The sequence below is a fragment of the Zingiber officinale genome, chromosome 4B (genome assembly GCF_018446385.1).
Source record: "Zingiber officinale cultivar Zhangliang chromosome 4B, Zo_v1.1, whole genome shotgun sequence".
Classification (NCBI taxonomy): domain Eukaryota; kingdom Viridiplantae; phylum Streptophyta; class Magnoliopsida; order Zingiberales; family Zingiberaceae; genus Zingiber; species Zingiber officinale.
In genome coordinates, this window is record NC_055993.1 from 107,130,738 (window position 1) to 107,272,494 (window position 141,757).

Sequence of the window (141,757 nt, forward strand, 5' to 3'; positions counted from 1 at the left end):
ATTTTTTTTTTCTTTTCGAGTGTTTTACTATGCACCACACTTGTGGAAACTTATGGCATGTTCTTCCCCTTGACTTCCGGCAGTCCCACTGTTCCACATGTCTCTCCCCTCACATGATTTGTCCTCTCCACCATTCTCGTCACCATCACAACATTAGAAATTGCCAAAGATTTGGGCACTTTTTCCTTGTCTTCCGCCAAGATTCCACACACTCACCATAAACAACCCCATTCAACTCTGCCTCGCATTAAAAGGTTAAAACACAATGCAATAATTTTGTTATTTTTATGGAGGGACTGTCTTCTTCCACTGTCCGAGCCTTTTATATTTTCTCCAGGACCAAGTTTGAGTTGGTGCACTGCCATCCCTGCAACTCTTTACTTCTTCTCTTTCATTTTTCCTTTGTACTCAGTCCTTTTTGCTCGAGATTGTCGATGAAGAGATTACTCTTCGCAGCGTGGTTTAAGTGATCTCTTCGTGCCGCCATTTAATGCTGGTCCTGTCGATGAGCTGCGTGAGGAAGATGATGAAGAACACTCCAATTTCCTATAAAAGCAGGAATGTGAGCTACGATCTCGGCCAGTTGGATTTTTAAAAGGCACTGTATTTCAATTTACTTTTTACTCAATTGTTCCTTGTTCAGTTCTTGCAGGAGGCCATGCAAATGATGCATCACTGAGACAGCTTGAGACTGCAAAAATGAGAGGCGCAAAGAACAAGAAGAAGACATGGATAAGAGCTCTCTCCCAGCTGCTCTTCAATTGCAGACATACGAAGAAGAAGAAGAAGAAGAGTGAGGAAGAGGAAGAAGAAGCGCCATTGAAGGCCAAGGCATTGAAGCTTTCAGGAGTAGAGAAGAGGCCATGGCTATCAGGTTCATTTGGTGAGCTTCGCCACAAAATGGGGCTGTCTTCTTCTTCTTCTTCTTCAGTGTCTCTCTCTTTCTGCTTCACCCCTGCAGAGGCAGGAGAGACCGAGGTGTCCTACAGGAGCTTGGGGCGCCAGAGCCATGCCATTGGAGCTCAAGCTTTTGGACCAATCTATCTGGTGACATAAGGCAGAAGATAAATGTCAGATCAAGTGCAAGAGAATTCAATTTTAGGTTCTTTTCCTCGTGGTTTTTCTGAACACTAAAGTTTCCGCCTGTGTTAGTTTGATCTTAGGTTCAAAATCTTGAATCGTGCTAAAGTTTCGATTTTTGATTGGAAGACTGGAAATTATATTATTTTGGTATTGTGACGATGTTGTTTTGATACATGGTACCGATAATGAATTAGAGTTGAAGAAGTAAGAAGATGAAACATAAGAAGAAGATATTGTCTTTGCCAAACCTAGTTTTAAATCCTGTATCATGCTTGGGAAACGAATGAAACATATTATAACACTAAATTGTCAAAACTTATCCGACATGATATTGAAATAATATCTTTTCAACCAAAAATTTAAAATTTTGAACTTTAGTGACGAGTGACATTGAGTTTCAATGATTTATTAGAATGTTACATTTCAACTATTTTGCCTAGCACAACATAAAATTTTAAATCATGATTTCAGCCCTTGAAACCTTATTTCCTTTCTAAAGCTAGATCAGACCGGAAAAATAATGACTTTATTTTTTAACCAAACTTGAATGGTTCAAGCAGTAAAATCATGATTGTAATCCTTCGGCAAGGTTGTTAGAACACTAGCAAAAAGGATAGTTTGGTGTAAGTTTTGTTCAATGTGGGATCCTGAAAAAGTGTCTTGGATGATCTATTATAGATTGTTTTGATTTTAACACGTGATCTCATGGTTGTTTTAGAACACTAGTGTTTTTCCAAAATTAAAAAAAAACTAGAAATTTGAAAATTCAGTCCTTTATTGCAGTGAACTAAAATTGAATGCCACATTGATACTTTTTTCAATATTAATTCTAGATTTAATGCTTGGTTCCGAGTTGGGAAGGGCACATTTAGTACAATAAACTTCATTGAAGTTTAATGAGTTTGGTATGGATATTCAAGTTACCCTAGAACCCTAAACCCTAATGAAACCTAAATTGATGTCAAAACCACCAATCCACCAACCTAAAACTTAGTTAAAGCATATGTATCTCCATTCACTGGTGCAGTGTTGATTATTTGTTTACGACTCAAAAATGGCGCACAACTCTTTGAAAACTAATGGCATCGACTCAATTACATCACAAATCCACATAAATGTTCACTGCTCTACCAAATTCAGAATCTGAAACATCGACTCAAACCAATTGTTTGTTGTCATCGGAATCACACTGTGTGGCCACCTTGAATAAGGTCAATATCTAATTTCTTCAATCTCACTAAGGATTCGACATGCGCCCTTTAGTGTGTGTATTTCTCCCAATCTGCAAGTGATATTAAACATCTGTTGACCATAAGAAACAAACTGAAGGAATTGTTATGAAAGTCAAGGACTAGGCTACAACATTAAGTCATTAACCTTCCTAGTATCAGTCTTGATTGCAGATTTTGGCTTGAACTTGGATTTAAAAGTTTCGGTATAATTCAGAAATTAACATGTTGAGAGTAAATCTATTACCTTACTATTTCGGCACGCCTCTTTGCCTGTTCAGCGATCAAAGAGGATCGTCGTCCATTGTTCACGATATCAGAAGATACAGGACCTTGCAAGGATTGCTGGGAGATCAACCATTGAGCCTCTCTATCTTGCTTTCCAAAGCTCTTTCTACTAGTAAAAGCAGTCTGTAATAGGCAATGACATAATTCATTTATCGACTCTTGCTATCAGTCCCTAGAGTTTACAATGTAGCTAGCAGTAAACATCTTGGCAACAAGAATTTGGCTACACAATTTAGCTGAGTTTGTTACCTTTCTATCAAATAGCAGATTCCATGCTTCTCCACTGAGAGTGTATCGCACGGTGAACTTGATTATATCGAGAGGAAGTTTAAACTGTAAATCCATATCACACCAGCCCCAGCCCCAGCCCCAGTCTATGCCACTTATGGATGCAAAACTTATATGTGCATAGACTGCAATCAAGGTGGCAACCTGCACACAGTGTAAAGTTTATGGATATGTTGATCAAACCTTTCAGTCAAGCTGAATACTAAAAGATCAAATAGAGGCGAGTATTCTAAACTAGTCATATACAAGAGAAGTAAAAAGTATGGTGAATTAGTGACTGAATTCTAGGGAACTCACCAATTGAGCTACAACAAATGCACACATCAGAAGAGTGCCTGGTCTCTCCAAAAACGACCAACCATGACTGCGTGTGATGAATATAAGAGCTTGACTAATGATGCTAACTTGCAGATATATAGCAGAAGACACTTCTTCAGTGTTCCCACATAGAGATCGAACTTTGAAATGCGTCTGTTGTCGAATAAGAAATTCATGGGAAAGGGTTGAAATTAAACTGAAGCTAAGCTTGCAATCTAATGATGGTAGGAAACAATCATAATACCTCAAAGAAGCTAGTCTTGATGATAGCCCAATAGAAAAGAACAGTAACTAATGTTGGATCGTGAAATGTCGATAGAGGGGGGAATATCGATTCGAAAAATCAGCGTTAATAAGAGTTAAGTGCAGCGGAATAATAAAGACTGAGACAAACTGAACACAGTGTTTTTTACTTCGTTCGGAGCCTGTGACAACTCCTACTCGAAGGCCCGTACTCCGTGAGTACTTTCGTTGGGCAATTCACTAGCAATTCGAAATAATGATTACAAAAACAGTACAATGAATGCTAATGAAAATTAAAAACAAATACCGACAAGAAAGAAAAAGGAAGGAGCATAGTGTCGGAGCTTTGTTAGTGTCGCAGAAGCGCATAGCAGTAGAAGACTTTTCTTTTTCCGTTGTTGTTCTGAAGCTCCCCTCTGACCCTTCTTTTATATGATGCTCGGGGTGCCCTGGATTCCTTCCGGGCGCCCTGGTGAGACGTGGCAAGTCCAACCAGCGAGCTCCAAGTGGCGATGCGCGATCAGGATGATTTTTGCCTCCAGGGCGCCCGGATCCCTTCCGGGCGCTTGGACTTCCGGGCGCCAGGATCCCCTCCGGGCACCCGGACCACCTTTTTCCAGCGAACAACTTTCCTGCAAAACAAGGTTAGTCCGAGACAAGTAATTCCTGCAAAATAAAGTGTTAGTTCAGTTTTATGAATTTAGTATAAGAAGTATGACTTAGATTCCGTCTTTCCGAGACCGGAATCTAGTCACGATCTCGACTTAGATATCCGAAATGGATCTAAGCCGGATCGACGCCTAATGTTCCCTTCCCGGGAACGCGTCCTCGCAGTCACTCCCCTCTAGTGACTTACCTCACTTACCTGCCAGACGTCCGGTCAACCCTTCGACCTGTCTGGACTTCTCGCCAGCTATCTGGTCAGCCCGTCGACCTAGCTGGACTTCTCGCCAAGCGTCCGGTCAGCCCGTCGACCTGCTTGGACTTCTCGCCAGCTATCCGGTCAGCCCGTCGACCTAGCTGGGCTTCGTGCCAGACATCCGGTCAGCCCGTCGACCTGTCTGGACTTCTCCTGCATACTCGATCAGAGTGTTAGACAACAACAGACTAACTTAACCTGATTTGTCATTCATCAAAACCTGGGTTAAATCGTTAGTGCTAACCGCACCAACAATCTCCCCCTTTTTGATGGAATGACAACCTGGTTAAGTTAGTGAAAACATATGCACGAAAAGATGAGCATTTAAAGGGTTTTTAAGTTAGTTTGTATTTTCAACTCTGGTTTAGCTAACTTAACCACCTAACCCTCCCCCTTTGGCATTCATCAAAAATAAGCATTGATTATATAAGCATAGATTTTTGAAGTGTCAAGATAAGCAGATAAAGAAAAATAATGTCAAGATAATTTGGGGGAGTTTAAACTTTTGAAAAACTTGTTTAAAGCATTAGCTTTTAGATTTTAGAAAATAGCTAAGTCTAAATAGACAAAATCTCAAACACAAGTGTATAAGTTTTAAATTTCAAGATTAAATTTTCAAAGCTAGTTTCAATTTTGAAATGCTTTTCAAATAATTTTTTGAAACTCAATTTTGAAACTTAATTTAAAATGCTAAGAAATTTATTTTTCAACACTAAGTAAAAGATTAAAAAAAATGATTTTGAGAAACTTAGGTTTTGAAAAACTTTAATTTCCACAATTTTCAAAGCAATTTTGAAACTAACTTTCAAATTGTCACAATTAAGTAAAATCAAATTTTGAGAACTAGATTTTTGAATTTAATTTTCAAAACTAAGTTAAATCTGATATTCAAAATCAATTTTAAAAAAATGAAACCTCAAAACAACTTGATTTAGTTTGCAAACATAGTTTTAAAATATTCAAAGTAGACAAAGGAGTTTTAAAAATTCTTTTTCAGAATCAACTTTTCAAAAAAATTTGCATATTTTTAATCAAGTTGAAAAAATAATTTTAAAGTTTAATTTGAAAAACTGAAGTCGTTTTATTTCTCCCCCTGAACTTGACATTAAATCAAATGTTTAACCAGTTTGTTACTGACTGACTTATCAAAAGATAGCAGCTTTCACTTGGTTAGTCAAGTTAAGGTCAACCTTAACTTGATTAATATATATTTTGTATTTAACGCCCAGACTTATATCGATGCACTGAAATAAGCATCTTAAGTCTTAGGCAAGTGGCCTATGCATCTCACCCCTTTCTATGTTCGTCAAACACAAGCAAGGTAAGCCTAGGGTTTTGGTGAGATGCTCAAAACTAGTCCTGTGGGTACATGTTCTCTAAGGATTTTGAACTAGTCTAAGGCTAAAACTTTATTTAAAAATCTAAAAATAGGAAAGTTTTGAAAACCAAATATGTTTTATCCTATAATTTGAAAACAATCATTTTTGAAAATGTTTTTGAAATTTGAAACTCCTAGTCTATTAGACACATCCCTAGTTTTCTACGTAAATGGCTAAATTCATTTTCAGGGAGTGGTTTAGTGAATATGTCAGCTAAGTTTGACTTGGACTCAATGTATTTGAGCTCAATGTCACCCTTAGTAACATGATCCCTGATAAGGTGGTGTCTGATTTCAATGTGTTTGGTTCTTGAATGATGCACTGGATTTTTTGTTAAATTTATTGAGCTAATATTGTCAATTAAAACTTTTACATTTGTGATTTTTAAGTTGAAATCTTTTAAGGTGTGCATCATCCATAATAATTGGGCTACACATTCTCCTATGGCTATGTATTCTGACTCAGTTGTAGATAGTGCAACACAATGTTGCTTTCTACTGAACCAGCTAACAAGTGATGGGCCTAGTAGTTGACATCCACCACTTGTGCTTTTGCGGTCTAATTTGCATCCAGCATAATCTGAATCAGAATATCCTATTAATTCAAAGTCACTGGTTCTAGGATACCAAATCCCTACGTTTGTTGTTCCCTTAAGATATCTAAAAATCCTTTTGACTTGAGTCAAATGGGATTCTTTAGCACAGGTTTGATATCTTGCACACATACTAACTGCAAATAAGATATCAGGTCGACTTGCAGTTAAGTAGAGTAGACTGCCTATTGCACTTCTATAATACTTTAGATCTACTGGCTTTCCATTTGGGTCATTGTCTAAGATTGTGTTTACTGCCATGGGTGTTTTTATTTCTTTTGTATTTTCCATTCCGAACTTTTTAAGTAATTCTTTAGTGTATTTTTGTTGATAAATGTAATTTCCTTCATTTGTTTGTTTAATTTGTAATCCTAGAAAATATGACAATTTTCCTACTAAACTCATTTCAAATTCTTGTTCCATCAGGTTGATAAATTCTTCTAAAAAGTCTGAGTTAGTTGAACCAAATATTATATCATCTACATATATTTGTGCTATAAATATGTCACTTTTTAGTAATTTAACAAACAAGGTTGGGTCAATTTGACCTTGGTTGAATCCTTTGGATGTTAAGTAAGATGTCAGCCTTTCATACCATGCCCTAGGTGCTTGTTTAAGTCCATATAATGCTTTCTTTAATTTAAAAACATAATCAGGATGTTCTAGATTTTCAAATCCAAGAGGCTGACCTACATAAACTTCTTCTTTTATTAGTCCATTGAGAAAGGCTGATTTAAGATCCATTTGATATAGTTTGAATCCCTTATGGGCTGCATAACTTAGTAACATTCTAATGGATTCTAATCTGGCTACTGGGGCATAGGTTTCATCGTAGTCAAGTCCTTCAACTTGACTGAACCCTTTGGCAACTGCCTAGCTTTATTCCTAGTAATTTCCCCAGATTCACTTAATTTGTTTCTAAATACCCATTTTGTTTCTATTATTTTCTTGTCTTTAGGTGGTGGTACTAGATCCCAAACTTCATTACGCTCAAATTGAGCTAGTTCCTCTTGCATAGCGATGATCCAATCTGGATCAAGTAGGGATTCAGCTACAGTTTTGGGTTCAATTTTTGAAATCAGGGAAATTTGACTTAGGTTCCTAAATGATGATCTGGTCTGAACCCTTAGGTCTGGGTCACCAATTATTTGATCAGTTGAATGGTTAGGGTTGATTCTTATAGTTCTAGGAGGTTGATTTGCTTGAGTGTGTTCGTCTTCTTCATGATCTAGGGATTGATTGGTTTCTTCAATATTATTATTTTCAACAGGTTGAAGTTGAGTTTGTTCTTGGGTTTCTTCAAATTTTACATTTGTGGTTTCCTCGATTTTTAGCGTAATTTTATTATATATTCTGTAACCCCTACTGTTTAGAGAATATCCTACAAAATTCCATTTTCTACTTTAGAGGTAAATTTTCCTAAGTGTTCTCTAGTATTTAAGATGTAGGCTGGGCATCCAAATACTTTGAAATATTTTATGTTGGGTTGTTTGTTATAGAATATTTCAAAGAAGGTTTTATTATGTCTTTTATTTAATGTTGTTCTATTTTGCACATAGCAGGCTGTACTTACAGCTTCTGCCCAAAAATATTTAGGTAGGTTATATTCATTTAACATAGTTCTAGAGGCTTCTAGTAAAGTTCTATTTTTTCTTTCTACAATTCCATTTTGTTAGGGGGTTTTAGGACACGAAAATTCGTGATGGTAGCCATTCTCAAGACAGAACTTGTTGAAATTATGATTTTTAAATTCTCCCCCGTTGTCACTTCTAATTCTTTTAATTTTAATATCTTTTTCGTTTTCAATTTGTTTGCAAAAGTTTGAAAAGATTTCAAAAGTTTCGTCTTTATGTTTTAAGAATTTAACCCAAGTAAACCTAGAATAGTCATCTATTATTACTAAGCAGTATAAGTTTCCATTTATGGATTTAACCCCATGGGAGTCAAAAAGGTCTAAATGTAGAAGTTCTAATATCGAGTGGGTTTGTGGTTGATTGGTTAGTTTGTGAGTGGATTTTGTTTGTTTACCTTGTTGACAAGCATTACATATGGTTGAATCTAGGTTAGGTAATTTCGGTAAGCCTCTCACTTGTCCATTTAATTTGCTTATATTTCTAAAATTGGTGTGAGACATTCTCCTATGTCATAACCAAGTCTCTTCTTTTTGTGTTAAATAACACTTAATTGAAGAGGTGGTTAAGTTGATAGCATAGATGTTGTCTTTTCTAAACCCTTTTAGGCTTATAGTAGGATTATCTAGATGTTGATTAAACACTCTGTGGATAGAAATTTAACCTTATACCTAGTATCACACAATTGACTTATACTCAGGAGATTGTATTTAAAATTCTCGACAAGTAGAACATTTGTAATTATGAAGTCTATTTTTAATTCAATATTACCTATTCCGATTACCTTGAGTTTGCCGTTGTTTCCAAAGGCAACTGTTCCTAAGCTTTTGTAAGTGAGTTGAGTGAACTTGGCGTGATCTCCAGTCATGTGTTTGGAGCATCCACTGTCCAAAAGCCACTTGGTTTCCTACAATGAGTAGGAATTAAAGTTAATTTACAATAATTTAAAGTAGTTTTTAAAGTTAATTAAAATAATTTTTAAAGTTAATTTAATTTTTAAAGTTAATTAAAATAATTTTTAAAGTTAATTTAAAATATTTTTTTTAAAGTTAATTTAAATTAATTTTTAAAGTTAATTTAATTTTTAAAATAATTTTTTTTTGAGGTTAATTTGGTTTTAGAATTAAAAGTAAATTAATCGTAATTCATTTTAGTTATTTAATTCGAAATTTGATTAGTTTAAAATTTAACTTAACTAATTCAGTTCGAAATTTAATTTGATTAATTTAATTTGAAATTTAATTTAATTAATTTAATTCGAAATTTAATTTAATTTGAAATTCGAATTTTAATTTTGATCCTTAGTCATCTCACCCGATTTAAGTTTTCAATCAGAGAATCCTATAATTTTGTGAGATGAGTTGGATTTTAATTATGAAGTTTTGGTTTAACTTGTGTTAGATTCAGTTTTAGCTTTGGTCTCTACAAACAGGCATTCTTCGGATAAACTTCTAAGCTTGGTGAGTCACATGGACGTCATTAGAAGTAACCAACCTTTCGAGGTTTTCCGAATAGTCCTATCCACGGAGCTTAGTACTAAACCTTGGTCTAACTGGTTAGGATTTATTTAAGGGTAGCTTCGGTCAGTTCCACTTGGCCAAATGCACCAGATCGAAATCATATCTTTCTAGACATGCGATGCCCAAGCTTCCCTAACGTACTATCATCCAAAAACTTCACCAGTACCATGATTCAAGTTAAACTTGGTCTCTTTTTAACTAATCCTGATTACCCTGCCGGGTTAGTTTGTTTTGGAGGTGCCAGCTATTCTGAAGCCTCCCCTGAATTATTGGCCATTAATTTAAATTTTGGTTTTAGGTTTGTGTCGATTCCTTTTATAGTTATAATTAACTTGGTGATAATTTATATTTTGTTGAGTTTTAATATTTTTAAATTTTGATTTCTTTGATTTGTGTTTTGGGTTTTGATTTAGTTTATTCGAGTTAATATAGTATATTTTTTCTTTAGGTATGTAATATTGATTAATTCCTACTTGCGTGGTCAAACACGCTTTCGGAACCCAAGCTTGATTAGTTGATTTGTATTGGGTTATTAATGATTTAAAAGTTTTATTTGAATTCGACTTGTACCCAAGTCCGGTTTTATTATAACATGCTTTTTGATTGTTCAGGATTAAGTCTAGATTTTTTGATCTTGTAGTGAATTTCTCTAGTATTTCTTTTAAGTTATTAATTTCTGATTTTAATGTTGAGTTCTCTTCAAGTATTATATCTTGAGTTGGATTAAAAAAATTTATTTGTTCCTTGAGGTCTTGATTTTCCTCAAGGAGTGATTTGTTTTCATTTTCTATTTTAATTAACTTACTATTTAAGCAAGAAATAATTTTAAAGAATTTTTTGTTTAAATTAAAATATACCTCATCCGGGCCTTCGGAAACGAGTACGGACTCGTGGCTTGATTCGGGTTCAGACCCGTCTTCATCTTCCGACTCGTCTTCTGTTTCAGCTTCGCGGGCCATCAGCGCGAGGTGGCTCTGGTGTTTCTGCTCTTCTCCCTCCGATTCGTCCGAGGAGTCGTCCCACGTTGCTTTGAGGGCCTTCTTTTTGGTTGGCTTCGGTTTGTCGAACTTCAGTCTTGGGCATTCGTTCTTGTAGTGCCCCTTTTTGTTGCATCCGAAGCACGTCACGTTCTTTTGTTCCGAGGGAGAACTGATCTTTTGAAGGTCCTTCTTGCTGAAGCTTCTTTTTTCTCCTGGTGAACATTTTTCTTACCAGGTTCACCAGGTGTTCTTCGTCTTCGGAATCTTGATCAGAATCTTCTTCAGATTCAGGCTTGCTCTTCTTTTCTTTGGATGAGCCTGCAAATAAAGCAATACCTTTCTCGGCTCCAGCATTAATTTGTTCATGTAATTCTAACTCACAGAAAAGCTCGTCTAATTTTAACTTAGATAAATTTTTCGAAATTTTGTAGGCATCTACGATTGATGCCCACAAGCTATTACGAGGAAAGGCATTTAGTGCATACCTTATTAAGTCTCTGTTTTCCATCTGGTGGCCTATCGCGTGGAGTCCGTTAAGGACGTCCTTGATTCTTGCATGCAGTTGACTTGCCGTTTTCCCTTCCTGCATTTTTATATTAAATATTTTATTTAAAAGTAGGTCTCTTTTTGTTACCTTCGCGTCGCTTGTTCCTTCGTGCAACTCGATCAATTTGTCCCACAATTCTTTAGCATTCTGATGTGGTCCGACCCGGTTCAGCTCTTCTCGTGTTAGGCTGCAGTGTAGCGTATTGATCGCTTTGTTTTCTGTCGACGCCTTTTTCCTCATGTCCGGAGTCCACTGTTCCGTGTCTAGTGGATTTCCGGAGTTGTCGGTTGGAGCTCGGTAGGCCTTTATAACGCTGAACCACTGATCGTAGTCTGTCTTTAGGTATACTTCCATTCTTTTCTTCCAGTACGAGAAGTCATCCCCGTTGAATAAGGGAGGTCGTACTGTGCTAAATCCTTCTAGTTGAGACATCCTGCACACAAGTAAACAAAGAGAAAAAAAATATTCCAAGACTTGGTCTTGGATTAGTAGTGCGGGAAAAAATAATAGCTGTATCTAAATTGGTGTTGCACCAATTTAGATTTAATTGCAACGAGAAGAAAAGTTTCTAAATTAATAATAATATCAACTTAGAATTAGGCGTAAAGCAAAAAGAAGAGAAAAAAAAATATTTTCACCCCCTGTCTGATTGGTGGTTGCACCAAATCAGAGCGGTACCTGCTCTGATACCACTTGTTGGATCGTGAAATGTCGATAGAGGGGGGGGGATGAATATCGATTCGAAAAACCAACGTTAATAAGAGTTAAGTGCAGCGGAATAATAAAGACTGAGACAAACTGAACACAGTGTTTTTTACTTCGTTCGGAGCCTGTGACGACTCCTACTCGAAGGCCCGTACTCCGTGAGTACTTTCGTTGGGCAATTCACTAGCAATTCGAAATAATGATTACAAAAACAGTACAATGAATGCTAATGAAAATTAAAAACAAATACGACAAGAAAGAAAAAGGAAGGAGCGTAGTGTCGGAGCTTTGTTAGTGTCGCAGAAGCGCAGAGCAGTAGAAGACTTTTCTTTTTCCGTTGTTGTTCTGAAGCTCCTCTGACCCTTCTTTTATATGATGCTCGAGGCGCCCTGGATTCCTTCCGGGCGCCCTGGTGAGACGTGGCAAGTCCAACCAGCGAGCTCCAAGTGGCGACGCGCGATCAGGATGATTTTTGACTTCCGGGCGCCCGGACCACCTTTTTCCAGCGAACAACTTTCCTGCAAAACAAGGTTAGTCCGAGACAAGTAATTCCTGCAAAATAAAGTGTTAGTTCAGTTTTATGAATTTAGTATAAGAAGTATGACTTAGATTCCGTCTTTCCGAGACCGGAATCTAGTCACGATCTCGACTTAGATATCCGAAATGGATCTAAGCCGGATCGACGCCTAATGTTCCCTTCCCGGGAACGCGTCCTCGCAGTCACTCCCCTCCAGTGACTTACCTCACTTACCTGCCAGACGTCCGGTCAGTCCTTCGACCTGTCTGGACTTCTCGCCAGCTATCTGGTCAACCCGTCGACCTAGCTGGACTTCTCGCCAAGCGTCCGGTCAGCCCGTCAACCCGCTTGGACTTCTCGCCAGCTATCCGGTCAGCCCGTCGACCTAGCTGGGCTTCGTGCCAGACATCCGGTCAGCCCGTCGACCTGTCTGGACTTCTCCTGCATACTCGATCAGAGTGTTAGACAACAACAGACTAACTTAACCTAATTTGTCATTCATCAAAACCTGGGTTAAATCGTTAGTGCTAATCGCACCAACAACTAATGCTAGATATGTCCCTATAACAATGCTTGTAGTAAATATCTCTTCTAGCTTCCAGCTATCAGGGTGTTTCGATGGCTTCACATGATCCTTTGATATCGTCATGATGGTCCCTGAAAAGGAAAAAAAAAGCATACACCGTCATTCAGAATGGCTATGATCAAACCCATGAAAGGAGGGAAATCATATTCCCATATCAAAGCAAGTAGAACAAATCCAAGCTGCAAAAGCCGCAAAATATGTAGGATTAGGATTTGATCACGCACATGAATTCCTTCATATTGACATGAGTTTGCTTACCACTATATGAATTGTTATGGAGACAGCATAAATCTGCAGTTTAGAAATAAAGACTATGATGGTATATGTGGAGTATAGTAAAGAAATTGATTGGAGGATCACTTATTCAAGCTTCTTAACTGTATAGTTCTTCATTCTCCGGAAGATGGCTCTACTGGTCAGGACAGCACTTATAATGACACTTAATCCAGGCTCTGTAAGGACGATATCGGCGGCGCTCCTTGCAGCATCTGTAGAATCTGATACTGCTATTCCTATGTCTGCTTTCTTCAATGCAGGTGCATCATTTACACCATCTCCTATCATTCCACACACATGCTTCTTTTCTTGGAGAATCTTCACAATCTCATATGTTCTGAAATAAGAGAATGAATGTGCATTAGAACTTTCTTACAGGACCTAAATTTTGTTTTTAGTCGTTTTAAAGAATTGCATTGCAGTTTCTGGTGCATTACATTGGTGGAAATGTGGTTCATGAGATTTCAATAGCATTACAAATCTTGTTTCAAATGGACAGCATCCAAAACTACCTGGAAAAACTCCAGCAAATCCATCTGCTTTTTCGATAAGTTCATCTACAGGAAGAGCAACATTTTCGTCCTTATTACGACCAAACAATGACAAAGAAGGGTACTTGTTAGTTCCCATTCCTAGGCGTCTGCCGGTTTCTTTAGCAATGGCTAGTTGATCACCTGCAGGAAGATACATCTATCTGCCTTTAAGCGCTTAAGAATAACAGCATCAATTCAGTGTACACTGAAAGCTGTTAGGCATCATTTGAGAAGTAACGAGTCAAAACTTCAAATAAAGCAGCTTTAACTCAATCAAATGGCAGATATACCAGTAATAATCTTCAAGCAAACACTAAGGTTTAGAGCTCTCCGAATGGTCTCAGCGCTGTCGTGCCTAGGAGGTTCAAACAATGGCAATAAGCCGCAAAAGACCCATGGATCTCCTGGGCCCTCTTGTCTTCTCAGGAAAAGCCTGGAATTTTGTATGCAACAAATCAAATTTAGCAAGCGAAAACTTTTTTTTGAGTTAGTAAAATTTGTGCCGGTTTTACCTGGAAAGCTACTCCAAGAGAGCAAAGACCCCTTTCAGCAAACTTGTCAATGATTGCATGAACTTTTCCGACTATTTTCTCTTTATTGTGGCATAGATTCAGAATCTAAAGGCCACAAGAAGTTCAGTTTTGGAAGAAATTGACAGTCAAGGAAATCAAAAGGCTTGAGCATGTATGATGAAGGCACCTGCTCTGGAGCTCCTTTGCTAGCTCGATACCAATTTCCATCAAGATCCATGTATGTGATAGCAGTCCTTTTGTCCACAGGGTTGAAGGGGAAAAAATGCATTTCAGTTATGTTTGAGCGTGCCTATTTTCAAAATGATTTTTGTTATTTCTCCTTGCAAAACTTTCATTGGAACCATAATGCTACTTGAAGGATTTCTGATTTCACATGAAGATTGTCTTTCTTACCTCTTTAGGATCAGCAAGCATATTAACGATGGCAGTATCGATAGCATCCTGGTTCTCAAGCCTTGCGGCTCTTGCTGCAAGCAGTATAACCGTGTCCTTGTTCATGTCCTCACTGAAAACCTATTGGATAAGAATTAGCAGTCCATAGCTACTATTTGTTCATAAACAAGAGAAGTTTTCTACCTCAATGAGATTCCGGTCGACAGTTAGTCGGTTTAGTGTAAGTGTGCCAGTTTTGTCGCTGCAAAGAACATCCATTCCAGCTAGTTCTTCAATTGCAGTCATCCTCTTAGTGATTGCACCCTGAAATCGACATTTTGGCGTGAGATAGTTTTTCAGATACTACAGCTTAAGCTCCAAGCATGTACCTGCTGAGAAAGTCGATGAGACCCAATTGCAAGTGTTACTGATAGCACCGTTGGCATGGCTATTGGAATCCCCCCAATCAAAAGAACAAGAAGGTTATTGATTCCGTTCCGGTACGAGCGGTGTTGGATCAGAAACATCACTACGATTTCAATAATTATTCCAACAGCTATCGAGCATATACAGAAATTCCCAATTGAAGTAAGAACCTGAAAAATTCAGTTAGCCAACACTGAACATGACTAGCTTAAAGAAGAGGCATGTGATCCTCTTTAATGGAGCTTTACCTTCTGAAAGTGCCCAACTACTTCTATGGAGTCTACCAAAAGGGCTGCTTTTCCAAAGAAAGAGTGAATGCCGGTCGCAATTACGACAGCCTCAATCTCTCCTTGCTTACAGATTGAGCCAGAGAATACTAGATCACCTCTCATCTTTGTGACAGAAAAAGATTCACCAGTAAGAGCTGACTGCATCACCACAACAAAGCAGTCCTCACATTTCCATGGATCTAAAGAGCATGATAATGAAAGCAAAGGTGAAGTTATAGAAGGATCTGCCTGATCAACTTTCAAAGGATCTCCCTCAAGCAAACGAGCATCCGCAGGGATGATGTCGCCAAGCTTAATGCTGATGATGTCTCCTGGCACAAGAACAGCAGCATCCTTATCTTGCCACTGTGCATCTCGGAGCACCTATTGGTAACAATCAGAATTGACTAATGCTTTGTAATAATCTGAGGACAGTTTTAGCTTGGTGTTGTTGTTGTTGGTGGTGGTGGTGTTTTCTGTGTTGCAAATCAAACTCAACAAGCATTCAGAACCTACCTTACACTTTGGAGCCAGACGAGCCATGAGGGCGGCGGCAGCATTTCCGGCATTGTTTTCCTCAAGGATCATTTCCGGCATTGTTTTCCTCGAGGAAACTGATCGTAGAATTTATTATCAGAAGGCAAATGATCCCCGCAAAGTCTTGCCAATCTGAACCCTGAACCTATAACCAAATGATCTTCTACTTGAGTCAAGAAGAGGCAATACGAAATTAAAGAAAAATGAAATGATCTGAGGCAGCTCACTCCGCCATCAGCCAGCACAATCGCCATCACTGCTGCGGCTTCCATGACCCAAGACAAGGGGTTCCACATGAAACTAAGGTACTTCAAGAACTTGTTTTCCTGTATTCAAATGAACCACTAATTATGATGATCTTGAAATGACAACAATGAACAAGCTTTATCGAACTTACAGATTTCTCCTTTAACTTGTTTAGTCCAAAAAGCTGCAGTCTTGCTTCTGCGTCTGCTGAAGAAAGTCCAGCTCCGGATATTCTTAGTTGTTCAAAAACATCCTCCAAGGGCATGTGTTGCTGTAATCGACACTTAAGCAAGCCTGAGGGATATCTTTGGCCGTGATGCAATATAGAAAATGATTACCAGATCGATCGAGTCATGTATAAAGTTTCCGGGATCGAGCAATAGCTTATCAAGCTCATCCATTTCTGAAGTACTGACGTTGGCTTCCCGCTAAATTATGCAAAAGAACACATCTTTGAAGCACAAGTATAAAAGAACACTGATTTCTCTCGGGGATTTTGAAACTTAATCCTCTGGAACTTGGGATTTCTGCCGAGGGAAGGTGAAAAGAGAGAGCCCCTAAGCCGGTGGCTGCTGGTGCAGTTGGCTTGGGTCGACGGTTGACCAGAGGACCACTCCCTCCAGCGGCTCTTCAAATGACTTCAATAGTCAAACCTACCCTTCGGCATGCAAACAGTATCAGTCGAGCCATGCAATTTCTTCATGCGTTCTTATGTGAATTATTGATTAGTGATTTGACCCTTTTTTTCTTTAATTCTATAATAAATTTTTTATTGAAGTCAATTGTAAATTCAGGAACGTTGGCGGGAAACAGATGCCACCGGCATCCTCAGCCGGTCGCCAGATTCACCAACAGCGACCTCCTTCACCAACGCCGGCTTCTCCTTGATCTTCCCCCTTGCCAAAATTTCTCCGCCCTCAACATAAAAAACAAAAGCCTTGAATCTTCATGGACCCAGCAACCATTGACCTCCTGATACTCCATCTGCTTGGTGCTGGATTCCCCTGACAATGAAGGGCGCCAAAGCTTTTGAATGATAACAATGTAAAATGTCCAATAATAATAATAATAAGCTGCTCTTGGGCAAAGCTTTCAAATGCAATTAAAGTGCAATGCAATGGTCATGACTCCACAGACAGACCACAGAGTCGAAGCTATCAGCAATAAATTTAACACACTTTTACTGATACTCGAAAAAACAAAACAAAAAAAGGGGGGAAAGGATCAATAGTCGCGCCTTGGCCTTGGTTCCGCTACCGTAACGCGTATAGATCTTCCATCCAGGTCCTGTGCCAAAAAGGAGCATAAGTCTTAATCTGATAGATTTGGTAGTACAAACAAGTAGAGGAAACAACATGAATCCTAGGCCTGAACTATTGCGGGTTAGATTCATGGGTGTACAATCAGCTGTTGTGTATGAATACTTTGATCATAGGATTAGATTTCCTATGATCTTAATCTTCACAGATGATCAATCTGTTAAGGATGCTAATTATTGAGATGTTGGAGAGTGCTCTATATGATGTGCAATTTTTTAAAGCAAAGAAAAGGAAAATATGTGTTTGCATTAGTTGTGTATAAAACAAAGAACAAATCCTAAAAGAAGGATAAACAGACAATTTATCGAGGCAATAAATATAAGGAGCAGTGGCTTACAGCGCCGTTAAGTGATGTTATAGCATTGCCAACCTCCTTAGCAGAGCTATAGGTGACAAAGCCGAAGCCTCTCGATCTGCCGCTTTCCCTATCATAAACGACCCTGGCCTCTAAAACCTTCCCTTGCTCACTGAAAAGAGTTTCAAGAGACAAATCGTCAACACCCCATGAAAGATTGCCTACATATACTCTGTTTGCAGCTTCAGGGTTTGTTCTAGCTCGGGATCCTCTAGATGGGAATTCATCTCTTGGAGGAGGAGGTCCTGAGTTGACCCTCAATGATCTCCCTTCAAATGTCTGTTGATCATAGAAATTGCAGCCATTACTCAACTTTATCAAGTCAACTCTTGCAAGAAGGCAAAAGCAAAGTCAACTTAAATGTGGGGTGAAAAGAACAAAAGAACCATTAACTGGACAACATAAAAAGATAAGTTAAAAAAAAGTGGCATATATGCACTACTTTTTGGGGAATCAAGCTTAACAAACACAAAGGCAATGAACCAATTGTTACACGAAGATAAGTTGGAATATCAATATCTAAGTAGGCAGGAGGAGAAAAGCAATTTTACACATTCACCATCCACAACAAGACCAAGGGCAAGTGTTCAACAAGCTAAACAGTGAAAGGCCAAGTTATCCATTATATCATTGAGACCAACAAGTGGATTTTACATCTCTAGCTTACCATAGGGAAGATTGGCAATTTAAATAACAAAAAGGAGAAAATAATAATGAATAGAAATATACTCTAGGCTACAAACTTAAACTGCCAGTGCAAAAACATCATTAACACCCTACTATCCCCTAATAAAACAATGACAATGAGAACAGATTATTATTTAGGTACTCCTCTGAATTCTAGAATCAGCTAAAGTTTATGCCAGTTGTTTCTTAGATTGTTTCAATACATGATAGGTACTCTTTATCACATCATGTTCATTCAATGTATGTACTCATAATTGCCACATTACTGTATCAAGTTGAAGTAAGAAATTCTCATATCTGCCAAATAACTCTGATTTAAGTAACTCAATTTTACTGTAGTTTAGCAGCTAAACGACTAACTACATGGATGGTATGGCGGTTGCATCAACTACTCTCAGTTATAAACTTGTGGAAGACAGCTGCTCAGTGGCACCCTCTCTAGAAATCGCATTAACAATATAAAGGTAGCACCAATTGTACTTCAAACATCACATCCGAGATCTTGATTTACATGATTAAAATATTTGGACCTTTCCATTGATGCCATAATGAAGTGAACCAAATTCACTTACATAACCATTAAACTGTTGAGCAGCTATTTCAACCTCCTCGATGGTAGACATGGTCACGAACCCAAACCCTCTGCTCTTTCCGGTTACCTTGTCATATATGACCTGTAAATGACCAGTAAGAACAATATCAGAAACTGTATTTAAAGTTTTGCGTGAGAAATTTCCATGAGTTTTAACTCAAAACCTAGAAAGTTGAGTCGGTCAAAGTAGAGTCTAGAGCATACCTCAACCATCTCAACATTTCCGACTCTCTGAAAGAGACCAGCGAGCTGGGAACTGTCGATGTTGAAGGGAAGGTTCCCGACAAAGAGCTTCAAGTCCGGCGAGAACTCCGCCTCTCCACCCGACAACTCGACATGCTCTTCCTGATCCAAGCCCGACGACACTGCCACCTTGGGGACGATCCCCGAGCCCAAGGTCGGCGCCTTTCGCAGGAAAGGGAGAGAGGTATAAGAGCGAAAAGAGGCGAAATTGATGCGGGCGACGGATTTGGGTGGGGCAAAGGAAAGGGAGGAGATAGCGAGAGACGAGGTCTGAGGTTTGGCGGAGGATACGGTGTGGAGTCGGGAGGAGAAGGAAGGGACGAGGTAGGAGGACGCCGCCATGGATTGGGGTTTAGGTGTTGATAAGGCGGAGAGAGTGAGAGCGAGAAAGGAGATGAGACGGTGGAAAAGGAGATCGTTCTATTTAGTGTCTTATTTAATAGATATTTTGGGGGCAAAATTGTCAAATCACACATATTAAAACTGGGCTTTTTCCTCACTAATATGGGCCGAGTCGGAAGCCCGCATCGAATTAAGAAACAAGCTGTAACCGGAAGCTAAGACGAGAAATTGGAAGCAAAAAAAAGATGAAAAACCATATCAGAGCCAGGTTTCGATCCTGGGACCTGTGGGTTATGGGCCCACCACGCTTCCGCTGCGCCACTCTGATATTTGAATTTTGCGGTGTTTTGATAGTATATAATTATATTAGTTTCATAACGATGATTTTTTTTTTTTTAATAATGATTGGTTCATTTTCATTTTTTTTTCCATGCAAATAAATTAATTAAAATCTGTCTAATGAAATTCAAGTTCTAGCATTTTAAAAAATATAACGTATTGAAATATTATTATTTTTTTATATATGATGTCATTTTGCTTAAGCTAAGGCGTCTTGACTTCTAACTAGTTTAGTAAAATCAGTAAGGATAGAATGGGTCCAATCCGAATTCAAAACAAGCCCATGAATTGATTTGATTAATCAGTTTGTCTGCTTAAAGGGATAATCTCGATGAATTATTCAGGTTGACCAAGGAAGTCTTATAATATAAACTTAATGGGTAGGTTTGCATGATTTGTCAATGAAGCATTATAAGTTTTCAGTATTGGAAATATAATTAAAGTCTCCATATAAAAGAATATCATATATTTAAAATTTAATTAATTCAAAATATTAATTGAAAGGGAGAAAATATAAAATTATAAAAGAAAATATTTTTCATTTATAATTTTTTACCCACCCAATTACGATTGTGTAGTAACTTAAAATTCAATAATTTTAAGTTGATAAATCTAATACTTTTATCATAAGGGTTCAATGTAATTCGGAGATGACATGAGAAACTATGGACCTATAATCTTAAGCTCTAATAATATTAATTAAATTAAACTCTTTAATTAATATGTCAATATCATTAATTTCAAAGTTACTCCACTATAAACTTAGAATTGTACTCTTAAAATGATAGGTATAAAATTATTCAAGAGTAATAAATAGTTTATTGATATATTAATCATTCATAACCAAAACTAGTTAATTTCTATTAACATCTTTAATTATATCTTTCTTATGTTGAATTAATTTTCTAATGAATAATATATTTATGATCTCATCATAAATTAAGGACTCTTATTATTCAAATCTCAAATCAATACTTAAGCAAACAGTTCATCTAGTTTCTTTATGAAGAAATGGATTTCATCTTGAATATTATATTTCTGACTATTTATTTTATTATATTTCCAATAAATCAAGAATATTTGACACTATTTGGTTTGTGTTATCACTTGATAAGTAAAAAAATACAAATATTATACATAGGAGTTTATTAATTATTTAGAATTGAGATCAGTTTATATGCGATAATCATTGACTAATAATAAATACTCTATTTATCACCGAATTTACTATAGATTTAAATTAATCATGTTCCAATCCTATAATCAAATTATATAAAGTGCTTTAACTTCAATAATCTCATTATTAACAATCAAGATAAAATTATTTCATTCGGAATGTAATCACAGCACTAGTAATTTTAAATTAAAGATCTAAACTTCAATTTATAATTTTAGATAAATTAGATCATTGTACTTTAAATATTACCTCCTCTATAGCGCTTTATATACAATATTTAATCATTTTTTCCCCTGAGATTATGGGGGTGAAGTAGGATATTTAGGCTATTTGTCTTTTCAATCATTGTAATTTATCTCTTCTGTATTAGTCTTGGGAAGGACTACTGGGCATTGAGGGCGAACGTTGTTGGAATACAAACAATATGTTACCGGATATTTTAGGGGACTTAGTTGAATTTAAAAATTACACAAAATTTAAATTCAACTTATAGTTGAGTTTACCTGAGCAGATGATCTCAGACTGTCAACAGGGACTGATTTTTATCCAAGTGTCAACCTCAGAGTGACTAAGTGAGCAGAGCGTCCGAGCAAAGAGGCTAGTCGAACGAGGCAGACAGGCCTAACAAGAGAGGCTGATTGGGTTGAGCAGAGACAGGTCGGGCTGTCAGAGAGGTCGGTCAGGTCAAGCAGACAGGCCGAGTGAAGTAGACAGGTTGGGTTGTCAAAGAGACTGGCCGATCGGGTGAGCCAACAGGCCGGGTGAAGATCCCGAGCGGGCAGAGAAGTTTGTCGGTCTGACAAAGAGACCGACCGGGCGAGCTGACAGAGACCCGCGAGTCGTCCGGTTGTGCTTTGAGGCTTACCAGGGTCGTCTATTTCCCAAGATACAATGGTCGACCGTGAATCCGACAAAGCACTGGTGGTTACGACGAGCTGAGTGATACCCTAATGCTACCACGGACACTCGCCTGAGCAGGAGATGCACGACAAAGGAGGAAGAAGAAAAATGGAGAGCCTTTACTTGTTGTATATACTCTGCCTATGATCAGAGGCTCCTTATATAGTCATTATTTGTTGGTTTCGTGTGCACAAGTAGTGCTCGCACACGAGTCAACTTGTTTCAGTGCAATCCAAGTTCTGGATTTGCAACCCCTACGCACCCACGCGTGAGAAAGAGCCTCTCCCCATGCATTTATTCATATCGACAATGTATGCGAATCAATATAAACCAACAAAAATGTCTTGAAACTTTCAATGTGGGACTAAAGTCTCATTCACAATGGAGTCTCTTTTCTCTCTCATTTCTTCTCTATTCACTTATTCAACAAACGTATTCATCTTTTGTCACATGAAGTAAGATATTCAGATTGTCATATATGCAGTCATAGTCCAATCCCCAGTAATAACGTATTTATATGATTCATTTTTCTCTAAATGGGGTGCGTAATTAAAAAATGATGGACTTCTAGATTGCTAATCACGTGCTTCTCGATTTATACTAGTGGCCGATGAGAAAATTTCATAAAAACAGATCGGTCACCTTGTATACAATATTTAAAGTCACAAAATAATAATCAATTTTTGATATTTATAAAGTATTATAACATTCAAGCCAAAATTATTATTGTAAATTTTCTCTAATAAAATTATAATATTTCAATTAGGACCAACGAGGAAGGGATCAAATGGTCATAAATATTTGGCTAAGGAGTTTGGATGGACTAGTTAAGCTAATTAGATGAAACATATTAGTTCACCCAATTGGAGCACATCTCTGTTATTAAGATATAAAAATAATTTATACCACATATGATGTGGGATCCGTGGCGCAATGGTAGCGCGTCTGACTCCAGATCAGAAGGTTGCGTGTTCGATTCACGTCGGGTTCAATCCTGAAAATTACGAATCATTTATTTTTCTTTTAATTTTTTACTGGTTATAGAATATTAATAAAAATTTTCGCAATTTGTAATATCGGATCCGTGGCGCAATGGTAGCTTGCCTGACTCCAGATCAGAAGGTTGCGTGTTCGATTCACGTCGGGTTAAATCCTTAAAATTACCGATCATTTTTTTGTTGCTTTTAAATTTTACTAGTATCAGGCTATTAATAATAATTTACGAAATATGTAATATCGGATCCGTGGCGCAATGGTAGCGCGTCTGACTCCAGATCAGAAGGTTGCGTGTTCGATTCACGTCGGGTTCAATTCTGAAAATTACGTATCGTTTTTTTTGCTTTTCAATTTTTATTGGTTCTCGGGCTATTACGCAGGCCTAACTGTTCTATTTGGGCCGTCAGAAGAGCCAAGCCCAAGTGTCGAAGATTTGGTAGAACTTTCTAGATGCAAATATTTGATATAATTTTAATTTCTTATCGGATTCGAAATGTTGTACATCTTTGGACCTTCGTATCCAGATTAATGTGTTATGTTGGACTTAACGTGGGTTTAACATCACTCTGTATGTTATGCTTAGCTAGATAGATCATGCCAAATTGGATGTGATTTCAAATAGTATGGATGCAATCTATATCTCAAGGTCAGCCTAGTACCTTATCTCTGGTCTCTTCCGGTTTTACTATACAATTTTGATATCTTTCATTTATTAGTAAATTTATCTAAAAAATTATCATCTAAATTATCTTAATTTCATACATAAATTATAATTTTTAACTTATTTAATTGGGATTTTTTATTCAGGGATCAAAGTTGGGAAAAAATATTGATAAAATAAAAAAATATATAAAAAAATATAATTTATGCATATAATTAAGACAATTTATATAATATTTTATTTTTGAATGAATTCACTAGATAAGAGAAATCAAAATCCTGTAATGGACTAGAAAAGGACCAAGGATAAAAGACTAGGGGATCTAAACTTCTAGATCTCGGACAAACACTAGTCAAGTATAGATCTTATTATATATTATTATTATTATTCTTAAATATAAGTTAACCAAAAATTTTGAAAACGTAATTACCAATGCATTAAAAAAATTTGTAGTTTATTTAATTGATATTTGTAACATTTTAATAGTAAGAGATTGACTTACTTTCTTAACTAAGAATGTTTTAGATGTGCTCAAGCTAGCTCATGTTGGACTTGGACTAACACGATCTCAAATTATGACTTAGTTAGAGTTATCGGGCCCATCACTAAATTCAGCCATTTGGACTTCGTCTTTACTCCTTAATTCGTTTACTGAAGAAATTTAGAATGTAATTTGTACATGTCAAAGGTATTTGATAGACTATCAAAATTCTTCCCATTTACTATATCGGTGGGGCCATTAGAACCTGATCCCGTTCGGAAGCTGAGTCGGATGAAGGCGGGCCTTGATGTACCGGAAGTTGATGGAAAGTCGCAGCGGCGTCTGATCTACCTGGCACCCCTTGGAAAGGTTCGCACGGGCGGATGACGAAGGAAGATGACCGGGATGATGACACTGCGGCTTTGCGCACACTCAAACGAGTCCATGAGTCGTTAGAGACCAGAAACCAGGGAAAAAGTCCCCGAATCAGACCCTCCGACGCTCAAGTCAGGTACTTTTTCCCCAGAAAACACAGAGAAAGGACGAAAAGTAAATACGAGTAAGAAATGACGAGTGAGTGTACCCGCATAAGGGACAAAACATCCCTTTTTATACTACAACGGAAGTTTCTGGGTCTGACGGATGTCAGGGAATGTCGGCTGTCAGGCTTTGTCTGGCGGTGAATGACACGTGACACCTTCTTATACACTATGTGAAAAACGACTTTTTACTTCGTTGATTACCTGAAGTAAAAGACCTGTTTTTACCGAAGTAGACACGCGTGAAGTAAAAAGATTTATTTTACTTCGGATAAACTCCGAAGTCGTAGGCCCAGAAAAAACGAAGTAGTATTGGGTGTCGGGTTCGGACATATTACGAAGTAAAAAGTCCATTTAACTTCGTCGGTTTTTAAAAACACCGAAGTAATTAATCATTTTCGACTTCATCGTTTAGTATTTGTTGTGAAGTAATATACCTACTTTAACTTCGGTTAAAAATGAAGTAATGAATTACTTTTACTTCGACATATATCGTTAATTCCTGAAGTAATTATCGATTAAATTACATTTAGCTTCGTTCTGGATCGAAGTAATAGATAGATACTACTTTGGAATTTTTGGTAATAACTGAAGTAGTTGATACTATTTTACAGCAACAAATTGTATTGCTTCGAAGTTATAAGTAGATTTTACTTCGGATTTTATGAATAAAGTGAAGTATTTTTTCTCTTTTTACTTCATTATTTTTAGACTTCAGTAATTTTGAGTATCACAAAAGGTAACTTCATAAGCCTTGATCAAAATAAGCCATGATTTCAACATATGTTTATACAAAACAAATCTCACAACCTGCAATTCACACAACCATAAAAAACGAGTACACAATCTCCCTAAATATGGTCAAAATAAGCCATAAAAAACCAAAAACATGTACTGGTTCATTCACACAACCTGCAATTCACTTCAAGAACGAGTACACAAATTCACTCCATTCAATTCTCACTTCATCATATTGTGTCTGCGTATAGTACTGGTTCTTCACACAACCTGCAAACTACAATTTAGAAAGAACCATCATGTTATGTTTTGTAACTGAAAACTTTAAATCAAAACACAGTAAGTTGACAAAAAAATCATGAATTAAATTAACAAAAGCATGATAAGACAAATAAATATGTATTTTTATATGCACTCTTATAGTAACAATTTTGTTCGAATTATAACATGTGGGTCACAGAAGCCTAAATAAATTTGGGCCTTACATGCTCATTATTTTACTGGACTAAAAGTTGAGGCATTGTCTATCACAAAAGAATATTTTTTAAAAAATCTGCCTGAAGTAAGCTCAGGTTGTGTGAAGTCCAGCAACACTTGAAGTAAGCTAACTGGAGACCAGCAATACTTGAAGTAAGCATTATCTATCACAAAAGATAATTTTTGGAATCATAAAAAATTCTGCCTAAAGTAAGCTCATGTTATGTGAAGCTCAGGTTGCTTAACATATCTGTAGCTAACTTTTACAAAAAACTGTTATGTTTTATAGGCAATTTCTGGAATCCTAAAAATCAAAGAGAAGTATAACCCAGCAACTTGGATGCTTGAAGTAAGCTCAGTGGCTACAGAAACCCGATTTGGAATGGATTTTGCAGAATACTCAACCCCACCCCCCCAACACACACACACACAATATTACTAAGCACACACACACACCCCATTACTAAGCACATACACACTTTGTATAGACAAATAACTCAAAAAAACGTACCCCCTATTCACCTTTCCCCTCTTCCCACAGGAAAGTACGCATGTTAGCCCCAAATCAGTTACTAATTTCCCCCAGCTACTAATAGAACTATGCATAACACAGTTTTGTATAAAACCATAAACAGGGTATCATCTACGGGCGAGGAAAAAAAAGAAGGAAAGAAGCCATATCAAAGCATGAGAAGAAAGCAATAGCAGGGCGTGAACGATTTGATTCAGTGTGCAACACTATATCGATTTGATTCAGTATGTGCATTCCTGTTCAAAATGGAAGAAATTCACACATCTTCCTCTCCAACTGTAGATCCTCACATTCAACAATATCTTTCATGTACCGCATGACACAATATCCACATTCAACACAACTTTGTTGTTTCAGATTATCCTAATGAATCAAAGTTAATGCAAAGTGAAAAACCAAATATATAAGAACCAGAAATGCATGTTTTCAATAAGACATACCGTCAACTGTTTGCAAATTGGTCGTTTTGGATTACCCCTCATACAAAGGTACGTCCTCACTCCACTACATTGTAAAAATAGAACTTATTTCATTTCATATTTGCTAATCAATCTATTCACAATCTACATAATCTAAAACATACTTACACACTGTAGTTTTCCAAGCGTTATCTCGGTTCCTATTACCCATTGAGTCCAACAAATAAATTGTATCTTTGTCCTCATTTATAACGGTCAAGATCCAGTGGTTCCTGCACGATTGTCAATATATAGCTAAGCTACTATGTATTAGGAATTGAGCAGGGATTAAAAATATACCCAGTGTTGTATGGGATAAGGCATATGCTGTCTCCGTTTGATGCTTTCAACTGATTAGCAATGTGTTGTAAAGAGGTACTGCCATCTTGAGCGGTTGGTATTTTGTTGGGATCCACAAACGACACATACTCAGCCCTGTTTGTTTCCTTCAAGTACTTGTACAAGTAACTGCATTCAAGTAATAAAAAACATGGTTACTTAAGACATGAACTAATGCAAAGAGAAGAATTATATATAAGACATAACTTACCCCATGTAAACCAAAATTTGCCTGGCCCCTATCTCTCATTTCCATATAGCGCATGACATCCTCTCTCAACAACGATGTACTCACATTACGTCCAAACATGACTTCATCAAATTCGATAGGAATGGTCTCCTCCTCAGTCATCAGTCTAACAACATAAGAATACAAAAACTTGCATGGCATTGGTAGAGCACTTTCAACTTCTTTGAATTTATTTTTCTCATCAGGAACCTCCAAAATAGAAAATGGTGGTGCATGTTTCTCCTTTTTCTGCAATTTTAAATAATTGTAGCAAAATATATAACCATAGCAACAGAAAAATGAACTGAAAATACCTTTGTCGTCGGAAATGTCACCAACTCTTTTGGCCAGCCAACCACAGTTCCAACAGCATCTACCATTACTGTTGGTCCCGACTTAAGTGGAATTGGAAGCTCCGCTTCCTCCTATAAAACAACATCAACAGACACCTTTAAGTTGCCTTCCCCAAGTGGAGCATCGTGCAGCATAACATTTGGGCCTCCGTCGGATACTATCGTGCCATATGCCACCACATTCCCCTTATTCTTCAGAGCCAAATGACATTTTTTTCCCCTGAACAATAAGATATTATGTTTTAATATGTAAAGCTAGGAAACAAATTTAATGTACCAAATATAATATAAAACCTCATTGAATGAACTGCCGCATTCAAAAACTTCCACATCATCTTCCAATCTTTGAACTGCCATGTGCGATGACTTGTTAGATGCTACACGTTCAGAAACTCGATCACTTGTTTCTGGCATAGATCGAGCAAGAAGAGCCTTGAGTTTTTCAACTTCAGCTTTCAAACTCTTTGTTTCCTCCGCTTGCTCTTTGTAGTTTTCAGCCAAAGCCTTTGACACCAACTCCTTCTTCTTCCTTGGAGTTTTGAAGTAGACTTGGGGCTTCACAAATCCCCCTACACCTCTAACCCTGCCGTAATATTCTTGGCTCCTTAATGCAGTAGTTAATACGTCATTGCTTCCAGAAGATATGAACTCTCCCCTCTTTTTCTTGTCCAACAAATCGTCCTAAAAATATGGAGGTAACATTAAATATCGAATGAAGACACTTTTTTCACTTATTATGAATGAACTTGAAATAAAACTAAAATAATACAATTTTTTCAACAACTTTAGCAGTCTCTGTATTTGTGATGTTTCCGGATTTGTCCTCGCGGGTCTTACGCCAAAGTAATGACCTATCAACTTCCTCATCCTCCCTGAATATTTTTCTCTGCCTCTATAATTCCAAAAAACGATCATTTAAAACATGACGTACTACATGAAAAGGATAATATAATGTTCCATGGATTACCAATTCAGTCTCCAAGCCAATGTAACCTTTGCGAGACATTTTGTGATGATACTTGCAATGGCTCGTCCGTTCCTTTTGTTTTTCATGAGTGACCTATATCACGTAAAAAAAAGTAAATTTATAGAAGAATTGCTAGAATTTAAAAACAATAGGATGGAGTATGATGAACTTATTATATATATTCCTGCTGTACATGAATTTATTATATATATTCCTGCTGTACAGAACTTCATTTTGTTAATTAAATGCCCTAAATGTTTTAAATCTTGGTGCATATAATAATTTAAATATAACATGATAATATCAAGTACCTCCCAAGATGGATGTAGCCTCTCATCGACAAAAGTTTTCCAAATTGCAGATGGGATCTGATACTGCTCTGGTGGTGACCTCAGTTTTTCAGGATTATCTCTATATGGCCAGACAAACCTACTGTTGAGTTTGTTTTTGAAGTCTCTCCATTTCTGGCCTGTTGAACTCATCACTGCCGCCTCGCTTTGAGGTGTTAAGTCGAAGACATTCTGTAACACACAGCAGTAATTGCTATCAGTTTGTATATTGAAAAAATCACAATGAAAAAAAAACATAAGCAATCTCATAAGGAAGTGTATTATTGGATTATACTCACCGATATTTCTTCCCACACTTTCTGTTTCATGTTCTCTGGAACAGTGGGTCATGACTTTATGTTAATTGGAACCATGGATATAACAACAGAGCCTATGAAAGATTGTAGTGCCTTCTCATTTTCATTGTACACAGGTCGTCCCATGTCATCATATTCAATCGTCGACTTTTTCCCCATCTTGCAGCAGCAATAAGTCTGCACATTGATGTAGGCCCCCGAGTCTTCTTCTGCCCAGTAATAGAAGGTTCTTCTATTTCAGTCTCTCCTCGTAGCTCTGCAACGGCTAACCCATCAGCATCTTGGTGTAGTTCGGTGTACTCAACTACACGTGGATCATCATATTTTACTATTTTTCGCTGTTTTTTAGGACGCATTTTTTTTCCTGCATATAGGAAAATAAATGATGAGATAACGGTATATAAAGTCTGCAGTGACAATATAATAAAAGAAGACGTGATACAAATAATAACATTAACACATACGAACAAGTAAAAATAATACTAGTAAAAACAATAAATATTAATGCAGATGACATAAAAGTGGAAAACATCATTTTTTCTTGTTTGTTACAAAGAAACCCTCTTTAGAAGCTCTAAAGTATCCTTCACGTGTAGGAATACAATGAATATCAACATTATCAATTGGTCGAGCTTCGGGAATTCTGGTCCAAAGATCCTCTTCTCCCTCGTAACATCTATTTGGAACTGGAACACTATTGACAACCCTTTGTTTAGTGGGTCAGCAACATAAATACTTGTCTAACTTGACTTGCAAGCACAAGTTCATCCTTCTGGTGGCCTCGTTTGTTCAGATTAACTAAGGTGAAGCCATATTCATCATTGTATTGTATTCCTTTGTCATTTGATACCCATGCGCACTTGAAAAGAGGAACTTGAAATTGATGATAGTCTAGTTCTCATATCTCTTCAATAACTCCATAAAAAGTCACATTCTCTAACACGGTATTCTTATCTTTGGAACTACAAACAAGCATCGTGTTGGCAAGTAGAGAAACACCACTATTTTGACAAACTTTCTCATCATCCCGCTCTTTTGTTTGGTATAAATTGCCATTTATGACATAGCTATCACACTTTAAGACTCGCGCACGTGGTCCATGGGCCAGCCATCTCAATGACGATGTCATTCCACCATTGCAACTATCGATTTCAGCAGCCACCTGACATGCATTCCTATTAATTAGTGTGATCAAAATAATGATTAACAAATATTGTATGTTAGCATCTTCTACATCACCTTTGCACGAAACCAGTCAATGAACCTCTTATTATGAGCATCTTGTATCCACCTTGCATCTTTCTGTTTCTTGGGAAACATTGTCTTCAAGAAGGATTTGTGTTCACTGAAGAAGTAAAGTTCTAAAGTTTTTATTTTCATGAATACATATGGGCTGCCAAGTACATATAATTATTAGTTATGCAGTACACTTACATAATGTATGGAGATATTTCTTCTGTATTTTCTAGAACAGTCAAGTGTGCTTGTTGGAGATCAATTTGTTGGACGATGATTGATGAATTGCTTGCTGAGAATCCAGGAATGCTTGCGTTTGAGTCACGTAGTGATTTATGGACCCCAACAGGATCAAGGTCATTGAGATATTCTGAACAAAATTCAACTGCTTCTTCTGCTACATATCTCCGAACAATGCAACCTTCCGGATATTTTTGACTGCCTACGTAACTTTTCAACACCTTCATGCATCTTTCAAATGGGTACATCCATCTGAAGTAGACTGGTCCACATAATTGGACTTCACGAACAAGATGAACTGTTAAGTGGAGCATGATATCGAAGAAAGAAGGGGGGAAATACTGCTCCAATAAGCAGAGTGTAACAATCAAGTCAGATTGCAGCTTATCTAACTTGGCTACATCGATAATCTTGCAATAAATATCTTTGAAGAAGAAGCATAATCTTATGACAGCATATCTAACATATTTTGGCAGAGAATTACGTATGACTATTGGCAGGAAGTGCTGCATTATAACATGAGAATCATGTGATTTCAAGCTACTCAGCTTCATCTCATCCATGCAGACAAGATTTTTCATGTTTGATGAGAAATCTTCCGGAACTTTTATATCCATTAATGACCTACATACTTGTAATCTCTCATTTTTTGTGAATGAGAATGCTGCAGGAGGTAGATATGTTCTTTTCTCACCAATTTTAGGAGCCAATTGAGGCCTAATTCCCATCTGAACCATGTCCAACCTAGCTGCCACATTGTCCTTGGTTTTTCCCTTGATGTTCATCAAAGTAATAATCAGAGACTCGAAAACGTTTTTCTCAATGTGCATAATATCGAGACAATGCCTAACATGTAGGTATTTCCAGTATGGAAGATTGAAAAAAATTGATTTCTTCTTCCAACATTTACTGAAATATGTAGCTCCAACATACTTTTCTTCTTCAATGTCTTCCACAATATTCTCCTTTGTTTTTTTCCTTATTTTCCCCTTCACACTTGTTTTCTTTCCAAACTCACATGTTATGTCTGAAAGCTTGTCAAACAACTTAATTCCAGATAATGGCCTACCTGCTTCACCAAGTTCCTCCATGCCATTAAACTCCTTTATTTGCCTCCGATATGGATGAAATCGTGGTAGGAATCGTCTATGCCCAGCAAATGACATTTTCTTCTCATTTGTAAGTGCTTTGCATAAGTATCCTCACCACATATTGGGCATGCGTAATAACCGTGTGTAGTACATCCACTAAGGTTACCATATGCAGGAAAGTCGTTGATGGTCCATAAAAGAACTGCTTTAAGAGTGAAAACCTCCCTTCGATAAGCATCATAAACTCCATCAACTCCTTCCCACAACAGCTGCAAATCATCAACCAGAACCTCAAGGTAGACGTCGATATCGTTTCCAAGCTGTTTCGGCCCTGAAATGAGCATCGTTAGCATGATGAATTTCCTTTTCATGAACATGTCTGGAGGCAAATTATATGTGGCCAACATGATTGGCCAGCAGCTGTAGCGACTACTAAAATTGCTGTGAGGATTAATTCCATCGGCTGCAAGTGCCAGGCGAATATTTCTTGCCTCACTTCCAAAGTCGGGCCACATATGATCCACCAATTTCCATAACGGTGAATCAACTGGATGGCGTAACTGACCAACAACTGCATGACGGTGCCAGGCTATCTGCATGCCATGTTAAATTTCTGGAAGTTTCTAAAGATTTAAACATGCGCTTAAATCTTGGTATGGGAGGGAAATACCAAACCACTTTGGCAGGAACACCTTTCTTCTCAACATTTTTCTTGTTTAGCTTCTATCTTGATAAGCCACATTTCGGGCAGCTTACACAGTCTTTATATTGTTTCCTATAAAGGATGCAATCATTGGAACAAGCATGAATCTTTTCATGACTCAAAGCCAAGCAACTCAACGTCTTCCTTGCTTCATAAATTGACGATGGCAGATTGTGGTTATCTGGCAGCATGTCCCCAAAATCTGCTAGTAGATCTGAAAATAGAGCATCACTCATCCCATGCCTTGCTTTGGTATTGTATAGTTTTACAAGTGCACTCAACTTTGTGTAACATTTGCATCCCTTATACAGTGACTTCTCTGCTTCCTCCAAAAACTTCATAAATGCTTCTGGATTTTCTGTATGATTATCATACGCTGCCTCACACAAATTAATAGTTTCAAAATCATCATGACAATTATAAGTTGGCTCTTGGTTGACACTCAAATTTAATCTATCCTTCTCCGCAGCCTCGCCATGCCAAATCCAATTCAAATAATTTTTACTGAAACCATTGAAGTAAAGATGCTCCCGAATCCACATAACCGCTCCCTTTTTAAGATTCATACATTTGCAACAAGGATAATGAATTAAATTGGGGTCGATATGTGGATTCTGCAAACAACTTCTAATGAATTGTTCCACACCCTCTTCATACTCTTTGGACCTCCTATCTAAGTAAATCCAGGATTTATCCATTATAGTACAACAGAATCCCAAGAAACATCTTCAGAATTATCGTGCTAAAATTATTTACCATTAGCTCAATGTGTTCTTTGATCAAAACCTGAAGATACTACATATATGTTAAGCAAAAGTTAGAGTAAGACTGTAAAAAGGTAGTCAAATTCATATCGAGCACAGTTCCGTATTTTATACTCATTCCAATAGCTGTCAATATTTTCTACTCATCATGAAGAAAAATAATGCGTATTTTGTACAATATGTGGATATATAAAGAACGAAAGCATGGGATGACTCATAAATCTCATGAAGTATAGTCAGTGCTCAATAAAAATCTATATTTGTGCAGCTGAAATACATTCTTCTACATCAAAAACCAACAATTTTAATTGGTATAAACTTTCACAACAGAAATCAATCCCACAATACACGATCCACAACAACAAACCAAATAAAGAACAACCGAAAACAGAAGTATCTACTCCAAGAAAGCATCATGAATCAGCTCTTTAGGTAATGACCTCGTAAACATAGAGACTGAAAAAAAAAACAAAAAAAATTTCCAAGCACTTGTCTTTGTTGGAAGAATAGCACCAAACCTACAACAAATTGGAGACCGTCTAAAACATGATTTTGCAAAATAAAGGAGGAGAAAAATAAGAAGAATAAGAAAAAGAAATCGAAGGAAAGAAACCTGGACCTCAGCCTTCCGCCAGCTCTGTCAAATTGAAAACATACGGTATATCTCAAACACTTGCAACCTAAACCCAGCATAAGAAAGTTCAAGTTGTCAAACCTTATTTTTTGCTGACTGCTGCAAACCTTCGTCTCTGTTGCCTAAAACTCCAAATCGAAAGCCCTAACGAGGGGGAACGGAGAGGACTGAAACGAAGGGGAAGGAAGAGGAGGTCCAACAACTCAATTTCGAAAGAGGAGCATCGGAAGCCCTAACGAGGGGGAACGGAGAGGACTGAAACGAAGGGGAAGGAAGAGGAGGTCTAACAACTCAATTTCGGATAGGGGTGTCAAAAATGAACCCGACCCGACGACCTAACCCGAGTCGACCCGAAAAAAATTAGGTTCGGGTTGGGCATTTTCGGGTTCGGGTCGGGTTCGGGTTGGAGGGTTGAAGAGTAAAAAAATTTCGGGTTGGGTCGGGTTGGGTTCGGGTTGACCCGGGTTGGCTTAAATATAGAGTTTTTTTGTAGGGGTGTCAATTCGGGTGGGTCGAGTCGGGTTGGGTCGGGTTGAGTTTTTTTTTTTTAACCCAACCCGAACCCGAGTTCAACCCAAAACACCTCAACCCGAACCCGAACCCGACCAACCCGATCAACCCGAACCCGACCCATATAACCCGAAAATCCGATTCAAAACGACTTTTTTGGGCTATTTTCCTTATAATTCTTCACTTTTATCTCAATACTCCATCATTATCATACAAATATGATATTAATATACATAAAAACATCTATATTTTTAAAATAAAATTTGATTTAACCCCAAAAAGACCCAAAAAACTCTATATTTAAGCCAACCCGGGTCAACCCGGGTCAACCCGAACCCAACCCGAAATTTTTTTACTCTTCAACCCTTCAACCCGAACCCGACCCGAACCCGAAAATGCCCAACCCGAACCTGATTTTTTTCGGGTCGACTCGGGTTGGGTCATCGGGTCGGGTTCATTTTTGACACCCCTAGTTTTTTGGGTCTTTTTGAGGTTAAATCAAATTTTATTTTAAAAATATAGATGTTTTTATGTATATTAATATCATATTTGTATGATAATGATGGAGTATTGAGATAAAAGTGAAGAATTATAGGGAAAATAGCCCAAAAAAGTCATTTTGAATCGGATTTTCGGGTTATATGGGTCGGGTTCGGGTTGATCGGGTTGGTCGGGGTCGGGTTCGGATTCGGGTTGAGGTGTTTTGGGTTGAACTCGGGTTCGGGTCGGGTTCGGGTTGGGTTAAAAAAAAAAAAAAAAAACTCAACCCGACCCACCCGAATTGACACCCCTAATTTCGGAAGAGGAGCATCGGAAGCCCTAACCCAAGAAAACGAAAGGAAGTGGGGGGAACGAAGGTCTATAGAAAAAGTCAGAGTCTCTTTGTAAAAATAAAAGTTAACTCTTGTACTATTACTTCGTAGTAAACACTAAAAAATGTATTCACGACGTTACTACTTCGGTATTTAACAAATTTCTGAAGTAATAGCTTATTTCAGTTTAAAGCGAAGCCCGTGTTTTTAAATCTGCGAAGTCTATATTTGTATATACTTCGTCGATTTTTACAGCGAAGTTGCTTATACACTTTTACTTCGTATATTTAAATTGCCGAAGTAAATTGTTGCGAAGTAAAAAGTCATTTTTCACATAGTGATAGTCTAGCGGTAAAATCAAAGGGGTAATGAGCCCCGACTGTTAGCATATTCCCTGACACTGATTATTCTCTAACATTCGTTGACAGGCAGTTACGATTCCCTGGCTTGTTTGTCCTGTAGTGCCTGGACGCTAGGTCTGCATTCCTAGGTCTGTACTCCGACCTGCTACTGTATGCTGTTATCCGTGGCTCGTATGTCCCGACCTGTGCGTTAGGCCTGTATCCCAACCTGCTTCTGTCAGTTGTTATCCGTGGGCTGTACGTTCTGACATGTACGCCAAATCTGTATCCCGATCTGCTTCTGTCAGCTGTTATCCGTGGGCTGTACGTTACGACCTGTACGTCAGATTTGTATCCCGACCTGCTTCTATCTACTATTATTCATGGCTTGCACATTCCGACCTGTACGCCAGGTCTGTATCCCGACCCGCTTTTGTTCGTTGTTATCCATGACCTATACGTTCCGACCTGTACGCCAGGTCTGTATCCCGACTTGCTTCTGTCCGCTGTCATCCAGGGCGTGTACGTTCTGACCTGTACGCCAGGTCTGTATCCCGACCTGCTTCTATCCGTTGTTATCCATGGCCTGCACATTCCGACCTGTGCGCCAGGTCTGTATCCCGACCTGTCTCTGCTGTTATCCATGGCTTGCACGTTCCGACATGTACGCCAGGTTTGTATCCCGACCTGCATCTATCTACTGTTATACATGACTTGCACGTTCCGACCTGTACGCCAGGTTTGTATCCCGACCTGCATCTATCTACTGTTATACATGACTTGCGCGTTCCGACCTGTACGCCAGGTCTGTATCCCAACCTGCTTCTGTTCGTTGTTATCCATGGCCTGCACATTCCAACCTGTACGCCAGGTCTGTATCCCGACCTGCTTCTATCCGCTGTTATCCATGGCCTGCACATTCCGACAAGTACGCCAGGTCTATATCCAGACCTGTCTTTGCTGTTATCCATGGCTTGTACGTTCCGACCTGTACGCCAGGTCTGTATCCCGACCTGCATCTATCTGCTGTTATCCATTACTTGCACGTTCCGACCTATACGCCAGGTCTGTATCCCGACCTGTTTCTGTTCGCTGTTATCCCTGGCCTATACGCTCCGACCTGTACATCAGGTCTGTATCCCGACCTGCTTCTGTTCTCTCGAGGCCTTTCCTTCTACGCCTTACCTGGCCTGTGGGTCTTCTCCTTAGCTGTATTTGGCCTATGGATCCAGTCCTCAACTATACCTGACTTGTGAGCTCTGTTCTTGACTGCTATCGAGGCTGGATCTGGTCCAACTTGGAATCCTATCCTTTGACTGCCCTGTCAGCTGGGACTCTGACCACAGCCACGTAAGCTTGACTTCTGACTTCCACGGAGGCTTGACTTCTGACCTCCACGTAAGCTCGACTCCTGACCTCCACGTAAGCTCAACTCATGACCATCCCATGGTCTTGACTCCTAACCACCTCATCTTACTGACCCCACGACCATGCACCGTATCAGAGCTCTTATTCTGTTTTTTGCATTTAGAGGTGGAAGTTTCATCATCATCCTCGTGTACATGAAACAAGGAGTATGCTCCCTCCTTACCTTTTTCTTAGCACTTTGTGGAGGATAAAGCTTCTTGTTCTTCTTCTTCCGATGTTGAGCATCTCTCAACCTCGGAGTCCTCTTCGTCTTGATCCAATGAGTTGATCTTTTTGGATTTCTCTTGATTTGGTACAATGGAGGGAATCTCATGGATCTTTGCTAATTTGCTCCAAAGCTCATTGACATCTTTAAATTTTCCCACTTGCTTCAAGATGTTGCTAGGCAATAGAATGACCAATAGTTTGATCACTTTATCATTGGCCTCACATCTTTGGATTTACTCTTGGCTCCACTTGCTCCTCTTGAGAACTTTGCTTTTGCCATTTGTTGGAGCTTCAAAGCCTTCTATTAGAGCAAATCATTACTCTATCTCTATCATGAAGAAATGTTCGATTCTTGATTTCCAAGAATCGAAGCTCATTGATATGAATGGTGGAGACACCCTTATGTCGTATCCAAGTCCATCTTGGAATTCCATCTTGAAGTTGAGCCTTTGATGAAGTCTTTGAATTGTTGGAATTTGCTTCAACTTCTTCTCCCTCTATCTTGTTGCCCCTTCCAGTTATGATTCCAGTGAAGAATGACTTTGCTTTGATACCACTTGTTAGAGTTGATTTGTAGCTAGAGGGGGGGGGGGGTGAATAGCTCGTCGTGCTTCGTTTGCTTGCTTCAGTGTTGTTGATGTGTAGCGAATAGAACTCGAAGCAATACTTACAATGTTAACACAAAAATTTACTTGGTATCCACCTCAAGAAGAGGTGACTAATCTAAGGATCCACACAAGACACACTCTTCACTATGAAAAACACTCCTTCTCGGTAACTACCGGAGGTGGAGAAACCTCCTACAACACTCACACAACAAATACAACACATGCAAGAAGAAAAATATAAGAATACAAATAAAAACCTTCTTCTTGCTCACTTATTGCTTGTTGATGTCTCTTGAACCTTGGAAGTGCACCTGCACTTGTCTCAAAGAGCTTCCAAGAACTGGCAATGAGTGTCCAGGAAGAAGATCTGTGAATTGGAAGAAGAGATGCGAAGACGAAGGCTCGCCATAACTTTATACCTTGCACTTCTAGGGCTCCTAATCGATTGCCATGTCAGATCAGTGCGATCCCAGCCGTCCAAAACCTGCATCTTGCACAACGGTCATATCCCAATCGATCGGCTGATCGATTGGGAAGGCTTGAATCGATCGCCTGATCGATTCAGAGTTCCTTTGTGCTTTGCTAGAGAAACCTAAATTGATCGATCGATCGATTCAAGCTTCCTCGCGATCGCGGGAGAAAATCAACTCCAATCGATCAGCTGATCGATTGGCGTTGCCCAATCGATCGGCTGATCGATTGGGGAAGCTTCTGTGCCCGCGACAATTGCTCCCAATTGATCGGCTGATCGATTGGGCTGCCATTTGTCGCAACACCGTGTCCAATCGATCGGCTGATTGATTGGGTTTCAGTTCAATCGATCGGTTGATCGATCGACCTAGCCGATCGATTGGGCTGCCATTTGTCGCAACACCGTGTCCAATCGATCGGCTGATTGATTGGGTTTCAGTTCAATCGATCGGTTGATCGATCGACCTCCCTTTGACTTGGTTAACTCAAGTTTAGGGTCCCTAAATCCAACATTCGGTCAACCGTGACTTGTTGGATCTTCTTCTACCTGGCATTTGATCAACGTTGACCTGCTGGGACTTCTTCACCAAGTGTCCGGTCAACCCTTTGATCTACTTGGACTTTTCTCCTCGTGCCAAGTGTCTGGTCAACTTTGGCTCACTTGGACTTACCGTCTTGTGCCAAGTGTCCGGTCCTCCATGACCCACTTGGACTTCCACCAAATCTCCGGTCAACCTTGACCCATCTGGATTTCCTCGTGCCAAGTATCCGGTCAATCATTTGACATACTTGGGCTTTCCAACACCAGGTGTCCGGTCAACCTTGCATAAATATCCACGTGCCTGACTTCACTCACTAGCTCTTTCCTTCTGCCTAGCTTCACTCACTAGGGCTTTCCATCTTTCTGGCTTCATTTACCAAGCCTTTCACTTGACTTCACTCACTAGGGTTTTCACCTGACTTCACTCACCAGGATTTTTTCACTGCCCGGCTTCACTCATCGGGACTTTCACCTGCCTAGCTTCACTCACTGGATCTTTCACCTGACTTCACTCACCAGGATTTCCCAACTGCCTAATTTCACTCATTAGATCTTTCACCTGCTTCACTCACCAGGATTTTCCCTTGCCTAACCTCCAGTTAGGACTTTCTCAATTAAGTATCCGGTCAACTCTTTGACTTACTTAACTCTTCTTCACATTTAGGGGTGTCAAAAATGAACCCGACCCGACGACCCAACCCGAGTCGACCCGAAAAAAATCAGGTTCGGGTTGGGCATTTTCGGGTTCGGGTCGGGTTCGGGTTGGAGGGTTGAAGAGTAAAAAAAATTCGGGTTGGGTCGGGTTGGGTTCGGGTTGACCCGGGTTGGCTTAAATATAGAGTTTTTTGGGTCTTTTTGGGGTTAAATCAAATTTTATTTTAAAAATATAGATGTTTTTATGTATATTAATATCATATTTGTATGATAATGATGGAGTATTGAGATAAAAGTGAAGAATTATAGGGAAAATAGCCCAAAAAAGTCGTTTTGAATCGGATTTTCGGGTTATATGGGTCGGGTTCGGGTTGATCGGGTTGGTCGGGTTCGGGTTGAGGTGTTTTGGGTTGAACTCGGGTTCGGGTTGGGTTTAAAAAAAAAAAAAATTCAACCAGACCCAACCCGACCCGACCCACCCGAATTGACACCCCTATTCACATCTAACTGATCAGTACTTGACTAGAGGGAAATTATATCAACAATCTCCCCAATCAGATGATTATATCTATAATCTCCATGTATTATTAAATATCGAAACTTAAACATCAAAATTCAATTTTAAGCCAACTCAAATTTAGTTAATTAAGTCAATCTTAATTTAGGGATATTGTACTTAATAAATTGGACCATTAGGTAGTTATGTAAATTCAAACTGAATGAAAAAGTTTAATTTTTAACTAATTTTATAAAAAAAAACTTTTTTAAATTTTTTTAAAAAAATGGAAACACACTGTGCGTCATTAATGTACACGTGAATATCAAACCTTGACTTTTTTTCCCATTCGAGAAAGCCTTTTTTTTTTTTAAAAAAAAAACTTGAATCGATTACAAAGATTCGAATCGATTAAAATCTATTTATTATTAATTACTTTAATCGATTAAAGCTTCTGTTTTTATTCAAGCGATGGATTTAATGGATTAAAAAATGATAAAATTATCGTGTCATCGAAAACAGTACTGTAGCATATCCTTCTCCACCACAACGAATACGTTGGCCGTCAATTGCCAGCCTTTCAATGCTGTAGGAGTGCTCACTGGTCATAGACACCGGTCGCTAGCCTCTCGTTGACGCTTGTGTCAGTTCTGATAACGGAGAGGAAATGGCTCAATAGTGTTTTCCCTATGCAATTATGTCGTAAATGTTGCGATGCGATTTCCAATCACTAAGGAATTTCTCCTCTCCTAAGCAATGACTATAATACCATTGTTGCTTATAATGAATTACTTTATACGAAACGAAATTATGAACTTACAGTGCTTTGGAGGAGAAAACTTGGAGAAGACGTTGAAGGCGACTCTGATCTATTGGAAATGACTTTGATCTGCGAAGCTTAACGTCACTGAGAAGATTATCGCTCTGGAACCTTTTCAGATGTGTTACAAATCAAATCCCTGTACTGGATGTTCTCTCTACTTTGATCACCTTCGATTTCATACTCTTCCTCTGATTACTCTTAGACGCATATTTATATAGAAAAAAAGTATCGGTTGCAAACTGATGCTTTGATAACTTCCATTGCAATAAACGTTGAGGGAGATGAACTATTCATGTCCTCAACATTTAACGTTACAAATCTTGTACAACGTTTTGAATCCGCAACATTTCGAATCTGCCAACACTTTGTTTTTATATAAGGTATACAGATTTTATAATCCAACTAATCCTAAAGTAAATGGTCCAACCCCACATTCATTTCACCCATGGGCGAAACTAGGAAATTATTTCCGAGAGGACTAAATTTAAAATAAGTCATCAATTTTTTTATATGAAAAAAAATTATTAAAAAAATTTAATGCATCATGTTATATAGGAAGTCTTTTATATAATGATAATATTTAAACAAAATATAAAAATAAATAATTTAAAAAATAAAAAAAAAGATTAAAAGCGTATAAACAGAACAATCATGACACTAAAAATATAATCAATTAAGTTCATTAATACTATACTCTACTTTATAAGATTTCTCATCAAACTTATCTATTATGGATTCGACATCTATTGAATTAGTAAACTCTCGCTCAATGTAAACGACCAAACAATCTACATGAATATAAAGAAGAGGATATATTGAGCTAGTTAGAAATTTATAATGAGTTTTAAGTATTTAGACTAGATAGTATTCCCCTATAAGAAGAGAGTTGGACTGGGCTTTAGCCCAATCTAATCCCCTCCTATGTGTTGTCTCTGTGTCCACCTAGTAAATTTTGGAAGCGAGTCAGCCTGCAGCTTGACGGCCTAGCACACTAGGTTTTCAAGTAGTGTAGGAATTTAAAAATGCATTGTTGGAGAATCGAATCCTCAATGCCAAGTGTATTCATCATACCTCTTGTCAATTCACTGTGTCTCAAGGGACACTAGAGTCCTTATTTTTTTATTGTAATACATACATCTAATTTTTTGAATCGACTAATCATAGAGTTGGTTGGTATAGTTTTATGAAAGTTTTCTACTAACCACTAAAATAAATTTAGAAGTGCAAATGACAGGTGACCCAATAATCAACATCCTAAAATTTTCATTTCATTAAAAAATATATCCTATGATGTATCATAACTGAGAATTAAATATTTAAGAGATTACACGAGCACCCTACCACCGTGCCTAGCTTAATTGGAATGAAGAAAAGAGATGAAAGTTAGAATTAAATAATGTGATAGATATTACATTTTAATTTTTTAGGGTATCCATAGTAATAAACTTTTTACAGAGTTCTTTGCTCCGCTATATGGCTGCTATATCAAAAGTTAAACATGACGTTTTTTAAAAAATCTTTCTCCACTATTATAACCCTCTTCAATAATTTTTTATGATCCCATTATTAATTATTTTTTTTATTTTTCATTTATCTGTATTTATAATTTCATTTACTATATATAATATTAATTAATATTTTAATTTAATATTTATAATTATATTAATATTTTAAATTTTATACATTTATTTATGTAGAAATAATAATTTGATAAAAATAAATAAATATTTTAAAACATATAAATAAATAAATAATATATATATATTTAAAAAAATTAAATAGAAGAGCAGGCTAGAATTTATATATATATATATATTTGGGACATATTTACAGTGGAGGTGAGTTTTATAATGAAATTTTTATAATATAAATCCCATACTATAAACGCAGGTGCCCCCTGGCCCCTAATCCCCTATACGCATTGATGAGAAGGACGATTCCGGTGAGCCGACTCACTCAACTCGTCATCCAAAACTTAAAAACCAAACCCGTCCGAGTTGACTCGACGTCCGAATTGCCTTCCTCCTCCCCCGTCTCGCGTAAACCCTAACCCTAATTTTGTTCCTCATCTCCGGTCGATCTCTCCGCCATGGGGAAGTCGCGAGCCAAGAAGAATCGTTCTAACAATCGCAGCAACAAGAGGCGTAAGCTTGGGCTAAAGCCAACGAATCAGCGGCAGCAGCGGGCTTTGCTGCCTGGTAACCGCGTTGAGCACCAGGAGGACCCCGTTCTGTTTGGCGGCGGCGAAGAAGACTCTTCTGTTCCAGTTTCTTCTCCTGTTCCAGCTTCTTCTTCTGTTCCAGTTTCTTCCCCTGATCAGATCCAGCCCCTTCTCGAGTCGTACAACAAGGACCAGCTCATCGGCTTCCTCCTCGACGCTGTCGCTGCCGATGCGTCCTTCCTCGCGCACATCAACGCCTTGGCGGATCGCGTCATCTCCCATCGCAAGGTCTTCGTGCATGGTCTCAGTTGGGATTCCACTCGCGAGACCCTGCTGCAGGTCTTCGAGCCCTACGGCGATATTGAGGACTGCAACGTGGTTGTGGATAAGGTCACTGGGCGCACCAAAGGCTACGGATTTGTTCTATTCCGCACTCGCGCCAGCGCGGTTAAGGCTCTCAAGGAGCCCGAGAAGAAGATCAAAAACCGCATGACCCATTGCCAGCTCGCATCCATCGGACCCCCTGTTGTTGCTTGTTCCGTCGGTGACAGCTCTGGACGGAAGGTGTACATCAGCAATGTTCACATCGAAGCCACGCGTGATAGTCTCAGGGCCTTCTTCTCCCAGTTCGGGGAGATTGAGGGGGGTCCTTTTGGTTTTGATATTAATACGGGTAAATCAAGGGGTTTCGCTATCTTCGTCTATAAGACCCAGGAAGGGGCGAGAAAAGCACTTGAGGAGCCGTACAAAATGTTCGAGGGCCACCAGCTGAACTGCCGACTAGCTTTCGAACAAGGGCAGAAGGAAAAGGTACCGTTGGCTGCCAATCCCGCAGTTTTGGCTTCGAATCCCACTGTTCTGGCTTCAACCCCGACAATTGCAGCTCCCTCTCTGGCTGCGACTCCGCCATCTGTATTGGCTGCTGTGGCAGCTGCACAGAACATAGCGCTGTACAACCAGAACCCAGCAGCTTACCATGCTTTGCTTGGACAAAACCCTCTATTAGCAGCAGCTGCACCTAATCCAGCAGTTGCTACAGCAGCTCTGAACCCCACAGCTGGATTACTCGCATCACAGGGTCAACATGGAGTAGTAGGCATTGGAAGTGGAACTCTTGCATTTCCAGGCGTTTATGGTTCTCAGGCATTGGCGGGATTACAGTCATATCAAGGTGCCTTTTACGGGCAGTCATCATCCATGAGGCCTAGCGGGTCTTTTGGAGGATTTCCTTGATGCTTATGGTATGCTATTTAGTTTGGTTATGTAGAGGATTTCTAAATTACTATAATCTGTTTGTTCTACTAATTTTTTTTTGCTTCTCTGGTAATCATTATGATTTTAGAAATGACCAGCATATTTTACATGCTGTTAGAGCTCAATTGTTTTCATGATTTGTTGGTCATTAGAGGCTAACCATATTTTCATTATTCTGCTGACTGATAAAAATATCAACCATGTTCGTCCCAGCTATTAGGTTGGCTAGTTCCCTGCATATTAGTGAAATAAAAAATGCTATTCCCACTTGAATTTAATCAGGCAGCGAATAGAATTATGAAACTGAACTGAATATTTCCTTTTGAACACATTTGTCTACATGACCACAACAGCTATCATGTAAACTTATGGAGCACATGTGAGTGCAAACCAAGTTTGATATATTTGAAATACATAAAAAATCAACCTTTTACATGAGATTTTAGGTTGACTTTGGCCATTGTTGTTAACCAATAATGTCTACTTACTTTACTTTCGAATATAGATAATTGAGAAAATAATAATTCTCAATATATACGTTACTTTCAAACTAATATGTTTCCTATGAAGGAAGGAAACAAAGGAAGAGAGAAAATTTTTCCCAGTGGCACTTTCCCTCTTTTCCTTTGGTAGAAAAAGGGGATGGATGTTAAAGACTAGGGAACTCTTTGCCTACATTTTTTTTATAATCTATATTGCTTCTGCCTGATTTGGGCACAAAACTCAATATAGCATGCAATTAATTCAAATTTGATCTCAACAAGTTAAAAAAGTAATTCTTTTTTCAAAATCAAATCTTCGTTTTTTTGAGTGCGTCTTTAGCAAATAAAGGTTTGAAAAATTTAAGCTTCCCTTCCTCTTTCTTTCCCTTCAAGGAGACAGTCGGACAAAAAATATTTTACAATGCCTAAGCTGATTGCTACTTTTGTAGGAAGCAAAGCCTAATGATTTTGGCAACCTTGATTAGTTCCTTAGCATAGAAGTTGCTGGTCACACAGGAGATTTGTCTCTCTACTAAATATATGCTTGACATTCTTGTATATGATTGACATGCTTGGGGAGGCTAGTATTGTCGGAGTAAGCCAACTATAGTTCCATTTTATCTCTATATTAAATGATGCCTAGATAGAGGAAGTTGTTATGTTATCCTCGATAGCATAAGAGCCTTGATGAAAAGTTTAATCACCTTAATTCCATGGATTTCATTTCGCTCGAAGTGTGATTACTCAATTTCTCCATGCTACAAGCATTGGTAGGTAGTTTGAAGATTTTGTGATATTCTAACTATGCACTAGGATATCTTTTTTTTTTTTAAAAAAAAAAAATTGTGATTATGTACATTTTTAGGTTACAAGGTATATTGATGTGGATCCGGCAAGCTGTCCGATGGATTAATGGCTGTTTAAATCTGGTTATTGTATTCTCTTAAGGCAATTCAATATCTTGGAAGAGCAAGGAATAAGTAATTGTAGCTAGGTCATGTGTAGAGTAAGAATTCAAAGATGGATTTGGCTATATGTGAGCTTATTTGATTTAAACACTTAGATAATTGAGTTGGGTAATGCTCCTATATAGTTGACTTACTAGGTTGCTGTTTGTATTGCTTCCAACGTAGTATTTGATTTTACCTAGGAGACTATGACTTCATTCATTTGTTTTAATGATTACTTAGTAGACTTACTAACTTAATACTTGCGAGACCCTAGAATACAGCTCATTTGAGGGGTTAGGATGCAAATAATTAGGATAATAAAAAACTGTGAATATACAACTCATAGAAATGCATGTGTAAAAAAGACAATGATAATGTATATATTAGATAGGGGGTGTATCTAATTAATTTAATATTAAAATGTAAATTATTTTTAATTTTTTTTATAATTAAATTCTAATTATTTGTTGTCTTATCTTTGTTTTACATAAAGCCAACTTTTAGGTTGTGTAATTGCTTTGCAATGTAATTTTGAGATATAAGTTGCCAAACATTGAATTATTTTCACACAATCTACTTCAACTAAAAAGTATTGCACCTTTGATAGTCAAGTGCAATGCCAAACCAAGCCTGAGTATGTCTTCCATTTTTTTTTTCTCTATTTGTCCCTAATTTAGCAGACCCCGCTTAGTGGGATAAGGTTTGGTTGTTATTGTATTTGGTCCCCAATTTATCTCTTAGTTTGTTCTCTTTTCAATTGAATAATAATGTTCTGTGATAATATCACTTGAATATTAGCTAGTAATCACCTATTTCATCCATTTACAAACTATATCATGCACTAATTATTATTTGCTATTCATTGGAATTAAGAAACATTTGTGAGATTCATGTACTCTGGCCCGAAAAATAGTTGTACAATGAGCTCTATAGTGATTTTGAGAATGTTTCATGTGCAAATTCCTGATATGATTATATTTTTGGTGGATTTGGTCCAAACTACTGCTTCAAACAATCATCTACAGGTTGTTAGGGTGATGAATCGTTTTTTCCCTTATATCTCATCTTTATCAAAACACTAATAATTATTGTGAGTATTGAATAATAACACACGTCTTTTAGTTAAAGTTCCTGAGATGATCATATTCTTCAGTGGATTTGGTTCAAACCACTTCTTCAAACAATCATCTGCAGGTTGTTTGGATCATGATTTTTTTTCCTTTATATCCCATCTTTATCAACACATTAATAACCTTTGTCAGTATCGAGAATTAAAATATCTTTTAGTTTGTCTTTGTTTTGAGTGATATAGAGCCTGTTAATCTTGTTTACTTGAAAGAATTAGTAATATAAGCAATAATAGGGTAAGTTACTTGTCCTTCAGAGAGGTTGATCTAAGTTTTTTCTCATATTTTTATTCAATTTCGATGATGACCAATTGATGAGATGAACCTTGGTGGATGAGCATATGCTGCAGTGATTATGTTTCTCTAACAATAAAAGACCTATAGTAGATACTAGTTTTTGGCTCTGAATGAAATAATTTACGTCCAAATGTTTGAACAATTTTAGGTAACTTGATATTCCATTCCGGTCACAATTTCTTCTCTTCAAGTTGTCACAGATATAATTTTGTACGATGTTGGGTGTTTGATATGCATTATGCGTAGTCTACACTGATATTTGATTTTTTTTTTTTTTTTATTTCTGCTTCTTGTTGGATGTTTTTGTTTTGACCTGTCATTATTTGAATTACCTTTTTACTTGGTTGTCAGGTATTTATTCTTTTAAGTTCTTTCGATGCTCTTCTTCCTTCATGTTTTGTAATTTAACCCGTCATCATTTGAATTACATTTTTACTTGATCATCAATTATTTATTCTCTTTAAGTTCTTTTGATGCTTTTCTTCCTTCATGTTTTGTAATTTGACGTGTCATCATTTGAATTGATTTTTTAATTGATCATCAGGTATTTATTCTTTTTAAGTTTTTTTGATGCTCTTCTTCCTTCATGTTTTGTAATTTGACCTGCCATTATTGGAATTTCTTTTCACTTGGTGGTCAGGTATTTTTTTTTCTTTTTAAAGTTATTTTGATGCTGGAGAGAGCATATACTAGCAACTAAGCTAAAATTTTCCTGCATATACAATATCCACAGTTCAACAAAATTCGCAGATACCTGACAACCAAATGTTGAATTTTGTTTTGTTAATCCTCCTGAGACCTTATATTTGCAGATGCAAGACGAAATGTTGACCCGAAGGAGGTTGTTTTGAAAAGACTAATGTCGGTGCCTAAATGGCCAGGTCTTCCATTGAAACTTTTATGCTTTGTGTCTCAAGTTCTATTTGTTCTAAATTTTGTAACTTCCATGAAACTTTTGATGATTTCCTCATTTTCAATGTCGTCTATTTTGTTAAATTTAAATATACTCTATCTTAAGCATTTGGTACATTTCTATATCTGTGAATATATTTATATGATTTTCTTTTTTTTTTTCCTTTTTCCTTTTATTTTGTGATCTAGAAAGTTTTATTTTTAATATTCTTAGATGACTGGCTTGATAATTATTGTGAATGATTTTGTTCTTCGTACTACCCCTGATTTTGCCTATAAATTTCTTTTTGGAATTTCTTTATTCTATTCTTCTAACTTTTGTAAATATTAAGATGCGGTTTCTACTCTCAACGGTTTATATTTTATTTATCATATTAGTAATTTTTGCTTTTTTAGTTTTTAATAATCTTGCCATTCACCACATGGTTCGGAACATTTGTTACGACTAAATTAATTTACCATGTAGCCATTGCTGAAAACCAACTAGTGTTGGTGAAATCACTCTCCTTGACATGTAGCAATGAATCATATAATGTGTCATTACATTTGAGTTATAAATGTGCTCGATTATATAAGCGTCTACTTATGGCAAACTTTTTCTTTAATGGTTTGTGGTATAGACAAATAGTTTCCCTATTTGAAAGGTTCTATCTTATGCAATCACTTACAGCTTTATGCTCTATCTTGTTCTTTATAACTTAAGCTAATGTAGCACATTGAATTCGCATAACACCTAGGCTAGATTATTAGTTTGAGAAAATGGTTTCTCCTTCGTGCTGTTGGTATTTAACTATAATGCTTTGATAATTGTCAAATGCTGTAAATTAGACGTTTGTATTTGACCATGTTTCAATTTTGCTCTGACTAAATTAAGAGAAGAAGAAGCTTGGTCGATAGATTCAATGGATGGACCATGTTTCAACCTTGCTGATCACCATTAAGCATGTTGTTAGACCGGAAGACACTAGGTTTTCGGTAGCACTTAACTAGATGCCTAGCCACCGAGATGAAAGTAAACCTATGGGTCAATATAAGAGAGATTCTAAGAGCCTGAATCTCTAAATAGGTTGGTTACTAGGATCTTTTATGTGGTTACGCAGGATTGACAGGTACTTGAAAGTTAAGTTTCTTTAGGTAGGGAAATCTACAAATTTTTTAGGTCAACCTAAAGGTTAGTTTACTAGAGGGAATTGGTAGGTCCTCCTAAGGATGGTAGTCTAAGCAGTCAACTTATAAATTGTAAGATCAATCTATTCTTTTTGATAGATTACTCGAGGTGACTGAACCAAGAGTTTTGTTTGGTCAGCTTAAGATATAAATGTTGGTTCCAATAGTCGGTCGAAAAATTTAGAAATATGTCAACCTAAGGCCTTGTTTATTTGAAGGAAATAAAAACCGTGGAGAGATTTTCGTGGTGGAAAACTTTTCCTTAATTATTTGAGAAAAAGGAAGGATTATTTTCTTTTGTTTTGTTTACCTAATTGATAGACGGATTTAGAAATCTATCTTTTTGTTTGAGATAGACGGATTTAGAAATCCGTCCATCAATTAATTTTTGATTAGTTTTTCTTTTGCTTAAATCAGGTGGAGAATGATTTCCTTCCTCCAACGTTGCCACGCTCCTCACCATAAACCCTTGCAACCATCGTTGTCTAGTTCTCTCTCTCTCTCTCTCTCTCTCTCTCTCGCCTCAATCTCACATTGTCAATGAGAGAAGGAAGTGAAGGCGCTCCTATGACATGTGGAATGATCCGTAGAAACAACACAGGGTATGGTGGGATCACAAGGAGCAAGAGGTGTTCGCGGGATCCCTGGTGGGTGAATGCGAGGTTGCTCATGATCTTCAGCAACTTTGTCGCGATCCTATCGAACTCCTTCCCAAGCCTCCTCACCCTCTTCCTCTTTTTCTCGGTAGGTCCAGTAGAGGATTGAACACCACTCTTGGCGTTGCTATCCTTCTGAGGCTTCTTGACCGTTTCTCTCTGATGGATTAGAGTTGAGGTGTGAAAGATCTTGCCTATAGCGGCTCTGAGCTTTGAGATCGTTGGCGTGGTGGAAGAAGAGGCAGTTCGCCATGGGATCTTCTCTTGCTTAGTGAGGAGCTTCTTGATGTAGCCCTCAATGCAACCCTTGTGGCGATGGCGACTGAAGCTCAGACCGCCCATGAATCAATGCACCTCGTTGGCCCACGAGAGGAGGGATCACTATGTACTGAGGTGACGGTTGTGGATGGTGTCCTCCAGATGGAGAGCCTAGCCTAATGGAAGTCTCTCAATAGGGAGCAAAGAGGAGGTGTTCATGGGGTCCCCCAGGGTGAACACGAGGTCGCTCATGATCTTCAACAACTTCGTCATGATCCTATCGAACTCCTCCCCAAGTCTCCTCGCCCTCTTCCTCTTCTTCTCGGTAGGTTTGGTAGAGAACTGAATATCGCTCCCGGTGTTGCTATCCTTCTGAGGCTTCTCGATCGCCACCTCTCCCTCGTTTCTCTCCGATGGGTTAGAGTCGAGGCATGAAAGATCTTTGCCCGCAATGGCTCTAGGCTTCGAGATCGTCTACTTTGTTGGCATGACGGGAGGAGAAGAGGCAGTCTGCCACGACATCTCCTCTGGTCCGCAAAAGCTGGATCAATTCATGGTCCATCAATCCCTTTGTCCCGGTCCAAGAGCGGGCCCGGACAAGAGAATCAAAGGATTCGGTCCCCTTGATGGAGCCCTCAATGCAGTCCTGGAGGCGATGGCCACTGAAGCTCTGCCCGGTCCATTCAGTCTGCCCGCCCATGGACCAGTGTGCCTTGTTGGCCCATGAGAGGAGGGATCCAAGATGGGTGTTGGCGGATTGACTCGTTCATCATCCGTGAAGAAGCAGGGATCGTCACGGTAGGAGGTAACACGATTCTCTTTTCATTTTTTTTTATTTTCTTTTCCATCTTTCCCTCCCTTCCTTCGGTAGATATTTTTCTTTTCTATCTCCGAATTCATTTCTTTTCTTTTTCCTTTCTCTTACCTTTCCCTATGGATTTTTTTTCCAACATCAATTCTTTTCCTTCTCCTTTCCATCTTTGGAAAAGTAAAAGTCGAATTTCATCCTTAGTTTGAATCTTTTGGTAACATCTCTTATACCTAGTATTTAAAAGGAAAATTATAACTAATAGATGTGATTTTTCAAAACCTTCCAAGAAAACTATGTAGTTTTGACACAAATGCTGTTGCATATCTGGAGTGGTAAAAGTTGTCGATTATATTCTACTTCCATCCACCGAGTGCTGCTGAAATTCAGTTTGAATCTTGTTCTTTTTGGGAGTCACATAATGGAGTTAATTGATTGTTTCTTCTTCAACCTTGATCCTATGTTTCCTGAAACAATTAGGCATTGTTACTCTAAAGGAGACTGGTAACTAAGGGATGCTGGGCTTTTAGGTCGTCCGTCGCTAGTACAATTTGATTTATCTTGATGGATGATAAGAAAATTTTTTATGGAATCAGATGCTATCGGACCGGTCGCCTAGATTCGACGTTATCCAATTTAATTAATCTTTTTTTTTTCCTAAACAATTAGGCATGCTTAATTGTTGTCTAACATTACTATTAGCAATTTCTAGATCTTTCATAAGTAATCTATATTTGCCATCGTATGCAAGCTACTACTTTGTTGCCAATTGTTCTTGTTTGATTGATTGACTTTGCTCAGTGCCTCTTTAGAGTACAAAACACAATCCCAACTAATGAAAGTAATCTTATCAGTTGAGTCTATGAGCGATCATTGTGACACAGACACAAACTCTCAACAGAAGCACACGTTGCCACTGCAACAGGGGCCGTGATGCCATGGCATAAAAATCTCTGTTGGCAGCAGAGGAGTTTTTTTGCAAAAAAAAAAAAAATATATAGCAAAAAGCAAAGCGAGATGGACTCGCACTTGGAAGTAAGCAAACAGTCGAAGAGCTTTGAGGCGCCCACTTGGGGCCGTGCATGGGACACGCATGTTGGCTCCGCATACCCTACATTTCATGAGGCTGTAAAGCTTAAAAAAGAACTCTACGGCTGTGGGCTCACTGATAGGATATGGCCTCAAAAAAAAATCTATTTAATTTAATTTTAGATGTGACGAGTTGATATTTTTCTCATTATTTATAAATCTAAAAAAAGATTATGGAAAAGTACGATTCAATTTATTAATGCATGAAAGCGGCAGATGGAGGTCGGAGGTGGTCCTCTTGCGGCACGTGTGTTGCATGTGATCCGCTGGCGGTACTACTTCTGTCGGAATAACGGCGTCAATGTTAACGGCGTCAGCTCCGTCAGACTGGACTTTTCCGGGCGCTTCGTCACCCACGTGGCGGTTTCCGGGTGCCGCGATGCCGCGCGCGGGACTCAGATCTCCCGCATACTATAACCTACGCGCCCCGCCGGGATGTGCTCCGTACCGAGAGGTTCTATGCGAGCGGCCTCCTTTCGCCGTGAGTCCCCCCGACCAGTGAAACTCGTCCACGTCGCGAGTGTCGTCTCTCTATAAATACTGGCTGCGAGGGATCGTTGCGAGACCTACGAAGCGGAGGAGCCCCAAAAGGACGGAGGAGAACGAGGAGGAGGAAGCGGCTGCTTCGCTGATCAGATTGGGAAGATGTTTGTGGAGAAGTTTAGAGTGGAGAGCCCCAACGTGAGGTATGGGGAGGAGGAGATCGAGGCGGTGTACCACTACGAGACGACGGATCTGGTGCACGAGAGCCGGGACGGTGCTTACCAATGGATCGTACGCCCCAAGAGAGTCCGATACGACTTCAAGACCCAAACCCGCGTCCCCAAGCTTGGGTATCCCTTCTTCCCTTCCGCTTGCTTGAGTTCCGTTTTGATTCGCCTAACGGTGAAAAACGATTTCGTTCTGTTGTGGATTGTAGTGTGATGCTCGTGGGATGGGGTGGGAACAACGGTTCTACCCTCACCGCCGGAGTTATCGCCAACCGAGAGTAAGATTTCGCCAAAAAGTTTGTGAATGTTTTGTTGTTATTGTCGATTATTAGAATGTTAATGTTGCTTTATGTTCAAATTATTGTACAAATTAGTTTTTTATTTAATTCGGAGGACTTGTTTTGATGGATAGGGGCATCTCTTGGGTAACCAAGGACAAGGTGCAGCAGGCCGACTATTTTGGATCGCTGACCCAGGCTTCTACCATCAGGGTTGGCTCCTACAATGGGGAGGAAATCTATGCCCCTTTCAAGAGTCTCCTTCCTATGGTAAAAAATAAAAAACTCTTCTTTGCTTGTCTCATCTTTTCAACGCCCTTTCCTGTCCAAGAAAAAAAAATTTGAGGTTCTTTTGTGAAATTAGTTTTGCCGAAATTCTATCATCAAATTTCAGAACCATGACCTGGTGGGAATTGTGTGTGATAGAAATTTGCTTTTTCATTGAATTTGTTAGGTTAATCCAGATGATATAGTGTTCGGTGGATGGGATATTAGTAACATGAACATGGCAGATGCCATGGGCAGAGCCAAGGTCCTGGACATAGACCTGCAGAAGCAGCTTAGGCCCTACATGGAGTCCATGGTCCCCTTGCCTGGAATCTTCGAACCCGACTTTGTTGCGGCAAACCAAGGTGCCCGGGCCAACAATGTCATCAAGGGAACCAAGTCGGAGCAAGTCCAACAAATCATCAAGGATATAAGGTGATCTCCTACCTTCGTGTTCCAAGCTCATTTCTGAGCAATTAGAATTCGAGGAATAAGTTCAGATTATCTGATTGATGTTTGTTTAGGTTTAATGGTGTAACTTAGGCGTTTCTAATAATTTTATCATTGGTTGTCAGGGAATTTAAGGAGCAGACTCAGGTGGATAAAGTGGTTGTGCTGTGGACAGCCAACACAGAGAGGTATAGCAACGTGATTGTTGGTCTCAACGACACCATGGAGAATCTCATGGCCTCACTTGAGAAGAATGAAACCGAGATATCTCCTTCCACATTGTATGGTATAGCGTGTGTTCTGGAGAATGTTCCTTACATTAACGGGAGTCCGCAAAATACCTTTGTGCCTGGTACGGTGCTCGAGCAAAGTGTGTTCTGAAACTTTAGCTACTGATATTTAGAATACCTCAGTCTTCTCTTATATGTGTGCAGGGCTCATTGAGATGGCCATTCAAAGAAACAGTCTTATAGGAGGAGATGACTTCAAGAGTGGGCAGACCAAAATGAAATCTGTCTTAGTTGAATTTTTGGTCGGGGCAGGAATCAAGGTATCAAGAATTTTTTTTACTATATTTGTATTCATTCCAAACCTAATTAGTTTAATGTATCTTACATTGAATGTTACAAATAGCCAACATCTATTGTTAGCTACAACCATCTGGGAAATAATGATGGGATGAACCTATCTGCCCCACAAACCTTCCGATCCAAGGAGATCTCAAAGAGCAATGTAGTTGACGACATGGTCTCCAGTAATGGCATCCTTTATGAGCCCGGGGAGCACCCTGATCATGTCATTGTCATCAAGGTAGGTTTCAATGCACAGATCCCTTTGATTATTTATTGGACTACACTACAAAACCCATCCGTTGCTCTATTGCAGTATGTACCATATGTTGGTGACAGCAAGAGGGCTATGGACGAATACACGTCTGAGATATTCATGGGTGGACGGAGCACTATAGTTCTTCACAACACCTGCGAGGATTCCCTGTTGGCAGCTCCCATAATTTTGGATCTTGTCTTGCTTGCTGAACTGAGTACTAGGATTCAGCTTAAGGAGGAGGGAGAAGTAATTTATTGACATTATTTCTCATTTGGTAGCTTTTTAAGCAAAGCTGTGAGTGTCGATTTTTTTCTTCTTGTTTTGCAGGGCAAATTCCACTCTTTCCATCCAGTCTCTGCAATCCTCAGTTACCTTACCAAAGCTCCACTTGTAAGTAAAATTTATAATTAACTGTTTGCACTCACTTTTATAGTGTGAATTAGTCAAGCAATTAGTTCTCATGCTTTGATTGTCCAAAAGATGACGTACAATGAAGAATTCCATGAAGATGCATATATTCTCTTTACAGTTGGAAGCCAACTTCTCAAAAATCAACTCAACTCCTTTTCTGAAGAAATCAGATTATTCTCTGATAATTTTATCAAGCACGCAGTATCAATGTCATAGAATAAACAATGCACATAAATATTGTTGCTTATTTCTGATGATCTGGAACCAGCTTCAATGTTAAATGTCTTGCTTTAACCATTTTTTATTATTGGTGTTAGCTTTCATATAGTCAAGATGAGGCGGCATGACTGTGTGGCTTTATTTCGTCCTAGCGAAGATGCCTTTTTTTGTGTTTTTGTGTTGTGTGAACAATATTCCTTTCTTTATGACACACGAATCTTCAACATTAGGAAGCTGCATCATTCTTTAACTTCGTGTTATGGCTAAAACAGGTTCCTCCAAGCACACCGGTGGTGAATGCTCTGGCGAAGCAGAGGGCCATGCTGGAGAACATACTCAGGGCTTGCGTTGGCCTGGCTCCTGAGAACAACATGAACCTGGAGTACAAGTGAAACAAAGCATATAGAGAGCGAGGGGAAAGTGATCAAAGAAAAGTTCAGAAAGGTGTCTCTTTAGCTGGTTTTTCGTGTCTATGCCTTGGTCGTCATCTCCTCCTCTCAGGCAACAGTGAGAGTAGTGCCTCTCAAGGCAAGAGCTCAATTTATGGGGCTTCTAATATATATAACAATAATAATGACTCGCGTGTTTTCGTTGTGAAGTGTGATGGTGGATCTTAAATCATAATTCTAAAGTTTGAATGTCTCCTGCTTATTTTAATCATAATTTCTGGCTTGTCTCCTTTTCCTACAACTATTGTTTGCTTTTCTTCACTGCGACTGTTTGTTCTCTCCAATTTAGATATGAGAGCCAATGAACACTATTGAGTAGGTTTCAAAGAAATCCTTCACAATTGCTGCTCGATGTTAGGAAGATTGACATGCAGAGCCCCTCATGTTCAGTCTACAACTTACAGTTTGCCGAGGACGATCGGAGAGGGCAAAGAGCTTTACTTGTTGCTCTGTTCTTAGCTCAGGAACAAGCAGAGCTCCTCTGAAGAACATCACTGTCGCTGCCTCAATATGAAGGAAGGGTATTCATGGAAGATGACAAATTCAAATAGTCCAAAAACATATGGTCTATTATGGAAATTGTTTTATACCAAATATAAAATCTTGAAAAATTAACTTATTTGTAGTAGATATGGACTATAAATATTTTTAATTCTTACCATACAAACACTAAAGAATTCCTTAAATTCATTTTATGAAACTAAATTCCTTATTTTTTAATTCTCCAATGTGTCTTAACTTTTTAAATCAACTGTACATCATTAATAATGAAACTCTCTTTTATCTTCTTTTTTTAATAAATTTTTAATATTAAACTTCATTCAATCCAAGTTATCTAATTAAATAATTATAAATATATAGATAGATCTGAATCGAATATTAAAATAATTTGTATTTCTTCATTATACTTTTAATTAATTATAACTTTTGTCCATCATTTTTTTATTGAAAAATAAAGGAATTTAAAGATTTATCTTTTTTTTTTCTTAAGACATCAATATAATTTATAATAAAAGATGATTATATTCATCCTAGACACTTCTGATCTACAAAGTAGTCAGAGTTTCATGAAAAGTTTGATCCTAGGTGATATTGAAGTTCAGCCGATGACCTCAAACTCTTGTAATTTGTACAACTTCTTATGACTCTTTATTTTTTATCTTGTCAAGTGATTAAACAGTACTCTTGGAGTAATTTTTAATTTGACAATACTAAATAATTAGAATTTGATTGGAATATATTTTATAAATCATTATTAAAAATATTATATTAATATCATCTCTATATATTAATTATATGTATTCAATTGGTCAATCAAATTCTGACTAGATAGATTTAACATTTTTACTTATAGATGGAATTAATTGATTTGAATTTTGAATAGGGAAGTGCAATGAATTGAAGAAGCTCCAATATTGGTGGGTGTTGGCATTTAAGCAAGACTAGTGGTTCTCATTTAGAGCTAACGAGCCTCAATTTAACTAGTATCTGCTCTACTTAAATACACTCATTAATTTGGGGAATTCAATACAATTTAATGGAGGCTGGTGTGTGTATATATACATATATAACTGTTAAACTGCAAATGACCCTTGTGAGTATTAATTTTTTTTTAGGATTTATGTTTTAAGATATATTTAAGCTAAATGAAGTAATTTTTTTTATAAAAAGTAACACTAATGCTAAGGGGTGCGTGCGTGTATATATATATATATATATATATATATATATATATATATATGGATTTATTATATTTTCTCAAAAGGGTATTCAATTTTCTAGATTTTTTAAAGAACATTTTAATTTGTGTGGAAGGGCGCACCTAATTTTTAGAATACCCTTTCTGTCTATTTCAATCATAAATTAACGTAAACAAATTAATTTTAGAATACCCTTTCCATCTATTTCAGTCATAAATTAAAGTAAAAAAATATTTCTTTATTTAAACCGAATCAAATTGAATCAAATTTGTTCCATAATTAAAGTTGTCAATTATTGTCATATTAAAGTCCTTCCTAAAATAATTAAAATGTCATTTTATTAATTTTATTTAACTTTTCTTTATTTTCTTATAGTTAGATATTAAATAATAAAAATCATTTTAAAAAAAAATTATTAACACTTTTTTTATTTTTAATTTTTTTATTAAAGCTATAATAATAAAAATAAAAATATGGATAAATTTAGAAGGTATAACTTATGATGTAATTTTTTAAAATCATTAATAACTTTTGCATGATTTATTTTTGATGAAATAATTAAATTTTTATTTATTTATTTTAATTTAGTTCAGTTTTGATTTAAATAAGGAAAATCAAATTTTACTTTAATTTAAGGCAAAAATAGATGAAAAAAATATTATGAAAAATTAGATGCTTTGATAAAAATCAAAGCGCGTACTCTTTAGAAATTTTTAAAAAATGCTTTTTTCTACGTTCTTGATATATTTCTTATCCAACCAATAAGCTATAAAATCTTCTATTAAAAAATTAAAAATAAAAAATAAATTGCTCAATGTAGTCCCGAGATAATGGTACACCGGAAGAGCATTCACACCTTATCAATTTCTAAATATCTATTGAGTCTTCATTTCGACGAGTTAATGGATAAATTTTTTTTATTAGACGGTTGACTAAGCGCTTCTCGATTTAGAGGCTAATAAAAAATTTCTGCAGGATCAAAATGATCATCCAGAATTACGTTTGGACATCTGGTGCTAACTAAAAATAAATAAATAAATAAATTATTAAACATAGCCCCAGACTATGGTACAATCTGTTCAACGGTTAATCAGACATATAAGTTTCAATTCTCAACCATTGACTACTTGGATGATCGATGAAAAATTTCTATGGGACCGGATTAGAATCATCTTCAAAATTATTCGGTTCAAATAATCGAATACCTAAATTATCAAAATAAATTACTAAACGTAACCCCTGGGGTTATGTGGCAAAAGGTGATTCGCTCGCCCCGAGCGCCCCCGCCAACCCGTCCCTAGGCCAACACGGAAGAGGTAAATCATGGGTGACTATTAGCCATTAGTGCAAATGACCAAGACATGGGGGAGGTTATGCTCGGTCACGCCGAGTTTCGATCCCAAGACCTCATGTAATAACACCCTATGTCTTAATCATCGCACCGCCTTGAAGGGACATAACCCCTAGGGTGCGTTTGGTTCAAGTCATCATGTATAACCTTAGTTATGTGATTACCAGGTAATCACATAACCAAGGTTATAGGGAATAAAACATAACCAAATGTTGTTTGGTTCAACTTAGGTAATGCAACAAAAACTTGTTTGTTTGAAGGTTTTAATGAATACCTTAGTTTAATATTTTATCGTATTAACCTCAGTTACAAAACCAATTATACATAATAATAATAATAATATTATTATTATTATTATTTATTTATTTATTTATTTATTTATTTTTTAATATTTTTATTTTCTTTTTCCTTATTTTTTTTTACTTTTTTATGTGTTTTTTTATTTTTTAATGTTTTTATATTTTTATATTATTTATATTTATATATTTTTATTTTTTAATGTTTTTATATTTTTATATTATTTATATTTATATTTTTTTATTTTTTACATTTTTAAAATTTTAATTTTTATTTATTTATTTTATTTTTAAATTTTTTAAAAATTTTAAATTTTTATTTTTTTTTTAAAATTTTTAAAATTTTTAATTTTTAATTTTTAATTTTTAAAATTTTTAATTTTTAATTTTTAATTTTTAAAAATTTTAATTTTATTTTTTTAAATTATTTATTTTTTAAAAAAATAAATTTTTTAAAACATTTTTTTTATTTTTTTACAATTTTTAATATTTTTTCTCTTTTTTTCATGTTTTTTCTTATCGGAGGGTATTTTTGGTAAAAAAAAATCGTTAATCCCGGAATCAACAAAAATCTTAATTTTTTTAGATTTTTCGATTCCGGGCTGCATGACCCTTTTACTGACGTGTCGGGCATGGAACATTACTTGGGAATCATCGAATACCTAAACCAAACAAGATTTTTGTTGATAACTTTGAATGGATAACCAAGGTTATCAAGAATAACCCCGAACCAAACGCAATCCTAGGGTTATGATATATGGTGTGATGGTATTAGATGGGATGCTCCCCAAATAATGGTTGTCCGTGAAGATCTATTTATGCTTTTCGATAAAAAAAAAAAATTATTAGACCAATTGATCATCATTAAAATTAAAGAGACGGAACTCGATATTTAAAAAAATTGCTGAACATAATGTATATATTTTTTGTTTTTTAAAGTTTAGTTCATGCTTTCACCAAAACAACAAAACTCGAGGACTATATTTTGGAGAATGATTTTTTTAATCAACAAGGATATTTTTTTTAACCAACAAGGATTTTTTTTTTTAATTAATAGAATTAAATAGGAGAACTAAAAAGGTGGTGGCTGCTTTAAATTTGAGTTCATCTGGTGGCTCAAATGTGGAAGCTGGAGAGTTAATAAGGAGGAACCACCATACCATGCATTCATATCCCTCAACTGCACTCCTCCCTCACCAACTAATTCATTTCGCATTTGTTGCATCAAATCCATTTCATTCCTCTTCTCCTTTTTGTTTTTCTGATTTTCAGTAAAAACTTTTTTTTGTTTTTGTTTTTCTGATTATATTGTCAGTAAAAACATATACACGTAAAAAAGTAAGTAAATCAAGGATGTATCATGTTGGCAATCCAGTCTCCTCCTTTTATATGTTGCATCCTCTAACTACATTCTTACTCCCATTTGGAGCCTTTATAAGTAGCTCAAAAGCATATCCTCTCCTGAACAAGACCTAGTTCTCTCCCTTCTCCTGGACTGTTACATTGCCCATGGTGTCCTTGCAAACAGCCATCTCCCCCGCGGAGGAGGAAGAGGAGAAGCCGTGCATGGAACTCAAGAGCCGCACGGTGTCGAGGAAAAGGAAGTCGCCGGCCGTGGAGGCTTGCAAGTCGGCAAAGAAAGCTAGAGAGGAGGAAAAGGAAAAGAGAGGTGTCATGGAGCTTAACCTCCTCGATGCTCACCCAGAGATCAAGGTGAGTCGTAGAAGCTTTGGATGCCAATCGATATCATTTTGCTAAATTCATTATGTATTTACAGTCGGAGGTCGACCCTAGAGCAATGAAGGTGAGCTTGAACCTTGACCTTGAGCTCAACTTATCAAGCACCCAGTCGGAGACGGGTTGTGCCTCCAAAGGAGGAGAAGAGAAAGAAGAAGATGAGGTAAAGAGGACGACAGAGGAGATAGAAGAGATGGTGGCGACGGTGTGCATGCGTTGCCACATGCTGGTGATGATGACCAAGGTTGCCTTGTCGTGTCCCAATTGCAAGTTTGTGCACGCACCGGACCAGAGTTCATCCTTGGCCTTGATCAAATCGGTCTAGGCTATTTGTGCCGCAAGGATTAACAATAAGTTGTCAGACCACAAGCAAACTAAGTGTGCACCAAGGGAAAGAGAGCAAAAGAAGTGATAGAAGGTAGCACAATATTGGATAAAGAGTGAAAACATTGTACAACTTCCACATAAATATGGTGAAGTAGGGGGTAGGCGATGTGATCGATTATGAATACGCATACTCTTCCAATCGGTTTCGTAACTCGTCCGACCATGAAAAATATGCAAACTACAAGCATTGGGGCAAAAGTTTTTAAGAGACTACAGATATGAAAGATACATGAAGAACAGACCGTGAGGCATGCGTGTAGCATTCAACGCGCGGTTTTTCTCCTCAGAAGATGTTCAATCTTGAGGGAATTGATCTTTGCAGCGAGAATAAAGTCGTTCTCAGTAAGCCCTCCTACATATTGAACAAACATTTATGTTACATAACAGGAGAGGAAAAGGAACTTTCAGAAAGATAAATCCAATAGCAAGAAGTATATAACATAGTTTTCGATAAGGACACATGAGTATCAATCACATGAAAGTGAATTGGTTTTTTTCTACTAATTCCCACACTAAGTTGCAAGCCTAAATCAAGTCTAGTTAAAAGAAAACTTGAATATATCAAAAGAAAAGAGGAAAAACATTTATCATATTGATGTCCATCTTTTCATAAATTAATCGAGTTTAACTAAAACTTAATTGACTGTCAAGATGGAGATAGTAATGTGCAAATTTTGAATAAGGACTATGTGTGGCCAGCATATATTATTAATAACACATATTAAAAAATGACAATTTAACCATTAACTTTTAATCAAATCCGAGTGCTAAAAACATATAAAATAATTCTGAGAAATCAACACAAGGATGTATCAAAACAACTATAAACTCCATCAATAAATATCTTGTCAAACTAAAAATAGATTTTTAAGACAATTGTCTAAAGCAAACTGAGAAGGCTTTATCCGGTACTGATGCAATATATCAAATATGAAATTTCTTTCATTTTTATTGGATTTTCTGTTGGCTTGCAATATATGAAGGTGGTTGTCTTACCAGGCTTTCGGTTGTCTGAATATATGAATTGATGCGGTGGATGATTGGCCATCAGCGGATACACTTGTGAAGTATGCGTTATGAAAAATAAAAAATGAACTGACCTATGTGATATTCTACAGAGAAAACAACGGAAACTAAATGCACCAGTAAAACATTCAACGGAAGGAACTGCTAAGCTTCGTGTTAAAAGATCAGAAGCATGCACTCTTAGACTTGCTAGATTGGTGGCCACAAGCAATTTGAAGAAGCCCATTTAACCATGAAAACCTATATATTATATAATGACATTAAAACTTACCAACTGAATGAGTCCACAAGTCAATTTTGACATTATTCCAACCAACCAGATGAAGATCAGGATGATGACCTGCATAAAGAGCATCTGCGTCAGGAGATGTACAAAGAAAATTATTTTTATGGTAATTTGAAATCATTCATTTTTTTACAAGGACTGACAATAACAATTAGTTCATCCTGATCTTCTAGGGCTTATTTAGTTACGCGGGAAAAGAGAAAAAAAAGTGGTGATTGCTGAACGTCACTGATGGATTGCAACCAGAAATCCAATACTTTGCGATCACAAACAATTGGCCAGCCGAGGTCCAACAATTGCAAATGACCTTTGACAACCTGTAGGCAATCGTCTGGCAATCTTCGAAGGACACTTATTGTTGGTCTGGTGATCGCTGTCGACTAACTAACAGTAGACTAAAACTGCCAGTGGTTGGGGGGTGACATTTTGTTACCTTTTTCCAGTCCCTCTGGTTTTTGAACAAATCAATTTCAGTTGAAAGCGCAGATTGAGAAAATGATTCTCGATTCATTTCTTTGTCAATGAATCCATTCAAGTAAATAAGATTTTCCTATATTTTCCTCCTCCCCATCCATTTTGTATCTCGGCGCTGACCATCGACCATTGGTAAGGCCTCATTGATGGATCCATCAAGTGAATATTTTTTTTTCTATTTTTCCTATCATAATGTCGCTGATGACTATCAGACCTTCAGCTGTCAGAAGCAACTACCAGATCACCATCAGCCAACACTTTAACAGATTGTTGGCCATCGACAAACTACTAGCAGTTGATTGGCAATAATCATCAAACACAACGTTGTCAGTTGCCGAAAGTTGCCAGTGATTGCCAATGACTTGAATTTGGTAATTGTCAGTTGTCGATAGTTGTTAGTGACCAACACTACCACCATGATCATATACTCCTTTAGTCCTCACTCTTTTCCTTCTCTTCCAAATAAATAAGATCTTTCCCTTTCATTTCTCCTCTCTTTCTTTTCTCTTTGCTACAAGTAAATAAGGCATTCAATTCAATTTTAAAATAAACAGTGCATCCCTAAAGTTTCTTAATTCTTGTATTACCTCCAAGCACTGACAGTGTTACTTGATGGAAAGATGACATAGTAAAACATATGACATCGTTTAACTGGAGGTGAAAGAATTATAAACAGATCTATACTGGATTGCTAGAATTGCAAAAGGTAAGACAAACATTTAGACTCTAAAAAAAGTAAGATAAACATGCATGAATTTATAGGGAAAAGTATTTGTATGCAAGTTGTAGAGAAAACTTAGACCATATCAATAACAACAACCAAGTCTTATCCGACTACGTGAGGTCGGTTACATGGATCCTTCTATGCCATTAAGCTCCACTCCCTACTATATCATCATCTATACTTAAATAAATTTGATCTTATTTTATTGTTACTAATCAAGTTTTTTTTATCTTCCTTGTTCCTTGTTTAATGTATGTATTTGTCATAATTTCACATTAGGCGAGAATTTATTGGTCGTTTGTGTTGGTGCAAGTTGCACCAGAATCAAACCTAAGTTTTGATGTTGTCAAAGGTTCAAGTTAAGTCTTGTTGTGATCTAACAAGTTGACTGTTTACTCAATCAGAAAGACCTAGTTGGAGGCTAGGCAGGAGAAATCTTAGCAGATCGTGGAACCCAGGTGCAAGTCCAAGTGGGTCGAGGGGACCCGACGCTTGGCAGTGTGATCGAGAGGTCTGGAGGACCGAAGATCAAGGAAAAAGTCATGGCGAGCCGATCAAAGCTAAGTGAAAAGTCCAAACTAGATCTGGAGGATCTAAGTTTGACAGGTAGGTTGAGGTAAACAACTGGAGAAGCGACAGTGAGGTCGGGTTCCTGTAGAGAACAACCTTAGTCGTTGATCCAACTGAAGAAACCGGAAAGGTTTCAAACTTGAGATCAAGACAGTTCTACTGTCTTTTATATTACTCATGCATTATAATATTATTACTGTGCTAACATCTGTTTTGTAGGATTATTTTCTGTCAAACATTGTGTTGTAGGTTCGGCTGGATCGATCGATCGAACCGGAAGATTGGTCGACCGAACAAGAAGAGATCAAAGCAGTGTTCAGATCAGACCAGAACGAGTTCGATCAAGCCATGATCGGTCGACCGAACCCTGATGACTCAGCACAGTATCAGCACCGATCAGAAGCAGAAGGAAATTGAGTTGATCGATCGACCGAACTGTAAGATCGGTCGTTCGAACCAATCAACCATTAATGCACAGTAAATGTGGATCTCAGTAAATCTTGACGAACAGGGAAGGAGTCTGTTCGGTCGACCGAAAAATGGGATCGATCGACCGAACCCTTAATGGACAGTTAATGCCGAAGATCGAATCAGCAATCGGATCTCAGCCAGGAAGGAAGGGAGCTGGTTCGGTCGACTGAACACAGGGATCGGTCGACCGAACATCGACGATCTTGTAAATTGAAGCTCGAGGTCTGAGGCTGGTAATGCAATATGTTGTGGTTCAATTCTGTGCTAGTGCTGCTCGTGCGACTGCTCTACAATTCTTCTACACGCAAACAAGTGTCGACCAAGCTTCAACTCCTACACATAGTCGGTATATTTTATTGTTTTTGTATTGCACTTAATCTTATATAAGATAGTAGGTTGTTACTATCTTATATCATTGTATTTTGTACGCATTACTTCTTTCCGAGGTTTTCGGGAAGAAGAATCTTAGTGGATTGCTCATCGGTACGGTCAAGGACCGCGAGTCTTCGAGTAGGAGTCGACCTAGACTCCGAACGAAGTAAACAAACGTGTCTATTTACTTTCCGCTGTGCACAACTCTGACTTCAAAGGAAAAGAAAAGTTTTTTAAAAAAAGGCGCAATATTCACCCCCCCTTCTATCGCACCCATTCGATCTATCAATTGGTATCAGAGCCTCGTAAGCTCTGAAATAACTTGATCGTTTTTCAAAGCATTTTTTTTAAAACTTTTTCTTTTCTTTTAGAATTTTTTTCTCATCTCTATTTTTCAAGCACTACTAATCCCAAGACGAAAGTCTTGGAAATAGTTTTTCTTTAATTCTTTTCTTGCAAGGATGTCGAACTCGTATCAAGAAGGATACAGTGCTGTCCGGCCTCCACTATTCAAAGGAGAAAATTTCAGTTATTGGAAGAATAGAATGGAGTGTTACTTGAAGTCCGATATCGAGCTTTGGTTCACTATCTTAAAAGGCCACACTCCTTCGACGAAAGACGGAACACTATTAGAACCAGAAGAGTGGACTCCCCCAATAATCAAGAAGGCACAATTGAACTATAAGGCAATCAATACCATTCAGTGTGGGCTCACAATGGAGGAGTTGAACCAAATCGGTCCCTACGACAATGCTAAAGAACTGTGGGACTCTCTAGTCAAACTACACGAAGGGACTGACGAATCTAAGATAAATAAAAGAGATTTACTTTTAAATAACTTGTTTAACATTAAAATGTTTCCCGGAGAAACGGCCTCGCAACTACACGCCCGACTGAAGGACATCCTAAATGGCCTACATCTGATCGGACACAACTTGGAAAATCGTGACACAATAAGGTACGCGCTGAATGCTTTTCCGAGGAATACTTTGTGGGCATCAATTGTAGATGCTTACAAAGTTTCTAAGGATCTTTCAATTCTAAAGTTAGATGAATTATTTTGTGAATTGGAATTACACGAACAATCTAACGTAAGCCATGTCGAGAAAGAAGTTACTTTGTATGCAGGTCCAAGCAAGGAAATAAAATCAAAAACAAAGATCGAGTCAGAAAGTGAGTCAGACTTTGACTTGACAAATGAAGAAGAACTGGTCAACATGGTCCGGAGACTTCTGACAAAGAAGAAATTCAGAAGAACTGCCAAAAAGACACCTCTCAACTAGACCCAAAACAAATCAGAAATGATTTGTTACGGTTGCAACAAGAAGGAGCATTTCAAAAACGAATGCCCAAATCGGAAGGAAGAAAGGCCTAAATCAACAAGACGAAAGAAGGCTCTTCAAGCGACATGGGACGAGACTTCTTCCGACGAATCCGACATGGAGCAAACAAAGCATTCGAGCCATCTTGCTTTTATGGCAAGAAATGAAGATTCCAACTCCGAGTCCGACGAGGAGTACGAGTCCGAGATCGACATTGACTCCGAGGGAAGCCACGGATCAGAAGATCCAAATATGGTAACGATTTATTCTAAGTATAACTTGCTGAGAGTAGTTAAATGTTTGTTTAGAAAATTGTCAAAATTTGAAAAACAAAATAACTTTTTACTTAAGGAAATAGACCACCTTAAGCAACAAGTTAACTTAAGTGATTCGACTAACCAAGTTCAAGTTGGAACCTCAACTTAAGTTGAAAAACTTGAGGAAGAGAATTCCAACTTGAAGGGTCAAGTCAAGTGACTCAAGAAAACGTTGGAAAGGTTCGAACTGGGATCCAAGTGTCTAAATATGGTACTTGGATCGCAACGAGCCGTGTACAACAAATCAAGACTTGATTACAACCCTAAACAAACAAACAAATCATATTTGTCATTAATTAGCCAAAATATTAGAAGTCAAGTCCAAGCATGGGTCCAAACAAAATATTTAACCAAACCAATTAAAACAAACATCTACTTGGTCCCTAAGAGTCAAATTCATTACTTAGATAGACCTTATCTAAGCTATGACTCAGGGGGAGCAACTAGAAAGACAATTCAACCAACATGATTAACCAAACTCATACATTTAGGATTAGGTTTGCTTTATGCTTAGAACGGTTAGATAAAAAAAGTTTACCAAACCCTACAACATAGCATCGGAATGGATTGGGATGATAGTACGTCAAGGAAACTTTGTCGAAGGCATGTCTAGGCTGAATCTTGTGTATTCTACCTGGTGCACTAGACTTAGTGGATCTGACCGAAGCTACCCCAGTCAAACATAGGCTAGTTAGACCAAAATTTAGTATTAAGTTCTTTGAGCGGGAACAGTTTGAAAAATCTTCAGCAAGTGATCTACCGTTGATACACAGGAAGGCCATAAGCCTCGCCACTAAACTGAAAACTTATCCTTAGGAAGCATGCTTGATTAACCCAAAGTTAAGTTTGAATCTAACATGGGTTCAACAACCTTTTTAAATAATTCAATAATTAAAACTTAATTAAAATTATTTTAAAAAAAAACTTAATAAATTATTTTAAAACTTAATTAAAATCTTTTTAAAACTTAATTAAAATTATTTTTAAAACCTTATTTAAAATCATTTTAAAACTTAATAAATTATTTTTAAAACTTAATCATTTTGAAACTTAATTAAAATCTTTTAAAAACTTAATAAATTATTTTTTAAACTTAATTTAAAATCATTTTAAAACTTAATTAAAATCTTTTTAAAACTTAATTAAAATTATTTTTAAAACTTAATCAAAATTATTAATTTAAAATCATTTTAAAACTTAATTAAAATATTTTTAAAATTTATTTAAAATCATTTTAAAACTTAATAAATCATTTTTAAAACTTAATTTAAAATCATTTTAAAACTTACTTAAAATCTTTTTAAAACTTAATTAAAATCTTTTTAAAACTTAATTAAAATTATTTTAAAACTTAAATTATTAAAAAAAAAAGAAAAAAAAGGATCGATTGACAGATCATATTTACCGGTCGATCAAGCTTTGTTTTGAACCAGTGAATTTTATTTTTTTTAAATGGATGAATAATAAATTCATCGGCTGACCGATCACTGTATTCGATCGACCGAATACTTTATGATCAACCGTTCACTCCGTGTTGGTGCACGGAAAACCGTGCATCTTTAAGTTATCGGTCGACCGAACCCCTTGGATTGGTCGACCGAACATCCAACACTCGGCTTCGGATGACAGCGAATTTATTGGATCGGTCGACCGAACCGTTTATCGGTCGACCGATCGAGGTCTATATAACACCCACAGAACCGAAATCTTTCATTCAACTCTCCCTTCCTATTTCTCCACATCTATCCGACGATTTTTCGAGTTTCTACGTTCACAAGCCATGCCTCGGTATGAATTGAAGTTTAGTTTTTTCTTTTCGCATATTTACTTATTTTTTATTCTCTTTTTTAGTGAAAAACTGCGTAAACTTGCCCAAAAGGAGGCTAGCTCCTCAAATCCCAGCCAAGGCCCTAGATTCTCCACAGAAGACTTGCATCAATCTTTTTCCAACAAGACTTTTTTAGTTGTGGGTACTAGATGCCTTGATCTACCATTTTATCAAACCTACTGTCCCGAAATAGTCGATATTATATACCATTACTCGTTAAACAGTCTGGTTCTCTGTAGGCATGCATATAATCCCACACTTTGTACTGAATTTTATCATAATTTATGTGAGATTGATGCATATCATTTTAAAACTAGAGTTGTTTCGAGGGATATGTTGTTTGATTTTAACATATTTTCTCGTTTCTTATGCATGCGTCCCTCAACTACCCGGATCTTTCCTTATCCATTGTATCCTGACATTTTGCCCGATCCATTTTCCCATCTCACACTAGACCTCATGTATGCTGATTTCTTTCAAGGTCCTCGACCAAGGAAGATGTCTTCCGTCCAACTAAGCTTAAATGACAATGCATTATACAAAATGGTCGTCTCATGCATTCATCCTCTTTCATCCAGAGATCAAGCAGTTCTTCGTCCTGTTCATCTTTTTCTAATGTATGTCCTTAAGCATAAACTAGATATAGATTTTGTTTATTAGGTTTTTAAGTCCATAATCTACTACTCTGGCTATAGTACCTCGTTCAAGGTACACATGATTCATTGTCATATCCTTACAGCTTTCATAGCTTCCTTAGGAGTAGGTGTTGGGCATGGTGAGTTGATTGAGTTATCTGATTTTGACCTTATTGGTGTTCGTCAAATGTCCTTGGCTGGGATTAAGACTAGTCCTCAAGGTATGATTTACAAGCGTACTCATCCATACTATGTTGCACCGGTCGAGGAAGCAGTGGATGCTGAGGACATTCCCATTGATGTAGAGGAGCCCTATATACCGCCATTAGATATTGAGTATTCCCAGACTCCAGTCTTTGATGCCGCTCAGGCGACCTCATCTACAACCCCTCCTCCTCAGTTTCATGATCCATTTAGTTAGCTCCGAGACGATATTTTTGATCGTTTCGACTCTCTTCAGACGATGTTTCAGGACCAGCTAGCAGATTTTCGTTAGGATATTACTAGACGAGTAGAGACGTTGGAGGCACAACAGACTAGGATGTTGGCTATTTTCGTGCTGCCCATGATCCTCCACCTCCTGATACCTGACTCTTTATATTTACTTCTGGACTAGTGTGTATTATCAGACTTATGTATATTTGGACCTCGTACTAGTAATTTGTATTTCTGGTCACTAATTTTTGCATGACTGTTGGTTGTGTTTTATAAAATAGGTTTCTTAAAATGCTTTCAAAATATTACTTAGTAATTTTCAAAAATATATTTTTGTAAAAATTCCTTTTTTAAAATTTTGGTTTTCAAAACTCTTTCAAAATATTTTTATTTTTTTTCGGAGTAGCCTAGGACCTACCGTAGAATTGCATGATCCTATAGTTCTAGGAGCCAGCATCTCACAAGCACAGTAGGATCCCTTGCTTGATAACTTAGAATGGGTGAGATGCTTAGGACCTAGCCTAAGATTTCAGATGCTTATGTCAGTCGCTATAAATCTGGGCTTTAAACAATATACATGGATCAATTTGAGTCAACTAGCTAATACAACCTAGTTAGTATTAATAGCTGCTATCTTGTGGTAGTTAGTTAGCTTCGTACAACAGTTGAACATTGCATCATAAGGACATTTTTTCCTTAGTCTTTTTAACCATGCTTGGACTTTTTAGGTTGTCATTAATTTTAGGGGGAGCTTTGAGCTATTTTTTTATGACTATTTTAAAAGTTTTAAAAACTTTTTCTTTTTTAATTTCATTTTGAATTTTTTTTTAAAAAAAAACTTTTCCGAAATATTTCCAAAAATTCACCTTCGTCGAAATTTTCACAATTATGTATCTTTCTATGTTTTTTCAAAATTCATCTTTAACTTCATTTTTAAAAACTTTTTCGGAATATTTCAAAAAGTTTTACCTTAGTAGAAATTTTCACATTTCTAAAAATTTTCAAATTTATATCTACAAATTTTTTTAATTTGTGAACATTCTAATCCCTAAAATTTACTTTTTATTTTCCAAATGGTTTTCAAAGTAATAATAACTTACCTTGGTATAAATTTTTCAATTTCCTTAATTTTTCAAAGATTCTTCTTGTGTTCAAAATTTCTATTCTTCTTTCAAAATTACAACTTAGTAATGGTTTTATACATGTTTTCAATTTTTTAGAATTTTCTTTTTGTACTCAAAGGTTTTCTTTGACCTTAATTGCTTTTACTTGGCTTCGAGGTCTTCCCCTATTTTTGATGTGTGTCAAAGGAGGAGAGATAGTGAATTAAGGGGGAGTTGTTTAACTCAGGGGGGAATTAAAAGTTTAATTGCTTGATTAATTTTTGCATATTTTAACTTAACTTTGAACCTTGGTTACCAAACATCAAAAAGGGGGAGATTGTTGGTGCAAGTTGTACCAAAATCAAACTCCTAAGTTTTGATGTTGTCAAAGGTTCAAGTTAAGTCTTGTTGTGATCTAACAAGTTGACTGAGTGTGCAGGCTGTTTATTCAATCGGAAAGACCTAGTTGGAGGCTAGGCAGGAGAAATCTAAACAGATCGCGGAACCCAGGTGCAAGTCCAAGTGGGTCAAGGGGACCCGACGCTTGGCGGTGCGATCAAGAGGTCTGGAGGACCGAAGATCAAGGAAAAAGTCCTGGCGAGCTGATCAAAGCTAAGTGAAAAGTCCAAACTAGATCTGGAGGATTTACGTTTGACAGGTAGGTTGAGGTAAACAACTGAAGGAGCGACAGTGAGGTCGGGTTCCTGTAGGGAACAACCTTAGGTCGCTGATCCAATTGAAGAAACCAGGAAGGTTTCAAAGTTGAGATCAAGACAGTTCTACTGTCTTTTATATTACTCATGCATTATAATATTATTACTGTGCTAACATTTGTTTTGCAGGATTCTTTTCTGTCAAACACTATGTTGTAGGTCCGGCTAGATCAGTCGACCGAACCGGAAGATCGGTCGACCGAACAAGAAGAGATCAAAGCAGTGTTCAAATCAGATCAGAACAGAACGAGTCCGATCAAGCCATGATCGGTCAACCGAACAGTAAGATCGGTCGACCGAACCCTGATGACTCAGCACAGTATCAACACCGATCAGAAGCAGAAGGAAATTGAGCTGATCGGTCGACCGAACCGTAAGATCGATCGACCGAACCAATCAACCATTAATGCACAGTAAATGCGGATCTCAGCAAATCTTGACGAACAGGAAGGAACCTGTTCGGTCGACCGAAAAATGAGATCGGTCAACCGAACCCTTAATGGGCAGTTAATGCCGAAGATCGAATCAGCAATCAGATCTCAGCCAGGAAGGAAGGGAGCTGGTTCAGTCGACCGAACACAGGGATCGATCGACCGAACATCGACGATCTTATAAATTGAAGCTCGAGGTCTGAGGTTGGTAATGCAATCTATTGTGGTTCAATTCTGTGCTAGTGCTGCTCGTGCGACTGCTCTACAATTCTTCTACACGTAAACAAGTGCCGACTAAGCTTCAACTCCTACACATAGTCGGTATATTTTATTGTTTTTGTATTGCACTTAATCTTACATAAGATAGTAGGTTGTTACTATCTTATATCATTGTATTTTGTACGAATTACTTCTTTCCGAGGTTTTCGGGAAGAAGAATCTTAGTGGATTGCTTATCGGTGCGGTCAAGGACCGCGAGCCTTCGAGTAGGAGTCGACCTAGACTTCGAACGAAGTAAACAAACGTGTTTATTTACTTTCCGCCGTGCACAACTCTGACTTCAAAGGAAAAGAAAAGTTAAAAAAAAAAAGGCGCGATATTCACCCCCCCCTCTATCGCACCCATTCGATCTATCAGTTTGAGTACATGTCCGTACCATCTTAAACGTGTCTCTCAAAATTTTTCCTTAATAGATGCAATCTCAACTTTCTCTTTAATATTTTCATTTCTTATACTGTCCATCCTAATATGTCCATACATCCACCTTAACATCCTTATTTTTACAACTCTCATATCTGCTCATGTGTTCGAGTCATAACTCAACATTCAGCTCCATATACCATAGAAGGTCTATTTGTCATTTTGTAGAATTTTCCTTTAAGTTTTAAAAGTATTTTACAATCATATAGAACACCCTACTCTAAAGTTGTTGTTTTGTGACCTAAAATGGTCATGGGTTCAAATCCTGAGAACAACCTCATGTAAAAAACAAGGTAAGACCGCGTACAATGGATCCTTCCCAGACCCCGTATGGCGGGAGCTTCGTACATCGGGCTGCCCTTTTTTTTTTTATAGAACACCCTACTCTCATTCATTTCAAACATCCTACTTTGTATTATATATCACTACAAAAGAAAAAAAAAGTATTAAAGAGGTTTTAACACAACCTTCTGCCTCAGCAATTTCTGCTACAAGTTTAAAGAACTCCAATCCTTTTGTAAAGCTCTTCACTTTCCATGATCGGTGTAACTTCAGAATACCTCCTTCAGTTAGCAATCCCCATCCCTGAACCTGTTTTATCAAACAAGCATCAGAAACATGCCTTGTAAAAAGTGAAGACATAATATGAGATATGAGGTTTGCTAGTGTCCATATTTTGAGTTGTAGGATAAATTACTATCAAGAGAATAATTAGCTACACAATACTTCTTAGCTTTATAAACAAAAATAAGTCAGAAGATCATACAGAACCTGTGCAAGTAGTTCATTAGCTGATTGCTCAGACATTGCTTGTAAATCCTTTGCATTACATGGCGCACATTTCTTGCTAGCTAAATCTGCAGTGATAACAAAAGAAGGAAATCAAGATAAATACCAGTCCTGATACATATTGAAACAAATAGTTCTTGTGGTCTGGAATTCACAACATGAAATAACAAGAATCGATAGAACATGTGACATAACATGGTTCACCATTGCATATCTTTCTAAGAAAACAACTGAATGGGAAAGTAGTAGAGAAGAACAAGTAACATCTTAGACTTCTAATTGTCCTACATCGGACATATAAAAAAAATCTTGAAGTAGGAGGGTCTTCCGTAAAAACTATAAACAAACTTCCACTTGGTCTCAATATCCACTACATCTAAATACATATGTCTGACCTAAACCAGATAAAGAAAAACAATTCTAGTTATGTGCGCTTGCATGCTAACTTATGCTGATAAACAAATAGCAAAGAAGCTTAGTACTGATGACTGCAAAATTAAATCCCTTATAATGAGATACTTATGATATGACCAGTATGTGGAATAAAATTGATAGGGAATAGAATTGGTTATTCGTAGAGAATGGCAGAGGAATATGTATGCTTTAGTTTGGTTCATATAAATAAAACAAACAGACCATTCTAATTCCTATGCTTTGTTTGTAAAAATGTTATTCTTTCAACTAAATGACTATGTCCCCTCACTCCTAAATCCACTCAACTTCTCCAACTTGCCCACCCATAAGTCCACTCAATCTACCTAGCCTGCCTACTTGACTCAGCCCGCCTAACTCATTCAGCTCACTGAAAATTTATATTTGTTGGAGAATTGAATCGAACAAAAAATTGTGCTAATCAAATGCATGCTCAAATCATACAACCAATTGGAACTACATTAATTGATATCAATTAGTAGAAGAGCAAATATAAGATAGTGCTGGAACTTGTGACCCATGGAAGATCTTAACTGTTGATTTATCGACGGATGACTCCTAAGAAGTAATTCTAGCTACATAATATATTGGAAAGCATACTACAATGAAGGGGATAGAATTCACAATGGGTCTGATTATAAATAAGGTGGCAAATCAGGTTAGTTATAGGTGAAAAACTCTTTTGATACGAGGCTTCTAATATCTGCTGCATAACTAATGGCAAACAAGAGCCAATCAAGGATTTATTTGAACATAAATTCTTTTGTCCTTTGCTATAAGGTAACATAGGGTAGAGAGAGCTGATACACACCTTGGGACAAAGAACAAGAACTAAATCCACAGACAACTCTCCTATTAGATGGTAGGCTAACATGGCCTTGTTGCAGTTTGACAACTCCATGACCTGAACTGCATGTGTAGCTTAAAGGTTTTAGATAAAAAAGAAAAAAAACAAAAGCTAATCTTGAAAGACAAACTTAGAGCTGTAAATAACCAATCAAAGGCTTAGTAATTGTACTGCATGCAATGCTCATGACTTAAAGCAAAAAAAGAAAGACTTGACATGTATGAAGGAGGCACAGACCAGATGCAGTATAACAGGCTAAATCACAACTAGGACAAAAGGTACTTCCTTTAGATGTGGAAGTCCACACATTAGAAGCCTATTGAAGAGGAAAACACATATGTCTAATACTTGCAGGGATAAGTTTGAAATTTAACGACGCAGATGCTAGTCTATAAAAAATAATAACAAGGGTAGTTTCTCATAAACATGACAAGGATAGGAAAAGGGATTCAGATGGAAGTGGAACTACAGCTCCAACTGGTGAAAAGGAAAAAAATGGCACTCATAAATGCATTTAGTGTTGGCGCAACGGGGCCGGCAAGAGAGGAGGGGTGAATTGCCTTAAATAAAAAAAATAAAACCCTTCCTCGTCCTTCAACTCAGATTAGTAGCACACTTATATAAATGAAATTAAGTAACTAATAAATCAAAAAGACACAAAGGAATTACTTGGTCACAACCTAGGTGGTTGTTAATCTAAGGCAAAAGAAAGCGCTGAAAGATCTCCTTCGTGTAGGCGGAGAAGCCTATTACACTCTTAAAAAGCTCAGGAATGTGCTAAGAAATGAAAATTAGAGTTGATCTCAAGTTGTTGTTGATTTCCTATGTCCAAGGGTCTTTTTACAGCCCCTGGGAAATCTCATCCGAAGGTTGAAGGCGCCTCCAAAGGGTTTGGAAGGCGCCTCCAACGTCGCAAGTGGATAAAGCTTTATCCACTTGCAAATGACTAGTTTGACTGGCCGAAGGCGCCTTCCATAGCTTTGGAAGGCGCATTCGCACTGTTCATCGAAGGCGCCTTCCAGCCATGGAAGGCGCCTTCAACAACCTTGCGCCTTCGCAACACTTGCAGCTCCTTTTCGCTCCTTTGTTGCTGCGATCTGGGTGATTTCGGCCATCGGAATAGGGCTCACCCGAACCCAATTTCCGGCCTTTTCCTCAAGCAGGCTTTCACTCCAGCTTCTCGTCCCTCGAACGTCGCATACGTTCTTCTCGTCCACCGGTGTACTTTTTCGTAGCCCTTTCGTCCCTCAGATGCACCGAGCTCGTCGGCCCCCTTCTTGTGCCATTCTTCTCACTAGCTGCGTCTTCCGCTCGACTTCCTGTGCTCCTAAGCTCCTGCACACTTAGACACAAGGATCAAAACCAAACAGGACCTAACCTAACTTGGTTGATCACATCAAAACAAACACGGGGTCCAATATTTAGTTCAAATTTCAGCAAAAAAAAAATAGACACATGGATAATCCAAGACCACAAAAAGTTGATTTGCTGAACTTATATTCACTTATTGACTAGGCACACGAGATGTAAAACGCAACGTGGAATTCCATTGTTGTGCGTGTGATTTCCATTGAGTAAATTATCAGACACTTTACATTGACTCGTAAACACACTAGTGACATCATGGAGACATATCATGTATTGTCCCTACTCCCTAATGCTCTCGTAACAATAAAGGATGCCTGTGCTATATGCGAGCCAAATCATATGGACAAAGCATTTAGAACAGGAAAATGAAACAAAACGACCTCTTTTATTAGTTCTAAAAAATGTTATCTCGTTCCCCGTGATCTGCATATTCCCCTCCCTAACAAGTAACCCTGACACACAGCAGAATACAAGTTCGAGGAGAAAAGTCGTCTATTTATCTTCACATAGGAATCATCGTTTCCCATACCAAAACACAGGTTGCAAATAATTTCAATCGCAGAAGAAGATCAGAAAAAAAGATGATTTTTTTTCAGGAAACAAAATTGTTTAGAGAAAAAAAAAAAAAGAAGACAAAATAGCGAGGTATATGTACCATCCATCGGCAAAGAGCGAAGCGGCTTTCAAAAAGGACACCTGCGAAGGAAAGCAAAGAGGGATTTTCGATTATCTCAAATTGACAGCAAGGTGGAAGGGGACTAAGAACCAAACATTGGCGAGAGAGAAGAAGCGCGTTTGTAGCACACGATTCATTGCTAAAGGATCAGATCGAGATGGGAACGAGTGGGGCGGAGGATGAACCCACCGAGAAAAAGATTATGCGCCGCCGACGAGCGAGAGCACCTGGCCGACCGACTGGCAAAATTCAAAATAGCTCCTTTTATTTTTTGAAATCAGCGAAGATTATCCACGGGTGAATATTCAAAATTGACTGCTTCATATTTTAATAATTTCAAAGTAGACCTTCTCTAAGTCAAAGTTTCTGCCCATTGTCCACTAACCTACATCACCCTGTCCCTACCTTTTGTGTGGGACCCACCGATCTATTGCTACGTGGAAGATTCTTGCTAATTTATTTATTATTGTCCACCTCATGACGTCATCTATATTTTTAAAATGTTATATAAAAATATTATCTCTCTTTTTTAAAAAAAACCATCTTCATATTTCGTCAATGAAAAATTTAATACTTCAAATATTATACACTCTATTGACTTGATGAAGGTTGATGGATATTATTATTTTAACAAAAAAAGAATATTATAATAGTTTTTTACAATAATATTATTAATTTAATTAAGGAACCTTATCAATAAAAAATATTTTGTTCTTATTGAATTTTAATGATAAAAATTAATTTTAAAAGAGACAATAAAGTTTAGAGTATATTTTTAAAATAATCTAAAATCTTAGGTTAATTTATTAAATCACCACCCACCTAACTTTTAAATTTTCTAAATTATTGTGATGACAGAGTATTAGACCTTTTCGAAAACAAGCTAGAATGAACCAAACCGAACCGGCCAGACCGAGCTGAACCGCAATCCCATTTGCCTGGAGCAATGGTAGAAGACAGTAGGATCCTCTACAACCCGTATCTATCGGAGTCTCCATTAAATTATCTTGACCAAGCCGTCCATCTACCAGCACATCGGATAATGATTGGAAATGGAAGGGCACTGGTTCTCCTACTTATTGAAGAGGATCCAGGGATCCTTTGAATGAGAAAGGCCCAAAAGGCAATGGAGGAAAACGACCTTCATCGCGCCTTACGTAGATCCCAAGTTGTCGCACACGCTTTACACGACGATACCTAGCACCCACCCACCTGGACCCACGGTGGGACCCATATCTCATTGAATAAGAAGTCTTGTTGGCGAGTGAGTAAAGAGGTTCCAGGTGACGACACGGCCGCAAGACAAACAGGCCAGAGAAGGGTATTTTGGTAAAACGGCTGGCCACGTAAATAAATTTAATATAGTATTAAATAAATAAATAAATAAATAAATGCGGTTGGATGAAGTAAATCCGCCGTCGATGATGGCCGTCTCCTTCTAAGCTTCCGCACTGCACCCGCACGCACCCACCCGTTTCCATCTCGGCGGCTCATCGCCCAATCTTTTCTTCTCTGGCTCTCTCCTTCTCCGAACGTTCACTCTTTTGTCTCTATCGATGTATGTGGATGTGGCGCATCTACTACTTGGAGCCCTAGCCGGTGATCATCCAGGAAGTTTCGCGCGATCAGTTCTCGCTATTTAACCTGGAACTTAACGGGTTTGGTAGTTATTCTTTCGGTACCTTGTCAGTGGATCTAGCTCTGTGTCTCAATTATGGCGGAGGATATGGGATATCGAGGAAAGTTGTGATTTTGGTGAATAATTTGTCGAGGACGATTGATGGCGGGCGCCAAACGAGGTGAAGTAAATACATCTTTCGGTGAGAGGTTTTCTCTTCTTGTTTTTTTGTTAACTTTTTCCTCTTCTCTCAGATGCCTGTTGAGATTTTTTGACTTGATTTTGGTGTTATTCTGATGTTCGATGTCTCCTTGTGCGAAAAAATGTTTTTTTTTACAGTTATATAATTTTCGTTTCTTCAATTCATCGGATGATGGTTACTTTTTTTTTTCCCTTCTTTTTGTTGTTTTCTGTTCTGTTACCTTGGGATGAGATCGATGTGTGCAGTGCAGTTGCACAAATGAAGTACATGTGAAAAAGGCATAGGAAATGAAGAATTTTCTGTCCCCTGAATTTTATCCTTTTTTTGATTTTGATGAATCAATTATAATTATTATTATGGTTTTTGGAACTTTATATCTTTTTTGATAAGTGGTGCATCCTCCGCTAGTAATGCAGACAAGGGTTAGATCCAATGCTTCATTAAATTTATACAAGAGTGTGTGTGATTGACACACTGTCTCTAATGTGATTTTTCCTGAATGAATAAAAGTCACAGGCATGCTGGCATATGTAAATCTACTAAAGAGTTAATTATTTCCGGACCAGGGTTTGTAGCAGATCAAAACTTTTAGTAAGAATTTGACAGATATGTCCAAAACTTTTGATTGTAGCAAATTTATACATGAGCTTTCAAAATCATAATTATTGCATATAATGTTTATTTAGTAATTGCTCAGATTGTGCTTTACTGACCCAATCAACATGCCACATCAGTTACCATATTATTCACTTGCTAATGAATCTCTAAATCCCACTTGTTAAATACTTACCATAAATGGACTGTATATTCCAACCCAGATGTTTTGGTACATGCAATACAGACATGAAAGTTGGGATTTTTTTCATTGTTATTAATAAGCCGGTGTTATCAAATGCACTAAAATGAAGCAAGGCACGATGAATCATGCATAGCCTGGGTGAACACTTGGTACTTTTGGTGCTTGCATACCTGAAATATAATATGTTAACAAGCAATGCAAAAATAATAAATAAAAAATCATGCTGTCGTTGGATGGATCTTTAAGAGATTAAAATGCATTCGAAGCAACCAAGTTATTTTATCTTTCAATTTTTCATTAAATCATGTAATTTAAATCTTCATTTTGGAAATGACATTGTTAGAAACATGGTTTTTTTAACCAACACTAACCTCTCTGCTCATTTTCATCATATGTTTCTCTTCTATCCTCTTCCTGATGATACCACACTTAGTATAATAACCTCACAAAAGTAAAAAGTATGTGCTATTATTTCTTTTCAACGAACATGGTGGTCAAAAAGTTAGTTTGATATAATAATTCTACTTTCTTTTGAATTTGTACTTCTTTGCCCTCTTTTTAAGTAATCAGCTATTTCCATCAAAAGAATAAAGGTTTGAATGGATTATATAGTTGTCAAATATAGTGTCTACCTAGTGCCTCAGATAGTGCAATACCTCAGCTTATCTGCTCGCCATTTTCATTTCATGTGAAACCTGTCCAAGAAATAACATGGCCAGTAGGAACATGTGTCTCGTGGAGGTATAACTACTATTCTACTCCTTTAATCAGTTTCCTAAGCTGATATGATACAAGCCTCATTCCGAATTAGAATAGTTTTATGTACTTAGGGTAAAACATAATGTTTTAAAAGATGGACATTGCATTTTCCTTTTTGTGCCAGGACATTTCTCCTGACATGTGACTTGCTCTTTTGTTACAAACCAGAGACAACTATAATTCATTTCATCATTTCATAAAGCTTATATCGACACAAACCACATTGCTTGTCAGATTAATTATATATTAAATATAAAACATAATGTTTTCAAAGATACATATTGTATTTTCCTTTAAGTTTTGCCAAGCACCAAAGGGTGATTTGATGATTCCCCTGACTTGATTTGCTGTTTTCCTACACACCAAGAACTGCATGAATTGGCTAAATGACGTATTGGCTATGGGATTAGACTACTATGATATAATATGTCTTTCCATCTTGTGATACCTTGTCCATCTGTCTCTTCACTCTGCAGTCATGCACTGCTTGGTCACTTTTTTTTGTTAAGCTAATTGATTTGGTTACCGGTTATATGTTTTCATTCGTGAAGGAATAGTTAGCTCTGGTGTGCTCTGAGTTCCTAAGTTCAATTTTGCTATGCTTTGAAACACAATATCACAGTAAACATGTCATGCAATATATGCAAGTATTTCATACCAGTATAACATAAGTACCACCTGCCTGTCTAATGTGGGATACATTACTACAACAACTTATGGCAGCGGCTCAACTATTTTTCTCTTCATAACAAAAAACATCTTGAGTGTGTTTGTCATTTTAATTTCTTGAGCATTCTCTTGTACTTATTTCACTCACCTTCCTTCTGTTAAACACATACATCACTTTCCTCCTGTAAGTGATTGATTTTTATTAGTCTACTCTTATGAGGGGATTTTTTTAATGAATATGCAGATATTGAGCAATTGCTTGTGGAAGCACAACATCGATGGTTACGCCCTGCTGAAATTTGTGAATTACTTCAAAACTATAAGAAATTCCGTATTGCACCAGAACCGCCAAATAAACCTCCCAGTATGAAAACTATGTAAATTTTTTAATATCTCGCTTATTCCTCATAATTGTACTTGTTGGTTGAGATTTTATACTTATAATGTGTTTCATCTATGAGCCAAAATATGAATCTTGAGTAGCTTAAGTCAGTATGTTTTGAACTGTATTTTTCAAACTTGCTTATCATGGTTATCCCTAATCATTTTTTTCTAAATTTTGAATTTTGAATATTCTATCGATGTGTTTAACTTGCTTCCGATTTTCATTTTCAATTCATTGTCAGTGGTCTGCGATTTTGTAGAGATGGATAAAGTGAGATTGGGATGGCAACATATACTAGTGATTGGGTATCAAGTACTCGGCATGTTTAAGTCGGATTCCAGATTTGCTTATCATTCTTACCCTCATTTCTTTTTTCTAATTTTTATTTCAAATATTCTATTGATGTGTCTAACTTGCTCCAAATTTACTTCTATGTCTACTTGTCATGAAATATAATTTTAATTCATAAAGCAATGAGACAGGGATGGCAATGGATTGTCATGAAATATAATTTTAATTCATAAAGCAATGAGACAGGGACGGCAATGGATGCCTGACCCATATAAGTTGGGTTTGAATAGCTAGTTAGGTTAGGGTGTCATCATTAGGTATACTTAAAATCATGGAGACCTGCATTTTTACCCATTTAAGTTGGATACTCATTTATCATCTAAACTAGCGGTAATTGGTTTTGGGTAGTGGTTTATTAATTAGATTTGAGTTTGGTAGTATCTAAAAATGTGGGTAGTCAAACTATTGCCATCTCTAAAGTGAGATTGAGATTATATATATATATATATAGGATTTTGTGGTGCTGCACACCATATGGTGCACACCCCATGAGCACCTAGTGTAATTTTTTTTAGAGCTTAGGGTTTAAGGGTTAAGGTATAGTATTTAAGCTAAAGAAATTTTAAAAAAAATTACATTTGCTGTTCACGGGGTGTGCACCATAAGGTGTGCGGCATAACATTTCTCTCTCTATATATATATGTGCTGATTTAACCTAGCAAATAAAAGGGCAGCAAAACTATGCAGACACAATATTTGAAGTTGAGCTTTTTATGCAAGATTTGTTTATGTATGGAGATTAAATTGCAATAACTGATTCTAATAAATTCATTGGACAGTGTAATTGATGATAGTGTAATTAGATTAAATTCAAAGGTTATTAAGATTAAGTAGAAAAATATGAATTATGTGAAATGCAGTTTTATTGATAAAATATGAGTTTTTAATATCTTGGAGCTAATATTCAACAAGAAAGAAAGGGAGATGATTGGAGGATTATGTGATCATTGCGTACCTCTCAGGATAAAAGAAAATTTTCATAACACCGGCTATAGCTTGCTAATATCCAACAAGACAGAAAGGCAGAGGACCTTTTGGAGGATTGTGCGATCATTGCATACCTCAGGATACAAGAAAAGTTTCATAACACGGTGGTACAATTTGCTATGCTTGATGAATTTGAGTGTTATACTATGAGGAAGCAATACATATATATAGCATAAATGAAACTTTTAATATGAAAGTGTGGAGTTAATAGAATGATAAATGAAGAATACTAATATTCCAGAGCAATTAGGTTTGGCTCAAATGGATGATCAAAAGGAGAGGTGAGCAATATTTTATAGCCAAAATAGTTGAATCTATTAGAGGTGGAAACAAAAGACAACTGATGATAAAAAAAAAAGGATTAATTTAGGTATTCATAATATATAGATCAATGGATAAAATTCATATAGCTGACCCAAAATAAGCAGGACAAACATGTGGAATTTTGAATGTGATCAAACTCTATTGGAAGATTGTGTTTGTTTATCAACTTGGAGTTGAGTAGGTCACCAAGGCCAAACCACTATAAACGTTGCAATTTGCATGGTTTTGTTGTTGTGCTTGTTGATTTGTTTGTTATATTAGATTTTAAATTTACTTGCTTGCACATATAGTTTAATTATTGTAAAATAATTAAATCACAATGCACCTTTCTCATGTGGGCTTCATGTCATTTCATGGATGTTAATGTTATTAGCTAACTCAAAGACTAATATTGAAGAATTGTGATTTTAGCATATTTCAAATATTTAGCATATTTCAAATATTGAAGAATTGTGATTTTTTTCTTCTCATTAGGTGGATCCCTATTCCTATTTGATAGAAAAGTATCAAGGTACTTCAGGAAGGATGGTCATAACTGGAGAAAGAAAAAGGATGGAAAGACTGTGAAAGAGGCTCATGAGAGACTAAAAGTAGGTGAAATTTGTAATTGTGTGCTTCCATGATTTTTTAGATATAGTATCTTGTAAACCTTGCTTTTGATTTTAATCAAAATAGAATCACCCCCGGAACACTTTCAAGGAAAATTGCCTTGTGCACCTGATATCCATGAGTATCACATTGTGATTTTGTGTCCCTTTGTTATTTAGTTTTGCCTTGCTTCATTGGTGACCTTCTGTGTAGTTAAAATCATTTGATGAGATTCATGGCAGTCAACTGAGTTAAGAGACTGTGTGGAAAGTTGATGCAAAAAGAATTAGTCTAGTTTTGTAATATTGTAATGTAGCTTTTCAATTATGTTTTTGATATAATATAGTCATGATATGGATGTATCCACATACTAAGAAGTATGCTTAAGAGTTTCATTTACTTTCTCAAATAAATTCCTTTCTATTTATAAAGTTCTTAGTGGATTTAAGTCAATTTGATGTCTAGTAGATGCAAACTTAGGTTATATCTGAATTTCCTAAAGTTTGACTTCAAATTTAACTAAACTGAACTTGCTGATTCCAGGTTGGCAGTGTTGATATGCTTCATTGCTATTATGCTCATGGCGAAGAGAATGAAAAATTTCAAAGACGCAGTTATTGGATGTTGGAAGAGTATGTATTAGATATGCTTTTTATACTTGTAGATGGTTACTTGCCTTTGTTTTCTGGTTAGTTTCAAGCATATCTAGATAATTGTTATTTATCAGTTTGTTTGTTTTTTAACTTTTTCTTGTGTTAATGTGCGTAAGACATCTTTTCAAAAAAACAATTCGTGAGTTCTGTTGGAAGTGTCAAAAGTCATCCAAAATTTATCACAACATTAAGTTGCTGAAAATCAATTTCCAAAGGCTGGGTTTTTCCAAGTTTACAAAAAAAAAACATGTATTATGTCTTATCTCAAAATTTTGAATATATTTTCTTATTAGTTATCATTGGATAAGCCACTATGTATTATATTATTAAAAAAAAAAAAAAGCTACGCATGACGTCCACTAATGTGAAGATGGAAGCCTTGTCTTTTGTTTTCTATGCTGTTGAACTGCAATGTGTACACAAACTCTCTCAGTTAACCATAGACATTGAATCTTCAGTGTTGGAATTCTGAATAGATCAAAATCCTTGCACGGTTATTGTTAAATTAGTAGCTAACTTCTGACTATTAAGTTTGCTTTAATTCTTTTTGGATTAATCTTTGTGTAGCCTTAAATCCCTTAACTATTGTTATTTTTTCCACATGAACCTTTATTCTCACTATTTATATTTTCTGTAAATCTTAATTCGCTCCAGATATTTATTGATTTATCTCATGTTGCAGGGATCTAATGCACATTGTCCTCGTCCATTATCGTGAAGTCAAGGTTGCAATTCACTTTCCTATTCAAATACTTGCATTCTCATTAGAGATTCCTTTGTTTATCTTGCTTATTTCTGTCTGACAGTTAAGAGTACATAACATTTAGGGGTATTTTTGTCCCTATGTTAAAATTGACATGAACTATGCATTTTTCTTCTTGTTATTTATCTTGGGATTGTTGTTAAACTTTGATTTCATTGACTTACATTACCTTAGGCTTGTTCTCATATTCGCTTGTGTAATCTACTATGAAAATGAAATGTGAAGACCATTGACTAAGAAGTTAAAGCAAATTGCTAGACATTTGCAATCATCTTGAGCCATAGTTGGGCTTTTACTCTTTAATCCAATAGACTTTCTAATTGTTATAGACTTATACTTGATTGTAAACAAGTTAAAATAAATTGATGTCGGCATGCTTTGAACCATGCTGGTGTCACCAAAGCATTACTGAAACTATGCCATTCTGGTTGGAAACTGAAACTTCAGTACAGATCGATACTTTATACCTTGATTGGAAGTAGCCAAGGCATGAAGATGCTTGTTTCTTTTTTATAGATGTAATCAACCATAAATGACTATACCCATAAATTCACTAACATTTAATTGAAATATATTTCAGGAGAAACCAAGTTTCAGCCGCACAACAAGTCTCAGTCATGCACGAGAAGTAGAAGAGGTTAAGCAAGTTACCCAAATGTGCAAAGTTTCCATTCCAAATTCTACCATGAGCCAGAGCCAGCCGCCTTCACAGACGATGGGTGCTGATAGCCCCGTTAGTTCCCACACATCGGAATATGAAGATGCCGAATCAGGTTATTTGTTATGCATCATCTGGAAGTGCCAGAATTATCAAGTTCAGGCTTTAATATTCAGCTCACATTGCAGGATATCCAAAGCAAACTTTGATGCAGCGGATAATTATCAAACAACTTCCAGATACCACCCTTTCGCTGAGATGTGGCAGCATGATGATCGACGAATAATAATACTATCAACCTTTCGCCCTTGTGTCACTACTCCTGGCAGATAGGGGGAATTACAATTTTGCACTTTTCTTCATGTGGCTTGGATCTCTCAGGGCATTTCCAGGGGAAAATAAGCAAATCTGAAACAAGATAGAACTACCTAACAAGCCTTCAGGTTATACTGAGCCCAAAGGCACAGTTTGATACAGCAATACAACCATCAGGGACGACTTTCAGGAGATTTTTACGAGCTTCATGAGATCATGAATGCCGGGAAGTGTTTTGTTTCAGCTAGATTACTCATAGAAAAAGACTGGAATTCTTTTATTTCCTTCCATAGATCTTTGGCTCTTTCGATGTAAACTATCTTTTGTCACTAATCTATAGGTTTCAAAAGGCCTTCTGATTGAGCATTTTGTTCAATGATTTGCTGAAGCCTTTATATATTATAGTAGGGAAAGTGTATGTAGGCCGGGTACACCTTTGCATACAGAGCTCAAAGCTCTTGTACAGAAATTTTTTAAGTGATTTATTGTGGGATTTTAATTTGCTTGGATGGAAATAAATAGGAAAATATTTAATTTGCATTAAATACTCGTCATTCTTTTCATATTTCCTCGTTCCCTGGCGGTTTCCAATGCGCTCGGAGATGGTCGGTTGCCGCAGTCGCGTTGCTGCCTGAGCAGCTGCAGCGGCGAGGACAGTCTGAGGAGCACAGAGCGGTGTTCCTGCCGCCTTCTTCCGCTGAAGATGCTGACGATCTACAACCTGCTCCTGCTGAAGCCCCGCCTGCTAACGATGATCTGGAACCTGCTGCTTCTCTGGCGACATCTTCTGCCGAAGATGCTGACGATCTACAACCTACTCTGCTGAAGATGCATGACGATCTACAACCTACACTATGTAATTATTTAAAGAACGGCATCACTATAATATTACATTTTAAAAATCAACAATGACGTTGAATTTAAAATTTATACAATTTGATTTTTAAAATACAACACATGCTATTCTTTCAAATCCAGTGTTAAAATAGAAAACAAATGGATCAATTGTTGTATAAAATATTTTATTCTCTTAATAAGTGTTAGTTTTAAAGTCAATCAAATTTTAGATTGTTTTAATGGAAAATCTCCAACCCACGAGATTGAAAGTTATAAAATAACTATTAGGTGCATTTACTGACTTTCATCTATTTTGCTAATTACTTAACCATATTATAAATTAACCTGTTACTGCTTATGACTAATAACTTGCTAAAGATAATCTATAAAGAATTTTAAAAAAAGGTCAAATAGAAGAGATTCAAAGAGACATGTCAAAAATCACTGTCAGATTTCTAAGTTGACCTGAGTAATAGCAACTAGTAGAAATGTATTCATCGAGAAATGTAGACATCGAGAAATGTTGACCAGAGTGATAAGCAGCAGACTGCTTGGGAAGAGCTCACTTCGAGAAGTCAACATGCAAAAAAATGAAAAAAAAAAATTGGACTCGGAGCTCTTCTAACTAAGGCTGGAAATGAATCGAGCCGGTTCGAAAAATATTCGATTCGTATTTGAATTTATTAAATTCGAGCCTAACTCGATTATGTTCGAATTTTTTTTCAAACCGAACTCGAGCTCAAATTATATTGTTCGATAGTTCACGAACCGCTAGCGAGCCTTAATATTTTATTAATATAAGTTAAATATATATTAAATAAATAAATTTCGAACCTTTCGAGTACCTATTTTCGAGTAATAATTCGAATAGTTCGTGAACATGTTCGAATCTTTCGAACCGAACTCGAACCAAACTCGAACACAAAATTTTGAATTTTTCGAGCTTCGAATCGAGCTCGAACTCGAATATACCAATTTCGAGCCTTAGATTTTTCAGCATATTCGGCTCGATTCGATTCGTTTACACCCCTACTTCTAACAATCTTATCTTCTGTCTCTTTTATTACCCCCGGATTACGCTACAGTGCATCTATAAGGATGTTTTCTCCCAAAGGGACTCGCAACCACGAGATATTAAACTTCTGAACCACCAGCTGTGAGCGCTTCCCGATTTACCCTAGCGGCCGGTAGAAAAGTTCCACGGGACTGGGCCAATCACTCCAGATTCAGTGTTATCCGGTTCATCATTTTTTCTATCCCTTCTATTGCATGAACTTTACTTGTAGTGGCTCTAGAGTCTTTTCGATTACTCGCTCGAACTACGATCTTTAGCTATAGCACTGAGTCATTTTCTTGTATATGAGAAAAACTTCCAGATTAATAGGAAGCTTGATTTGAATGAATCAGAATTCTATTCTATGATTGGCCGGTACAAACATCAACAACTTCGAATTAGCCTAGCTTCTCCTCAACAAATAAAGGCTTTAGGCCAATAAAATCTTATCTTATGGAGTGATAGTTGGAAAGGTGACAAAACCCTATACGTTTCTTTATAAGACCGGAAATGATGGATTGTTTTGTGAAAGAATCTTTAGAGCCATCTGGACCCATAAAAAGTGGAATCTTAAATGCAAATTCAAAAAAAATCACAAACTTTATTTAGAAATTCACAACATATAATTTTTAAATTATCATCAAATAACATCAAAAAGATTGTGTTGATTAAGATAGTGCATAGTAAACCCAACAACAGAAGAAGAAAAAAATTGATTCAGATTTCCTCCCCCTTCAAGGGCAATCTTAGGAAGAGGGAGAAGAAGAAGGAAAATGAGAAGAAGAGGAGTTTAGGCTGAGGAAAATTGAGAAAAGCTTCATCTATATGAAGGAAACAATGCAGTGAACTAGAGGGGGAAACAAAAGAGAACAGAAAATAGAGTGATGATTGCAAAGTATATCATGTTTAACTTAACCTTAAAACATCATTATTACTAAGGTCTTTCATGTTCTACTATGGATCTACTTTGACTATAGAATTTATCTTGTAGGACAAAGCATCCTCTTCTCTACCGACTTTTTGTTTACAATGCAAAGGTAGGAGTTTGATGTAGCACAATATCATGATTTAACCTATGATAAGTATAATTATTATTTGTAATCAATTGATATCTATAGCCTTCACCTTGAGACAAATAATCAAGTAAATAGGTCTTCAAGCTTTATTGAGATATATCAATCAAGATTAAGATAACGTATCAGAAGTTAATGAATCAAAATGCAAGTTCACAATGGTTGAAGCAAAGTATGAACATAGAACAGAAGATTAATGTCAATTCTAAATGGCATAACTGATTCAAGAATAATTAAGTCATTCAAATAACTTTTGAACATAGAGGAGAGCATAACTGGATTAAGCATACCCTTTGTGACCGTGAATATTTAGGTTGCAATCAGCTATTTGTCTTCACATTGCTCCTTGACATCTGAAACATTGACGGTGCCCAGAAGTTCTTCGTCCGGTATCAGAGACCAGTTGGGAGACTGCACTGCTCTTAACCATTTGAAGTCATCTACATTGGCCCAATTTCTTGTTTCCTCCCCAAGTCCACAGTCTCGTAGCTCTGTGTCAATCCCTTCATAAAACAATCGGTAGGGAGCAAATCTCACTGCACTGCAGTCCTCAATTATTGGCCGACTTCTGACCTGGAGATAGAAATCAGTAGCTGTGGCATGGTGGATTCTGATCTGGTGCGACGCAAGCATCAACAAACAGTCATTCACCTCTTCTATTAAGATCGACCCAAGAACAGGACCAGCATAGACCCGACAGTTCGTGAGCCTGTGAATGAAGAGAGCTCGAAGCCGGCCTTTGAGATAGATCTCGCAACAATTGAGACCGGAGAGAGTAAAATCACCCTCTTCCTCCTCGGATACCCTGAAATGTTTGATCAAGATCGAGCCTTCCTTGTTCCTAAATCCCGGTGAGTCCCGGACCGCCGCAAGAACCCTTTTGTCAGAAGAAGGGCCTTTTTCTTCCTCGATTTCTTTAACCAAACAAATGGGATCTTTCTTGGAAGTTTTGTTTCTGAAAGAGAACTTTTTCCTGGGCAATAGCTCGGAGTTCGCGGCGTCCAAGGCCTCTTTCAGAACGGAAATCGCCTTCAAGGAGGACCGAACCTCGTAGGTTGGCAGGAAGTAGGAATTCTCAGCGACGAGTCGATCGAGGTCGGCGATGGAGGCAGCTACTTTCTCGAGCTCGGGCTTCAGGGAAGGAGCCGACGCCGGGTCTACGGAAAGGTCGCGGCATCGCTTGATTTCGGCCTCCACGGCGCGTCCAGATTCGTCGAAGCGGGTAAGGAAGGCGGCAACGGACTCGAAGGCAGGTGAGGCGGCGGAAGAGGCGCTCCGGGCGGCGGACTGCTGGAGGCGGGACTGGTGGAGGTTAGCGAGGCGGTCGATCATTGCGGCATGCCTCTTCTGGGTCGCCGGATCCAGGGTTCCGGCCGGGTGGCGCGACTGCTGCGATTCCGAACCGTCTTCGCCCTCCATTTCACAAGCCGAGACACTAGATCTGCAATTCAGATGGAATTTATATGGGCTGCATCAGTTAAAAATGGACTTGAACCGAATTATAATTGATTTAATGACAAATTACTGAACCCGAAGCTCCAGAATATTTAAATCATATATTTAAAATTATTAATCAAGCGTTCAATTTAAGAACTCAATTTCATATTATTTTAAACTCAGAATGTAGAGAGTATATAAAATTAAATTATATATATTTATTTAATTTTTTTTAATTATATTTATGCTCAAATATCATTTTAATACATCATATTGAAAATAATAAATTTTTGAATGCAGATCTATTTTTATAGATATGATATAATTAAGAGAATTACATCAACATATAAAATTTAATTTCATACTATTCTTGAATTTTCTAGATCTATTAGTCATCTCGTTTAAATCGAAATCATATCAAAATCAATTGTTAAACATAGAAAACTCGAAATAATATAGAACTAGGTCTTATATATTTGTTTAATCTTTTTAATTATATTTATATCCTTAAACATTAAATTTGGCATATTATATTGACTAATAATTATTTTTAACTCATTTATAATGGAGTTAAATTTCACCATTCAATTAATACATTAAGCAATTAATTGGTGGAATGTAATTGATCCGATGATAACTCAGGAGGGGTCACCTCCAGGGAAGTTCAACGTTTTGGTGGGCGCCAAGGTCAAGAGATGGTCAGCTATTAAACTAGCCGATCGACAGGACCTTCGCCCCTGATTGGCCGGAAGAATTCGGAGGGGGTTGGCCGAGCCTACGACGCACCGAGACAAAGGGCACTCAAGCCGATCGGTCCAGACATAGGCATAGGAGGTCAAAGGGGTGGCCAGTCGGACCGATCAAAGGAAGTCTAGTTGGACCAACAGTCGATAAATGAGATGGGAAATATGTGCCAACATCCTTTTGGGAGTCAGTACTGCCGATTAGTGATGCATATGGACAGAACATCCTTTTGGGAGTCGGTGTCGCCGAATGACGGCGCGGATGGACATGAGATCGTACGGTAGAAGATCCCACCGCCTAGGCAGAGATACGTTTGCCCCATTATGGTAAGATGTCAGGGATCCTTATTCGATGTTAGCTTTTGGGGAAAGTTTAGGGATGCACATCCACCGGGGAAACGCGTAGTCTACCCGTCGAAGCTCTATATAAGGTGAGGAGTAGCCATCCACGGAGGTACGCATACACGTCTTCTAGAGCCACTATCCATTGCTTCATCTTTGCTTTCTCGGTTTTCCTCGCTTGTCGGTGTGTGACTTGAGCGTCGAAGGGCCATCGCCGGGAGCTCCCTTCCAACTTGGTACTAACGACTTGTGGTTGCAGGAGCGGAGGAGCGCTAGTGAAGACGAAGAACCACCTCAGCGTTACTTCCTGATTGTTATATACTCAGCTTACTTCCTGATTGTTATATACTCAGCTTCAATGTAGGATCAGTACCCAATCACATAAGTATTTCAATTAATTGTTGAATCTACTCATCAATTGAGAATAGTTAAAAGGGTAAAATGAATATTAGATACATCATTATCATTTGATAATTTTAAAATTTTAGTATATGATTTAGATATTACGAGAGTTGAATTAAAATTAGTTATATATATATATATATATTAATTTTAAAAAAATATTTTTTAAAGTGTAATTAATATTAAGAAAAATAATATGTTAAAGGAAAGAATCCTAAAGAAATATTTAAAAATAAACAAATAATGTGACGGGGCTAAATGATGGTTATATATCTATCCTTAAATATTCCATTTTCCCTCGTGTATATGCTCTAATATTAAAATATCTCTTAATATCTCTAGCAAATTAATAATCTGAGTGGAAATTAAGGAGAACAAAGTTAAAAATATTATTTACCCTGGAAAAAATTTATTGGGGTGAGAGAGGCTCGGACTCTCGACCTCAGGATCACTCAAGCAGCTATGAGACCTACGCGCTAGCCAACTGCGCCACCACCCCATTGTCAAATTCTAGTCAAAGATAATTAATCAAGACATTTATTTTCTGGTGTTAAGCATACCATTCCACAAAAATATTAATTAAGACTAAGCTCGTTGCTCGATGCACATTCGCCGCACCATGTTTTACTATAGTTGCATCAGAGGGGCTGTTCAACAATTCATGTCAACACTAGCAGACTCATATCAACATGAAGCTCCTCATCCCTTCAAAATGCAGACTTCCATTTATCCACTACCTTATCAACTAATCCAGACGTGCGCTTCCATGTCTTGGTTACCTGCAATTTTGTGTTTTTTGTCTACAGATTTATGTACAAAAAGCATCCCTCAATGTTTTATGAATTTTCAAGAACAACGAATATAACAGAACTTTGAACTGGCAGGGTTGCCATTAGGGGTACAAATCAAGAAACAGCCAAATAACTAGCAACATAGAGCACGGTGCTTATCTTTGCCGATACATTTTGTCCATAATAATAAGGTTGCAGTTGTCTTAAGAATCAGTAGGAAACACACCAACTACTACGCTTTGCTCTTAGAAAGGCCGGTAACGCATTGGCCTTCTAAATCTAGGCATCTTCCTGCAAAAAATAAGATAAGGTTGTAAATATCATGTTGTGCGAAGTATTGCACATAAAATCCACCAGTGGAAGGATGATAGACTGACCCATATGCATAAGGCGGGGGGAAATATGGCGGCGGCATGTAAGGCCTTCTCGTGAGATATCCCATATATGGATTAGACCGTCGGGGACGAAACTGCTTCATCCCAGGGACATTAGTCCGTTTGGCAGCCACCTGCAGCATACATCCACAATCAAAATTTATGTAAATTGTTTCAACAGATGAAAACTATCATAGATAATACTAATGGATGTACTTTGATTTGACGACCATGTAACTCTGATTCATTTAATTGGAGAGCTTCTTGAACAGCCTCGACCTCCAGAAATTCAACATAAGCAAAACCCTTTGGCTGACCAAATTTGTCCGTCAAAATAGTGACCCTATTGACTGTTCCGCATGACTGGAAATGCTGCTGGACTTCTTCAGGCGTACAACTATAATCCACCTGCATTTTTAATTCGAAAGTGAATATATCCAAAATGCCGCTACTAGCTACATTTGATGATTAAACTGTAGAAAATATGTTTTTCAAATTATAATTTATAGAACTTTGATCAGGCAGATCTGGGTGGCAAGACAGCCCCAAGATAGAGCAAATACTTTCATGGTGATGCTTCTATGGTAACAAAAGACAGCTGCCAGACTTGTTGATGACTGGAACTACTACCATATGAAAAAGTTTTTTTGGTGACAAAACACTAGTCGTCTGCAATTTAGCTTATTTATAAAAGCATGACCTCCACTGATTATATTGGGTAAGAAGAAGAAGCTGAGTTTTAGTTAGTGAGTGGGGATCAACTACATGGCTTTTATCTTTTCATCAATAATGATTCATAAATACCTCATTTATTCTTCATTTTTAACAAGAAATGAAGGTAAGAACTTAAAAAATGTTCTAGTGTAACAAAGATGACACTGCTAAAATGAATATGTGATTACTTGAAAAATAAATCCAAGAATACTTACTATCCAAGAGTAACTAGGTGCAGCCCCAAAAAAAAAAAATTAAAAAAAAACCTACATAAAGATAAAACCAAGAATACTATTATCCATAAGTAACTAGGGTACGTGCAATTAATGATGAAATACCAAAAACTAATTAATCTGGAATGGATGTGTTCAAAGATGGCAAATAAAATCTAGACAAGTTGAATCACTTGCAGTCTAGAGTCTAAGGAGGGAAAATAAAGAAAATTCTAGCTGTTAATTAATAACAATTTAAGAGATTTGAATATAACTAGTGATAGAATCTTGAATAGATGATGACTAATGAAGGGTTAAGATAAAATAATTGAGACTAACCCATCTAGTTGTGATGATGATCATGATTTTCAACTTTTATTGATTCCATTTATACAAATAAAAAATTTGTTGATCAGATTTGAATATGTTCACATCTTAATCATTTTTCTCTGGCTTTATTTGATTGCTTCTAATAGTAACATTTTTTTATAACCACACCTCACTTTTTCTGCAAAAGATCATACATTGACCAGGCACCCCCACATGGCTAGCCCCACCGCCATCTGTAGAGAGGTAAATCAGAAAACCGAGTAGGCCACTACGTGGGAGGGTAGGCCACTACGTGGGAGGATATTTTTCTCCGGCTTCGTCGGGAATTGACCCTTGCCCATTTCTGCAAATCTACCACCTAGTGACTAACTTGGCTATGCCCTGGGGGCCACACCTCACACTTCTTGTATGCATGGATCAATGAAAAGAGCAAACAGTACTGTTAATTATTTCTGTTTAAATGACTTCTGTTTGCAAAGAAAAGAACCATATACCTTAAGGTTCAGTGAATTAAAGGTTCATTTAGTCCACATCACTTCCAGATACAGAAAATTATTGGTTGATCATTATCATTAGAATCTACTCTCTAGTCCAACCCTCTCTCGTCCTGTATGAGTACATACTATGTAGGTTTGTTCAGAGAGGTAGATGAAAGAATAAATTTTAAGAAAATCAGCATCACTTAGCCAACATAAGCATTTCTGACTACAAATCTACTTAAAGAATAAGTGAAAAAAAAAATCTTGCATAAAGGAATAGGTATATAGTTTGTAGACCGAAACAATTGAAGAAGATTAATAGGCCAAGCGCAAGAGATCAAGGACCTCTCACCATTATTGCCATGCAACAAGATACTTCAAGGAATTCCAAGAATCAGTTGGCTCCACATCTAAAATTGCATGTCCCATGAAGGAATAGATAAAATGAGAGAGTATTTGTCTTCACTCCATCAGCTTGGCTTTTCCATTTAACAAGAAGCTGTCATCTATCAAGCCTTTCCCTTAAGCTATCAGCATTAATATCATAAAATACCCTCCAATCTGCCATCTCCACATCTTTTCCTACCTTCTGCAGATATAATTACTATCATTTTTCCTTTTCATTTTTTTATTATCACTACACTCTTTTCCTATTCTTTCTAACTCTTTCATTTTCTTTCACTCTCTCAGAATTTCTCCTTACTCTTTTTTTTTAATAAGTCTTTTTTCCCATGATGTCTTTCTATCAATCAATCAAAATACACGATGTTATTCCTGACTACAAGCTTATCCAAATAAGAGCTTTCTGGAACCCAACAGTTGGGTATCAGACAAGACACAGACAATTCCTAAAACAGAAAATCTGCACCTGCACATTGTTAGTTGTAGAGTTAAAGCATTAACCTGAATTTTCCAAAGGAATCTCAATAAATGTACCCATGAACAAAAAAAGGAAAACAAGCAATCAATACTAATATTTGTAGGTCATTCCAAAACCACCTTGTTGCAAATGCTATAAAAAATATTTGAAATGAGTATCATGGGGTAAAATTACAAATTAAAAGAACAGAAATAAATTATGAGTTAGCGGACAGTTACTATGAGAATAATGTGTCTGAGATTCTACAGAGTGTATGATAAAAAGCTATAGGGATTACAGTACATATAAAGGCTCAAGTGAATGAATCACTAACTTAAATGGAATTGATCGTTATTGCAGAAGAAAAGGATAGCTTGTATGAAACTTGGAGATATGATAGCCTTTCTTTGGTCTTTGTTACTTAGCTACCAGAACTTTTGGGAGAACTGATCCAACACTTCACTCTAATAAACTTCCTTGGCAATTTGTTTGAGAGAGGAAAAGAGAAAAAATATTCAAATTTCAAGGAATAGGTACTGTTGGCATTTCAAACAAGTGCAACTCCACTAAGCTAACTACTTGCGCTCAAAAACAAGGTCAAGTAATTTGCCTTGCAAAGACAAAAGGCTGTGTTCAAACAAGTTCTATCTCAGGATGGAAGCAAAATGCACATGGATCACCAATCTTCTGTAATCATCACAGTGGTAGGTATGAGGTGACCAGTAAGAAACAGTCATTTTATTCATCAAACAAAGAAATTTATATCTCAAAGATAACAAAGTAAACTAATTTTCCTTTCCAAGATATGAAGCCATGTTAAAAAAAATCTACCAAAGGATGAAGCAAAATAAACTTAAATGGTCCATCTTGTATTTAGAATAATATTAGAGATGAGATAACCTCAAAAACAGTCTTTTACTATTCAAATCGATATAAAAGATAAATCCTAACAATGGACAAATATTGATTGCTTACATGAAGTAATATGAAAGATAAAAATTAATTTAATGTCAAAATTAGAAGTCTAATTTACTTCAGCCAAATTTGATCCCATATTTAATTAGTTTTAGACAATAGACACTTTACTTTTTATCTATGTTTTCTTTTGTCTTTACTATAGACGTGGTTTTGTAACCGTTCATTAAACCAACAGTCCTTATTGAATCTAACTTGTTTACCTAAATTTAACCAAGATGAAAGCAAAGATCAATCATTTAAGCAACAACTTAAGCTTTTTTTTCCTATGAGGGAAAGACACAATTAGGAATGAAAGAGGGGGTAAGGAAAAACTCATGGGAAAAGGATTTGAATATGTTAACCTAGTTTTGGTTTCCATGGAGGCCAATTGTTTCCTTGGAGAAAAGGAAAAAAGGGAACTTAAATCTCAGAACTTTATTTGTTAACATCATTAAAAAAAAATGTAAATCGAAATAGATTGAAAAGATTCTTTTTCAATTTTTAAGGTAAAATTTGAGCTCCAAAGCACCAAACAATGACTTTTTCACACAAGTAGAATGGAAGTAAAATTTTGAAAAACTGAAAGAAAAAATCTCTCAGTTTTTTTTACTTACCTCCATCTATTTTTTCCAAAGAAAACATAGGATAAATAACGTTGAGGAAATCATTTTGCCACCGTATGTACACATTTCCCTCCTCATAGGAAACACAATCAAATAATTTTGTTGAAAAATGGTGGCATGAAGCTTCCAAATGCAGATTGTAAAGCCACTTTCATCACTATTAAGCCATCGTTATCATTTCCCTTCTCAAATGATGTGATAAGGCGATATAAAAATTATATATATAAAATGTTCTTAAAGGAGAGCCTTGGCACAATGGTAAAGTTGTTGCCGTATGACCTTGTGGTCACGTTCGAGTCGCTAAAACAGTCACTTGCAATGCAGGTAAGGCTGCGTACAATAGATCTAATATGATCTGACCCTTCCCTAGGACCCGCATTAGCGGGAGCTTCATGCACCGTACTGTCCTTTTATATATATCTTATGTTCTTGTTCTTCTCCTTCTTGCTCCTCCTTTTCTATCTCTATCAACAACCCAAACCATAATCCAAACAATAGGCAAGTAAGCACTTACTGGACGCTTAGATGCTTGCCATATCAACTCCTGATCAATATTCATAGCTTGAGATAATTTAAGACACTTGAAGTGCCTCACTGAGTTTTATGTCTAGGCACTCACTGATAGCACTTCTTATTAGGATGGCAAAGAACATAATAAGATGATTGATGACACAAGCAGCCATCAAACCAGATAAGTAAATAGTTATTTCCAATAAACGTGCATCAAATAATAAATATAAGTGCAACTAATAATTGCTGGGTCAAACTCAAATTGTATTGCCTAAGATAGTACCATATTAAACATTACGCCGGATCATAAGGTCACACAAGTAAGTTGTTTGGGATGTCTATGGAACTCTTGTACTTACATTGCCAACATATACTGATCGAGCATCAACCTCCTCTTTACTTGCCTGATTTGCAGCTGTGCCATCAGCATCTAAATATAAGAGAGGAAAAATTATTATATTTACCCAAACATATAAAGATAAGCTTCATAAAAACAATTTAACTTATTCAAAAGTTAAAGTATTTGAAAGGATCATGTTTATTACAACTGAATTTGTTCTGGTTGTTTAAGAAGCAATTTTTGCGATCATAAAAAAAAAGTAATTTTGTGACTCAAATTCACATCCTGACAACATATTTTGCGATTATCAAGTACGATCAACCTTATTCCTACTCCCACACCCAGTTTACAGATTATAGTCCATCGTGCCCAAATTCTCAATGTTGGCTCAGCAAACTTGAAATAAATACGTTAAAAAAACAACCATCTAAACAATAACTAGAAGCCACAAGAACTCCACGAGATCGAAAAGGACTCTCAAGGGGTATGGTGACCTTGAGAGGCGCCCATCTCCTTCTCGACCTTGGCCTGCATCTCGCGCAGGGCAGCGGCCTCCTCCTCCATCTCCTTGAGCCGCTTCTTCATATCGTCCAGCTCCTGGAACAGGACGCCCCAAAGCGAATCAGGAATTAGGGCTTGCGCAAATAGAACAGAGAAGAGGAACCTTGGTGTCTGCTTCTCCAGGATGGGACATGTCGACGTCCGCGTCCATGTCGGTCACGTCCGGGATATCTCCGCCATAGACCTCGTGCTCTTCCTCCTCCATCGTGCGAGAGGAGATCGAACTACCGCTCCAGCTCGAGCTTGCTCCGGCGTGCGGATTTAATACACACGATGAATCCAATCCCACTCACACATGAATGAGCTCGGATGTAATTACTAAAGTACCCTCCTCATGCTCAAATCTGACTTTTTTAAATGATACAATTTCAGAATAATTTGTGATTTTAAAAATAATTTCTTAGGTTTTTGAGGTGTCTTTTGAATAATTGAGCGTCTAATTTAATAAATTTTTTATATAATAATCAAATTTACATCAATTTCCTAAACATAAAATTTATTTTAAATTTTATATTTTACATAATTTTTTTTATAACAGTTACTGTATCTATTTCTTAAATTTAAATATTTATAAAATTAGTAAAACATAATTATTTAAATTTAATAGGATTGATGATTTCTTTTAAATTTTATTGATATTATAGAGAACTGACAATAGAATTTAAACATAATTTAAATATTAAACATTTAAACGAATACGGAGTCGAATTGTTGTACCCGATCCGTTGGAGTTGCGAGTTTTTAGATGGGATTTGAGGCGTGTAAATTGAGGAGAAGCCCTTATTTTAGCCGATCCATTGTTGGCAACGATCCCTACAACCGCCGCTGTCGCCGCCGCCGCCGCCTCCATCCATCTCTCCTCTTCCTCTGCTCCGACGCCACTGCTTAGGAGTCAAGGAAAGCCCTTCCATGGCGGAAGTTGCTCCGGAGAAGCCTCCCACTCTAGCCGAGGTCAGATTATTTGGCGCCACGATCTCTTCTCCCTAAATCCTGCCTTTTTGGTATTTAGGTCTAAAAGAAACTCGATCTTGAAGTTGTGCTTAATTTCGATTTTTTTTTAATTTCCTGTGTTGTTTGCTTGTTTAGTTTTCGCGTGTACGTGATGAAATTTGTGGATTATACACGATTGATCTGGATGTTATATTTTGTGGAGTGATAAATCTTTTTTTTTTCAGTTTTTTTTTTTGGGCTTGGAAGTAAACTGTAGTAATAGTTGCCAACATGTATTGCGAATAGGTCTAGAACGTATGAAAATAGTTCCTTTGTAGATGTAAGCCGATAATGGCACAATTGCACTTTATTGGGAGTTGAAAAGTTAGAGGTTTAATTGATGATCTTATTTACATTGTCGTGATGATGGGCACAGGCTGATCACATCTTCTGAAGTAGAGGATGAAGGTGAAAGGTAATTTAGCCGAGGGGAAAAAATACAGCAAACCTGTGAGTGACAGAAGATGAGATGAAAGATGCCAGTTTTTTAGTTTTTTTTTTCCCTTATGAATTGAGTGAATTGTTTGTTTCCTTTAACTTTTAGAGTACTCTATATTTCTAGATCTAAGATTTCCTATGGTCTAATCGTATAGGCATTTAAAGGCTGATTTTGTTGCAGTATGGAGTCTTCTGACCTTGCAAAGATTTTATTAAGGATTTTGATTTCCAGCCCTCACGTTGAGTTCTGATTTACCTAGTCTAAGCTCTAGTTTGCTGGTACTTGGATCCTAGGAAATTATCCTTGTCAAGTGATATGCTTAGGAAAATTATTTGTTCTAATGATAAATCCAGATTATGTTCCAATTCATTTTTGAATACTTAGCAAGAAGTTTGAAAGATTTGATAATTGTATGTCTGCTTACTATTGATATAGCCTATGTATAAAGCTGGATGATAAGATTGATATAGTTGACCACCTAACCCTAAATATCTGAGACAAGCACGGATTGATGACGATATCTATTAGTTAGACCATATAAATTATAATTATATTTCTTCTTAAGAATCACATTACTTAAGACCAAAACAAAGATCAAGAATAGATAGTGATTGGAAAAAGGGATACTGACAAAACCATTAGCATCGACTAATTTTTAATATCGATATTTAGAAAAAGTTGATCTCCTGTTAGATTTTGTAATCTCATGTTTATAGAAAGTGAAATGTATGTCTGAAAATGTGAACTCAATTCTGATGGAATCTTGTTTTGGACATAAGACTTTGCAAACTACATTGACATGGAAATTGAAAATTGTTTACCAAAATAAGGTTCTCATAGGATCCTTAAAACATAGAATATGTACTCAAAAGAATGATACTCAGTGTGTAGACTGGATAAGGGTGATCTTGTTATCGTTCTTGCTCTCATTACCGAGTCTGTTGATCAGTGCTTCTTCCTCAAAATACATGAATCAACCCTGATTTTTAATTCCATCTAGAAACTTTATTTTCTTTTTATAGTAAGATGACACATTTTAGTTGATTTACGGAAAATAAAACAATTAGAGATTTATTAAAACATAACCATTTTGATTAAGAAAGACAAATCTAACATATTGAAGATTACTGAGTAGTACATGTTAACTAGTTAAAAAATACAAAATTATCAATACAAGTATAACCCAAAGGCAGATAATAATAGTGTTCAAGGAGGATACCATCTGAAATGTAATTTAAGTAAATACTTTAATTCTGATCCAAAAGTGAGTCAAGATGCTATTTTATTAGTATTGACAAGTATTTCTTTGGTCAATGTAAAAAATATTGAGCTCTGATTCTTTTTGAAATTAGCCTCATTTGGACACCACTTTCCTGAATAAACTTAATCTTTTAAATGGTTTTTCTGCCCTTTATTGTTAATTTTATCACTTTTTCCTATTTTCCTTATTTATTGCCAAGTTTTATCCTAGAAATTAGCAAGGCAAACATATATCTGACTTTTATTACTTTTTCCCATTAACTTTTTACGTTCATTTAAAAAAACAAACATTACTCCCTTCTAGTTAGACTTCGCATTTGGCGTGCCCGTGGTTTTGTTTCATTTATGTACCTATGGCATTGTTACTTTTGTGCCTAAATGTGGTTAACAAACTAATTATAACATGTGAATAAGCTTATTTAAGCTTTAGTTAGATGTGATTTTTTGAGATGTCTTTGTCCGTATGTATACCCTAAAACATAGATAGCTAGTCATGAAGTTAATGTGATGTCCCAGTAATTGTAAATGGACAGTGATTTATAGACTAAGATGGGAAAACAGATGCCCCCGGGGCAATGGTGCAATGGTTAAGTCCTCCAATGGATAACCAAGGGATCTAAGGTTCGAGTCTCTACAGCGAAAGAGTACACAATGTGATGGCATCATAGCATTACCTATAAATGGGCATAACAACAAAAGAAATTGAGTCCCTAGTATCAGGGTTGACTATATGCAGTATTATTCTTATCACACCATTTATCCCCATATAAGGCATCAATTATAGATGCATGTGATACATGATTAATCACTGACGGGTGAAAAACAATAATAGACATAATCAACATTGGTAAATATATTAAATTTGAAATTGATAATGGTTTATGTTTTATTGCCGATCCTTTGGACAAGACAGCATTAGAAGTCGTTTATTTTCTTCTTCTCTTTGTTCGCTATTTTATTCAATAGTGTAGGACTATATTTTCCAATTTCATATCTTGTAAAATGTAGCAATATTCACTGCAAAACATTAAGAAAACAGATCTGGTTGATGTTTCCATTGAACAAACACCTCAGGAGAATACTGCCGATGCCAGTTTAGGGGAAATCATTGCGGGAAACACTAGTGAAACTGCTGTCCCTGAATTTGCTGAGCAGAAGGCAGATGAAACCCTTGCCGCTGAGGAAGTCAGTGCTACTGAAAACACCACTAATGAGACTACACAGGAACAAGATGCCGAAGAACCAGAGATAAAGGTATTTCTGAATATTTGCAATCAGCGTTTGCATGCCCCTTAGACAAATAAAAGGAGTCTTAACGAAAGTTATGATGGTTGGATTTACAGATTGAGACAGCACCTGCTGATTTCCGCTTCCCCACTACAAATCAAACAAGGCATTGCTTTACTCGCTATATTGAATATCACAGGTGAGATTCTATTATTCTAACTGTAATTGCTGCTGACAGAAGATGGAATGGTTGATAATTGATTCATGTGCGGTGATGGTATTTGACAGGTGCGTCACTGCCAAGGGAGAAGATGCTCCTGAATGCAATAAATTTGCCAAATACTATCGATCACTATGCCCAAGTGAATGGGTGTGTGATCTCTTTATCCTTTTGTATTTGCTTATTGCTCCTACTTAAACTTGTACATAATATGCTTAGCTAATTTTTGCAGGTAGAACGATGGAATGAACAACGAGCAAATGGCACCTTCCCTGGCCCTCTGTGAACTGGGTTCATAGATTCTGCGACAAGAGGCTTTTATTATGGAGGATGTTGATCGATAATGATATGGACTCATGAATTGTTAAAATTTGTGTTCTAATAATTCGGCCAAAACTCACTTTCCTCAAGGAGCGCAGTTGTTCGTCTAGATGATAACTTTGTATCATTTATTTCTCGATAATAATAATCTCTTGATGACAATCTATGTATCATTTGGACTATATTCTGTTTTGATATTGTTCAAGTCTTGAGTTGAAGCTGATTTGCCCTATTCTGTACTCGTTAGTGCTGGAGAAACCTTTTGGCTTAGGTTTACTAGGATGGAAAGTAAGAGGAAAAGGAAGGAAGAGGTTTGCTTAAATTTAATTTTATACAATTAAGCGTTTATTTGATAAATTAACCAAGTCAAACTATTTTTATTATTTTTAAGGTAGAAACCTAACTCTCCAAATGTATTGTAACAAATCTTTTTTTATTAAATGATAAAAAGTATTTTTAAAACTAATTTAAATAAAAGCATTTAATCAAAATCACAAGAATCATTCCCAATTAAATCGATTTATGCTGTTTGATACACATAGCCAGAGCTAACTAGAGCCATAAATGAACAACAAAAGAAATATATGTGAAAAATAGAAAATATACAAAAGTAGCTCTTTTTTGTTTAATATGTGACACTTAAAGCACTACTATTAAAGTATTTAAATCTATTTTTTTTTTTAAAAAAAAAAGTTGAATGATGATATCAAAATGAACAAACAGCTGGATCATTCACATTTCACATGAATCTCTGGCTGTATTGTACGTCCCTTCCAAAATAAAATAAAAAAAAAGGAAAAAATAAAAGAGGGATATTCAAACGGCTAGTTGGACTTTTTCGCAACGTTCAGTTTGCTCGTAAGCGTAGGCCGTCCGATCCGAATCGGACGGCTGACTCTCCCGCTTCCGACGCGGAAACGGTTGGTCAAGTGCTTGACGAATTGTAACGCGGAAGGTTGCAGTCGAAGGAATCTCCCCACTGATGGAGGCCCCGCCGATCGCATAACGATCGTTGGATTTCTTGATCGAACGGTTAACAGTGATGGAGCATACCAACTTTCCTAACGGCACTTAGGCGGTGCGCTTCCCCGCTAACGACGCTGTCGAATGCGAAAAAGGAAAAAGAAAATAAAAAAATTATTATTATTTTTTTACTGAAGAAGCTCCTCCGTTTCCCTTTAAATACTCCTCCCTCCCGCACATCGCCCACCATCACCGATTCACCGTCTCTCGATCGCGTTCCTGATCTCGATCTCTCTAGGTGGTGGAAATGGCCTCCAGTTTCGCCTTGATCGCCTTCGCCTTCTTGTCGCTCGCCGTGGCGGCCTCCGCCCAGGGCCCAGCCGCTGCCCCCTTGAGGCCGCCCGCCGCTGCCCCGGCGAAACCCCCCGCTCTGGCCCCCGTTCAGCCGCCGGTTCCGGCCCCCCTGCCTCCTCCGCCCTCCGCCGCCCCAGTTACTCCCCCAGCCGCGGCGCCCGTATCTACACCCCCTGCCGCCGCCCCTGTCGCCAAGTCGCCCGCTCTCTCCCCTCCCGCACCGCCGACCTCCGCCCCCGCGTCGTCGTCCATTACCAGATCCCCCGCCGCCGCTCCCACCTCCCCGCCTCCGTCTAGTAACGGCGCAGTTGCCCTTTCCTTCAGTTGGATCGCCTTCGCGGCCGTCGCCGCCCTCGCGATGTAGATCCAGTCTCCGGTCGCCCCTGACGATGTCCGCCCCGTTGGATGTTAATCTTTCGAGCCCTTCCATTTGTCTATGATTATTTACATTTGTTGTACTCGTTGATCGCCATTTCTTTATAAATTCTTTCATCTGTTTTACCATCCTTTTTTGGCTCCGATCTGGTTCTATAGAATTGTTGATCCGTGCAAAAAATTATGGAAAAGATATTATCGATCAATTTATCACAACTACAAAAGAATCATCCACGAATCAAATTCCCAACGAACACATCTTATTCAATTCCGATGTCTATTTTTTGTGATCTTCCTTTCCGGCGTCGAGAGTAATCTTCTCCACCTCCTGCCTCACTTCATTCACCTGCACATTTCCTGCTTTTAATTTCGAATTCTTTTGTTGTTGAAATCGAAAGACGACGAGAATAAACCTTGTGGATGATGTCTCTAGCAGCTTGGGCCTCCTCCGCTGCTTCCTTCGACACCTGCTCGACCAGCAGCACCGCGCCCTTCAGCTTGCTCTCTTCCGGAAGTTTCTCCGCCACCTCCGACGAGACCTTCTCCACCACTCCGGCGATCTGCTCCACCACCTCCGCCGCCACCTCCGCCGCATCCGCCACCTTCTCCACCTCCTCCTCTATTCGCAGCAAGGCGGGCCACCCCTTCTTCCACAGGGGAATCAGCAGAGCCAATGCGGAGCCGATCAACCATTTCGCCCTGCCGCATTTGGGGTTTTTTTTGCTATTCACAAAATACTTCGACAAATAAACCAGCATCGATCAAATCACACGAACCAAGACGAGAAGGACGATCGAGGAGGAACGAGTCGAGGAAGAAGAAGAAGCTTCCGTCCGGATGATCGCTCGTCGTCACTGCGCCCGCCGCCGTTCGAGGACGACGCCGGCCGCCAATGATCGATCCTGCCTGGCCGCTGGTTCAGAGCCATAACAGAGAATCCATCAGGCCGACGGAGAGGAGGAGGAACCCCGCATCGAGAGTAAGATCTCCATCCTCTCAATAACTGCATCATATTTAATTTACTGATCACTAGTTTCTACAAGCTACGGATGGATCAATAGAATGCAACAACCTTCATGGGGATTTATATACGATTCGATACCTTCGCGTGATCGGCAACATTACGAAGGGGATTTGAATTGATAAGATTGCCAAATAAATTGCTCTACTTTTTTTTTTATCAGGAATTTTTTGTTATAGCGTGAAGGGAAGAGTGAGATGCGGGAGCACGCCAAAGGGGTCACTGTGCGCTCCTGCATGAGAAAATGAGGTAAGAAGAATGTTGAATCATTTAATATTCGTGGGATAAATCGGAAAAGCGGATGGACAAAAGTTAAATATTCTATGAGAGAAAAATACTAACAAATATATCTATTTATTTCAGTATGTCCCAGGGGCAAATGAGGGCAGAAATTAGTTCGGAAGTTGGACGACATCCTATTCTAAATCGTACAAATCGTAAGTGTCTGGGAAATTAGGCTGAAAAAGCTCGCTCTTGTTCGCTTGGAATGACCCTTTTTGGTTCCATTAATTTGCCTGGTTAAGGAGAGAAGAGCTTGTAGCTTTAGTTTTCTTTTAGTTGGAGCAAAACATTTACGTACACATCATTATTGCGTCTGCAAGGATGGTGTTGGGAATTGTACTTGGACTCTTTAAAGTCTTTTACCTTGTTGCATAACGTATGTCTAAGGAAGATGAGGGGAGTCGTGGATGCGTTTAGCAACGACAGCTGGTAGGTAGATTCAGGTGAACAAAATCTCGATTAAATCGGAGCAATCTATTAAATTTTGTAATAATAATAATGATAATAATCTGATTGTTTTGAATTTATTCAATTTGTTCCATTATAAAATTTAAAATTCAACTAAACTGGTTAAATCGAACGGTTAACAATTAATTAATGTGTTATGATGAGATAGTTAGTAGGTCCATATGTAGTCAGTCAATCGACAGTTGTTTGGTCAGGTAGTCTTTATCCGGATATAATACACAGAATTATTGTCCTATTTTTCATTCGGTTGTACGATTGTTGGAGGGTTATTATTTGTCTGACCGGACACGCCTCCTATTCAAGGGTAGCAATCAGGGAGAGTTGCTGCTTGACTACCAGCCTTAATCACGGATTTTTCCAGAACAATCATTCAGGCACGACTGGGTTGACCAGGTTGTCACACCCGGCCGAACAGATGAGGTTGTCGGTAGGCCTAATTAGTTTGCTTCATAGGCTTGGGTCTTTGATTGTCCTAATTTTGATCTCCACATTTAATGCTTTTCTTCTACTTTGATCCACTAATGAGTTCCCTTTTTATCACCACTTCATAAAATACAATATTTTATAATGAATTGTAGAATGATGTACCTAATTTTCATTAATTCTTGAATCACACATCTTTTATATTTATCAATAATTTTGAAATAAATCATTATAAAATATCTCATTTGGTGTCATATACAAAATCACTATATTAGGATAAATGTCTCCCATTATTTATCTATCTATATTTTATAGTGAAATCGATGATACTAAATTGTTAGGGATGAATAATATCATATTTTGCTCTAATGATTTTGAAATTAGGCTCTACTGATGGGTCCCCTTTTTATCACCACTTCATAAAATACAATATTTTATAATGAATTGTAGAATGATGTACCTAATTTTCATTAATTCTTGAATCACACATCTTTTATATTTATCAATAATTTTGAAATAAATCAGTGTAAAATATCTCATTCGGTGTCATATACAAAATCACTATATTAGGATAAATGTCTCCCATTATTTATCTATCTATATTTCATAGTGAAATCGATGATACTGAATTGTTAGGGATGAATAATATCATATTTTACTCCAATAATTTTAAAATTAGGCATCCAAAGATTAAGTTTCAGTTTTAGTGAATTAACGGATAAATTTATCTTAGATTACTTAAAAACGTTAGATTTATAGGTTATAGTATTTTTCGATTTATTTTAATAGCCGCTGAAATTTTTTTATGAAATAGTTGATCTCAAAATTAGCCAACAGTTAAATATTTAATATCAACTGAAAAGAAAAATTAAAACTATTATTTTAAGTAGGGGTGTAAACGAATCGAATCGAGTCGAATATGCTGAAAATTTTAAGGCTCGAATTTGGCTCGAAATAGGTATATTTGAGTTCGAGCTCGATTCGAAGCTCGAAAATTTTAAAATGTTTGGTTCGAGTTCGGTTCGAATTAGGGTTCGGGTTCGAATTCGGCTCGAAATATTCGAACATGTTCGCGAACTATTCGAATTATTACTCGAAAATAGGTTTGAAAGGCTCGAAATTTATTTATTTAATATATATTTAACTTATATTAATAAATATTAAGGCTCGTGAGCGGCTCGCGAGCGGCTCGAATAACATAATTTAAGTTCGAGTTCGGCTCGAAAAAAAGTTCGAACATGTTCGAGTTCGGCTCGAATTCGATAAATTCGAATACGAATCGAATATTTTTCGAGCCGGCTCGAAAAGCTCGCGAGCCGGCTCGATTCGTTTGCAGCCCTAATTTTAAGTAGAGTCTGGCATATCAGAATGTTCGAAGAACATATTACTTCTCATTCAGATTAAATCTGATAAACTTAATTTTATCGATGAGTTTTAATTAAAGCTGAGAAATTTTAAAGTTAGAGTTACAAAAGCCCTCTATGTGTTGTTGTTATAGAATATAATAAGTCTAAGTCATTGATTTTGTAATAAACTTATACGAGATTGATTTGTTTAAAAAAAATCATAGTAGAATAAATAGTGTAAAATTAAGTTTAAAACAAGGTCGTCTCAAGTTTCCATAAGGTATTAGGTAAAAGATTTTATTAAGGCCTTTAATATTTTCTATAAAAAATAAAATAAAATTTTCTCTCGTCTTTTTTTACAATTGGACTTAGGACCATGGCAGATTTATTTATTTTAAAATAAAATAATATTTCAAAATAAATTTTTATATAAAATTTAATTTTCTAATTTTTGAGATATAAAATTATTAATTAAATCTTCATATTCAAGTTTTGATGATAATTTTTTTTTCAATTGATAAAATTATTAAATTATTTAATTTTTCTTAAGATAAATAAAACTTTTGTTGATCCATATTTTGAATAATAATTTTATCAACATTATTAAAACATATCTTCATGAGTTATTAAGTAGTAATTATTATTTTCTTTGTTGATACTAATATTTGATGAATAATATTTATCATCATTAAACAGTTCTCGACTATGTTTTTTTCTTGAAGTATTATCTTTTGGTGAAAGTTTAATTAGTTTTCATTTAAATTTTTAATTGTCTTATTTTTTGAGTTTTGAATTTGAATATTATTAATAAATCTATCCAGTATATCATTCTGAGATTAAATAAATTATTTTATTTTTTCATATATTTTTAATATTCTAAATTAAAATTTTTATAGACATATTTATATTCAAAAAATAATAATAATAAAAATATAAGTATAAGGCACTATTATTTTATAAAATAAAATTACTTAAAATTAAATGAACAATAAAATCTTATTTATACTGTGTAATTTCAATTTGGTGATATTTCAAAATTTAATTATTTTTTACACAAATATAATAAAAAATAAATAAATATTAAATTATATCTAGATCGATTAATTAATTTAAGTATATAATCTATTAGATAATTATTTCTCAATAGATAATAAAAGAATAAAAATACAATCGCGCATGCTAAGTTAGCTTGGTGACATGGAAATACACTTTAGTACCTGTGTCTTTCTCATCGATAGTTAAAAATTGGAAATTGTATAAAAGAAGAGGGAAATAACACTAAGATCTATATATAGCATGTTACATATGATCAACATATGATCGACTAATAAAAAAAGAGGAACCGCCCTCAACACTAGATAAAATTTTCAGGAGTTATATAATATCTCATGGAGCTAGTAAATAATCAATCAACTCTAGTAATCAATTTCTAATAACGTTTAAGCTTTCTTAGTGTGTAAAAGACTTCTATGCCTACAGTGAAGGAGACATTTCTAGTGGAGCTTTGCAACTGCCTTGGCTTAACAACCACCTAGGTTGTAACCAAGTTAATTTCGTGTCTCTCCTTTAATTCTGCTCTTTTAGTTTTTATTATTTTACTGTTGCATTTTTTAGAGTTGAAAGAACGAAGAGGGTATCTTTTTATGTTTCAGGCAATTCACCCCTCCCTTCTTGTCGGCCCGATGCACCAACAATTAGTATCAGAGCCCAACAGCCTCAGAAGGACTAACCGTCATCTGAAGCAACAAAGATCAAGATGATGGCCGGTGCAAGTATTCACCCCCCCCCCCCCGAAATTCGACGGAGATTTCGCTACATGGAAACACCGAATGGAGGTATTTTTTAAAATGGATTTCGACATTTTATTAACAATGAAATACGGTTTTGTAGTTCCAAAAGATAAAGAAGAGTACCAATGGACTAAGAAGGAGAAAGTCGACTTCGTGGCCAATGGAAAGACAGAGTTCCATATGCTCAGCGTTCTGCCGCCCCAGGACGTAAGTCGGATCGGAAGCTACGACTCCGCCAAAGACCTCTGGGAAAAATTCCTGGAGCTCCACCAAGGTACCTCAGAAGTGAAGTTAGCAAGGTGGGACATCCTCCAGATTCATCTTACAAATCTCCGGATGAACAATGGGGAGAAGGTAGCACAACTCTAAGCAAGAATCAAAGAACTAATAATTCAATTGAACAACCTCGGAGAATCGATAACAAACCGAGATTTGATCCGGTATGCGCTCAACGCCTTCCCGAGAACATCAGAATGAGCATCCTTAGTAGATATATACTACATCTCTAAGGACTTTGAGGTAAGTATGCTAGAAAACTTATTCTTTACTTTCGAATTTCACGAGTCTCGAATTACAGAACCTAAACAAATAGAGAAGTCAAATCTCAATGTTGCCCTACAAGCTGAGATAGACGATCCCGACTCCGAAGCGTCGATCGGTGAAACTGAAGCGGTGCTATTGGTAAGGAAGTTAAATAAGTTTATTAAGACTAATAAATTTAGATCGCAATCAAAAAAGCATCAACGCAACAGAAGGACGGTCCAGTGTTACAATTGCAATGAAGAAGGGCACATCAAGGATGACTGCCAAAAAATAAAGAAAAAGAACAACGAAAAGGCGAAAGGAAAGTACAAGCCAACATCCTCCAAGTACAATGCCCTGAAGGCCACGTGGTCAGATTCGTCATCCTCCGAATCTGAAGTCAAACCCTTCTCGGGATTAGCACTGATGACCAACCATCAAATTGAAGAAGAAACCAGCTCAGAGATGAGCATAGATGAAGAGGGAGAATCATCAGAAAAAAGCTACGATGTAAGGGGAGCATCAGAAATAGAGGTAAGTGAGGTACGTACTCTAAACTCAAAACAGTCTTTTTATTTTATCAAAGTTCTTACAAAAGACTTAGTAAAATCAAAAAAAGAAATTGCTGATTTAAAAATACTGTTAGATAATTTACAAACAGAAAATGATAATTTAAAAATGCAAATTCAAAATCTGAAAACTGATGCATGCTTAAAACCTAACAACTTTCAAAAATCAAAACTTAAGATTTATGAAAAATTAAACTGGCATATTAGAAAATATGAGGGACAACTTAGAAAGATTCCCAAAGGATATATTCCTCCTAAATTTTTGATTAACTTAGTAGGAAGGAACCTATATTGGGTTCCCAAGTCTTATTTAGATTAAAAATTCTCTTATGTTTAGGCTTTCAGAGAAATTAAATGTTTATATTTCTTAAACGGTTTTGTCTAGAAGTGGTTGATGATCCAATAATCAAGAAGGCCTAGTGCCTCGCCACAGCCTGGAAGCCGATTATCGAATTGAATACTTAATTGATAAACTGATAGACATATAATTAAGATAATATCGTTAAACTTTTGTCAATCAGTTGAAAATTTGATGCTATAAATATTTTTCAAACTTAGAAATTTAATGCTATCATTTGAAACTTTCTTTGTTAACTTAGAATTTATTTTGAAAATATTTTAAATATAATTTTTTTTTATTTTAAATTTTACCCTATTTTTTTGCTGTGATCAAAGGGGGAGAAATAGGTACAAGTTTAGAGGGAGTTAATATTTTTTTAATTTTTTTCAATTTTACTTAGTGTTGCAAATTCTATTATTGCAATCTTTATGCTTAAAATGTTAGTTTAGTAATTTCTTTAAATTACTACTTGTCTATTTTTACCCTAACTTGAACTTGAGTTGATGCACATCAAAAAGGGGGAGATTGTTGTACCCCGTGATTGTTTTGATATGATCAACCAAGTTAGGTTAGGTCATATTTGTTATTGATTCCTGTGTCTAAGTGTTCAGGAGCTTAGAAGCGCAGGAAGTCAAGCGGAAGACGCAGCTAGCGAGAAGGATAACACGGGAAGGGAGCCGACGGGCTCGGTGCGTCCAAAGGATGAAAGAGCTGTGGAAGAGTACATCGGTGGACAAGAAGAACGTGCGCGATGTTCGAGGGACAAGAAGCCGAGGTGGAAGCCTGCTCGAGGAGAAGACCAGAAATTGGGTTCGGGGTGAGCCCTATTTTGGTTGGCCGCAATCACCCAAGCATCAGGACTTCAGAAGCTAAAGTGAAGATGAAGACATGTTGGAAAAGCAGCTGGAGGTGCCCTCAACAGTCATTGGAGGCGCCTCCGACCTCATCAGATTGAGGGCACCCTCGACAGCATTGAGGGTGCCCTTAACAACATTGAAGGCGCCCTCAACTTGGTCAGATTGTCGTTGGCAAGCGGATAAAGTTTTATCCGCTTATCCCCTTGGAGGCGCCCTCAACCCCTTTGAAGGCGCCCTCAACACTCGAGATAGAATTTTCAGGAGCTATATAATGGCCCCTGGAGCTAGGAAATAATCAATCAACTCTAGTAATCAATTCCTAGCAACGTTTGAGCTTTCTTAGTGTGTAAAAGGTTTTTCCGCCTACAGTAAAGGAGACATTTCTGTTGGAGTGTATACTTAAAAGTTTAGCTTTTGTACACATTTATTTTGAAATAAAGAATCACATTGGTCAAATGTTTACATTTATTTGTTAAATGTAATTGTTCAATTAATTTATATAGTAGATAACATGGAGTGTGGAGTCACACTTAGAAGATCATGTTGTCGGTTCTCTATAAATTATAAACAGTTGCTCACGACTAAGATGGAAAGGAACAAACCATCATAATAGACGTAGTGTAATTAAGTATTAGTTTATCTTGACTAATAAATTACACTGATACACTTTAAGTGTATTGAGTAGGATCATTTAGGTAAGTTCTTTTTGTACTGACTTAGTAAAAGAACTAGACCTTAGTTATTATGGAAGTGTGTGCTCTTAATCCTAATATAATAACAAGCATGTATATTTAATATTTATTTCTTTGACTTATCAAAGGGTGAGGTTTAGCTCGATAAATCAATATGCCCGATAAGTTGGGAAATGATATTACTTATAGTGTGTGTTGTTGATTATAGAAGGAATCTGTGTCCTAGTTATCTAGGTTGAGAATGTCCCCAAGATGAGCTCATAAGGATTGCCATGTTAAACCCTGCAGGTGGACCTAGTCCAACATGACAATAAAGTTGAGTGGTACTACTCTTGGAACTAGATATTAATTAAATGAGTTGTCAGTAACTCACTTAATTAGTGGACATTCGTAATCTTAAACACAGAGAGACTAACACACTCATGATAAGAAGGAGCCCATAATGTAATTTGGGATTGGTGCGGTAGTGCGGTAATAACTCTCTAGTGGAATGAGTTATTATCGATGAACTTGAGTTGTGTGTTCGGGGCGAGCACGGGATACTCGAGTTCATCGGAAGGCCAAAACCAATTTCTCCTCTAGGTCCCTGTTGTAGCCTCAATAAAGCCTCAAGTTCATCCAAAGAAAAGCCTATCTTGGTGTCCAAGAAGGGGCCGGTTCATTGCTTGGTGACCAAGCAATGGCCGACCACATATTCTCTAGAAGTGGCCGGCCCTTGCCTTGGGCAAAGGGGCCGGCCGCAATATTTAAATTAGGAATGTTGTTTTTGAATTTTTAAATTTCCTCAGATATTTACAATTTGTGAAAAAAGAGATTTTAAAAATTTATAAAATTTTCCTAATTTAAATTAGGCCACAAGGTTTTAAAAGAGAGTTGTAAAATTTATAAAACTTTCTTTTAAAAAGAAATATTATTAGAGATGTTTTAAATTTTAAAACTTGGTTTTCAATTTTAAAACTTTCCTTTTAATATCCACATTAGAAAGAAAAAGAGTTTGTAAAATTTTATTAGAAGTTTTCTTCTTTTAAAATTTTATAAAATTTTTTCTTTCTTTCTTTCCCTTTTAATAAGTGGCGGGCCACCTTGCTTGGTGCCCAAGCAAGGGGCCGGTCAAATAATTAAATATCAACAAATAGTTGTTTAATTAATAAATCAATCTAGGATTGATTAATTAAAAGGAAAGAAAAAGAAAAAATTAAAAGGAAATAGAAATGAGTCTAATTTTTTATAAAACTCTTTCCATAATTTTCCGTTGCGAAACTAATATAAAAAGGGGGGAAGGGGAGGCCTTGAAAATATAACAATTGATATTGTGTTGTTGGAGATCATCAAGTGGCCGGCCCCTCTCCCTCTTTTCCCTTTGCTCTCTTTTGCTCCTTTGTGGTGGTGGTGGCCGAATTCTAGAGAAGGAGGAGAAGCTTTCCGGGTGGTGTTCGTCTTGGAGGATCGTCACCCACACGACGTCCAAGAGGAGACGAGGGATACGGCAGAAGATCTCGAGGTTTTTAGCATAAAAGGAAGAGGTATAACTAGTATTTAATTTCCGCATCATACTAGTTAATTTTTCTTTGTATAAATACCAAATACAAGAGGCATTCGATTCTTATTTTTCGAATTTAATTTCGATGTTGTGTTCTTTTTCTTTTTTCCTTGTGATTTGATTGTTCCTTTTGGTTAACCTAGAGTTATATAAGGAAATTAAATATTAACTTTCCTTAAAAGGCTTTGTCTAGTCGGTGGTGGTTGCTCCCATATCCAAGAAGGCCAAGTGCCTCGCCATGCAGTACTGGAAGCCAATTTTGGAAACTAATATTTAATTAAATTTATAACCTAGGTGATTTGGATCAAACGTGTTAAGTTCCGCAGGAGATCCAAATCTAAACCTAAAAGAACATATACGTTAAACTTGGAATCAAACATGTTAAGTTCCGCAGGAGATACAAGTTTAACTTAAAAGAACACATGGTAGCTAGGAAAGGTTCAGATCACGTACAAAATTTTTGTACAGTGGAGCCATTGGGTTTTCCGAGTAGCAACCAACAATTGGTATCAGAGCTAGGGTTTTACCTCTGTGTATTTGGTATTAGTTTAATTATGCACATGTCATACATAATTTAGGCAGGTTAATAGTAGGATGTGCTAACTTTGTGGATGCATGATCCAACTATTATGGCTTATAGTTATTATGTGTGTGATTGGACCCTTGGACATGTCAAGGGCATTTATTATGTGTGCATGATTGTATTATAAAATACAGCAGGAGCTGTATTTAGTTTTATTAGGATTTTATTTTTTAATCTAGATACATGTACATTCCTTTTATGGAATATAGGATCGATGGATATAAATTTTATTTTATGTTCGATCTAGTTTACATGTACATTCCTTCGAGGAATATAGGATCGAAAAATGTAAAATTCTATTTATGTCGCGGATCGAATCTTGCAAGGCGTGGAACCTTTTGAGGATCAGAGTGACGCAGCGGAACAAGGAGCAAGATGGATGCGACAACTAGACCTGGTGGCGGTGGCCAAAGATGGCAGCAGCTAGGGATGACGACACACGGAGGACAACAATAGATAAAAGCCATAATAGTTCAAAATTAGTTTTTCTATTTATTGCTTTTATATTGTGCTGTGTGTGAATGTTAGTGTACATATTTAGTAGGCTAGCATCATCAAAATTCCTCACTTTAAATAACTAAGTGGGAGAGGGATTTGTTTTAGTGAATTACACGGTCTCCATTACTGGTTTGTAAGTGATGCAAACAAACTTGCGCGTTGGCTCTGAGTGCCTTCCTCCATATCGGATGAGTTTGTTTGCGGATCAGTAGACCAAACTTCCATTTCGGATGACTATAGAAAATTAATTAAGAGTGTGTAATCTTCCCCATCGGAAGGGGCACAATCTTATTAATGGACTTAGTGTCAAGTAATGGTATACACTTAGGCACGTCTAATAGTATCCTCCCCATCGGAGTCACTGCTATTATTTGTGTGACCGAAGGAAACCAACTATTAATTTTATTTGTCAAAAAGTTAGGTTGACAAGATAATAAAATTAATGGGATATACCCTCCTTTTACAAATGTTCAATTTGTATACGTCCACACTATCGTGGCATACAAAATTCACGGTGTTTTAAGGTGTTGGTTAATTTAAAATAGTATTGTTTGAGGAATCAATATTATTCTAAATTTAGAGTTCTGACCAAAATTTATTTTGTGATTCTTAGGATGACTTTCAACCCACTGGCCATTATTCTAAAAGAAAACAGATTCGGTCCCAACTATATAGATTGGAAAAGAAACCGGACATTGTTTTAACTGCTGAGGGCTGTTTGTACTGTCAGAGGAATGCCCAAAACACCTAGCAATGATTCTACCCGAGGAGATTTAGCATCATAGTAAATGGGTTAAAGTTGATGAGATGGCGCGTGTTACATCTTGGCTTCGATGTCAAATGTATTGCAACATCAAGATTTACCACAGCATATGATATAATGAACAATCTCAAGGAACTCTTCGGACATCGAATCGGTTGCTACGCAAGAGGCAATGAGAAAACTGATACCACCATATGAGGGGACTCCCGTAAGGGATCATATTCTCAAGATGATGGCTTACTTAAACGAAATACAAGTTCTTGGAGGGGAAATTGATGGGGAAACCCAGGTCGATATCATCCTCGAAATGCTGCCCAGAAGTTTTGAGCATTTTCGCCTGAACTATAATTGAATAAAAGGATGTATTCATTGGCGGAACTTCTGACAGAACTTCAGGCAGTCGAAGGGTTGTTTCGTCAACATTCTCAAATTCACTATACTGAAAATAGTTCTACTTCTAAGCCGAAAGGCAAGGAGAAGAAGAAACAAAATGGCTCAGCAAAGAAGGTGAATAAACCTCAAGGTGCAGGACAAAAAGCTGGAATAAAGAAGCCGAAGGGCAAGTGCTTTATTTGCAAGCAGACTGGACATTGGAAGGCGGACTGTCCTCGTAGGAAATAAAACAATAAAGGTATATCTCATACTCTAGTAGTTGAAACATGTTTAGCGGTGTTATCTACCAGCACCTGGTGTGTAGATACGGGAGTCACTGATCATGTCTGCAATTCTTTGCAGGGGTTCTAGGAAACCCGACGACTATTTGATAGAGAGATAACTGTCTACATGGGTAATGCTACTAAGGTGGCGACTGTTGCAGTGGGAGACGTCTACTTATCATTTGATAGGAATAGGAAATTGGTTTTAAGGAATTGTCTTTATGTACCCAGTTTTAGAAAGAATTTAATTTCACTTTCTAAACTGTATTTGGATGGATATTCAGTTTCCTTTAGTAACAATGTGGTTATAAAGAGAAATAAAGTGATTATCTGTTCTGGTGCATTGGTTGACAATTTATATACTTTAAATCTAATTTCTCCCACAAAGTAAAATATGGAAATTAATAACACATCTTCTAACTCTAATAAGAGAAAAGAACCTTCGGAAATGAACCAAACACATCTTTGGCATCTAAGACTTGGACATATTAACTTAAGTAGGATTCAAAGGCTTGTAGCCGATGGACTCTTGGGTCCATTAGAGTTGAAAAACTTTCCAACGTGTGAATCCTGCTTAGAAGGTAAGATGACCAAGAGACCTTTTAAGGCCAAGGGGTATAGAGCCAAAGAAGCGTTAGAATTGATTCATTCTGATTTGTGTGGTCCTATGTCTATCCAGGCTAGAGGTGGCTTTGAATATTTTATCTCTTTTATAGACGATTATTCAAGATATGGATACATTTACCTAATGCGCCGCAAGTCTGAGTGCTTTGATAAGTTCAAAGAGTACAAGGCTGATGTGGAGAAACGTCTAGGTAAAAGTATCAAGACACTACGGTCTGATCGTGGTGGCAAATACCTCTTAGGAGAGTTTAAGAATTACTTATCAGAGGTCGGGATTCAATCCCAATTGTCCACACCTGGTACACCCCAACAGAATGGTGTGGCAGAACGAAGGAATAGGACTCTTATGGACATGGTTAGATCGATGATGAGTTATTCAGAATTACCAAATTCGTTTTGGGGATACGCTCTGGAAACAGCATCGCACATTCTGAATTTAGTACCTTCTAAATCAGTATCTTCTACTCCCACGGAATTATGGAATGGGCGGAAGCCCAGTCTAAGACATATTCGGATTTGGGGTAGTCCAGCACATGTGCTGAAACAAGATGCTGATAAGTTAGAATCTCGTACAGAAGTTCGTATGTTTGTGGGGTATCCTAGAGGAACGAAAGGCGATTTATTTTATAGTCCTAAAGACCAGAAGGTCATTGTTAGCACCAATGCCCAATTTTTAGAAGAAGACTATATAATGAATCACAAGCCCAGTAGTAAAATTATTCTAGAAGAACTTAGAGAGGACACGTCTACTTCAGTACCAACAGTACAAGATGAAGTACCACAAGAGACTGCAACACGTGTCACACATAATACACAACCACAGACGGTGCCTCGTCGTAGTGGGAGGGTTGTAAGGCAGCCCGAGAGATTCATGTTTTTGGGTGAGTCTTCGGACTTGATCCCAGGCAAACATGAACCAGATCCCCGGACATATGATGAAACACTCCAAGATATAGATGCAGTATCTTGGCAAAAGGCAATGAATTCCGAAATAGAATCTATGTATTCTAATAAGGTCTGGGAGCTTGTAGAACCACCTGATGGTGTAAAAGCCATTGGATGCAAGTGGATCTATAAAAGGAAAAGAGGGACAGATGGGAAGGTAGAAACCTTCAAAGCAAGGCTTGTTGCGAAGGGGTACACTCAGAAAGAGGGAATCAATTATGAGGAGACCTTTTCGCCGGTAGCTATGCTTAAGTCTATCCGGATACTCTTATCCATTGCCGCTCATATGGATTATGAGATTTGGCAAATGGATGTCAAGACAACTTTCCTTAATGGAAGTCTTGAAGAAAACATCCATATGAAGCAACCAGAAGGGTTCATTGAAAAGGGCAAAGAGCATCTAGTGTGCAAGCTTAATCGATCCATTTATAGACTGAAGCAAGCTTCAAGATCTTGGAACATCCGGTTTAATGAAGTAATCCAGTCATATGAATTTATTCAGTGTCCGGATGAGTCTTGTGTATACAAGAAGTGTAACGAAAACATGGTGGTATTTCTTGTACTATACGTAGATGATATTTTGTTAATTGGCAACAATGTCAAGGTATTATCGGACGTAAGGGTATGGTTGTCCAAACAATTTGATATGAAGGACTTAGGAGAATGTGCACACATCCTTGGGATCAAAGTTATAAGGGATCGCAAGAAAAGAATGCTGTGCATATCCCAAGCTTTATATATAGATACAATCCTTGCTCGTTTTAGCATGCAAAACTCCAAGAAAGGTTTCTTACCTTTTAGGCATGGAGTAGCCTTATCTAAAGAGATGTCTCCAAAAACATCAAAGGAGATTGAGGACATGAAGGCAGTTCCTTATGCTTCGGCTGTAGGAAGCCTTATGTATGCAATGTTGTGTACGAGACCTGATATCTGTTTTGCCGTGGGCATGGTTAGCAGATATCAAAGTAACCCTGGACAAGGACATTGGACTGCAGTAAAGCATATATTAAAGTACCTGAGAAGGACTAGAGATTATATGCTAGTTTACAAAGCAGACGATTTACTCCCTATGGGTTACATAGATTCGGACTTCCAATCAGATAAGGACAACAGTAAGTCTACATCAGGCTATGTGTTTACTTTAGGAGGTGGAGTATGTGTCTCAGACTCAACCATGGAAGCTGAGTATGTGGCAGCCTCTGAGGCAGCCAAAGAAGCTGTATGGCTCAGGAACTTTCTAATGGACTTAGATGTGATTCCTGATTTGCCCAAGATCGTCACAATTTATTGTGATAATAGTGGAGCAGTTGCAAACTCGAAGGAACCACGAGCCCATAAGGCAAGTAAACATATAGAGCGCAAGTACCACCTGATACATGACGTCAAGCGAGGAGAAGTTGTCGTCGCCAAGATAGCATCAGCAGATAACCTGGTAGATCCTTTCACTAAGGCCCTTCCGGCGAAAGCTTTTGATCGGCATGTGGAGGGGATGAGAATCAGATGTATGATAACAGATATGGCAGCTTAGACTTTTAGTATAAGTGGGAGATTGTTGGAGTGTATACTTAAAAGTTTAGCTTTTGTACACATTTATTTTGAAATAAAGAATCACATTGGTCAAATGTTTACATTTATTTGTTAAATGTAATTGTTCAATTAATTTATATAGTAGATAACATGGAGTGTGGAGTCACACTTAGAAGATCATGTTGTCGGTTCTCTATAAATTATAAACAGTTGCTCACGACTAAGATGGAAAGGAACAAACCATCATAATAGACGTAGTGTAATTAAGTATTAGTTTATCTTGACTAATAAATTACACTGATACACTTTAAGTGTATTGAGTAGGATCATTTAGGTAAGTTCTTTTTGTACCGACTTAGTAAAAGAACTAGACCTTAGTTATTATGGAAGTGTGTGCTCTTAATCCTAATATAATAACAAGCATGTATATTTAATATTTATTTCTTTGACTTATCAAAGGGTGAGGTTTAGCTCGATAAATCAATATGCCCGGTAAGTTGGGAAATGATATTACTTATAGTGTGTGTTGTTGATTATAGAAGGAATCTGTGTCCTAGTTATCTAGGTTGAGAATGTCCCCAAGATGAGCTCATAAGGATTGCCATGTTAAACCCTGCAGGTGGACCTAGTCCAACATGACAATAAAGTTGAGTGGTACTACTCTTGGAACTAGATATTAATTAAATGAGTTGTCAGTAACTCACTTAATTAGTGGACATTCGTAATCTTAAACACAGAGAGACTAACACACTCATGATAAGAAGGAGCCCATAATGTAATTTAGGATTGGTGCGGTAGTGCGGTAATAACTCTCTAGTGGAATGAGTTATTATCGATGAACTTGAGTTGTGTGTTCGGGGCGAGCACGGGATACTCGAGTTCATCGGAAGGCCAAAACCAATTTCTCCTCTAGGTCCCTGTTGTAGCCTCAATAAATCCTCAAGTCCATCCAAAGAAAAGCCTATCTTGGTGTTCAAGAAGGGGCCGGTTCATTGCTTGGTGACCAAGTAATGGCCGACCACATATTCTCTAGAAGTGGTCGGCCCTTGCCTTGGGCAAAGGGGCCGGCCGCAATATTTAAATTAGGAATGTTGTTTTTGAATTTTTAAATTTCCTCAGATATTTACAATTTGTAAAAAAAGAGATTTTAAAAATTTATAAAATTTTCCTAATTTAAATTAGGCCACAAGGTTTTAAAAGAGAGTTGTAAAATTTATAAAGCTTTCTTTTAAAAAGAAATATTATTAGAGATGTTTTAAATTTTAAAACTTGGTTTTAATATCCACATTAGAAAAAAAAAAGAGTTTGTAAAATTTTATTAGAAGTTTTCTTCTTTTAAAATTTTATAAAATTTTTTTTTCTTTCTTTCCCTTTTAATAAGTGGCTGGCCACCTTCCTTGGTGCCCAAGCAAGAGGCCGGTCAAATAATTAAACATCAACAAATAGTTGTTTAATTAATAAATCAATATAAGATTGATTAATTAAAAGGAAAGAAAAAGAAAAAATTAAAAGGAAATAGGAATGATTCTAATTTTTTTATAAAACTCTTTCCATAATTTTCTGTTGGGAAACTAATATAAAAAGGGGGGAAGGGGAGGCCTTGAAAATATAACAATTGATATTGTGTTGTTGGAGATCATCAAGTGGCCGGCCCCTCTCCCTCTTTTCCCTTTGCTCTCTTTTGCTCCTTTGTGGTGGTGGTGGCCGAATTCTAGAGAAGGAGGAGAAGCTTTCCGGGTGGTGTTCGTCTTGGAGGATCGTCACCCACACGACGTCCAAGAGGAGGTGAGGGATACGGCAGAAGATCTCAAGGTTTTTAGCATACAAGGAAGAGGTATAACTAGTATTTAATTTCCGCATCATACTAGTTAATTTTTCTTTGTATAAATACCAAATACAAGAGGCATTCGATTCTTATTTTTCGAATTTAATTTCGACGTTGTGTTCTTTTTCTTTTTTCCTTGTGATTTGATAGTTCCTTTTGGTTAACCTAGAGTTATATAAGGAAATTAAATATTAACTTTCCTTAAAAGGCTTTGTCTAGTCGGTGGTGGTTGCTCCCATATCCAAGAAGGCCAAGTGCCTCGCCATGCAGTACTGGAAGCCAATTTTGGAAACTAATATTTAATTGAATTTATAACCTAGGTGATTTGGATCAAACGTGTTAAGTTCCGCAGGAGATCCAAATCTAAACCTAAAAGAACATATAAGTTAAACTTGGAATCAAACGTGTTAAGTTCCGCAGGAGATACAAGTTTAACTTAAAAGAACACATGGTAGATAGGAAAGGTTCAGATCACGTACAAAATTTTTGTACAGTGGAGCCATTGGGTTTTCCGAGTAGCAACCAACAATTTCTAGTGGAGATTTGCAACTGCCTTGGATTAATAACCACCTCGGTTGTAACCAAGTTAATTTCATGTCTTTCCTTTAATTCTGCTCTTTTAGTTTTTATTATTTTACTGTTGCATTTTTTAGAGTTGAAAGAACAAGGAGGGTATCTTTTTCTATTTCAAGCAATTCACTCCTCCCCTCTTGTCGGCCCACTGCACCAACAATAAGGACCTGACATTTATTGAATTAGGTAATCGGTCTTATAAATGAGTGTGATTTAATTATAACATGTATTGGTAAAAGACAAATGCATAATTAAATTGCAGTAATTAAAGAGATAGGTGAAAGTATAAATAGGGTCTTATAAATGAGTGTGATTTAATTATAACATGTATCGGTAAAAGGCAAATGCATAATTAAATTACAGTAATTAAAGAGATAGGTGAAAGTGTAAATAGGGTGTATGTTCACTATTAGATTATATATATTTATTTGTTTATAGTTTTTAGGGTAATTTAGTCTTTTCCCCTTTTATATTTAGAGTTAGGGTTTCTTAGTTAAACTATATAAAGACCTTATACTCTATATTTCATATGATCAATTTTGGATTCAATAATATAACTAGTTTTTTTTTCTTAATTTTTATATCCGCATTATACTCATGCAACTTAAAATAGGACTTGACAATTAAACATTTTATAAAAAACAATAAAAAGAAATTTTAACCATAATAGGGTCCAATAAAATTAGGACCCTAGGCATAGACCTCAATGTCCTATGCCTTAAGCCGGGCTTGGTTCGAAGGATATGATTTGAATTGATTCGGATGTTTTGGTTGCAGTAAGAGAATGTGTATGAAACAAAAATTTGCAATGCTCTAGGAGAAGAAATTAGAGAAGTACTTAACCTTAAAGAGCAATTATGGACGAACAAACAATCCTTCACTGTTTACAAACCAAATCCCTTTCCGCTTCTTGATGTTTTGTTCACACACCTTTCTTTGATTTCCTTGGACAAATATATAGGAATACAAGTGGTAATGTGTGCAGTGATTGTACGTAATAGAGGAAACTGAGATTCACTTATAATCTCAAGGGTATCATGTAGTAGAGAAGCACATATTCATTCTCCTACTACCCTTATCGTCGTCATAACACATGTGGTATAAATCACATGCTACGATACTTTTCTCTTTACCAATCATGAGTGCACATTTTTCTCAAAATTTAAGATTGTACATATTTTGATCTAAACATACATAATGTCTAATCATAAATTTAACATATAAATTTCAATATGACCTTTAGACTTAGTAGATTCAATAAATGGTGGGTTCATTTACTCTGATCATTATTAATACATAAATAATCTCATCTTGACATAATTATCAAGTCGACCCCAACTTATGGATATGTCTCTATTCACAATTACATAAATTATTCCATAAGTAATTATCTTACCTTTATTTATATTTAACAAATAGAGATGATTGTCCATGTGTATGGATCAATCTCAACCTGTCAACATGCTTACTGAGACTTTTATCTAAAATATAACAACATATACATTGAATAGATCATATCATTTTCATCTATTTGATTATCTTTACATTGTGTTACATTTTTTAAAGTTCCAAAAACTCCACATGTCCTTGAAATGACTTTTTAGTTAATGACTTAGTAACATAATCTGTAAGCATAACATGTGTAGGGATTTACTCAAGAACTATCTTTTTCATGTCAACAATATCCCTTACAAAATTATGCTTAATTTTATATGTTTATCTTTACTGTGATATTTGGGATCCTTGAAAAAAAAGCATTAGCAGCTTGATTGCCATAATACACTGTAATAGGACTACCACTGTCCTCAGCAGTCTTCAAATAGTTCATGAACCTTCTTAATCAAATAGCTTCTTGCATAACCATTGAAGAAGCCACATACTCAACTTCCATTGTCAATAGTACTACACAAGCATGTTTCATATTGTTCCATGAGATGACACTACTATTCATCAAGAAGGTCATGGGATATATATTTTTACTTAGAATAGTACTTCTTGCTGTAGGTGTTTGTTCAATGTTGCAAGCTAAGGTATTGAACCTTTGCGTATGGCTAGAGGGGGGGGGGGGGTGAATAGCCTTTCTTCGATTTTCCACCTACAACTTGTTAGCGAAAGCAAATAGAGAGAAATGAAAGACAAGAAAGACAAGAAAACAATGCTAACTCCTTGGTTTACTTGGTCTCCACCTCCTTGAGATGACTAATCCAAGGCACACACCCACATGATCAGGCTCCAATATAAACTTCTCCTTCTCGTTATAACAAACGAAGGTGGAGAAACCTTTATAAGGTTGCCTCTTCCTCTTACAAGATTAGATCTAGGCTTAGGAGGAAGAGACTCAAAACCTTTTGCTTTGAAATCACTTGGAGAGCTCTCTTTTTTCTTAGTACAATAAGTATTCATGTGTGTATTTTGCTACAGTACATCTCCCCTTTTTATTCGTCATCAAAAGTAGTCGTTTCTCATGTGATCATTGTCGTCGATCGATTGAGCACATCTCTAATCGATTCAAATATAGTCGTTGAGCGCCGTTACGATCGATTGAGCCAACACTAGATCGATTCAGTCGCATATTTCTTAGGTATAGAAGTGGATTCAATCGATTGGTCGATCGATTGGTTACCTCCAATTGATCGGCCGATCGATTGGTTACCTCCAATCGATCGGCCGATCGATTGGTTACCTCCAATCGATCGGCTGATCGATTCAAAATCGCTCCTTCATGCAGAAACCTTGTGAATCGATCGATCGATCGATTGGATTCCTCCAATCGATCGGTTGATCGATCCAAGTTCCCTCTGTGCTCTCGTGCAGAGGATATCAATCGATCGGTCGATCGATTGGTTTCCTCCAATCAATCAGCTGATCGATTCAGCAGTATTCTGTTCCATAGTTATGCGCCTCAATCGATTTACCAATCGATTGCTTGCTGATTTCCCAACTAATACCTCGTGCCAGATGAACGCATCCCTGGACTTTCTTGCCAAGACTCCGGTCTTCGACCTTCTTGGACTTCTCTTGCCTTACACCCGGTCTTCTGACATGTAAGGAATTTTCCTGCCAAGACTCCGGTACTCGACCTTCTTGGACTTCTTCCTGCAAAACTTGCAGCACACGTTAGATCCAAACGTATTAACCTAAACTTAAATAGTTGTCAACACATTGAAAATATCCAGGGCATGATTGCACCAACAATCTCCCCATTTTTTGATTTTGACAATCTATTTGAGTTTAGGCTAATTTCCAACACACCATAATAATAAGATGATAAACAGTAAATAGCAATAAGCATGAGCTAATAGTAAATAACAATATCATTATTAACTACGCATAAAATTCATCTTACTTGATCATAAGCAATAATAGCAAATCATATATGACTAAGCATAAATCTCCTTCCTAATTAAGCATAAACTTCAACTTACATCTCCCCCTTTGTCAAATATAAAAAAAAAACTCCCCTTCAATTTGTGCACTAAACAAACACAATAAACCCGAGGGGTACTCGTCCTAAATCACACATATATCAACATAATATAACTAACCGGATTGTAGAACCAAAATATAATTTAGAAAAATAATATCTCATACACCCAAAATAAAGTGAAGTTCACAAGACGACTTCACAACAAACATCCATATAACGTACAAGATCACATGTCATAAAGATACATAGAACTCAAAAGTATCATCTCCCGGAGGAGTAGGAACAAGATCAGAAACGTCAATAGGATCAGAAGGAGAGCTGTAGTAGCAGGAGCAGGAGCAGGAGCAGGAGCATCAACAGACACAACAACATCCTCAGGAACAACCACAGCAGGAGGAACAGATGGAGACGGGCGACTCGTCGCCCAAGAGCTCACCAAACCCACCAGAGTATCCAGAGTCGCCTACATCGTGTCAACCTTGGTGGTCAGAGCAGCCATCTCCATATGTAGCTCCTCAAGACGAGTATCCACAGACTCCTCGAATGTCGGAGAATCATGCTCCGCAATATCCTCCTCGACATCAGCCGCCGCAGGAACCAGTGCCTGTGCGGCCCCCCTTTGGCGAGCCTTGGGTCCCTCACCAAGAGCACGCCCATCGCGCCATCAGACGCCCGATGGACCAACCTCTAATCCCGTCTTCGTGAACGAGCGTGAAGAAATCTTAGAGTAGGCAACGGTCATGGTCTCCAGCCGCCCCCGAGAGACATCTATCTCCATGAACTCTAGCCAGTCAGTGATGAGATGACCAAAAGGCATGTGAATCGTCTGCTGCACCGGTTGAGTAAAATGAATGATGCAATGAAATATGTTCAGAGCAATGTTGATGTCAAGGGAATGGTGTATGACATATAATGCAAACATGTGAGAAGGTTGAAGAGTGGCTAAGGCACATGAGACAATGGGAAAGAAACAGTTAATGACCACTTTAAACAGGGCGGTGTTCTCAGCCGATAATGCAAGAGAAGAGAAAGAAGTGATCTGGGCATTTGGCCCGTCCGGACGAGGACGACCAAAAAGGGTCTAATGCATAGATGCAATGCTGATATGCTCAAAGGGTGGAGGCAACTCATCAGGAAGAGTGTGATAGAAAACAAAATCATTTTGCGGATGGTAGACACCCTAGAAAGGACTGAAGGATCGCATAGGGAAAGTCCAAACTTCGCTTCGCAACGCGAGTGCGATAGTTGACACCATCAGAAGTGTGCAAGTTGTTATAGAATTCAGATACAAGGCTTATATTTATACTCCTCTCACAAGAGAAAATTGACTCAAGTTTATAATGCTTGAAGAGGGAATAGATATCAAAGCAAGAGTCCTTGTAGAATTGAAGATCAACAGACCTAGGGGTTATAAGTTTGAAGGTATGTTTGCTAAAGGCCTGCTGCATAACAGCATTATGAAATCACTTATCAGTGGGAGGGAGAGGGCGACGTGGCTGCCGAGATGAACCCTCACTCGACTCGCGGACCTTCTGTCTCTTCCTAAGAATAACCAATGAAAAGGAATAAGAAATGACAAGAGAAATCACAGTACAACAGAGAATGCAGAGAAGAAAATACAGGCAAATGGAAGGACAATGCATACTGATCCTATCCAAACGCTGAGTCGACGGACGCTGGGGACGTGGCGCTCTCCTCTATCTCCAACCAGCTGCACCAATCTCCGGCGAACCTGCAAGGAAGTCGGACCGGGAAGGGGTTCCTGGCGATGACCCTCCGACGCTCAAGTCAGGCAAGAGGAAACTAAGGAAGTGGCTTCGAAGATGAAAGACTGTGTACCTCCGGCGAAGTATGAGGACCTTTATATAGAGCTGTGAGGAGGTTTATGCACACATACCGAGGCATGCATGTGTCCTCTCACCATACCTCAGTATGTGCTTACCAGAGGAGCTTGCCTGACACCATACCGCTACAGTCTGAACACCTCTCTGATAGGACAGTAGAACCTTCCGTCATAGGATTCTGTGCATGGCTTAGTCTTCAAACATGCTTGTTGTCAGAAGATGTTCCTCGATGTCCCCTTGTCCTTTTATCCCTTCTCTCCTCGCGCCGAGCATCCGGCCGCTCGGCAATCCCATCAAGCCCGACCGGACGCAAGTACGGGTACGCTCGGGAGATTCCCGATTGTGTGCTCGGCTGAGACTGTTCACGGCATTGCTGCCTTATGCCTCGGTCGAGCGGGCCACCCGCTCGGCCCGGCGACCTTGTTCACCATGAGCGTCGGAAACCTGATTCTCTGCCGGGTTGTCTTTGATTCTGTTCTGACCCGTTCTGTCGGTTGACCCGACCCTTACCCGATCGGCCGGTTGACCCGACCCTTACCCGATCGGCATGACCTCATCTTGCCCTTAGACTTTTGACCTCTACGTGTCATTAACTTCCCTCAAAGGGGCTCCCCCGTCCTTACTGCCGGATCAATTGTCTCCCCTTCAAGTCTAGTCGAAGGAGGCGATTAGTCCGACTAACTGGACCGTAGGTAACTCCGAGTGACACATCTATGAAATCATCTTCCACTCGGCCCCAGTGGGGGTAACCATGGCATCAGTCGACACTATTCCTCGGATCTTCTCAGAATTTTCGCCAAATCCCCTCCATTAAAGTCGCGCACGTGCGCTGTGCGCAATAAGGGCACTCATTAAATGTGACCTATGTTGCGACGCCACGTGGCACCCCTGATGCCGTCAGCGTACGGCGGCGGTGTTACCTTCGATGGGACCGCCTTAGTTTGAAATGGACTGCTAGATGCGGGCTTCGGTTTCCGTGACATGCAATCGATGGCTGAGGCCGCTCGGGCTTAACCCTATAAAGCCTTCGTCTTCTTCCACCGCCAGACCTTTGCTCTCGCGTGCTCCGCAATTCTTCTCTAGTTTCCAGCACTCCGGCGACCTTGATTTTCTATCTGCCAGCGATCTCCAGCAACGTACTTTCGATCCTCCATCTCTTTGTAAGGTTCTCCTTCCTTTCCTTTCCATTAACCTTGTGTTTTTCGTCGAGTTTGGGGTCCTTTGGTCGCTGTTTTGTTCGTCTTCCTCTTTAGTTCGTCATTTGCCTTTTGTCTTTTGCCTGTTCTTCCGTTCGGACAATGGCTAGTTCCTCTCAGCCTCAAGACCAAGCCCTCGGCCCGTGGTACACTACCACGGAGTCGCGCTTCGATCGACGCGACGCCGATATTCTGATGGATAATTTTGACATCCCATCTGACTTCGAAATTATCTTACCCTCTCCCTCTGCTCGGCCACACAAACCGCCGCGCGGAGCTTTTTGTGTTTTCCACGACCAGTTCACAGCCGGTCTGTGATTTCCAATTCATCCCTTCATCGCTGAAGTTTGTAATTTTTTCGGCATTCCGCTCAGAAGCCTAGTTCCTAACACTTTCCGCCTTCTATGCGGCGTTGTCGTCTTATTCAAAATCCACAACATTCCCCTCCGACCGGAGGTCTTCTACTATTTCTACTACCCCAAATAGTCCAAGCTGGGCACTTACATGTTCCAGGCTCGGCCTGGTTTAGTTTTCTTTAATAAACTGTCTTCTTCCAATAAGCATTGGAAAGAATTCTACTTCTACCTTCGTATGCCCGAGCGGGCCCCCTTCCGAACCCAATGGCAAATCGGACCGCCAATCTCACCAGAGCTCAAAAGGTTCAAGACCCGACCGGACTATCTTCACGCCGCCAACATGCTAGCCGGTCTGAAGTTTGACATCACTAAGTTCCTGCCTGAAGGGGTGATGTACATATTCGGCCTGAGTCCGATCAGGACCCCCCTCCCGAGCGGCTTCGGTAAGAATCTTACTTGTACATTTACCTTGATTGCTAATTGATTTTCTCCTTTTTCCTTTGCAGTGAACATTGTCATGGAGTCGGTGATGACCGAAATTTTGAAGAGGAAGGCGGCGACGCTCGAGGCCGCAGCTGCCAAAGAGATGAAGGCACTCGACATTGAGCCGGTCGGCTCACATGAGGGGGAGAGCGGGACTCAACAGGAGTCGACCGCTCAGGCCTCTCCCCAGGATGTAGCAAGAGGAGCCACCCCCAGCGGGGGACCAACAGTCCAAGAGGAAGGTTCCGCTCAGGAGGAAGAGCGCCCTCTTCAACAAAAGAGACGCCGAATGGAGACACCACTCTGCTCGGCCACTTCTGCGGTCCAGCCGATCGAACGGACCACCTCCGATTCTCGCGGCAAAGCTCCGGCGGTTGAGGCGATTTCGTCCGATCAGACCCCATCCCGGCTGGATGCGTCTGCGGATCCTATTGAGGCCATTCCTGTCAGCGCCCTTCCGCACGCTCCCCGCCAAGTCCAACGTTTGACAATTTTGTCCTAGTTCTCTGCGCCGACCTCCGATCCTTCCCTGGCCTCCGCTCAGACGACTCTCGGTCGGTACCGTACCATCCGGGTCTCGCTTCACCTCCCCACTGAAGAATTGTTGCCCGAGTTCGATCGTCCGACCGCGCCCGAGCACACGATCACCCTGAAGGGGCCTCTAGCCGAAATGTGGGCCGACGCTCGGGCACGCGTCGCTATGATTCCACTCCGCAGTCTGGCCAACAGCCACATGCAACAGGCCACTGGGGTAAGCGTATTTCCTCAAGTCCTTCACGCACTCTTTCCGATCGGCTATTAATGATTTTGTTAATTGCAGAGATGGGTAGAGGAGATCGTTGTCTCCAATCGTCTGGCGATGGTGGACGAGGAGCTAAAAAGGCTGAAGGCTGCAAGCGGTCCATCCGGCTCCCAAGGCCCTTCTTACGCCGAGCTACAGAAAGAGCTCAAGAAGTCCCAAGATTTGTTGGCAGCCGAGCAGAAAAAGACGGCCGATCAGGCCCACACTTTGGCCGAGCTCAATCGACAGGTCAAGACGCTCGACCAAAAAATAAGCCTAGCCACCACTCTGAAAAACACTGCTATCTCCGATCTGGAGAAAAAGAACGTCAAGGCTCGGGGCCTTGAGCAAAAAGTTAAGGAGCAACTGGCCAACGAGTAGACTGCCCCATCGGATGAGGTGACGAAGCTCGAGGCTTCTTTACAAGAACACCAGGCAGCCGCCGATGCTTCCCGAGCGGCCCTTAAAAAATACCAGGAGGCCGAGCCAGGCCGGGTCGCCGCCTTGAGGCAGAATTACATCCGTTCGGCCGAATTTTTGGAGAAAGTCTGCGAACGGATGTACATTGCCTTCGAGCTTGTTATGACTGCCACCACAACTTATTTGAAGTCCAAGGGTCATCTTCCCGACTCCGTTCTCATCCCGACCCAAGATCAAGCGACGCTCCTCGGCACCATCCCGAAGGACCTCTACGATTATCTGGAATAGAAGTCTATATGTGTAATTCGGCCGCTCGGCCAAAGACTATCATTTTTTGTAATTCGGCCGCTCGGCCTTAATTTCTCTAATGCAATCCTTTTACTTGCTTTTTCTTTTGCTAATCAATACGAGTGTTGTCCGCTCGGCTCGCCAACTACCGTTGTTCATGTTCCTTCACTTCTCCTCGTTATTCGCCTCTTATCCCACCTTTCTTGTGTTCGAAAGGGGTTTTTTACGAAGTATTTTGCGTAGCTATTCCGCTCGGCTAAATATATCCTGTTTCTCAAACGGGATTTTCGCCAGATGTTCACGAAGTACTTTTTGGTTACTTGGCCGATCAGCCAAACGACTTAAAAGTCGACCTCTTTATTGTCTTCTTCCGGCCGGAGGATTTATAGTCGTCGGTGCGACTCTCAATTTTAACGTCGGAGCTCGACGGTCTTCCGTCCGGAGGGTTTATAGTCGCCGGTTCGACTCTCGATATCTAACGTCGGAGCTCGACGGTCTTCCGGCCGGAGGGTTTATAGTCGTCGGCGTGACTCTCGATATTTAACGTCGGAGCTCGACGATCTTCCGGCCGGAGGGTTTATAGTCGTCGATGCGACTATCGATATTTAACGTCGGAGCTCGACGGTCTTCCATCCGGAGGGTTTATAGTCGCCGGCGCGACTCTCGATTTTTAACGTCGAAGCTCGACGGTATTCCGGCCGGAGGGTTTACAGCCGCCGGCACGACTCTCGATATTTAACGTCGGAGCTCGACGGTCTTCCGTCCGGAGGGTTTATAGTCGCCGGCGCGACTCTCGATTTTTAACGTCGGAGCTCGACGGTCTTCCGTCCGGAGGGTTTATAGTCGCCGGCGCGACTCTCGATTTTTAACGTCGGAGCTCGACGGTCTTCCGGCCGGAGGGTTTATAGTCGCCGGCGTAACTCTCGATTTTTAACGTTGGAGCTCGACGTTCTTCCGTCCGGAAGGTTTATAGACGCCGGCGTGACTCTCGATTTTGAATGTCGGAGCTCGACGGTCTTCCGGCCGGAGGGTTTATAGTCGCCGGCACGACTCTCGATATTTAACGTCGGAGCTCGACGGTCTTCCGGCCGGAGGGTTTATAGTCGCTGACACGACTCTCAATATTTAACGTCGGAGCTCGACGGTCTTCCGTCTAGAGGGTTTATAGTCGCCGGCGCAACTCTCGATTTTTAACGTCGGAGCTCGACGGTCTTCCGTCCGGAGGGTTTATAGTCGCCGGCGCGACTCTAGATTTTTAACGTCGGAGCTCGACGGTCTTCCGGCCGGAGGGTTTATAGTCGCCGGCGCGACTCTCGATATTTAACGTCGGAGCTCGACGGTCTTCCGTCCGGAGGGTTTATAGTCGCCGGCGTGACTCTCGATTTTTAACGTCAAAGCTCGACGGTCTTCCGGCCGGAGGGTTTATAGTCGCCGGCGCGACTCTCGATATTTAACGTCGGAGCTCGACGGTCTTCCGTCCGGAGGGTTTATAGTCTCCGGCGCGACTCTCGATTTTTAACGTCGGAGCTCGACGGTCTTCCGGCCGGAGGGTTTATAGTCGCCGGCGCAACTCTCGATTTTTAACGTCAGAGCTCGACGGTCTTCCGGTTCAGCAGATGATGCCCTATACTTGTGCTAATATTCGGATTTTTTACTCCTGCATTTCAAATATACAACCGAACGGAAAATATACGACATATATTACATTGGCGTACCTTTCACCCCGCCCGGTAAGGCTGGAGGTGGTTCGCGCTCCATGGTCGATCCAGTTGTCGTCCGTCTTCATCCTCCAGATAATAGGCACCCGAGCGGAGCTTTTCGATGATTTTGAAGGGGCCTGCCCATGGAGCCTCCAACTTGCCAACGTCCCCGACCGGCTTTACTTTCTTCCACACTAGGTCGCCGACCTGGAATGCTCTGGGGATCACGCGCCAGTTGTAGTTTTGCTTCATCCTCTGCCGGTACGCCATCAGCCGAACGGACGCCTAGGCTCGCTCTTCGTCGATCAAGTCCAACTCCATATTCCTCCGCTCGACGTTGTCATCTGTTAAAATGTATACTAAAAGCCTAGCTTTTGGTATAAAACATTTATCTAGAAATAAGAATCACATTGGTCAAATGTCTACATTTGTGATAAATATAGTTGTTCAATTAATTTATATTGTAGATAACATGGTGTGTGGTGTCACACACAGAAGATCATGTTATCAGTACCTTATAAATTATAAACAGTAGCTCACGACCATGATGGAAAGGAACAAACCATTGGAAGGTCGTAGTGTAATTAGGTGTTAGTTTATCTTAACTTTATAATTACACTAGTACACTAAGAGTGTATTGAGTAGGACCATTAGAGGTCGTTTCTTTTATACTGACTTTATAAAGGAACAAAGACCTCAGTTATTATGGAAGTGTGTGCTCTTAATCCTAATATAATAACAAGCACATATATTTGATATTTATTTCTTTAATTTATCAATGGGTGAGATTTAGTTCGATGAATCAATAAGCCCGATAAGTTGGGAAATGATATCACTTATAGTGTGTGTTGTTGATTATAGAAGGAAACTGTGTCCTAGTAATCTAGGTTGAGAATGCCCCCAAGAGGAGTTCATAAGGATTGTCATGTTAAACCCTGCAGGTGGACCTCCAACATGACGATGAAGTTGAGTGGTACTACTCTTGGAGCTAGATATTAATTAAGTGAGTTGTCAGTAACTTACTTAATTAGTGGACATTTGTTATCTTAAACATAGGGAGACTAACACACTCATGATAAGAAGGAGCCCAAAATGTAATTTGGGATTGGTGCGGTAGTTCAATAAAAGTTCTCTAGTGGAATGAATTATTATTGATAAAATTAAGTTGTGTGTTCGGGGCGAGCACGGGATGCTTAATTTTATCGGGAGACCAAAACCAATTCCTCCTCTCGGTCCCTATCGTAGCCTCTAGTATATAGAGATTTATACCCACTGCATACCCACCTTCTTACTCATCCAATAGGGCCGGCCAAGCTAGCTTGGAACCCAAGCTAGGGCCGGCCAAGACCAAGTGGATGAGCCATGTAGGTGGTCGGCCAAAGCTTGGGTCCCAAGCTTAGGTGGCCGGCCACTAGAATATTAAAGAAGATTTTTATTAAAATTATTTCTTATGTGGATATCATGATTTTAAAAGAAAGTTTAAAAATTAAAAATTTCCTTTTATAGCTTTCTACAAAAGATTAAGAGAAGAGATTAATCTCTTTCCTTATTTGTAGTTTAAAAGGATGGTTTTAATTTTTGGTAAAAACTTTCCTTATTTGTAAATCGTCTACATGTTTAAAAGAGAGTTTAAAATTTGAAATCTTTCCTTATTTGTTGATTAAAGGAGGATTTTAAATTTTAAGAAAACTTTCCTTTTTTAACCATGTTCATGATTTAAAAGAGAGTTTAAAATTAAATATTCTCTTTTATAAGTTTCTACAAAAGATTAAGAAAAGAGTTGATATCTTTCCTTATTTGTAGATTAAAAGAGATTTTAATTTATAGAGATAACTTTCTTTTTATCCACATGTTTAAAAGAAAGATTTTAATTTATTAAATTTCCTTTTTATAAACCAATCATGAAGGGAAAAATTATTGGACAAATTTTTTATAAATTTCCGGAAGCAAATAAGGAAGTTTTAATTTTTGTTTAAAATTTTATTTGCTTGGAGAATTTATGTGGTGGTCGAACATTGAAAAGAAAAATTATTTTTTAATTAAATAAATTTTCCTTTTCAATGGAAAAAGAATTAAGGGAGTTTTTATTAAATTTTCCTTATTTGCCAAGACCAAGGATTATAAAAGAGGGGGTAGAGGAGGCTTCAAGGCTAATGACTCTATTCTAATTTTCTCCCTCTTTTCCTTGGTGTGGTGGCCGGCCCTTCTCTTTCTCTTCTCTCCTCTTGTTGTGGCCGAAGTCTATCATCTCTTGGAGCTTGGAGGATGTGGCCGGATCAAGGAAGGAGAAGAAGGAGAGAAAGCATGCATCCCTTGGAGCTTGGTTGGTGGAAAATTCTTCATCCTTTGGAAGTTCTTGTGCTTGGCCGAAACTTAAAGGAAGAAGAAAGAAGGTGCCTAGGTGGTTCTCATCTCGGAAGATCGTTGCCCACACAACGTCTGAGGTTAGAAGAGGAATACGGTAGAAGATCAAGAGGTCTTTCTAAAAGGTATAACTAGTAATTTTTCTTCCGCATCATACTAGTTATTTTTGGAAATAATACTAAATACAAGAGGCATACGATTCTAGTGTTTCGAATTTGTTTACGATATAGTGTTCTTTTGTTTTTCTTTTCCTTGTGATTTGATTGTTCTTTTCGGTTGACCTAAAGTTATTTTAGGAAATTAAATATTAGTTTTCCTTAAAAGGTCTTGTCTAGTCAGTGGTGGTTGCTCCCATATCCAAGAAGACCATGTGCCTCACCACGTCAGTACTGGGAACCAATTTTGGAAATTAATATTTAATGGAATTAATAACTTAGGTGATTTGGATCAAACGTGTTAAGTTCCGCAGGAGATCCAAGTCAAAACCTAAAAGAATAAATAGATTAAGTTTTGGATCAAACGTGTTAAGTTCCGCAGGCGATCAAAAATTTAATTTAAAAGAACACATGGTAGCTAGGAAAGGTTCAGACCTTTGTACAAAATTTTTGTACAGTGGAACCTCTAGGTTTTCCGAGTAGCAACCAACATCATCATCATAGTTCTGGATCCGGACGGACTCGACGTCGACTTCAATCGGGATAACTGCTTCGCCTCCGTACACTAAATGGAATGGCGTGACGCCCGTTCCCTCCTTTGGGGTGGTGCGGATAGCCCATGAGACGCCCGGCAGCTCGTCCACCCAACTTCCTCCTATGTGGTCAAGTCGAGCCCGAAGAATTCTGAGTATTTCTCTGTTGGTTACTTCCGCTTGGCCGTTACTTTGGGGATATGCCACGGAAGTGAAGTGTTGTTCAATGCCATAACTTTTGCACCATTCTTCGAGCTGCTTCCCGACAAACTGTCGTCCGTTATCAGATATGAGCCGGCGAGGAATGTCGAACCGACAGATTATATGCTGCCAGATAAACTTTTTGACCATTTGCTCGGTGATCTTCGCCAGCGGCTCGGCCTCCATCCATTTGGAAAAGTAGTCGACCACCACTAGTAGAAACTTCCGTTGACTGGTCGCCATAGGGAATGGACCCACGATATCCATCCCCCACTGATCGAATGGACAGGATACCGTAGACGCTTTCATCTCCTCTGCCGGTCGGTGGGAGGAGTTGTGGTACTTCTGGCAGGAGAGGCATGTCGCGACGGTCCGAGCGGCATCTTCTTGCAGTGTTGGCCAGAAGTATCCAGCCAGTAGGATCTTCCTAGCCACCGATCGTCCGCCCGAATGTCCTCCGCACGATCCTTGGTGCACTTCCTGGAGGATGTACGTCGCGTCTTCCGAGCTCACACATTTCAAAAGTGGGCGGGAGAAAGCCTTCTTGTAGAGTTGGTCTCCAACGAGTGTGAACCGGCCAACTCTCCTTCTTAATAGATGGGCTTCCTCCCGGTCGGACGATGTCGCACCCGAGCGCAGAAACTCCATGATGGCTATCCTCCAATCGCTCGGGAATGCGAGGCCCTCCATCCGGTCGATGTGCGCCACCAAGGATACTTGTTCGATTGGCTGCTGGATGACGACCGGTGATATTGAACTTGCGAGTTTGGCTAACTCATCTGCCGCTTGGTTCTCCGCTCGGGGTATCTTCTGGATGATGACTTCTTTGAAGTGGGTCTTGAGCTTTTCAAAGGCCTCAACGTAAAGCTTGAGCCGAGCATTGTTAATCTCAAAAGTGCCCGTGAGTTGCTGGGCGGCCAGCTGAGAGTCTGAATGGAGTGTCACCCGACCGACTCCAACATGCCGGGCGGCCTGCAAGCCGGCTATAAGGGCCTCATATTCCGCTTCGTTATTTGTGGCTCTGTAATCCAGCCGGACGGATAGGTGCATCCTTTCTTCTTGGGGAGAGAGTAACAGCACGCCAATCCCGCTCCCGAGCCGAGTGGACAATCCATCCACAAATATTTTCCACATAGCTTCGGGCTCTGGCTTTTGCACTTCGGTGACAAAATCTGCCAAGGACTGCGCCTTTATCGCCGAACGAGGTTGATACTGAATGTCAAATTCGCTTAACTCCGTTGTCCATTTGATGAGCCGTTCGGATGCTTCTGGGTTCAACAGCACTCTCCCCAACGGGCTATTTGTCCGGACGATGATTGTATGTGCCAAGAAATAAGGACGAAGTCTCTGAGCGGCGAGGACCAAAGCAAAAGCCAGCTTCTCGAGCCCAGTGTAGCGAGATTCAACGTCTTTTAAAATATGGCTCAAGAAGTACACGGGTTGTTCTTCTCCGCTCGTCCTCACTAATGCCGAGCCTACTGCCTGCTCGGTTGAAGATAAATAAATACAAAGAGGCTCACCCACAGCTGGCTTGGCTAGCACGGGCAAAGAGTTCAGATATGTCTTCAGTTCTTCAAAAGCCCGATCGCATTCCTCATCCCAATGAAACTTAGTAGCTTTGCGCAGGATTTTGAAAAACGGGAGGCTCCGGTCGGCAGTCTTGGAGATGAATCTTGACAACGCGGTTATCTGACCGGTCAGGCGCTGTACTTCCCTCAGATTTCTTGGGGGCGGCATATCTTGCAAAGCTTTTACCTTGATGGGATTTACCTCTATGCCCCGCTCGGTCACTATATAGCCCAAAAAACGCCCGCCTTTTGCACCGAATAAACACTTCTGAGGGTTCAGCTTGACTCCATACTTCCTCAGTGTTTGGAAAGTCTCCTCCATGTCCACAAAAAGATCAGCCGCTCGGACGGACTTAATAAGAATATCATTCACGTACACTTCTAAATTGCATCCGATCTGCTCCTTGAATACTTTGTTCATCAAGCGCTGGTAGGTTGCTCTTGTGTTCTTTAGGCCAAACGACATTACATTGTAGCAATAAGTGTCATCGGCTGTGACGAAGCTGACCTTCTCTTGATCTTCTCGGGCGAGTGGCACCTGATGGTAACCCTGATAGGCGTCTAGTATGCATATTAGCTCGCACCCGGCTGTGGAGTCCACCAGTTGATCAATCCGGGGCAGAGGGTAAAAATCTTTTGGGCATGCTTTGTTGAGATCCCGAAAATCAATGCAAACCCTCCACTTGTTGCCCGACTTAGAGACTAGTACCACGTTCGCCAACCAGCTCGAAAATTGTACTTCACGTATGTGACCGGCCTCCAGGAGATTCTCGACCTCCGCTCGGATGATGGCGTTCTGTTCTGCGCTAAAGTCCCTCTTCCTTTGCTTTACCGGCCGAGCGTCTGGTCGGACGTGAAGCTCATGTTGTGCTATACTTGGTGAAATTCCCGGCAACTCATGCGTCGACCATACGAAGACGTCGTAGTTTCTCTGGAGGCATTTGATCACCTCCTTTTTCTGGCTTGCCTCCAGATCGGCCGCAATGAATGTGGTGGCCTCCGATCGGGCCGGATGGATCTGCACCTCCTCTTTTTCTTCATAAACCAAAGAGGGCGATTTTTCGGTTATGGCGTTCACCTCGATCCGTGGCGTCTTCCGCGCGGAATTAGCTTCGGCTCGGACCATTTCGACATAGAATCGCCGAGCCGCCAGCTGGTCTCCTCGCACTTCTCCAACTTTGTCTTCAACCGGGAACTTAATTTTCTGGTAAAAGGTGGAGACGGTCGCTCGGAACTCACTGAGCGCTGGTCGCTCCAGGATAACATTATATATTGAGGGAGAGTCGACCACAACAAAGCTGACAGTTCGCGTCCTTCTGAGCGGCTCTTCTCCCAACGAAATAGCCAGTCGGACCTGTCTGACCGGCAGAACTTCATTGCCCGTAAACCCGTAGAGGGGGGTTGTCATGGGTAGTAACTCGGCTCGATCAATTTGCAGTTGGTCAAAAGCCTTTTTGAATATAATGTTGACCGAGCTGCCTGTATCAATGAAAATACGGTGAATAGTGTAGTTAGCTATTACCGCTTTGATGATGAGGGCGCCGTCATGTGGCACTTCGACTCCCTCAAGGTCTCTAGCCCCGAAACTGATTTCGGGCCCGCTCGCCCGTTCTTGGCTGCAGCCGACCGCATGGATCTGGAGCTGCCTGACACTCGCCTTCCTTGCTCTGTTGGAGTCACCTCCGGTCGGGCCGCCAGCGATGATGTTGATTTCGCCGCGGGACATGTTGCTCCTATTTTCTTCCTCCCAGGCGGACGGCCTAGGCCGCTCCTTAGATACCCGGGGATTGTCCTCATGCCTCTGAGGATGATACCGCTCGGGAGACTGTCGTCGATCGGCTTCACAGTGTCGCTGTCGCCTGTCGGATGATGGTGATCGCTGGTGGCCACTCCGGGGCACGGGGTGGGCGATCAGGGGAAGGCTTCGGCAATCTCGTGTGTTATGCGTGTCGGTCCGGTGGAACGAGCAAAACATGGGGGGTCCATACCTTCTTTTTTGGTTTGGGCCGCTCGGCGGATACCTCTTGGATGGCGTGAGATCTTGCATGTTGCTGAGGGCGGGCTGCTTCAGCTCGCGGTCCTCTAGGCGGCTGGTGGCCAGTGTGCGGCTTCCGCTCGGCAGGGGCTAGCCGCTCGGCTGGAGCTTCTTTCCTTCGGGCCGCCTGGGCTTCCTCCACATTAATGTACTCATTCGCTCGATGTAACATATGATCATAGTCCCGGGACGGCTTTCGAATAAGTGAACGAAAGAAGTCTCCGTCCACGAGGCCTTGCGTGAACGCATTCATCATTGTTTCCGAGGTGGCCGTTGGAATATCCATGGCCACCCGGTTGAATCGCTGGATGTAAGCTCGGAGCGACTCCCTGGGCTCTTGTTTGATGGCGAATAGACTGACACTAGTCTTCTGGTAACGCCGACTGCTTGCAAAATGGTGGAGGAAGGCCATGCGGAACTCCTTGAAACTTGTAATGGATCCGTCCGGCAGCCTCCGAAACCACCGTTGCGCCGATCCCGAGAGGGTGGTAAGGAATACCCGGCACTTTACTCCATCTGTGTATTGATGTAGGGTAGCTGTGTTGTCGAACTTACCCAGATGGTCGTCTGGGACGGTGATTCCGTTGTATTCCCCGATCGTCGGTGGCACATAATGCTTTGACAGAGGGTCCCGCAGGATGGCCTCTGAAAATTGTCGGTTGATTCGCTCGGGGGAGGCGTCCGTTCGGGGAGCCTTGCCTTTTCTGTTGTCTCGCCTGGGCGCCTCGTCGGATGAAGATCCTCGATCACGGTTAACTGTTGTAACTTCAGGAGGCGTATGGAACAGGGCCCGATGAAATGGAACCGTGGCAGGCGGTGCTTCCGCTCGGCCACCTGACGCTGACGTCGCTTGTTGCTCCATTCGCTCGGCTTGCGCCTTCTGTTTTTGTTGCTCCACGAGCTTAGCTGCTTTTGCCTCGATTAGAGCGTCGAGCTCCTCTTGGGAGAGCATCACAGTGTGCGGTCGTCCAGCTTCGTCCATCTCTTCTGCTCGGATGCAGGTGCGTTCCCACAGACGGTGGTAATTTGATCCTGTCCAAACGCTGAGTCGACGGACGCTGGGGACGTGACGCTCTCCTCTATCTCCAACCAGCTGCACCAATCTCCGGTGAACCTGCAAGGAAGTCAGACCGGGAAGGGGTTCCCGGCGACGACCCTCCGACGCTCAAATCAGGCAAGAGGAAACTAAGGAAGTGACTTCGAAGATGAAAGACTGTGTACCTCCGGCGAAGTATGAGGACCTTTATATAGAGCTGTGAGGAGGTTTATACACACATACCGAGGCATACACGTGTCCTCTCACCATACCTCAGTATGGGCTTGCCAGAGGAGCTTGTCTGACACCATACCGCTACAGTCCGAACACTTCTCTGATGGGACAGTAGAACCTTCCGTCATAGGATTCTGTGCATGGCTTGGTCTTCGAACATGCTTGTTGTCAGAAGATGTTCCTCGATGTCCCCTTGTCCTTTTGTCCCTTCTCTCCCCGCGCCGAGCATCCGGCTGCTCGGCAATCCCATCACGTCCGACCGGACGCAAGTACGGGTACGCTCGGGAGATTCCCGATCGTGTGCTCGGCTGAGACTGTTCACGGCATTGCTGCCTTATGCCTCGGCCGAGCGGGCCACCCGCTCGGCCCGGCGACCTTGTTCACCATGAGCGTCGAAAACCCGACTCTCCGCCGGGTTGTCTTTGATTCTATTTTGACCCGTTCGGCCGGTTGACCTAACCCTTACCCGATCGGCCTGACCTCATCTTGCCCTTAGACTTTTGACCTCTACGTGTCATTGACTTCCCTCAAAGGGGGTCCCCCGTCCTTACTGTAGGATCACATACAATGCAATGCATGAGGGAAATGCAATGCAACACACAAAAACACACAAGACACATGTAGATTAGCAATCCAAGTATAGGAGCAAGAGCCAAAGAGAAAATGAGAAAAGAGGGAAGAAATTACTTAGGGTTCGGTGTCCTCATCGTGTGTGCGACGCAGAGA

The 141,757-nt window shown here is 38.4% G+C and overlaps 11 protein-coding genes, 2 long non-coding RNA genes, 4 other non-coding genes and 1 pseudogene across 22 annotated transcripts; 10 read left to right on the plus strand and 8 right to left on the minus strand.

Moving 5' to 3' along the window:
- The first annotated feature begins 258 nt into the window (after positions 1 to 258).
- On the plus strand, positions 259 to 1,234 carry LOC121977807. Its single transcript, XR_006111044.1, has 2 exons — positions 259 to 562; positions 644 to 1,234. It is a non-coding gene; the product is annotated as an uncharacterized LOC121977807 (long non-coding RNA).
- Positions 1,235 to 1,918: 684 nt separating this feature from the next.
- Positions 1,919 to 16,933, minus strand: LOC121975933 (annotated as a pseudogene).
- Positions 16,934 to 17,077: 144 nt separating this feature from the next.
- On the minus strand, positions 17,078 to 19,618 carry LOC121975931 (29 kDa ribonucleoprotein A, chloroplastic-like). The gene is made up of 4 exons (XM_042527867.1): positions 19,175 to 19,618; positions 18,951 to 19,052; positions 17,674 to 17,970; positions 17,078 to 17,304 (listed from the first exon to the last, which is right to left on the minus strand). The coding sequence occupies exons 1-4, from the start codon at positions 19,553 to 19,555 to the stop codon at positions 17,242 to 17,244; spliced, it is 843 nt and encodes a 280-aa protein (XP_042383801.1). The 5' UTR covers positions 19,556 to 19,618; the 3' UTR covers positions 17,078 to 17,241.
- A 193-nt stretch (positions 19,619 to 19,811) lies between these two features.
- TRNAM-CAU lies at positions 19,812 to 19,883 on the minus strand. Its single transcript has one exon. It is a non-coding gene; the product is annotated as a tRNA-Met (tRNA).
- Positions 19,884 to 22,890: 3,007 nt separating this feature from the next.
- On the plus strand, positions 22,891 to 22,962 carry TRNAW-CCA. Its single transcript has one exon. It is a non-coding gene; the product is annotated as a tRNA-Trp (tRNA).
- Positions 22,963 to 23,209: 247 nt separating this feature from the next.
- On the plus strand, positions 23,210 to 23,281 carry TRNAW-CCA. The gene has a single exon. It is a non-coding gene; the product is annotated as a tRNA-Trp (tRNA).
- A 19,572-nt stretch (positions 23,282 to 42,853) lies between these two features.
- On the plus strand, positions 42,854 to 48,252 carry LOC121975934 (UBP1-associated protein 2A-like). Of its 2 annotated transcripts, none has more exons than XM_042527869.1 (2): positions 42,854 to 44,348; positions 45,709 to 46,119. In XM_042527869.1, the coding sequence occupies exon 1, from the start codon at positions 43,036 to 43,038 to the stop codon at positions 44,338 to 44,340; it is 1,305 nt and encodes a 434-aa protein (XP_042383803.1). In that variant the 5' UTR covers positions 42,854 to 43,035; the 3' UTR covers positions 44,341 to 44,348; positions 45,709 to 46,119. The 2 variants fall into 2 exon arrangements, with proteins under 2 accessions (XP_042383803.1, XP_042383802.1); XM_042527868.1 differs by lacking the exon at positions 45,709 to 46,119 and adding an exon at positions 48,030 to 48,252 and having other exon boundaries at positions 42,856 to 44,348.
- Positions 48,253 to 52,648: 4,396 nt separating this feature from the next.
- Positions 52,649 to 55,933, plus strand: LOC121975935 (inositol-3-phosphate synthase). Its single transcript, XM_042527871.1, has 10 exons — positions 52,649 to 52,940; positions 53,027 to 53,095; positions 53,230 to 53,365; positions 53,550 to 53,797; positions 53,938 to 54,164; positions 54,247 to 54,362; positions 54,446 to 54,622; positions 54,698 to 54,886; positions 54,968 to 55,030; positions 55,543 to 55,933. Exons 1-10 carry the CDS (start codon positions 52,753 to 52,755, stop codon positions 55,660 to 55,662), a joined length of 1,533 nt encoding a protein of 510 aa, XP_042383805.1. The 5' UTR covers positions 52,649 to 52,752; the 3' UTR covers positions 55,663 to 55,933.
- Positions 55,934 to 60,500: 4,567 nt separating this feature from the next.
- On the plus strand, positions 60,501 to 61,396 carry LOC121975937. Its single transcript, XM_042527874.1, has 2 exons — positions 60,501 to 60,779; positions 60,844 to 61,396. The coding sequence occupies exons 1-2, from the start codon at positions 60,576 to 60,578 to the stop codon at positions 61,126 to 61,128; spliced, it is 489 nt and encodes a 162-aa protein (XP_042383808.1). The 5' UTR covers positions 60,501 to 60,575; the 3' UTR covers positions 61,129 to 61,396.
- On the minus strand, positions 61,213 to 77,006 carry LOC121975936 (pterin-4-alpha-carbinolamine dehydratase 2, mitochondrial-like). 2 transcript variants are annotated; one of them, XM_042527873.1, is made up of 7 exons: positions 76,898 to 77,006; positions 76,688 to 76,728; positions 74,629 to 74,721; positions 73,368 to 73,453; positions 73,064 to 73,187; positions 62,488 to 62,556; positions 61,213 to 61,542 (listed from the first exon to the last, which is right to left on the minus strand). In XM_042527873.1, exons 2-7 carry the CDS (start codon positions 76,692 to 76,694, stop codon positions 61,454 to 61,456), a joined length of 468 nt encoding a protein of 155 aa, XP_042383807.1. In that variant the 5' UTR covers positions 76,695 to 76,728; positions 76,898 to 77,006; the 3' UTR covers positions 61,213 to 61,453. The 2 variants fall into 2 exon arrangements, with proteins under 2 accessions (XP_042383807.1, XP_042383806.1); XM_042527872.1 differs by having other exon boundaries at positions 74,629 to 74,726; positions 76,804 to 76,959.
- Positions 77,007 to 78,134: 1,128 nt separating this feature from the next.
- Positions 78,135 to 86,142, plus strand: LOC121975939 (calmodulin-binding transcription activator 2-like). Of its 2 annotated transcripts, none has more exons than XM_042527877.1 (7): positions 78,135 to 78,528; positions 81,000 to 81,119; positions 83,277 to 83,392; positions 83,934 to 84,022; positions 84,726 to 84,768; positions 85,387 to 85,579; positions 85,653 to 86,142. In XM_042527877.1, exons 1-7 carry the CDS (start codon positions 78,489 to 78,491, stop codon positions 85,748 to 85,750), a joined length of 699 nt encoding a protein of 232 aa, XP_042383811.1. In that variant the 5' UTR covers positions 78,135 to 78,488; the 3' UTR covers positions 85,751 to 86,142. The 2 variants fall into 2 exon arrangements, with proteins under 2 accessions (XP_042383811.1, XP_042383812.1); XM_042527878.1 differs by having other exon boundaries at positions 78,136 to 78,507.
- Positions 86,143 to 86,296: 154 nt separating this feature from the next.
- Positions 86,297 to 90,198, minus strand: LOC121975938 (tubulin-folding cofactor C-like). 2 transcript variants are annotated; one of them, XM_042527876.1, is made up of 2 exons: positions 89,034 to 90,198; positions 86,297 to 86,626 (listed from the first exon to the last, which is right to left on the minus strand). In XM_042527876.1, exon 1 carries the CDS (start codon positions 90,160 to 90,162, stop codon positions 89,068 to 89,070), a length of 1,095 nt encoding a protein of 364 aa, XP_042383810.1. In that variant the 5' UTR covers positions 90,163 to 90,198; the 3' UTR covers positions 86,297 to 86,626; positions 89,034 to 89,067. The 2 variants fall into 2 exon arrangements, with proteins under 2 accessions (XP_042383810.1, XP_042383809.1); XM_042527875.1 differs by having other exon boundaries at positions 86,297 to 86,631.
- Positions 90,199 to 92,080: 1,882 nt separating this feature from the next.
- Positions 92,081 to 92,166, minus strand: TRNAM-CAU. The gene is given in 2 exon segments: positions 92,081 to 92,116; positions 92,129 to 92,166. It is a non-coding gene; the product is annotated as a tRNA-Met (tRNA).
- A 335-nt stretch (positions 92,167 to 92,501) lies between these two features.
- On the minus strand, positions 92,502 to 98,713 carry LOC121975940 (polyadenylate-binding protein 2-like). 2 transcript variants are annotated; one of them, XM_042527880.1, is made up of 6 exons: positions 98,521 to 98,713; positions 98,351 to 98,453; positions 97,876 to 97,946; positions 93,049 to 93,240; positions 92,836 to 92,966; positions 92,502 to 92,749 (listed from the first exon to the last, which is right to left on the minus strand). In XM_042527880.1, exons 1-6 carry the CDS (start codon positions 98,620 to 98,622, stop codon positions 92,704 to 92,706), a joined length of 645 nt encoding a protein of 214 aa, XP_042383814.1. In that variant the 5' UTR covers positions 98,623 to 98,713; the 3' UTR covers positions 92,502 to 92,703. The 2 variants fall into 2 exon arrangements, with proteins under 2 accessions (XP_042383814.1, XP_042383815.1); XM_042527881.1 differs by lacking the exons at positions 97,876 to 97,946; positions 98,351 to 98,453; positions 98,521 to 98,713 and adding an exon at positions 94,920 to 95,389.
- A 452-nt stretch (positions 98,714 to 99,165) lies between these two features.
- LOC121975941 (cytochrome c oxidase subunit 6b-3-like) lies at positions 99,166 to 103,092 on the plus strand. The gene is made up of 5 exons (XM_042527882.1): positions 99,166 to 99,368; positions 102,181 to 102,360; positions 102,450 to 102,532; positions 102,622 to 102,703; positions 102,786 to 103,092. Exons 1-5 carry the CDS (start codon positions 99,327 to 99,329, stop codon positions 102,837 to 102,839), a joined length of 441 nt encoding a protein of 146 aa, XP_042383816.1. The 5' UTR covers positions 99,166 to 99,326; the 3' UTR covers positions 102,840 to 103,092.
- Positions 103,093 to 104,061: 969 nt separating this feature from the next.
- LOC121975943 (arabinogalactan protein 1-like) lies at positions 104,062 to 104,695 on the plus strand. Its single transcript, XM_042527884.1, has one exon. The coding sequence runs from the start codon at positions 104,145 to 104,147 to the stop codon at positions 104,553 to 104,555; it is 411 nt and encodes a 136-aa protein (XP_042383818.1). The 5' UTR covers positions 104,062 to 104,144; the 3' UTR covers positions 104,556 to 104,695.
- Positions 104,696 to 104,797: 102 nt separating this feature from the next.
- On the minus strand, positions 104,798 to 105,494 carry LOC121975942. The gene is made up of 3 exons (XM_042527883.1): positions 105,343 to 105,494; positions 104,980 to 105,265; positions 104,798 to 104,912 (listed from the first exon to the last, which is right to left on the minus strand). Exons 1-3 carry the CDS (start codon positions 105,492 to 105,494, stop codon positions 104,844 to 104,846), a joined length of 507 nt encoding a protein of 168 aa, XP_042383817.1. The 3' UTR covers positions 104,798 to 104,843.
- LOC121975944 lies at positions 105,409 to 106,331 on the plus strand. Its single transcript, XR_006110489.1, has 3 exons — positions 105,409 to 105,545; positions 105,751 to 105,836; positions 105,951 to 106,331. It is a non-coding gene; the product is annotated as an uncharacterized LOC121975944 (long non-coding RNA).
- The last annotated feature ends 35,426 nt before the right edge of the window (positions 106,332 to 141,757 follow it).

Bases quoted from the DNA above. Each gene is read 5' to 3' on its own strand.
- LOC121975931 (XM_042527867.1), bottom strand. From the start codon at position 19,555: ATGGCGGCGTCCTCCTACCTCGTCCCTTCCTTCTCCTCCCGACTCCAC. The intron at 19,053-19,174 runs GTATGCTCTAGA...GGTCATTTACAG, and splicing joins GAAATGTTGAGATGGTTGAG to GTCATATATGACAAGGTAAC. The intron at 17,971-18,950 runs GTAAGTGAATTT...TATGATCAACAG, and splicing joins CTCAACAGTTTAATGGTTAT to ACATTTGAAGGGAGATCATT.
- LOC121975934 (XM_042527869.1), top strand. From the start codon at position 43,036: ATGGGGAAGTCGCGAGCCAAGAAGAATCGTTCTAACAATCGCAGCAAC.
- LOC121975935 (XM_042527871.1), top strand. From the start codon at position 52,753: ATGTTTGTGGAGAAGTTTAGAGTGGAGAGCCCCAACGTGAGGTATGGG. The intron at 54,165-54,246 runs GTACGGTGCTCG...ATATGTGTGCAG, and splicing joins GCAAAATACCTTTGTGCCTG to GGCTCATTGAGATGGCCATT. The intron at 55,031-55,542 runs GTAAGTAAAATT...TGGCTAAAACAG, and splicing joins ACCTTACCAAAGCTCCACTT to GTTCCTCCAAGCACACCGGT.
- LOC121975937 (XM_042527874.1), top strand. From the start codon at position 60,576: ATGGTGTCCTTGCAAACAGCCATCTCCCCCGCGGAGGAGGAAGAGGAG. The intron at 60,780-60,843 runs GTGAGTCGTAGA...ATGTATTTACAG, and splicing joins ATGCTCACCCAGAGATCAAG to TCGGAGGTCGACCCTAGAGC.
- LOC121975936 (XM_042527872.1), bottom strand. From the start codon at position 76,845: ATGAATCGTGTGCTACAAACGCGCTTCTTCTCTCTCGCCAAT. The intron at 76,729-76,803 runs GTTTGGTTCTTA...TTTCCTTCGCAG, and splicing joins GCTTCTTCTCTCTCGCCAAT to GTGTCCTTTTTGAAAGCCGC. The intron at 74,727-76,687 runs GTACATATACCT...CTACACATGCAG, and splicing joins TCGCTCTTTGCCGATGGATG to TTCAGGTCATGGAGTTGTCA.
- LOC121975939 (XM_042527877.1), top strand. From the start codon at position 78,489: ATGGCGGGCGCCAAACGAGGTGAAGTAAATACATCTTTCG. The intron at 83,393-83,933 runs GTAGGTGAAATT...TGCTGATTCCAG, and splicing joins AGGCTCATGAGAGACTAAAA to GTTGGCAGTGTTGATATGCT. The intron at 84,769-85,386 runs GTTGCAATTCAC...AATATATTTCAG, and splicing joins TCCATTATCGTGAAGTCAAG to GAGAAACCAAGTTTCAGCCG.
- LOC121975938 (XM_042527876.1), bottom strand. From the start codon at position 90,162: ATGGAGGGCGAAGACGGTTCGGAATCGCAGCAGTCGCGCCACCCGGCC.
- LOC121975940 (XM_042527880.1), bottom strand. From the start codon at position 98,622: ATGGAGGAGGAAGAGCACGAGGTCTATGGCGGAGATATCCCGGACGTG. The intron at 93,241-97,875 runs GTAAGTACAAGA...TTAAAAATGCAG, and splicing joins GATCAGTATATGTTGGCAAT to GTGGATTATAGTTGTACGCC. The intron at 92,750-92,835 runs GTCAGTCTATCA...TATTTTTTGCAG, and splicing joins CCCCCGCCTTATGCATATGG to GAAGATGCCTAGATTTAGAA.
- LOC121975941 (XM_042527882.1), top strand. From the start codon at position 99,327: ATGGCGGAAGTTGCTCCGGAGAAGCCTCCCACTCTAGCCGAG. The intron at 102,361-102,449 runs GTATTTCTGAAT...TTGGATTTACAG, and splicing joins CCGAAGAACCAGAGATAAAG to ATTGAGACAGCACCTGCTGA. The intron at 102,704-102,785 runs GTGTGTGATCTC...TAATTTTTGCAG, and splicing joins CACTATGCCCAAGTGAATGG to GTAGAACGATGGAATGAACA.
- LOC121975943 (XM_042527884.1), top strand. From the start codon at position 104,145: ATGGCCTCCAGTTTCGCCTTGATCGCCTTCGCCTTCTTGTCGCTCGCC.
- LOC121975942 (XM_042527883.1), bottom strand. From the start codon at position 105,494: ATGGCTCTGAACCAGCGGCCAGGCAGGATCGATCATTGGCGGCCGGCG. The intron at 105,266-105,342 runs GTTCGTGTGATT...CAAATGCGGCAG, and splicing joins CGATCGTCCTTCTCGTCTTG to GGCGAAATGGTTGATCGGCT. The intron at 104,913-104,979 runs GTTTATTCTCGT...GGAAATGTGCAG, and splicing joins CTAGAGACATCATCCACAAG to GTGAATGAAGTGAGGCAGGA.